The following is a 142,732-nucleotide window of genomic DNA, read 5'->3' as shown; positions in this document are numbered from 1 at the left end:
AACAAGCTGTAAGCGCGCTCCCTACCACCCCCACCCCTACATGATCTGGTGAGCTGTTGTTCACGCTAAATGTTTACAAGCAGAGCCGGGTTTAGTGACGACTATTAGGGGCAGATAATTCAGTTTGAAACTATTTTAAACGTATGGGGGGAGGGGGTGGGGGGTAACTAAGTGGAGTTTACTTTAACAGAGGGGGGGGGAGGTGGGGGGTTATCGTCCTTAACGAGCTACTTATAGTGTTTTAAAGAAATATTTTCAGCGGCAGCGTTGGTACTGTCGAATTCACAAATTATGAATTACTGAAAAGTAGAAAAAACAACAACTAAATAGCGGCGTATGTTATGCCGCGGATCGGCTCGTTTGCTATTAAAAGATTTATTTCCTTAATTCGGTACTAACATCTTTTAGCTATCTAACCCAAACATTTTTCAATTTTCTGTTTTAAAGCAAAATGTATTTATTTCCCTTTAGTTTCTGTCACAAAATTAAGAAGTATAATTACTTAAAGTAATATCTTGTTTGCTAATAAAAATGGATTTTTTGTGTATTCTTTTCATACATAATTCAAACGATATTTGACATTATGATGTTTATTTTTTTTAATCTATATTTTGTTATGACTAAATGCTGTAAATTTATATTATTATGTCTGTTGATGAGCGACTCAACAACAGTGTCGTTAAGAATAGTGTAGGATCGACTGTATTATGTTATGTTGTGTGTATTTTAGTCGTGTCAGGAAAGGACGATTAACAAGGTTGAAAATGTCACAATCTGGTACTTTGGATTTATATATAAGAGATGGCTGGAAGAAACTATGATCGCCTCATCGTTTTTTTTTTCTCCTAACTTATATATTAGGCTAAATGCCATTTTCCATGTTATTGCTGTTTTTTTTTTCTTTCTCTAATTTATTTTATTACCTTCAAATACTGTTTTGGCAAATAACACCTTTCAACGTATGAGCTATAATGCTCGAGGATGATTTATAAAATCGGGAATTTTACTTGTTTCTATTTATAGTACATGCCAAACCGGAAAGAGTTTTACGTGTACTTGCCATTAACGCTTTCTTGAAAAATGATTTCGGTTTTCCCGATAAAGATATAATTTCTCATTTCTAATGTACCCAAACTTTGCAGGTTGGAAGCATTGATTTTTCTTTGCTGTAGGCCTATCTCTAAACATTTTAAGCAACTCATTCGATTGGGGTGCAGGAATCTGTTTTTATACGAAGGTAAAAGTAAATAAACACACAATCACATAACATTACATGAGTTTGATATTAATTATAGTTGCTATATGACAAATAAATGTGTGAATATCTATTATTTAAAACTCTCTGAGCTTAAGATAGTCATTGATTTGTAATTGGTTTAGCTTCATGTCTGAATAGCATTAGAAATCGGGATATTGTTAAACTTCATTTATATAAATAAATTACTGTTCTAATAATATATTAATATTTTTGTTGTTTTTTCTTCGATTTTTTTTTAAAAACATAAATTTAGATGAAAAGATTTAGCCAATATTTCTTTAGGAACGAATCTCAAATAGTATTAATAATAATAACTTTTAAATTGTCCAGTTTTAAATATGATCTATTGAAAATTTCACACAATAATTTACAAGTCAAATTATTGGCATTACGTGCGGCAGAAATAAACACTGTAACAGCTGATGTTAAACGTAAGAAAGACACGGTTGTACTTATTTTACTACAGTTAGTTGTGTTTTCATGGACATCCATACATTTTTACATTAATAGATTATACAATACTATTTCTTTCTGTTCTAAATCCATGTCTCGTTATTTTCTAGGAGTATACAACGTAATGTTCTCAGTCCTCCAAGCCGTCGAGAGGTGTAGCGAAGGGGTGGGGGGGGGGGGGGGCTACATATGTCCCGGGCATCGACCATAGGGTCGCCAAAATAGGTCGGGAAAAAAAATTGAAAGTTTATTTTCCTGCTTCCTGCAGTTTTGAATTATAAATATAAAAAATATACAGGGGCGGGGGTGCCAAATTGAAAGTTCGTCCCCGGGCGCCGGGTGGGGTCGTTACGCCTCTGAAGCCGTCATGGTACCAACAATTGCTGCCATAATCTGTTATTACCCTTTAATTCCATTTCGCCAAGTATTTATTAATATAGAAATGTAAAGAAAAACAAAACATCAAAACCTTCCTGTGCACATTTTTAAAGTAGAATTATAACATTCGGGTTCCGGGGAAGCTATATATATATATAATTTATATATATATATATATATAGGGCCTATGTATATAATATATATATATATATATATATATATATATATGTGTGTGTGTGTGTGTGTGTGTGTGTGTGTGTGTGTGTCTTTGTGTGACTGCGTTATGTGTGTACAACAGATGTTCCTAGCTTTTTTAGGAAAAGTATTCTGGTTCATAGATTAGTAAGAAATCGGGTATTTCCGTTTCTTTCGAACGTTAAATATTACGTTAGTTGTTTTCTTAATAGTTCACAATAACTGTGCGTGGCTTGGTGGGTGGCTAGGTTTGTTGTTGATTCCTGTAAAAAAAATTTTTTTTTTTGCCAATGACAATTGTATTTTAAGTTAAATTCTTCCCGAAAGATCTAATAAATTCAAATGTTACCATATTTTGATTAAACGAGTTGAAGGAACAAGTTTTTTGTCAGTCACCACAAGAACCTGCACAGCTCGAGGAAGCACAAAAGAAAAATGTATTTTCTACTTTTTAGTCCACAAGAAAAACGTGGTTTTTTAAAAAGTTTTTTTAAGTATTTTATTTTCTTCTTCTTTGTTCCACATAATAATATTGGACGGGATTTCCCCAACACTCAAGTATTACGTGTCAACATGTTATACGACATATGGCCCCTTTTCTTTTTGAATTTCCATAGCCTTTGTCCAAGCCAGAACAAACAACAAGGCAAAAGTTGTTTGATTTTGGAGTTTCCTCTCCTATGTGGGTTGTTAACCCCAGCTATCGAGCCTCATCTGTCAGGGTTTCGAACTCAAGACTACTCTGTTTAGTAAACATGAGATCCACCAGCCATATCACGTCGATCCTTCATTAAGTTTTAAAATCTATTTTTTTAAATTAATATGGGGTGTCGACAAAGATTAAATATTATTTATTTAACTTTAAAATATTTTTTTTTATTTGTAGATATACAATGGGAGCGGTACCGTCTACCAATCGAAATTTTCTTCTAATGGGCAAGACTGGTGTTGGTAAAAGTTCCACAGGAAACACCTTACTTGAAGGTGCAGAGTTCAAAGAAAGTGATAATTTCTTTGCTTGTACAAAAAAAGTAAAGAGAGTCGGCATAAAATATAAGAATTTGCATTTTGATGTTGTTGATACTCCAGGACTTACGGATACATGCATTAATGTCGTAGACGACATTAAATTCACTCGCGACAATATGAAAGAGGCGATGGTGTGGTGCAAAGATGGTTTCCATGCTTTGTTACTTGTTGTGAGTTTCTTAGTTGGCTTTAGTGAAGAAGATAGAAAGACAGTAAATGTCTTAAAAGATATATTTGGAAGTCAATTTTTGAAAAATAATTGCATCGTCATAATGACACATGGCGATATTTTTCACACAAACGTAGGGGCTAATATTGATTTTATGAACTGGTGTAAAACACAGTCTGGTGATTTTGCTGATTTGTTTAGAGAATGTAATTACCGTGTTGTTTTATGCAACAACAAGGGTACAATTAAGCAGAAGCAAGAAACGATAGAAAAACTTCTGACCCTGCAACGTCAATTATATATCTATACTTCGTACGAATTTGGAAAATTTCAACAACAAAGAGATAAGATTGTATTGAACTATTTTCTAAAAGAACTTAAAGAGAAGTTACGGCGCAGGATCTTAACCATAGGGGAGGACTTGAATCTGATGAAAGACGCTGTCAACGTTTTGAAAGATGATGCCGGGCAAGTCATTTCTGCATTTGATGGCTTAGTTCACAACCATAACTCCCCTGTGTTGCTTCAAGAAATCAATCTAAATTTAACTGCCTTACCTAAGCCTGTAAGTTCTGCTAGCTTGGAAATAAACCCAACAGCTAATGTCTTACAACTAACTGAAAAGGTTACCGCGACATTTAAGAAATATTTGGAAAAAGAGCCCAAATGTTCGAAACAATCGGAGCCTTACAAGGAGATGAATCAAATCCTTAACAGCAGTTTAATGAAAAGTCTGAGATTATTCGGCAACCGCATGGAGAAGTTGGAATCCCCATCTGTTGTCATTGAAGACATGAGCAATCAGATTGAAAACTTGATCTTTGTAATAGTAAAAGAAGCACACGGCACCAGATTATTAGACGATGTCAAGAGCGAGGCGGAAGATCTCCAGAAAGAGATAGAGGAGTTTAAAGTCAATCGAACCCTACATTTCCCTGACTAGAGAGATGTTGAGATGGTCATACAGAGGTGCCCTATACTAGCGTCTGTGTAGACGAAAGATTCCAAGCGTGCTGCAACAGATCGTCAGAAGAATAATATTGGTTAAGGCATTAGTGAAGATCTAAACTGCATGCTTGCCATTTGTTTTTAGAAAAATAATTAATAAATCAAAGCGCAAAGAAAGAATGGAAAATTAAAATACATATGAAAGAGAGAACTTGCGAACTCCAATCTACACACCTTTCCCCTCAGAAAGGGTGTCTATTTCAATAGCCGAAAAAAAATTAAATGACTATAAATCTAAAATTACAATTTATACGCAATAAACATTTTTCATTGTTATATCTTCAACATTAATTTGTTTGGTTTTGTATTAAAACTTCGCTTGATAAGGCACCATTTAATATAAAGCTAGTGTTAAAAAAAACATTTTTTTTCTTGTGAATTTGAATATGGTTTTATCGACCGGAAAGGTTTTTTTGAATATGCATTTATACTATGCGACTTAGTCAAATTATTAGAGGCATTGTCTTAATCATATAATTTTTACATTCTTTTTAAAATGTTTTTATATGAAAACCCAATTTGCTATTCTTTTAAAATTGTGTTCTTACATTCTCATTGTATATACTTTTAATCTGTTCATACAATTAAAATAATGTATCGAAGATCCTTGGCTTTTGTTGACTTGCTTGGTTTTATTAACTTTTTAATTCATTACTTAAATGACTATACTTAAAAAATTGTTGGAGACTACTGTGCAGGTAAAAGAGTATAGAATTGCCGCTATAATGAATCACGTGCGCCCTCATCCTGTAAAGCAGAAGAACGTAAGCGGCTCTATATATTCACAGTCTCCTATTGGATTCTCAACAAAAGTGCTGAATGAGAACAAAATCAAAAACGTCATTCTATAACAACATTAGTGAGAGTCTCAGTAAGTCTGTTGTTGAGAACAGTGTTGGATCGGCTGCTAGCTACAATCAACACCTACATACACCAAACTTTGTTAGGACGGTAATCAAACAATGAACGCCATACACTGTGATAAACAACGTCGTTGGCATCAGAAATAAATGAAACTATTGACGGCGTATGTTTTGGTATATTTTATATTCTATCAGTGTTACAATTGTTGAATATCAAGATCCACTCTTACACGTTTCTTATGGTCTAGAATAAAATTACCATTAGGAATCTGGTCGAAGTAAAGTAGAGGGGTGACCACTTTCAAAGTTAATCTTACGCCCCACCCCCCTCCCCAACCCCACCGGAACAAAAAGAGAAAAATTATATATAAAATATATACTTTGAACAGAGGAAAAAAATTTGAAAGACACACTCAATATTGTCAAATATTTGTCAAAGATTCCAAGATACAGTGCAATAAAGGATCCGGAAATCGCAATCGTAAGACTGCAACGATAGCAAGAAAAGACACAATAAAACTTTCAAATTTTGTTCATTACCATGAGCACTAAACAGCTAATTAGATTTTCTTCAGTCGGGCTTGTCGATTTCATCAACGTAGTCTCTGAATATGAATGAGTTGAGAATCAGCACCGTTTCCAGATAATTTACACTCGACCGTCTGGGGTTGGAAACTGATTATTGCTGAGTCGACTCGGGGTCGTACTAAGCACTCGCTTACTGGGATATATATATATATATATATATATATATATATATATATATATATATATATATATATATATACATATATATATATATATATATATATATATATATATATATATATATTTAAAATTTATATATAGTCTACATATATAGCCCATATATATATAGCATATATATATAGCATATATATATATATATATATATTTATTTATTTTTATATATATATATATATATATATATATATATATATATATATATATATATATATATATATATATATATATATATATATATATATATATATATATATTTATACATATTTATTTATATATATATTTATATATATATATATATATCTAATAAATATATATATATATATATACATATATATATATATACATATATATATACATATATATATATATACATATATATATATATATATATATATATATATATATATATATATATATAATTTATTTATACACATATATATATATATATATATAAATTTATGTATGCATATATATATATATATATATATATATATATATATATATATATATATATATATATATATATATATATATATATATATATATATATATATATATAAATTTATTTATTTATTTTAATATATATATATATATATATATATATATATATATATATATATATATATATATATATATATATATATATATATATATATATATATATATATATATATATTTATTTATACACATTCAGTGAGAGGGAGATAGATCGAGGGGTATATATATTACTAGGCAAATACATAGTATAAAGTGGCTTCGCTAGGTCCGGTGTCACCCCCCCCCACCTATTTTTTTCTCCGTAAATTTTGTAGTTGTGTCGCCCCCCCCCCCCCCACCCCGTTAATACTAATGATGTTTATCGATAGCTGGATGTAGTATGGTTTGCATCTTTACGTCATGGTGTTACCATCGTCCCCTCCCTTGTCGGGATCGTAATTATGTACTTATACTTTTTAACTCTAATTAACAAAAACGTATTTATTCTATATATCTTGCTTTTTTTTGTCTTGGTGTCACCGCATCCCCCCCTCCCCCGGCTCGCGAAGCCTCTGAGAGTATGTATGCTAATTTTTAAAACAGCACTTTATTCTCTAATGTCTTTCTTTTTTAATTACCTATTTTAAATTTTATTTCTCTATTTATTTATTGTTTATTTTTTAAAATTGATTTTGTAAGCTTTTTCAATGTTTTAGCTTGTAACAGCTTTTAAAGTTTCATTGTCGGTTCCTATGTCAGATATATAGGCATAAAAGTAATATCGGGAATTTCACTTTTCTTTTTATAGTTCAGATGCTAAACTAACGCAGATTGCGTTTTGTGAAAACCTCTTTGTTCTTGAAAATTAAAAACAATTTTCCCGATTACGTAGTTTATCCTATTTTATATTCACTCGTTTTGTTAGGCTGGAAGCATTTTTTAAATTAGTTATTCGTCTAGAGATGCTCAACAAGTTGTTTAGCTAGAGCCTACCCCTTTGTGTGCATTTAAAATTAAAAGGTAAGGGTAAATTTAATTTTAAATAAAGCATCGACCTACATAATAGTTTAATAAGCGTATCGCTATAATAATTACGTGTTGATATTAAAATAGATATATGTATTTACACTTGTATTTTGCTTGTGATTATGTATGTATGTCTTGACTGACAGAGTTTCTTCCAGGCACCTCTTCGGGGAGGGGAGGGGGGGCGGAGAAAGTCTATCCCCCCCCTCCCCTCAGTGTCCGCTCCTCTTGGAAATGTTGTCCTCCCCTCCTCCCAATTAATATATCAACCTCTCATCCCCCCAACCTCCTCGCCCAGGAGAAAAAAAGTCTGGAAGAAACACTGCTCACTGATTTTGTGTGCGTTTTTTTTTCGTTTGTGTGTGTATGTGAGAGATAGAGAGAGAGAGAGAGGGAGAGAGAGAGAAAGAGAGAGAGAGAGAGAGAGAGAGAGAGAGAGAGAGAGAGAAGGTAAAACAGATGTTCGTTTAATTTTAGGAAAAGTATTCAACATCTGAATAAATCGGGAATTCCTGTTACATTACATCAGTGATATATATTCAGTGGCGGAACATCCTTGTCGAAAATCCCCAAATCTATGGAGGCGATGTAGGGCCGGGGGGGGGTGATATTACAAATCGTTGACAGTGAATTATTGACATGTATCTATCACTGGTAAACATGTGTGTGATTCAGAGTTTTTGTGTAGCATTTGTAGTGAAATTTAAAAGCTACTTTCCATCAAATTAATTTAGGCCACATTATTGTTAGATAAGCACACGCTAACTGAAAACTCAGATTATCTAAGCTTTTGTTTCTAGAAGAGTAGCCTACTTATCTCTGGTGCATGTTGTTACACATTCCTGATAGTGTATAGTTCTTCTCATTTACAAAGGAAAAATTCACTATCAGCAAGTTGCGGTAACTAGACCATTGTTGACTTGTAGAGTATTGTTCGTTGCAGATGATATTGTAAAAGACTGTTAAAACAAAACAATTATATTTCACGATAGATCAGAGGGGTAGCGACCCTTCCCGGCGCCCAGGGACAAACTTTTGATTTGCATCAACCCCCTCAAACTTTCGATTTGCACCCCCCTCAAGCTTTAGATTGCTTTTTCCAACCCATTTTGGCGCCCCTTAAGGTCGGCGCCCGGGGACATATGTCCCTCCCTGAACCCCCCCCCCCCCCCCCCCCCATCGCTACGCCTCTGCGATAGATTACTCATGTAAGAGATAGGCCCTACATTTGAATTATTTGTTGAGTTCTCTTTATATGCAGTGTTCTGCGTGTAACAAATATTACATTTTTAAAAATCAAAGTAAAGATATTTTATATTTTCAGTATTTCAAAATCGTTATTTTTTGTTCTTTTGATTTGTAGATTCACAATGGGAAACTCACAATCTAGCAGACGTAAATTTCTTCTAATGGGGAAGACGGGCGCGGGTAAAAGCTCTACAGCAAACACCTTGCTTCAAAAAGAAGTCTTCAAACAAAGCACAAATGCGCATGCGTGTACTAAAACAGTGGAGCTGCATAGTTTGCAATATAAAGAAATGTTTTTTGATGTTGTTGATACTCCAGGACTAATGGACACTGAGCTTGATGAAGTAGATAACACTAAATTCACTCGAGGCAACATGATTGAGGCTATGAAAATATGTGAAAGAGGTTTCCATGCGTTGTTACTGATTGTGAGTTTCTTAGATGGTTTTAAGGCCGAAGATAAAATGACGGTAAAAGTCCTTAAAGAAATATTTGGGCGTAATATTTTAAAAAACAATTGCATCGTCGTAATGACGCATGGCGATCTTTTTCACAGAAACGTAGGGGCTGATATTGATTTTATGAACTGGTGTAAAACGCAGTCTGGTGCTTTTGCTGATTTGTTTAGAGAATGTAATTACCGTGTCGTTTTATGCAACAACAAGGGTACAACTAAGCAGAAGCAAGAAACAATAGAAACAATTCTAATTCTGCAACGTCAACTCTATATGTATACATCAAGTGAATTTGGAAAGTTCTCTCTAGTTCGACAAAGAGATCGGGTTTTGTTAAACTTTTTTCTTGACAAGCTTAAGAAAAAACTGAGGCACAGGATATCGATATTACAAGGGGACTTAAATCTGATGAAAGATTCGGCTAAAGTCTTGAAAGATGATACTGAAAAAGTCATTTCTGCATTTGGAATTTTAACTCATAATAATAACCTGAATTTAACTAACCTACCAGTGAACGGAAATTCAGCCGATTCGGAAATAAACCCAACAGCAAATTTCTTACAACTTACTGAAAAAGTAACCTCGACATTTCAGAAATATTTGGAAAAAGAGCCCAAATGTTCGAAACAATCGGAGCAATACATGGAGATGAATCAAATCCTCAACAGTCCTTTACAGAGCGGCCTGAGGATTCTTGGGATCCACATGGAGAAGCTGAAATCCCCGGCAAACGTAATTGAAGACATGAACTTCCAAATCCATTACTGGATCTCAGTGATAGCTGAAGAAGCGCACGGGACCAGATTATTAGATGATGTCATGACCGAGGCGGAAGATCTTAAGAAAGAGGTAGAAAAATTTCAAGTAAATCGAGCCCTACATTTCTTCGCCTATTGAAATGTAGAGAAGCTTCAGATGGCGCTGTTTGTGTTCTATAACAGCTTGAATGTGTATAGAGAAGCAATTCAAGTTCGGCTACCACAGTACACCCATTATATCATCAATCACTGACTCTTTGACAATGGCATTTGTCAGAAGCTAAATTGTATAAAACTATTTTTTTTTAATAAAATTCTTTTTGAATTAAATAATGAAAGTTGGAAGTGAAAAATTAATTTAAACAATAACTATGCCTATCAAAGACAAAACCTAGAAAACTTGAAAATATTTTGTCCACGCATGGATGTACATCATTTTGCTTACACGAAAATCATTCTGAATATCTTTCAATCTATAGATGTACGTTTACTTGTCAATTTCAATGGGGTTTTTTTCTTTCAGTATTGTTTTAAAAATTCACTATGACTTTGATTGTAGATTTTAAAAAGTCGACAGGGATGAGTTTTTTTATTTTTAAAAATATATTTGACTGTATTTTGTTTTAAAGTCGAATTAACAAAAGCACGGTGTTTGTCATATCAATTTTTACTAGTCTATGTTATAAAATGTACACAGTAATCGAAACCAATTTGATTTTTTTAAATAATTGGTAACTTGCATTTTTATTTTTATTAGTTCATATTATTAAAATATTGTACCGAATATGTTTGTTTTGGTATTGATTTTTAAATTAATTTATACAGTCACTTAATACTTAAAATCTGGTTGGAAACCCATGTGCATATACAAATTTAGATCTAGGTCTTGGCTTTCATTCCGCAAAGCATAAAAAAAGAAATTCGTTACTTTCTAATAACTTTCAATAAAACAACTAAATTGAAATGAAAACGGTTTAAACGGTGTCTCTAATGAAACATTAATTGATCCCATACATAATTTTTTAAAATTAAGAACATCGTCATCCTAACAGAAATGAATCAGTGAAGTGCTGAGTTTCTTCCGGGCATCAATTCAGGAGGGTGGGGGGCGCTCACCGAAAATATCAAGTTGCCCCGCCCCACCGCACACTCACCCCCGGAGAAAAAAGTCTGGATGAAACACTGGTGAAGTGAGGTAATAATGCCTTAAAACTTAAAGTCGCATTATTTCATTAATTCTACTAATGGCTGATTTCCGGATAAACACCGAAGTTTTTTGTAGTTATAGTAGGCCTACAAGACAGTTGAAATAGTCCGAACTATTTGTCATACAGTCATACATATAGTACAATCACCACTTAAATAAATATAGTCCTACAATAATAATAAGGAAAAGAAACAATCGTAATAAGCCTACAACAAATTGTGTTCAGATCAACTAATGGTTGGTAGATCATCAAGATTCAAGTCCCGAGTTCAAACTCGGGCAGATGAAGCTTGATAGCTGGTGACATCAACCAGAGGCATAGCGACCCTTCCCGGCGCCTGGGGACAAACTTTTCGATTTGCAACCCCGCCCCCCCCCCCCCCCTCAAGATTTCGATTTGCAACCCCCTCCCCTCCTCAAACTTTCAATTTGCACCTCCTCAACCTTTCAATTTATTTTTCCAACCCATTTTGGCGCCCCCTAAGGTCGGCGCCCGGGGACATATGTCCCGTCCCCCCCCCCCCTCGCTACGCTACTGACATCAACCCATCTAGGAGAAAAGACTCCAACATCTAGTGTCTGCTGCCTTGCAGTTTGTTCTTGGACAAAGGCAACTGGAAGCAAACCCAGAAAGCAGAGCAGGTTGAAATCGGAGTCAACTGGCCATTTGTCGTAAAACACGTTGATACGTACGCTAATAATTAATTGTGTTGAAGGAAATTGCGTCCATCATTACAATTAAGAGAGACGAAGAAAAACGATCTACTACTACTACTTGGCCTAATGAATGTTTCGGCAGCCGAACGAGTCAAAGGCACGCACCTGAACTCTGGGGTTTAGAGTCAGGAACATATTTAAATAGAATCGTCTCAGTATCGAGCTACCAATTAAATTCTACATTTGTATCTGACTCGGTCCAGGGTCATCAACAGAGATGTTTTGCGTCTTTTTAAAAAGAAAATTCAACTTATTATAACATTTAGACAATTCATGTAACTTATTCAAATAATCCATAAATTACATCAAAGATAAACCTCTTATTGGAAGAAATATAATAAACAATTATTTATTATAAAATGCGAAATTGTCTTTTTAATTCAATATTTACTCGAGAATCAATGACGTCATATTACTGTGTGTAATATCCAGCTTGAAACTATTTTCTACTAAATGCTCAATGTGACGTCACGTTTCATTTTTCAAATTACTATGCACCTTTTTACTCTGCTTGTGTTTTCTCTAAAGCGTTCTTGACAAATAGATAGATAGACAGATAGATAGATACACAAATAGACAGACAGCGAAACTATTATTATAGACGAGATAAATGACCCGTTGAGGAAGGATACAACGGGCGCTAGGTTGATAGTCTCTTTTCTCTAAACCAAAACCAAAATCACCTCCTTAACTTCAAATTGAACCGGAAACGAAAAATGACACTGAAAACAGATGTTTATACAAAATCGGCATTTTAATCGGATTTAAGCTTTTTCTACACATTGATACTAAATATAGTCGTAGCCATACCCCTAAACCGTGAACCTAATCTCAATCATGACAAAATTCGCATTTAGAGTTTCTTTCAGGAAACTATACTTGGGGGAAAGGGGGCTCCACCCTCCCCACACAAACACCCCAAAGCTCGTCTACCGTCCCATTCAACGAAATATAATTATATACTCTTTCCTGTGTCCGCCCCCTCCCAGAAAATTTAGTCTACTCCCGCCCCCAAAAATTTCAAGTACTCCCCCCACTCCCGGGAGGAAAAAGTTTGAAAGAAACACTGGTCGCATTTGCAGATCATAGAAACTAAAGGTAGAGCCTGGGAGGGGCTTTTCCCCTACCCGAATAAATGCATGAAAGAAACCTTGCACACATAACACTTTTAAAATTAGAACATTCAAATTACCCCCCTCCTGTGGAGGAAAAAGTCTGATAGAAACACTGATCGCACTTCCGATGGTGGGGGGGGGGGAGGAGGTGCTGCTTAGCACCTACCAGAAGAGATGCATGAAAGAAACTTCACACAAACCATTTTAAGATTAGACACACTAATTAGGCCGTAACGTCAGTCTTTTTTTAATTGAGTATCGATGACGTCATTTCTTATGAGGGGGGGGGGGCTGCTTAGACGTTCTACCGGGGGTGGGGCTTCGCCCCTACCCGAAGAGATGCATGAAAGCGACTTTTTTCACGCAAAACACTTTTCAGATTAGACATATTAATTAGGCCTTAATGTCAGTGTTTTTTTTTATACATTATCGATGACGTCATTTCTTTTAAGGGGGGGGGGGCTTCGCCCGTACCCGAAGATATACATGAAAGAAACTCTACACCCAAACCACTTTTAAGATCAGACAACGTTGGCTTTTTAATTCAATGTTTACTCCAGAATCAATGACGTCATATTATTGTGTGCACTCTCCCGGCTTTCGACTATTTCCTACTATATGCTCCATGTGACGTCACGTTTCGTTTTTCGAATTACTATTCCTGTTTTTACTTTGCTTATGTTTTCTCTATAGCGTTCCAGACAGATGAAGTGGATACATTTTAATAATAGTAGGGTCGAATTAATTAATTAATTAATTAAAGTGTTTTGTAATTTTGCCAAGGGAGGTAATTTAAAAACAAATTCATCTCACGCTAACAAAAAAAATGTAAATGCAAAATCTCCAAGAGAGAATTATTTTTTAAATAATATAACTTGCAAAATGTGAATGCAAATCTGCAGAGGACATTATTGTAAGAGGACATTATTGTTGGAATATTATAATTAACATGGATTGATAAAAGGCTTTTATTTATTTTATTCACTAAACGTCCTTTTTTATATTTATAATTTTTAATCAACTAGTTATAGAATCAACACAGTTATAGAATCGTCAACAAGTTCATTAGGTGCGCAATGGTTTTAGTCATGAAACTCTATTGTAATTTTTTAAAATTTAAATACTGAAAAAAATGTTCCGCCACGGTAAATCTTTTTTAAATGTGCCAACTTGGGGACAGAACAAAACTAAACACAACACAAACGAATGCAAAAAAAACACAAACGAAAAAATAAACACAACACTCATAACATAACACAATTTAAATGCAATCATAAAAGCATATTGCTCACAGTCTAGCCCGTAGCGCCAAATCGCGCCCTTTCCGAGCGCCGGCGGACGCGTCTGACACAGTGAATGACTACAAAACAAAGGCGTAGCGACTCTTTCCGGCGCCCGGGGACAAACTTTCGATTTGACCCCCTTAAACTTACGAATTACACCCCCTCCCCTCAAAATTTCAATTTCCACCCCACCCCCTTAAACTTTTGATTTGCACCCCCTCAGACTTTCGATTTGCATCACTTTTGATTTGAAATTCCCCCCGCTCAAACATTTGATTTGCACCCCCCTCAAACTTTTGATTTACACCCCCCTCCGCGCCCTAAAACTTTCGATTTCCACCCCTCCACCCCCCGCAAAGTTTTTCCAACCCACTTTGGCGCCCCCCAAGGTCAGCACCCGGAGACATATGCCCCCCCCCCCTCGCCACGCCTCACTTATAAAACCCCCAGCTTGTCCGCAAACAGAAAAATAGAATAATAATAAATAATATACAATAAATAATAGGCAGTATATAAAATATCCGTGTTTTACCTACTATATATCCCTTTATCAATTCACGCATTTTTTCCAGTACTTTAAATTTTAAAAATTTACAAAAGAGTTTCATAATTAAAACCATTGCGCACCCAATGAACGTGATAGCGCGTCTATAATAGTGCGAAATAAGTTGATTAAAAATTATAAGTAGTAAACAGTACATTCAGTGAATAAAATAAATAAAAGATTGCCTTTTATCAATCCATGCTAATTATAATTTTCTAACAATAATTTCCTCTTCCACATCCGCACAATTTGCATTCACATTTAGCTAATTATATTATTGCAACACTAATTCACGTCCGTAGATTTGCATTCACATTTTTTTTATTATCATGAGTTTAATTTATTTTTAAACTACCTCCGTTGTCAAAATTAGAAAATAGAGTTAAATTAATTTGATTTTTCTACCTTACTGTTATTATGTTATTAAAATGTATCCAATTTTTCTAAGAATATAAACGAGAATGAAATTTGTCATGGATCCATTTAATATTTTTTAGCAATGTGCGTGTATTTAATAATTTCTTTACGTTATGCAAAAGTGTAAAAAAATTCATAAAAAAACGTTTTAATAACAAGCTTTTATGTACTAATGCACTAAAAAGTAGAAAATAAATTATAGACTACTATTTAAATAACTAGAAAGAAAAGCGTGGGTCACTTTAGTACTTTAGTACCTATTGGATACCTTTACTAATGTTAAGGAAGACACCCACGCTTTACTTTCTAGTTATTTAAATAGTAGTCTATAATTTATTTTCTACTTTTTAGTGCATTAGTACATAAAAGCTTGTTATTAAAACGTTTTTTTATGAATTTTTTTTCAGTACTTTACATGCTTTATTTACAATAGTGTTATATGACTAAAAACCATTGCGCGTCTATTGAACGTGATGGCGCAGCTATTGAACCTGATGGCGCAGCTATTAAATGTGATGACGCGTGTGGTGTGGCTGGATAGACATGCCTAGTAATTCGGTCCAAATTTTAATTAATTCATAAAAAATTAATTAGGCATCTAATTAAGTCAAATTTAGTTTCAGATTGCACTGTCTTCATGTCTTGACCCACGTGCCAACTGTGAATCGTATCGGTCAAGTAGAACTGTCCGAATTTTCATTCCTGCGTTTCTATCTAGACTGACGACTGACGACAGACTGACGAGGAAGTGAGTTAAATAAAAGCTTGTAAAAAACAGTGGCAATTATAAAATAGCCTTATGTCGTTATATAAACAAACCCTACTCTAACGATTATAATAAGACACTGCGGTACACTGAAAAGCATTGCAAGGTGCGATGTTTACTTTTATAGTTCCAAAATCTATAGCTATGACGGACTGACACACTACCTAGCCGCTTATTTCATGAATTATGCTTTTTATTGTGTATGTCAATACGCAGCATCACTTTGCTCAGCAGGACCTTATGAATGTACATCTTATAATCGAAGGCCTACAGCTTATGAATGTATATCAGAATAAAGTCTACCGCTTTACTTGCTCCGAACCAATCCCTTTATTCTCTCTACAACACTTTCTAAGTGTTCAATTTCAGTTACAGTAACACCTTCAACATCCGGAAAATAAACAGATGAATAATTAGACATTAGTGACCAAAGAAATATGCTGTCTCTATTTCAGACAGAATTCTTTTGTGAGAATCTTTACCCATCCTGTAAAAAAAAAAATTCATTACTAAAAGAAACTATATATTATTTCTAGATTTATTTACTTTATCTTCATGCATGCACAATTTAAATTATAATTTAAATAAAAATAATAAATCTCTGCTACTTTTTATATACTAGAGGATTGTTATTTTATGTGCAAGTATAAATACTATATGTAAGAATGTCAATCAAATATTATTTTGCCATTTTTTTAAAAACAATAATTACTACTACAATATTTACTATAGGCCTAGTTATTAGATTGTAACTTCATAAGATAAATAATCAAATATTACACCAACTTCACTTTCATTTAGATTCTCCTTGAAGTCTACCATTTATTTCATTCAGAACAGTTTTGCGAAAAAATTTACCGTTCGCTCTAGACCAAAAGAGATCCTGTAAAAATAAATAAAACAATGTCAGCACTAAAACAATATCTAATCATCCATGAACTTCATGGATTTATAAATTATGTTTTAATTACTACTAGCGTACCCGCCCCCCGCGCGTTGCCGCGGGGATAGAAGGAAGTTTACGAAATATATTAGAAGGATTTCACCAACGCGTTACCAATCATATGTTCTTAGACGCGTGACCTTCTTTTCTAAAATTGAGTAATTTAAATGTAAACAATGCCTGCGCTTGAATCATAAATATCGGGACACGGGTTTACCTACACTACCGCATGAAAACCTTGATAGTACATTAATCACTCACCGAAATAATATGGTAGAACAAACTTCTGTGACCGCCCATGTGTCAGAGACTTTGAGGCCCGCTCTCAGGAGCCCCCCCCCCCCCCGATTACACTACTGCATGGGCGCGGCGTACGACCCCTGGCTCCTTAAAATAGCATCCTGTTAACAATGATGCAGATTGCGTCATTCACTAAAGTGAAAAATTTATTTGACGCGTTTTAAACATCAGTGTGACTGATGCAATATATTAGCGTTACTAATGGTCTATTCTTAGATGCTCGATCTCAATTTCTGTTTCGATTATCTAAAAATAGATGCTAATTGCATCATTCGCAAAGTGACGCAACTGTTTGGACTTTTTAACGGACAAAAAGAAACATCCCAGTTAATAATCTAACCTTTGTTAATTTTTCTGATTATTAAAATAAAACGTATTACATGGCCCTCAGCGGCCCATGTGAGCCTTTGGGGGCCGAAACAGACATTTTTATTTACAGCCTAATCGCACCCTACCAGTGCGCCAGACGACACGCCTGATTCAATTTGGTAATCGTTTGTAACGCCCCATAGCGAAACTAAAAATGATTTTTACTGAACCCTTGCCTAGAGTTGTTTTATAATGAACTCCCAAAAGTTTCATGCCTATCGAATGAACGGTGTCACTGCAATTCACTTTTATTATTTTTATATACCGCATATAGAGGAAAATCGCACCCTCCCGTGGCGCCGCCCTTGCGAAATTAAGAATTATTTTTTTAGCAGAACACTTCCCTAGAGTGTTCTAATAAACTCCCTAAAGTCTCATGGCTATCTGGTGAACGCTGTCAAACCAAAATCGACTTTTATTTTTATAAATCGTATATAGAGAAAAAACAAATCGCGCCATACCGGGGCGCCACCCCTGCGAATTCGAAAATGTTTTTAGCGCTGGAACCTCCCCAGGAATATTCTCAACATCTTCCCAAAGTTTCATGGCGATCGTGTCAACGGTGTCACGGCAATTCACTTTTATTATTTTTATATACCGTATATAGAGAAAAATCGCACCCTCCCGTGGCGCCGCCCTTATGAAATTAAACATGATTTTTTTACAGAACCCTTCCTTAAAGTGTTCTTATGAACTCACCAAAGCTTGATAGCAATCAGATGAATTGTGTCAAATAAAAATCGACTTTTTTTTCATATACCGTATATAGAGAAAAACAAATCGCGCCTAAAAAAGTTAACAAAGTAAAACTGGTATCAGGAACCTTTGGAGGGGAATATTATTGGGGCATGACAACTGTACACAGCTAATTCACATTACTGCTATATGTAGCTTGAGCTCTCTTATATGAAGAGAGTTAACCAACCTCATTGACTGAATCATTTCACCTAAATCGTGGCCATTATTATTATTCTGGTTTGTTATAATTTTAATATCACGCGCTAGTAAATTTACAGCAATACTAAATTAGTTTGTATTCAATGGTATTAAATACTTCAGTAAGTGTAATTCTGAAAACTTAAAAATAAAATGTAAGTTTTTTAACATTTGCAATTTTTTAATACAATAATATATAAGAAAATATAGCTCAAGGTCATAATTAAATATCTATACATACCACTTAACACCCCAAAGTCAACAGTTAACAAAGTGAACAATTGTTTCACCATAAATAGCCATTTAACATAAATATTTGCATCCGTGTTTCTCGCTAGTGTCCAATAAATGTGACGTTTGTGTAACAATCTGCATAAATATAGGTCAAGGTCATAATTAAATATCTATAAATACTACTTAACACCCCAAAGTCAGCAGTTAACAAAGCCAACTATTGTTTCACCATAAATAACCATTTAACATAGACATTTGCATCTGTGTTTCTCGCTAGTGTCCAATAAATCTGACGTTTGTGAACCAATCTACATGGGGCCATTCGTTGCTAGCGTCCCACTCCTTATGGGACGCGTGTTGTACACTTGATATAACGAAGTAGTAAAAAAAATTGTTATTTTTAAATTTTTATCATATAGAAATATGGTACTGCTACAAGTTTCAAATGTATTTTGCATTTAAAATGTTAATATTTTAGAATATATGCATTTTCCTGTGCGCATGTTTTCTTTTTTCCGCCATTTTGACAAGTCCTGCAAATCCGGCACTATAACATTTTTCTAAATTATTTTTTTTTCACAAAACACAAATTCAATAGTGTAACCATTTTCAAATACAATTAAACATAATTTGTGTTTTAACTAGTTTTTAATAAATTTTAGCAATTTCCAAGCGTCCCATAAGTGGGACGCTAGCAGAATATGGGTTAAAGATTCGAGCTAATCTATTTGTCCAAATTAATTTGTTTTAAATTACTTTGGTGTTTGTTGATATTTTGGCTAACATCATGCATCCCTTTTTTAAATAAACATGAAACGCATGCCTTTAATACTAACCACTGATCGTTAACGAATAATTTAAATCATTATCTGGTAAGGAGCTCAGTGGTAGATCATAGCAAACTCCACATGAGAAAACCTAGAGCTAGATGATCTTTCCCTATGGCCATCAATATTATCCAATAGGAGAACATCCGATGGTGGAGCTATTGTCCAAAACATTCGCTAGACTGAGTTCGTCACTCTGTGTTCTGTCAGGGATGTACCGTTCTCAAGATTTTTCTGGGGTCTGCTATATAATATCTCGCAACTGTTTTTGTCAAAGGGAAATTGTTTTGGCTAATCGCCCTAGCTTGTGTATATATCCTATTTAAAAGAGTGGGAGGGGGTTACTTGATAAAGAAGTGCGAGATTAATAGACGGTCCCCAATCAGTGGGCAATTGAATATCCTTTCCTGTAAGAAGCGCTATCTGACCGACGGGGACAGTTATTAATTACCCGGAAGGGTCAGTAAAGTGGCGTCTTATATGGATCTTCCAAAACCAAGGATAGGCACTAAGGGGCTATCAGGATTTGACATCTTGATGGCCCTGTAGCAGCCATGATGGTGCAGGAAAATCCTTTCTCGTAAGTAGTTCTATCTGACCAATAGCAGGATGCGAGGCCTCCACTGGTCACAAGGCAAAGACTTATCAGGATATTCAACTTGATAAGCATCCACAGATACACAACCTTGACACTGCTGTAGCAGTAAAACACAGAAAATGACTCTTCTAACAAGACTAGACGACACGTTCCGCTCCAGTTTGTCTCTAGAACAATGTTGATAAATCAGTCAAAGGACCTATAGCAGCTATCAGTGGGTTACCGGACGTCGACATATTCACAAATAAACAACAAATAGTCACTAAATGCTTTTGAAGATGGGTAATCGACATCGATCAAAGAGACAGAACGTTGAAAATGAAATTGAATTAAAAAGAAAATTGCGAGCTCCCAAGTAGACATTGTGTCTGGCATTTTTTTACTTTCTCGTATATACGAAGTATAGAGAAAGTATTGTAATCGTTTTACATCTCACTGATACGGAAAAACATAATTTTGCAATCTTGTCCGTATGTCTGTGTGTCTGTCTGTGTGTTTGTCTGTCTGTCTGTGTGTGTGTAAACACGATAACTTGAGTACCGTTACAGCTAGGTTGATGAAATTTCATATATAAGTATTTTATCAAAATCGTAGATCCGTATCAACTTTTGAGCTATTTCCGATAACCGGAAGTGGTACTTTTCCTACTTTGAATTTTCAGATAGATAAATGAAATTTCACATGTAAGTAAAAGATCTAATTCTCTACCTTCTGTTAAATATTGAGTAATTTCCGTTGACCGGAAGTTGTAATTTACGCTACTTCCGATTTTTCAAAAAACTAATGTAAATTTTAAAAGTACTAATAATATTGCTCACTATTATGCGCTTTTTGATTTGGCGTTCACTTGGTGTGCAATTAATTTGTCTACGAGATTTTATTCTATTTTTAAAACTTTAAGTATTTAAAATGGATTAAAAATCATGTCTATAGCCCGAGTTCCCATCCCCTGTTATTTTATATAAATGTTGTCTGCACCCCCCCCCCCCCCCCCCCCCGAAAATAGTGTTACACATTCCTGATAGAGCATAGTTCGTCTCAGTTATTAAAGGAAGAATTCACTATCAGCAAGCTGCGGTAACTAGACTGTCATAGCGTAGATATAAAGAATTAGACGACTAGTAGAGGTTACAAAGGACGGTGCGAACTTGACTGTAGACGATTTGGTGCGGGAGTATTGTGCGCATGTTGAATACAATATTTGTGGCGCGGCAGTAACGTGAGTTGGGGGTTAGTAATTGTAGGAGACGGATGTATTCTTTGATATTGTGCAAATAAGTGTGTATTAATAAAGTTAGTGTTCTTTTCATAAACGAAGTGGTTGACTTTTGTTAATTAGTGTCTGCGGAACATAAGAGTGATTCCCGTCCTACTCACAAGTATAATAGTTGTCGTATGAATAGTAGCAGATCAGAATATAGAAAAGATTTAGAGAAGATATAATTATATAATATATATGAAACCCCCCATCAAATATTGGTGGAGCACAAGTGGTCCTTTATTCCGCAAGTGGTGTTTTAAAAAGGATTCGAAGTTGTGAAGTTTGAAGCGGATTCGTGTTAACCAGAGGTGCTACTAGATCATCGCAGGGAAGCAAGATAAGTACCTTCCTCTGATTTTTTTTTAAGTAACCGGGATTGTTTGGATCCTGTGCTGGTTATTCAGCAGTTTTTCTTCTTCGTGTTTGTTTTATGTCTTTATAGATCTAGTCTTGTTATTCTTAAATTGGCTGAGGCTTCCTAACGATAGGACACACTGAGTGTAGGCCTGCCTTTTAAGAAGTACATATTACTATTAGATGTAGAAGTCCTGTTTGTACTGCCGTTCTCTACCTTCTATTGTTACCGTAGGTCCTGTATTATTGTTGTGATTATCGCGTCAGTTATCTGTGCCGTTTATCGCTGTTTGTATAACACTTTAGTTATTTTGTGTGTACGATTATTTTGTGTGCGTTCATTCAAATTATTAAAATTCACACACCATGACTGACCTCGCTCAGTTGTATAAGCTAGGCAAGACGCTTGAAAAAAGTGGCGCTGAGCTAGAGGCATGGGTTGAAGAAAAATATAGAGCTATCACGGCTGATAAAGAGCGGTTGGCCCAAATAGACGCAGACAAGTGTATTAGAATTGAAATGGAACGTGGAAAACTGGAGCTAGAAAAAGAAAAATCAAGACTGGAATTGGCAAAAATAGAAATGGAGAAAGAAATTGAATTAAAACGGTTAGAAGTCAACAAAAAAAGTACGCAAGCAGAGCAGGTTGAAGCACCACCAACAACGACCAATCATTCCAGAAGCATGCTATATAAAATGCCTAAATTTGAGGACAAAAAAAGACGACATAGATGCTTTTATTCGACGGTTCGAAACGATCGCCAAGTCAGAAAACATAGCCGACAATATGATGAGCCAACACCTGCTCACCCTGGTTGGTGGAAGAGGACTCGACGCCTGCCACACCCTGACTGACGAGGAAATAAAAGACTACAAGACATTAAAAAAGACCCTACTAGAATTCTACCACCTGACAGAAGAAACTTACCGACAAAAATTCCACCAACTTCAACCGAACAAAAATGAAGATTTCAAAGTGTTTACTAATGACTTAAAACTTACACTGGAAAAATGGATTGAGGCAGCATCTATTAACAAAACTTATGAAGATCTATTCCAATTCGTCCTGGTCGACAAAATATTAAATTCAGTCCACAGTGATTTATATTCCTTTTTACAGGAAAGAAAACCTAGAGATATAAAGACTGTTACAGAAATGACGCAGAAATTCATAGCGGCCCACCCGACAAATCCAGTATGTAAAAAGTACGACGAGACAGAATTAACTTCAGTATTTATGACCCATGTTGCCGACAGAAGCAGGGGCAGAAGTAAATACAAGAACCATATGCAGTTCAAACCCGACAGACAACAACAGATGCATCAGTCGGACAAACGATGTTTTTATTGCAACGGCCTTGGTCATTATAAAAAAGACTGCAGGAAGGCCAGAAGACCAAACTCGTTTCAACATAACAATCAGTTCCGTGCACACAGTGCGAACGGTCGCTACTACAACATTAACAGCAACAGAACAGAGAATGTTCATTTTATGAGAACAATAGGACACCATAAACTGCCGAGCTTCCAATGTAGGGTTAATGGACAGGTGGTGAACGCAATCAGGTACACAGGCTGCAGCACACTGGCCGTCAAAAGCAGTGTGGTACATCCCAACCAGTATACGGGTAAACATATACCTGTCCAGGGATTTGATGGTAAAATTTCCCTTCACCCTACTGTACGGATAGACGTTCACACACCATATATATCAGGTAGATATGCCGCTGTTGTTTTTAATAAAGGACCATACGACCTGATCATCGGCAATGTGATTGACAATCAGACGCTACCTCAAGGTGACATAGATAAGTGGCTGCAAACAGAAATAGTTCAGTTGGTAGAAACGAGGGCCCAAACTGCTGCTAAAGTTATAGAAGAAAAAGTAAAGCATCAGAACAGGCCGTGAACAACGAGACTAAACAGTCGGTGGTGACAGAGACGACCTGGTCCCCTGAATCATTCCAACAAGAACAGCATAACGATGAATCGCTGAGCAAAATATTTAAACTTGCTCAGAAGAAATCGGTAACCATGTCAAAAAATAAAAAGGAACACTCCTTCTTTGTAAGAGACAACACATTGTTTAGAAAATTCACAGATAATGATAAAACAGTCAATCAGCTGGTTGCTTCACAGAAATACCGCCAGACGATATTACATGACGCTCATGATCTACCACTGACATCAATACACAGGCAGAACACAACATGTCCAGAGTTCACGAGGCATAACATATGTTTGGCCAACAGCTATAATCCAGATTAGCACGCCATCAGCAACAAGAACAGTAGAAGCAGTTGTTTTGTTTTTAGATATGGTCCACACGATCTGATCCTAGGCAACATCAGAGGTGTCAAACAATTTCAAGTTGAGAATGACATGAACCATAAAACACAAGTAAGAAGCGAGCAGACCAACACACAAAGTTCTATCGAACCGGTAAACAGAACGATGTACGATCTACAGAAAAGGAGTGATAATTTGGTGGTAGACATGAACACAGTTACTGAAGAGTTGTCTAAAAAAATCACAGAAATCGGCTCAGTTGTTCTCAGTTTGAGAAAACAGAATGATAAACTTAATGACAGATTGCTCAGATTGGAGAAAAAAGTCAACAATGAAAATGAAGAATATGTCCTAAACAACTCAATTGGTGAGACAGCTTACTACTATTCCTGGTCAGCACTTAATCAGATAATGTCAGGAGCACAAGAAACTACAGAGCCTAAAGAAATGACCTGCACACGAGTACAAGACAGACGACGGACCTGTTCAACCCTAACCTTAACCTAGCGCCCCATGTGCTTTACCCCATGACGGATAGAACTTGGACCACGCACACCCCCTTACGAACGGTTTTGAACAATGACTACACAAGGATTAATAAGTAAAGTAAATTCAAGTTATCGAACAGCTAAATGTACGGTATGAATCTAAGTCGTCGTAAATATCGACGTGAGGCAATTTTTCAATTCTGATGGTGCAGAAGGAAGTCGTTGTCATAATATGGTATAATGAGAGCTGCTCCATTATAGCCATAAAGTGAAGAATATATTAGTTGCTATTGGAGGATGAATAATTATGGCTATGTATAGTCTACAGTCCCAGGCAGAGAGCTGCTCCTGCACTACAGATATGTGACACGCAATACAACACACATGTCTTTTCTTTGTGTGTAGTAGATCTCTTTCTATTTTAATGCTAGTCGTGTGTAGTTAATGATTTAGTAATGTAGTTGATATTTTGTTGATAATTATAATAATGTAGTTACTATTATTATTATGTAGTGTGTCGTGGACAAATAACCAGCATATCAAAATTTGGTGGGTTTTTTCTTTAAAAGAGGAAGGTTATTTGTCCGACGGGCACAAAAACGCTTAGCTGGCATATGTTTAAGACGACATGTCCGCTCATATTTTCTCAGAATATGACGTCATCTTCGTGAATGCTACGCACTGATGCCCAGCTTAAATGCAGCAGTCAAACGACCAGTACATCATGAACGTGAACATATGAAACACATCGTCAAGGACACGTCCGCAGGATCACGTCAAGTAACACATCTAGAGGAACCAAATTAATGTGAGATGGGTCATCCTAACCAGATTACTGAAGCCTTACGCATGGTCGCGGTCAATTTCCGACCAAGTCGTAACGGCAAGAAGGGTCACCATAACCAGCTAACAAAAGCCTTACGCACGGTCGCGGTCAATTTTCGATCAAGTCGTAACGGCAACTTCAGCTTATAAATATTTGTTTTTCAGTCACAGTGTTGCCAAGTTTTGTGTTTATAAAGCTCAAGGGAACATTTAGACGTCAAATATAACAGGGAAAACTGTCTACACAGATGATAAACGTTTGTGGAACTGTCTCTACCGAAGATAAAGATTCATTGAGTGACGTATATTTTGTAAATTTGTCTACACAGATGATAAACTTTTGTGGAACAGTCTTTACCGAAGATAAAGATTCATTGACTGACGTATATTTTGTAAATTTGTCAATACAGATGATAAAGTTCTCTACTGGCAGTTCAAGATGCGGCATGACATTGTTGTCGTTTGTTTTTTGAAAATGTGAATGCTGGAATTGTTGTTATTGAAATGTTAATATAATTCAGTCATTGATGACGCTATGACTATGTATTTATACGATGATTGACTAAGAAGACAGAAAAAAAAACTAATAGTATTAGTTTTTTTTTTAATTGTAGGGGGGAGGAGATGTCATAGCGTAGATATAAAGAATTAGACGACTAGTAGAGGTTACAAAGGACGGTGCGAACTTGACTGTAGACGATTTGGTGCGGGAGTATTGTGCGCATGTTGAATACAATATTTGTGGCGCGGCAGTAACGTGAGTTGGGGGTTAGTAATTGTAGGAGACGGATGTATTCTTTGATATTGTGCAAATAAGTGTGTATTAATAAAGTTAGTGTTCTTTTCATCAACGAAGTGGTTGACTTTTGTTAATTAGTGTCTGCGGAACATAAGAGTGATTCCCGTCCTACTCACAAGTATAATAGTTGTCGTATGAATAGTAGCAGATCAGAATATAGAAAAGATTTAGAGAAGATATAATTATATAATATATATGAAACCCCCCATCACATAGACCATTGTTGACTTGTAGAGTATTGTCCGTTATAGATTATGTAAAAGACTACCAGAACGAAAACTATAATACTTCACGATAAATCATTCATGTTAGACATACATTTGCATTATTTATTGAGCTCTTTTTGTATGCAGTGTTCTTCGTGTAACAAATATTATATTTTTACAAATCAAAAGTAAAATATTTTATATTTTCAGTTTTTCAAAATCGTTATTTTTTTTCTTTTGATTTGTAGATTCACAATGGGAAACTCGCAAACTAGCAGACGCAAATTTCTTCTAATGGGGAAGACGGGCGCGGGTAAAAGCTCTACAGCAAACACCTTGCTTCAAAAAGAAGTCTTCAAACAAAGCACAAATGCGACTGCGTGTACTAAAACAGTGGAGCTACATGGCTTGCAATATAAAGAAATGTATTTTGATGTTGTTGATACTCCAGGATTAATGGACACAGAACTTGATGAAATAGATAACACTAAATTCACTCGAGGCAATATGATTGAGGCTATGAAAATATGTGAAGGAGGTTTCAATGCTTTGTTACTTATTGTGAGTTTCTTACATGGCTTTACTGCCGAAGATAAAATGACGGTAAAAGTCCTTAAAGAAATATTTGGGCGTAGTATTTTAAAAAACAATTGCATCGTCGTGATGACACACGCCGATCTTTTTCACACACACGTAGGGGCTAATATTGATTTAAAAAACGCAGTATTGTGCTTTTGCTGATTTGTTCAGAGAATGTAATTACCGTGTTGTTTTATGCAACAACAGGGGTACAACTAGGCAGAAGCAAGAAACAATAGAAACAATTCTAATTCTGCAACGTCAACTCTATATGTATACATCAAGTGAATTTGGAAAGTTCTCTCTAGTTCGACAAAGAGATCGGATTTTGTTAGACTTTTTTCTTGACGCGCTTAAGATAAAACTGAGGCACAGGATATCAATATTACAGGGGGACTTAAATCTGATGAAAGATTCGGCTAAAGTCTTGAAAGATGATACTGAAAAAGTCATTTCTGCATTTGGAATTTTAACTCATAATAATAACCTGAATTTAACTAACCTACCAGTGAACGGAAATTCAACCGATTCAGAAATAAACCCAACAGCAAATTTCTTACAACTTACTGAAAAAGTAACCTCGACATTTAAAAAATATTTGGAAAAAGAGCCAAAATGTTCGAAACAATCTGAGCAATACATGGAGATGAATCAAATCCTCAACAGTCCTTTACAGAACAGCCTGAGAATACTTGGGATCCACATGGAGAAGCTGAAATCCCCGGCAAACGTCATTGAAGACATGAACTTCCAAATCCATTACTGGATCTCAGTGATAGCTGAAGAAGCGCACGGCACCAGATTATTAGATGATGTCATGACCGAGGCGGAAGATCTTAAGAAAGAGATAGAACAATTTCAAGTAAATCGAGCCCTACATTTCTTCGCCTAATGAGTTGTAGAGATGCTTCAGATAGTTGTGCTCCTATACAGAGAAAGGATTCAAGGTGTGCATCCAAAGTACACTCATAACAACAATTAATTGACAATTGCTTTAGTGAAAATCCAAACGACATAGAACTACATACTATATTTTTATTCTTTATTTAAATAAAACATTCGAACAAAGTAAAACGTGACAAAAAATATTTAAAAATTACTAGGCTTAAGACAGAACCTAGAGAACTTGAAAACATTTTGATCCCGCAAGGTTGTGCATTTGCTTAGAATAATATCATTTTACATAACTTTAGATCTATAACTAGAGTTACGTTTGCTTATCACTGCAACTGATTTTTCTTTCGGTATTGTTTTATAGATGCACTAGAAGACGACATTGTGTCTAGAAGCTATAATGTTTCTGGTCTATGATCGTGGATTTAGAACATTAATTGGGACGGGTTTTTTTTAATATGCTTTTAATGACATTTTGTTTACGTCGAATTAATACGGGCATTGGGTTAGTTATATCATTTTTACAATAATTTATATAATTTATGGAGTAATGAAAACCAATCTGCATTTAAAAACTTCTTTTTTTTCCTATTATTTGTTTAATTTTTACCTGTTCATATTATTAAAATATTGTCTCGAAGATGTTTGTTTTGTAATTGATTTTATAATTATATATATATATATATATATATATATATATATATTCAATCACTTAATACTTGATCTGGTTGGAAACTACTGTGCAAAAAGAGATGTAAATCTGGGTCTTGGCCTAAATTCAAGCATAAACAAGAAAGCAAATCGTTATTTTTAAATATCTTTCAATAAATTACGATGACTAAGAGGCCTAAATTAAAACAAAAATTGCTTTAATGGGGTGTCTATTGAAACATCATTTTATGCCTTACATAGTTTTTAAAAAACATCGTCATCCTAACAGAAATTAATTAGTAAAGTGGGGTAAAAATGCCTTTAAATCGCATTTTTTCTAGATGGGTTACTAATGATCGATGAATTTCAGGATCAACTCCCAAATTTTATTGTGTTATTATAGTAGGCCTAGAACACATTTAACAAGCCCGAAATATTTGTCATATATGTAATACAATCACCCTTTGAATAAATATAGTCCTACAATAATACTTAGGAAAATAAACCGGGAATGATCTCCCCTAAACTTTCTCGAATATTCTAATATAACACTACAGGGGATGGCAACTCGGGATATAGACTTCTAGACATGATTTTTAATCCATTTTAAATACTCACATTTCTTAAAATCTATCTATCTATATACTACTAAAAGTCAAGTTTGTTTACATGTTTGAATATTTATTTGTTTGTTTGCCTGATTGACTATTGTGATATGTTCGACTCTATCTGGAAAGCTGTAAAATAGTATGCAGGTAGAGAATAATTTTTTAATGCAGACAGACTGTTGATCACAAATTTATTTAAAGACGTTAATTAATTTATTGATTTATTCATAGTTAAATTAACCGTATTTTTTAAAAAATGTTAATACTTTGAATAAACTTTGTGGGGATAGTGACGTCCCTTGATGTGTTAACTTTTTGGTACGATAAAAATGGCGGACTCCATCATAGACTTTGTGGCCCATTCAAAAGTTTAACGCGTTACAAAGCTAATTTTCTGCCGGCTATAACTTAAACAATACGTCCGTTTGCTGTATTTATTACGTTCCAACACTTATATCAATTTTCAACTGTCTTTTTCATTTAGTTTTACGATAAATTTCTCTAGATCTAAAGATCAGCTATCGAAGGAAATTTATGAATCTAGCCTAGATCTAGATCTAGATCTAGCCTAGATGTAGGTCACTAGATTCAATGTAAATTCTAGATCTAGACTTAATCTAGAATCTATTTCAGGCCTTAATTATTTTATATAAATCTTTGTTTGGCTTATTTAAGATAAAATTTAATTTGAAAGTTAGTACTACTAGACTTATTTTTAGATCTAGATCTAGAATCTATACGCGTAAATCAAGTTGCATAAGGAGACACATAGTATAGTATAAAAATTCACTTGTGACGTCACGAGTAAATAGCTAAAATGGTAGCGTAGTCAGCTCTCATGCAGGAGGCACGGGTTCTAGACCAATGTGTCAATGAAATTTTTTTTTTCAATTTTTTTTTTTTTTAGATGTGAATGATAACGTTGCCTATCTGAACTTGGCAAGATACAGGGCAGGTGAAGTAGAGTTCATCTGTTTCTTTGTCCTAAGCATATGAAAGGATAGTGTGGTCAGATACATGCTCGGCTGGAATTGTTTTTTAAACGATAAAAACATGTTGTCTGAGACTTGGCAGGACACTGGGTAGGTGAAGTAGAGTTGAGTAGGTCACCTGTGACGTCAGTTTATGAAGGGATAGTCCGAAATCGGTGTTTTCGGTGTTTTTAAAAGATAAAAAACATATATTTGAATGTGGGGTCTGTTTTTTGTGACGATAAGTGACACTGCAGTAGCGTACCGAGGAGGGGGGGGGGGGACGGTAGGGGAGGGGAGGCGGGGGGTGGGGAGGGGAGGCGGGGGGGGGGGGGGAAGGGGAGGCGGGGGGTGGGGAGGTGGAGGGGGGAAGGGGGGGGGGCGGGGGGGGACATATGTTGGGGCGCCAAAATGGTTTGGAAAAATAAATTGATAGGTTGAGGGGGTTCAAATCGAAAGTTTGAGTGGGGGGGGGGGGGTGCACATCAAAAGTTTGAGGGGGGGGGGGGGGTTCAAATCGAAAACTTTGTCCCCGGGCGCCGGGAAGGGTCGCTATGCCTCTGAGTGACAGACGTGATGTTTTTTGATGGATGACCCCCGAAACCCACAGTTATCCAACGGATGACGGGTATTCTAGTATACTACTAAAACTCAACTTTGTTTACATGTTTGAATATTTATTTGTTTGTTTTTTTGTTTGTTTTTTTGTTTGCCTGATCGACTATCTCGCATAGTTGCACTCATCGTGGAGAGCTGTAAAATAGTATGTAGGTAGAGAACAATTTTTGTTTTAAGACAGACTGTTAATCACACATTTATTTAAAGACGTTAATTAATTTATTGATTTATTCATAGTTAAATTAACCGTATTTTTTTAAAAATGTTAATACTTTGAATAATTTTTGTGGGGATAGTGACGTCCCTTGATGTGTTTACTTTTTTGGTACAGTAAAAATGGCGGACTCCATCATAAACTTTGTGACCCATTCAAAAGTTTAACGCGTTACAAAGCTAATTTTCTGCCGGCTATAACTTAAACAATACGTCCGTTTGCTGTATTTATTACGTTCCAACACTTATATCAATTTTCAACTGTCTTTTTCATTTAGTTTTACGATAAATTTCTCTAGATCTAAAGATCAGCTTTCGAAGGAAAGTTATGAATCTAGCCTAGATCTAGCCTAGATCTAGATTCTAGGTCACTACTAGACTCAGTGTAAATTCTAGATCTAGACTTAATGTAAATTCTACATCTAGAATCTATTTCAGGCCTTAATACATCTAGAATCTATTTCAGGCCTTAATTATTTTATATAAATCTTTGTTTGGCTAATTTAAGATTAAATTTAATTTGAAAGTTACTACTACTAGATCTATGCGCGGAGACTCAAAAGTATAGTATAAAAATTCATTTGTGACGTCCCGAGTAAATAGCTAAGTTGGTAGCGTAGCCCGCTCTCATGTGGGTGGCACAGGTTCTAGACCAATATGTCAATGATATTTTTTTTTCAATATTTTTTTTTTAGATGTGAATGATAAAGTTGCCTATCTGAACTTGGCAGGATACAGGGCAGGTGAAGTAGAGTTCATCTGTTTCTTTTTCCTAAGCATATGAAAGGATAGTGTGGTCAGAGACATGCTCGGCTGGAATCGTTTTTTAAACGATAAAAACATGTTGTCTGAGACTTGGCGGGACACTGGGCAGGTGAAGTAGAGTTGAGTAGGTCACATGTGACGTCAGTATATGAAGGGATGGTCCGAAATCGGTGTTTTCGGTGTTTTTAAAAGATAAGAAACATATTTTTGAATGTGGGGTCTGTTTTTTGTGACCATAAGTGACACTGCAGTAGCGTAGCGAGGAGGGGGGGGGGGGCGAGAGGGGAGGCGGGGGGGGGGGAGGCGGGGAGGGGGGGGGGAAGGGGAGGCGGGGGGAGGTGGAGGGGGGAAGGGGGGGCGGGGGGGACATATGTTGGGGCGCCAAAATGGTTTGGAAAAATAAATTGAAAGGTTGAGGGGGGTGCAAATCGAAAGTTTGAGTGGGGGGGGGTGCACATCAAAAGTTTGAGGGGGGGGGGGTTGAAAATCGAAATCTTGGGGGGGGGGTTAAAATCGAAAAGTTTGTCCCCGGGCGCCGGGAAGGGTCGCTATGCCTCTGAGTGACAGACGTGATGTTTTTTATGGATGACCCCCGAAACCCACAGTTATCCAACGGATGACGGGTATTCTAGTATACTACTAAAACTCAACTTTGTTTACATGTTTGAATATTTATTTGTTTGCCTGATCGAAAATTGTGATATGTTCGACTCTATCTGGAAAGCTGTAAAATGGTATGCAGGTAGAGAATAATTTTTTAATGCAGACAGACTGTTGATCACAAATTTATTTAAAGACGTTAATTAATTTATTGATTTATTCCTACGCAGAATAACCCATTTTTTTTTAAAATGTTAAAACCTTGACTAAACTTTGTGGGAATAGTGACGTCACAGGTTTTTGTTTACTCTTTAGTACAATAAAATGGCGGCGTCTATTGAAGAAAATTGTGTTCCCATTCAAAAGTTTAACGCGTTCTAAATCTAATTTTCTGTCGGTCATAACTTTAACAATACGTCCGTTTGCTGTATTTATTACGTTCCAACACTTATATCAATTTTCAACTGTCTTTTTCATTTAGTTTTACGATAAATTTCTCTAGATCTAAAGATCAGCTATCGAAGGAAATTTATGAATCTAGCCTAGATATCTAGATCTAGATCTAGCCTAGATGTAGGTCACTAGATTCAATGTAAATTCTACATCTAGAATCTATTTCAGGCCTTAATTATTTTATATAAATCTTTGTTTGGCTTATTTAAGATAAAATTTAATTTGAAAGTTAGTACTACTAGACTTATTTTTAGATCTAGATCTAGAATCTATACGCGTAAATCAAGTTGCATAAGGAGACACATAGTATAGTATAAAAATTCACTTGTGACGTCACGAGTAAATAGCTAAAATGGTAGCGTAGTCAGCTCTCATGCAGGAGGCACGGGTTCTAGACCAATATGTCAATGAAATTTTTTTTTTCAATTTTTTTTTTAGATGTGAATGATAACGTTGCCTATCTGAACTTGGCAAGATACAGGTGAAGTAGAGTTCATCTGTTTCTTTGTCCTAAGCATATGAAAGGATAGTGTGGTCAGATACATGCTCGGCTGGAATTGTTTTTTAAACGATAAAAACATGTTGTCTGAGACTTGGCAGGACACTGGGCAGGTGAAGTAGAGTTGAGTAGGTCACATGTGACGTCAGTTTATGAAGGGATAGTCCGAAATCGGTGTTTTCGGTGTTTTTAAAAGATAAAAAACATATATTTGAATGTGGGGTCTGTTTTTTGTGACGATAAGTGACACTGCAGTAGCGTACCGAGGAGGGGGGGGGGGACGGTAGGGGAGGGGAGGCGGGGGGTGGGGAGGGGAGGCGGGGGGTGGGGAGGGGAGGCGGGGGGGAAGGGGGGGTGGGGAGGTGGAGGGGGGAAGGGGGGGGACATATGTTGGGGCGCCAAAATGGTTTGGAAAAATAAATTGATAGGTTGAGGGGGGGTTCAAATCGAAAGTTTGAGTGGGGGGGGGGGTGCACATCAAAAGTTTGAGGGGGGGGGGGTTCAAATCGAAAACTTTGTCCCCGGGCGCCGGGAAGGGTCGCTATGCCTCTGAGTGATAGACGTGATGTTTTTTGATGGATGACCCCCGAAACCCACAGTTATCCAACGGATGACGGGTATTCTAGTAGAATATAATCTCGTAGAAAAAAGAAATGCACACCAAGTGAACGCTAAATAAAAAAAGCGCATAATAGTGCGCAATATTATTAGTACTTTATAAATTTACATGCGTTTTTTGAGAAATCGGAAATAGCGTAAATAAGTACTTCCGGTCAACGGAAATTACTCAAAATTTGATAGAAGGTAGAGAATTAGCTCTTTTACTTACATATCAAATTTCATTTATCTATCTGAAATAGTACTCAAGTTATAGGCTTTTGAAAAATTCAAAGTAGAAAAAGTACCACCTCCGGTTATCGGAATTCGCTCAAAAGTTGATACGGATCTACGATTTTGATAAAATACTTATATATGAAATTTCACCAGCCTAGCTGTAACGGTACTCAAGTTATCGTGTTTACACACGGACACACAGACACACAGACACACAGACACACACACACACAGACATACGGACAAGATTGCAAAATTATGTTTTTCCGTATCAGTGAGGTGTAAAACGTCGAGATTTGTAGAAATCTCGATTTTTTTGTTTGCACGATTACAATACTTTCTCTATACTACGTATATACGAGAAAGTAAAAAACAGTCATAATTAGCCTACAACTCATTGTGTTCAGATAACTAATGATTGGTAAATCATCAAGTCCCGATTTCAATCTCCTGGGCAGACGAAGCTTGATAGCTGGTGACATCAACCCTTCTAGGAGAGATCTAGTGTCTGCCTTGTAGTTTCTTTCAGGCATCTCTTCCCCCCGAAATGTTTTTACCGTCCCCCGAACGAAATGAAATTTATATAACTTATATAGAAAATATATACTTTTAACAGTGTCCGCCCCCCCCCCCGAAGAAAGTCTACCGCCCACCCCCCGAAAATTTCAAGTGCCCCCCCGGAGAAAAAAATCTGGAAGAAACACTGGTCAGGAACATATTTAAGTAGAATCGTCTCAGTGTTGAGCAACCAATTAAATTCTACATTTGTATCTGATTCGGTCCAGGGTCATCAACAGTGATGCTTTGAGTCTTTTTTGTTTTAAATTATTATTATAACATTCAGACAATTCATGTATCTAATTCAAATAATCCATAAATTATATCAAAGACAGACCTCTTATTGGAAGAAAAATAATTAACAATTATTTATTATAAAATGCGAAATAGTAAAAGAAGCTTTTTAATTCCCATGACTCATAGTAAACATGGTAGCCTCCATGGTTGTTGTAAGATCTGTGTTTAGACGTCTAGTTCATTCCAGATTATTTTATTAAAGGGTAATTTAAAGATTTGTCTTATAGAAAAATAAATTGAACAAATGTGAACTAAAATCTAAATAAATTTCCCGGTGTTCGCGTTTTACAGTAAATTATTGTCGTAGTGAGATTGGAAGGTTAATAAATATTAAATTATTATAAATAATAATACCAGTAATAGTTAATAAAAAAAAAATTGGTAATCTATCGTTTTGGGTAGGCCTACGTAAAATCGCCCGCGACTAGTAATGTGAAAAACAGGTGACCCCTTAAATTTTAATAATTATTTCACATTTTGAGGAGGATTTATGTTTTGAAAAATACAAAAATGTTTCCTTCTTTCATTTATGTACCTGTTTTTAAACAATTGAATTAAAACTTTTCAGTAATAAATGAAGACTAGCGATGTTTTCAACAGATGCAACCATGCTCATTTACTATAGCAGCCATCTTGTTTAAGTTTTTTTTTATAGCGGATATAGCGCGAGACAGGCGGAAGTCACTCTATTTTACAAATGGCTGCTGTTTATATAGCAAACACTGCTGTTTAAAGTTAATTTCTGGCATATATTGATATATTTAGCCATTGATTTAGGTTTATTATTCATTTATCTATAATATTTGACACAAATATATCACAATATACTTCTACTAAAGCCTTGACAATGAGGTAACTTTTTCGTACATTAATAGCCGCGGGCGATTTTACGTACCCAAAACGATAGATTACCAAAAAATTAAAAAAAAAATCTGTTGTAGTTGTAGTTGTAGATCTAGAATTCTAGTAGAATCTAGATTCTAGACTAGATCTAGATCTAGAATCTAGGGTAAAATCACGATATAGCGAGTCGGAAATTTTTGGGTAATGTTCGTTGAGTTTCGGTAACATTCGTTATTGTAATGTAAACCATAGTTTATTTGACCGTTGAAAGAAAAATAAAGTATTAAAGTCAAGTGCATTAAATTAATGTTTTAACTTAATTTATTTAATGTTTAACTGACAAAAAATTAGCAACAATTAGTAAATCTAATTAGTAAATATTATTAATAAAGTCGAGTGTAGTAATTAGGCCTAATGTTTTTTTTTAAGAAACAGAAAAAACCTGCAGAAGATTTGCGACAACCAACTCTAGTGTAGTTCTGTTAGTAAATAAGACAATTAGATTTACTAAAGTTAAAAGTAGTAAGAATAACTAGAATAATGTTTAGTATTGTTTAGTAGCAGCAATAATTAGCACATACACTTAAAATAATTAGAAATAGAAAATAATTAGCAAAACAGTATTTAAATTGCAACTAAAACCAATCCTTGCACATTTTTCAACATTATGTATTAAAAATAATATGGCGGCAAATAAATGATGGTTTACAGTATTTCCGGTGGGTTCCGGAACGGCTCGACAGACTATGCCATGGTTTTACTGTTTTTTACTGCTGTACAGTTCCGGAATAATAACTGACGCTATATCGTGATTTTACCGAATCTAGATAGATCTAGATCTAGTCCTGTTGTCAGTTGTAGTGTTGTTCTTTCGGCCGTTTCGGGTAAGGGGAAAATTTGAGACGCGAAAAGACAAGGCGGTAAAATGCGAGACATACCTGCGAAATTACTTTTCACCCACAATTTGGAAGGCATAGATCTAGACCAGGGGTTCCCAACCTTTTTTTTCTCTAGAGCACATTCTGAAATATCGGTAGGGTGGCGGGCACCATCTATTTTAAATCGACAAACCAGAAGCGTAGCGACCCTCATACCCTCGATTTGCACCCCCCCCCCCCTCATACCCTCGATTTGCACCCCCCCTTCAAACTTTTGATTTCCATCCCCTCCAACCTTTCAATAATGTTTATGAAAAAAATTCTGTCTCTGTCGAATAGTGAGAGGCGGGCGCATACGTATCGTTCGGCGGGCACGTGGTTGGGAACCCCTGATCTAGACTCTATATTGAGTATATTCTATGATTCTATGGGGTCTTGAATTTTTTCAAAATTTAGATGCTCGTAAATAATACAACATACAAGGGATGATATTTTAATTTTTAGAATCGACCCTTTGAATCCCGGACAGATCCCCCCCCCGCGTGGCCTCAACAAACCTCAAGGCGTTAACCCTGTCTAGTGCCAACCCTAGGCCGCCTAGACCTAACATACAGTAACTAAACCATATAGATCTAGATAGTGATTATAGAATGTAGAATCTATGCCATGCCTAACCCAAAGGTGGTAGGCCTCTATCAGGCGGCTTTAAACAAGGTGGTGTCAGGGTTCGTGCGGCCTCCCGAAATTCCAGGAGGTCCTGGAAAACTCCTGGAATCTTAAAAAACGTAAAAATCTCCTGGAATTTTTAAATTTTTCCTGAAATCTCATGAAATTTTATTAACCCGCGGCGCAAAACCCGACCGAAATTATTTGATTTTGTGCCGCCAATAATTGAATAGTAGTTTTTAAATGGGACGAAAATAAAAATAAACGCATCGGCCGTCGTCCGACTGAATTGCACTGTCGTGATCTACACATCGTGTGGCACAGCCGAGTGTGTGGTCACGTGACGCTAGGCGATTGACCCGAATGGATGATACTATAAACAATTTCTAAAGATAGATAGGCCTACATGTGTTCCCGTGTTTGACTTGTCGGCTTTTGGATTTTTAAAGTAGACAGGCATGTTTCATAACTTTGTCTTAAACTATTGAAACAGCAAAAACAAGTTGTAGTAGTATTTGCGGCTCAGGACTAATCGTCAAAATTAATCTTCTTTAGAAAACCCGGAAAGCTGCGACCCGATCAAACAATGCTGATTCGCGTAACGTTTCATTATTTTATTTTATACATTAATTTTTCGTAAAAATTGCTATAGAAAATAAACTAAATTTTTCCCGTGGCTTTTTTTTCCGGTTGACTAAAAATTGTTAATACGCTTGATTCTAGCTTGCCAAATCGACCAAAACGGGCTGGGGTGGGTGGGGGAAGACACTGACCATCCTACACGGTATGTAACACCCAACGTAACATCATTAGCTCAACCCGCCCCCACTACTCCGTGACGCGACAAGCCGACGATCGTCGCCTTTGATGTTGTGTAACACTCGTACGGTGGTTTCATACCCCACCTCCCTTTCCCCTTCACTTTGTGGAGTTGATGTTACTAATCCTTGGGCATAGATGAAGAAATCTTGCCAGACTTTTGTCTCTGAAATTACATAATATTCGTCTCACATGTTCATCGGGTTGACCGACTAGCCTAGCATCAATGGATTTGGCATCCAAAAATCAATAAAAATCAATAAAATATCACGGAATGATATTAATTGGTGAAGTCTGCTTGCATTTATACCTCTTTTATATTGAAAAACTCTTTAAAATTTGGTCCATACCCTCCCAGTATTTATCCTCTTTCAGGGTCTATCCAGGTTCTTTAAAAAAACTGCTGTTTTTTTAATGACAAAAAAAATCATAACTTTTTTGTTTATGGTCAGATTTTGAAAATTCAAACTGGTCTGTAGTCAGATTGATATCCTCTAACCTAATATATAACTAATATATGTTTTACTTTTACTGAAATTAAATTTTTGCATTGGCTTAGCTAATTAAATGTATTATTAAGTAAGCTTTTTTTTTAAAAATGTACAAATTGGGTTTCTTTTTTGTTTTTAAAATCTCCTTGAATTTTTTTAAACTCCTGGAAAAGTCCTGGAAAACTCCTGGAATTTTATTTGTACTTTTGAGCATGAACCCTGTGGTGTTCAAAAAACCACAATAGAAAGTTGTTGAATCAAAATCAGAACTTAAAAATTAAAATTATTTAAATACAAACTAAAAAGTGTTTGGGTGTGGTAAAATTTTCCCAACATTTTGCAGTTTCTCAAGACCCTTACTTTTCACTGCTGTTAGGTTGGTAATTGAATTCAGTCTTCAATGTTCAATTTATTATTCACTACCGACTGGGCTGCCTGTAGAACAACTACTTAACTTAGAGCAGCAGAGGATCGAGATAGTTTGAGGTCGTCCATAAATGACGTCTCACTTGTAAGGGGGACGGGGGGGGGGGTCTGTAATTTTGTGACGGTGTGTGATGAGGGTGAGGGTGGTTCAAATGGTGTCACGTCACAGTCATACCTTTGCATTATAAAAAAGCGATGTTAGAAAATGAGATTTAGACATTGTTTCACATTTTTAATTTTAGAAAACAGTTTTAATAAATTGCAATAGGAATTGATTAAAAAACGCTATGAGATGACAAAGTTCAGACAAGACTTTTGAAAAATATTGATTTTTAAGAAAAATTGAAGGGGGTTGTAGGCTGAGGTGTGATGTCATTTTAGGGGGTGGGGTGGCTTTTTGTGACGATATGTGACAGAGGGGAGGGTGGAGATACAAAATGTAAAAAAAAAAGCATTTTGGCATTTATGGATTACCCCATAGTTAAGTTAAGATGGCTGAAAATAATGAGAAAATCAACTGAGGTAGTTCAGGTTCTCAAACAGCCCAGGTTTTAATTGTTAAGTTATGAATGTTGTAATGTAGTGTTAAGGGATGATTGATTAATTTAACAATAAAATTATTATCTTGGCCTATAGTCTAGTATAGTGTTTAAGTATAGTCTTACTAGCAGGTCTCACTACATTTTAAATTAAATTATTTCTTAATTTACCTATTCCAATGTAAAATAGTTCTATATTAATATTATTAATTTATTTAAATAGGTACTAAAATAATTCAGCTTTAAAAACAATCAATATCTAAATCTGCCAAATAACTAGAAAAACAGTAACTGGCAAGCCAATCAATTAAATATATTTGATCATAAAAAAAATATGTTTAGTAGGCCCTACAGCCAGGCCTACTAAAAGCTACATATTTCCCATGAATTTTCTCTACTATGTTTTACATTAGTAATAAAAACTACTCATATACTTATGTTATATATTATTTTATCTTCAAATTGAGATATAGACCAGCTGATCTTAAGACTGAGCCAGAACTTTCACGAAAAACCTTTATCTATCTCAATGCCGACTTTCCTACTAACTAAACTGGTATATCATTAAATAATATAACCCTTCTTAGGAAATATTATATTAGATTACTGCTAATTTATGTTTTATTTCTTTACAGATTTATCAACAATTGCTTAAACTTTTGTCCAGAAGTGATTAACCAGCTACTAAAGTGATTGGTCGACAAAGTTTGAAAACTTTCTCCCAGTGTTTTCTTCTCAAGGCAGCACCATGTCTGCTGATAGGGAGGAATCTTCTAACCAGAACTCAAACCAGCCACTCTTTCAGCCAAATGAGGAAGCTGTTTCTCAAATCATGAGCCTGGGATTCTCTCGGAATGCAGCCATTAGAGTAATCATAATATAGCTCTTCTACTTTTCAATCAATTATCAGAAGAGGCGAAAACTGCTGGGCTCACATGGGCACAGATTAAGTTGTAGCCCTTTGCTCCCCAGGGGCCACAAAGGAATGATGATGATCAGAGAAATCATAAAATAACTCTTTTATTAATTTTCAATAAACTATCAAAGTATTTATATAATAACTCTTCTATAACTTTTCAATTTACTATCAGAGTAAAAGTAAGTAAAGTTCCCTTTCAGACCTGACGGTCTACGGGGAAAGTGAAGTAGAGTTCACTTGTTTCTTTAACCTTGGCATATGAAGCGATAGTGTGGTCAGCACTATACCCAGCCACCTTTACTTACAAAACCCAAACTTGAGTTAGATACTCATTAGAGTATCAGAGTAATCATATTTTAAATTTTAACTTTTTTTTTCTTGAACAGTTCATGAAAAAAAAAGTTCTGAACTGAAACAGATGTTGTTTACATTCTATTTTATTTTACTCTTTCTTTTTGACAATTATATGTTGCTGTGTTTAAAAAATTATAAAATACACTAGTAAACTAAATATATATCAAACAATTAAAACATGCTTTCAAGCTATGTGTACGTCATAAAAGTTAAGGAGTATAATGTTATACAAGAAACTGAGAATCTGTTTTTTATGATATAGTTACTGGAACAACTGGAGAATGTGCTATTATTGTTGAACAACACTGAACAGTCTTTGAAAAGCAAACAGGAAAAATTAATATTGTTTAATAAAAACTCTATTATCTTCCATTGTTAGCTAAAAACATTTAATATAATATTGCTGCATTGCAACTAGAAAACAGTTAAATAATAACTAAAACATACCGGTAGAATAACAATTTAACATTTATTATTTGCATTTCTTACAGGCCCTCTTCTACACAGGGAACCTTACAGCAGACCAGGCAGCAGATTGGATACTAGAGAATACTGACAAAAATCTTGACACACCACTAGAGGTTAGACCCTAAAACTAACTTTAAATGATACTTGTTTTGCTTTTATGTTCTACACATTTTTCCTGTTGCCATAGTTTCTATTCATTTAAATTTAGCTCCACATTTTCTATTTATTGATTTTGTTTTATTTTCTATTCTTATTTATTACAGATAAACAAATGTGCATTATATTGATAACCCATATTAATTCTTACTTTAATTTTTGACAGAAAGTATTCTTTGATAGTAAATCATTTTTGCTAAGAACATGGTTCAAACATTTTGTTATAAATGAAAAAATTGATGTTTGTACATAAAGTCAGGTTTCAGCGAAATATTTCTATATTGATTACTTTTTAAAAATCTTTTGGAGATCTATTTTCTTTAATACAAGAAAAAACAACTTCTAAAATTATTTCTAGTTATTGTATAGATTTTAAAAAGGTTTTAAAAAAATAATTTGTTTCCAAAAGTAAAGTTGTTGTTTTTAAACTCAACAGGCAGATCTCCAAGGCACAAGTGATAGCAGTGACGAGGACGACTTCCTAACCTCTGATACATTCAAGATGGTGTTTGTTGTGAACAGTGAACTTAACATGGGCGTGGGTAAGGTGGCGGCTCAAGTGGCGCATGCAGCCCTCAATTTGTTCCGGAACATGATGGAAGACGAGCTCAAAGCAGAGATGTTGATGGCCTGGGGTCATCTAGGGTAATGTTAATGTTTAGAGATCATTTTATTAGTTGTGTCAGAAGTTGCTGAATTTTTAAAATTAAAAGTTCACTCACAGTCCGTTTATGTATAACCCACACATTACAAGTATAAATTAATCTTAATTAAATGTCTTACACACTAATGTTAATTTTAATAAATAGTTTTTTTCATTGAAGATCTATAATTACTTAGTTTTAAAGAAGAAAAGTAAAGAGAAGATATTATTGGGGGGAAAATATGCTTCTGTCAGGAGAACAATATGAATTATTTGTCTTTAGCTCTTGATCATAGAAAAATGAAAGTATGTCCATTTATCTTTTAAAATCTTCTATTGGATTTGTATTAAAATAAATACTTTCATTATTGTTAAGTTTTTAATGCTGCCACCTAAACTTTAAGACGCGGCCACTGAATGGCGTTCTGCAGTATTGAAAAATTGCTGTTTCCCGATTTTTTTTTTCAAACAAAAATTGTACAAATTTCAACAAAATCAACAAAACGGGAAAATAAATAAAAAAGTATATAGAACTTAAAATGGTCGCTCTAGCAAAATCATGACCTAGATTTCCAATTTAATACTTGCATTTGATAAAACACTGAATTAAAATATTATCGTACCCTAGGAACGTGGTTACAGTATGCCCAGCCAGTGCACCAAACCCTGGAAACTGTCATTACTGTCTTAAAGAGTTAACTTTTCCTGTCATACAAAAAAAATATTTTAAATATTGCTAAATTTGGAAATTCAGAAAATAAAAATCTAGTGGTCATTTTAGATTTATTTCTTAAAACATTCTACTTGTTTATCTCGAGAAATTTCCAAAACTCAGAAATCACTTTGTTTAATATTATCATTACATGGTACACATAGACAATACATGTTATTGCATAGGTATACTGAAATAGCTTTTCCAAGAACTATTCTATTTTAGTGAACATTTACCTTCAATGAAGAGGTGGAGACCTACAGACGGGTGGGGATAATAAGATGTGTTGCAGCTACCCATTCCAGTCAATTTGTGCTTATTTAATCTATCTTTTTGAGGGCTCAATATTGCATTATTTTCTGTTTGAATATACTGTCAAATCAGAGAAAGAATTTAAGTCCAGTCTGTTAAAAAATATATTTTTAGCATCTCTATATAGTTCTTGCAAAAGTGGGCAGTCTAAATTTTATTTATGTGTATGAAGATAATGTGGTTGGCAGGTGTTCCATGTTACACCAGCAAATGACATATCATATAGATATACTTTTAAAATTTTAAACACAGGGTGTTTAGTTAATTGTTGAAACACATTTTTAAAAAATGGTGGGTTTTTATTGACAGAGTAGTGTATAACATTTTTTAAATATTGATGTAAGGGAATATTCTACGACTGGGGCTCTAGAATTGTAATATTATAAATATTGTTATATTTTATATCAAATAATTGGTTTTTATTGTTATATTGTTTTAATAGCCCCCAAACCCCCTCTCCGCTACCACAGTGAAACATAAATAGTGCTGCCAGGGGAGAGCACTCTATAACATTAGGACCCTTTTTTACTCTAAAACATTTTAAGTCTGATTATTTTTTTTCCAACTGCAGGGAAACAAAAATAGTTCTGCGAGGGGAGAGCACTGTATAACTTTAAGCACTACCATTTGCGTAAAAAAGATAAATCTTTAAAGAAATAATGTGTTTTTATTTTCAGACTCTGTTTAACTATAAAACATTTTAAGTCTGATTCTTTTTTTTTCTGAATGCAGGGAAACAAAAATAGTTCTGCGAGGGGAGAGCACTCTACAGCTGGAGACTCTGGCAGCACAGGCCGCTGTCCTGCAGCTGGACCACTTCCTGGTCCAGGACGCTGGCCACACCCAGGTGGCCTCTGGCTCCAGGACGGTGCTCGGTCTGTTTGGTAAAGTAGAGGATGTCAACAGGGTGACAGGGAATCTCAAGCTGTTGTAAAAATGTTGTGTTTGTTTAGGTGCCACTCTGTTGTGGGGTACCATTAGCCACTGTCAGTGGTTTATGACCAATAAGTTTAATTATGGTGATTAAAGCTAAATTTAGAGGTAGCATTCTACACTGTCAGTAATGTTAGAGGGTTAGGTTTATGGTTAATAAGTTCAATAAAGGTAATTTAAGCTAACTTGAGAGTTACTGCTAGCCACTGTCAGTGATGTTATGTAGAGGGTTAGGTTTATGATCAATAATTTTAATTATGGTAATTTCAGCTAAATTTAGAGGTAGCATTAGCCAATGTAAGTGATGTTCGAGGGTTAGGTTTATGGATAATAAGTTTAATAAAGGTGATTTTAAGTTAAAGCATTTGGAGTAAGGCTAATTCTATTTTTCTACTGGATGTTTGTTCAGTCGTATTATTTTATGTAGTTAGATCATTAGAAATAATTATTTTTTAAGCTAAATGATTTGGTTATTGAAATTTTTCAGTGAAGGCATTTATAGGCTTATGGTTATTGATATGATTGAGTCTACTGGTACCCCATAATGGAAGAGTTCTTTTTAATTTCATCTGGTTGAATTTAGCCCTTGTCTTTTTATGGAGTCAGAGGAGACGCCACAGTAAAATTTTATTCAATGTTCTATAGTCATATATTTTTAGCTTGGTTAGTGAATTATGCCTGAAGTAATTTTTTTATAAGTGAGCAGGGAGAGTTCTGTCCCCTTTGTAATATATTTTTAAAAATTTGAATCATTTCATACAATGTTTAGGAAAAAATTGTCTCTTAAAAATACCTATTTATAGTTTCTCCATAAACTGTATTGTTATACTTTTTGTCAAGACATCCATTTGCATTTAACAATTATAAATATTTATATCTTGTCAGTAAGGTGAGTGGTGATGCAGATGTGTCTAATATCTCTTTTCGTCAGTTAAATTACTAAAACAATGTTTTCTTGGCATTTTTACTGCAGGTCTTAGAGTTTGAATCCCAGTTAGAATTATGTTCATCCATGTTATTACATTATTATGCTATTACAATATTATTTGTCCATCCCCCCCCCCCCCCCCCCCCCCCCCTTCCCAGTTATATTACTTCAGCTTATGGTGTGAATCTGGTCGTATTACTTTGGTTTCTAGGGTAAACCATGTTTATACTGTTTCCAAAGCAGATTAGTGGTAGACATTGTATTTTTCAATATAGAGTATTCTTTTGTGCACATCACTTAACACCTAAAGCTAATTCTGAAGTTTTCAGTCAGTCTTGAAACATTTAATTTTTAATCTGATTTCACTTGTGAAAGTTGTTTAAACTATGCAGTACATGATGCTGAGGAATTTTATAAAATTTAAATCTGTCATCTTTACGCTTGTATTAGTTTAAGTGATTTTAAAAGACAATGTAAATAAATTTAAACTAGACCTATTAAAAATTCTACAGAAAATGTGTGTATATGAATAAATTAAGAAATAAGAAATAAAACTTGCGCAAATCCTGAAATAGATAACCAAGACTTCTTCCTTGATTTTTTGTCTCTAATCTAAAACAGCTTAATGTACCGAGTGACTAATTTTGTTATGATAGTTCACAGTAGGAATAGTTTAAACTACAGTATTAATGGTACCATGTTTTATGTTAACTAACATTAAACCAGTGATCTATGCCAAATATTAAATCAGATGCGGTGTTGTAAAACAAATTGTTGGAAAAAAAAGGACAAGCCCTAGATTAGGTCTATGTTTAGTGTTAGTGTGAGTTTTGTTAGCATTACTGGATAAAATCAGTCCTGTGTTTCATTGTTTTTTACCATTTTACTTTCATTCTGCACTACATGCTGGTCAGTTAATCCATGTCATTTTATTCTACCAGATCTGAGAAAGCTAACTATTTTAGTAAATATTTTATTTTCTTAAAAATAAGTGACAAAACATTTGACTGTAGTTTCTGCTGATTGATTTACTTTTAACGATTAAAATAAAAATCTATATTTATATTCCCAAAGATTTTAAAGCATAATTAATTATGGACATAGTTCATTATTCTATTGCATTTAAGACTTATGGATAAGTTCATACATTGTCTGAGGAACATTTATGAGATAGTGGAGGTGGATAAAAATATCAAATATGAAGCCTGTATGAGTTTTAAAATTTTTAAAATGATTTCTGTTCCTTCTTCGACTGTCTAATTATTCCTGGTACTAAGCTTTATGTCCTGTCATATCATAGGGTATCTGATTTTATCAAGTCCTGCCCTAAAGTATCTGTGTTTCCATTATGTAATCCCTAGTGTTTCATTATGTCCTGCCCTACAGTATCTAATTATCATTAAGTTCTGTTCTATAGTATCTAAATTTCCAGGCCATCTAGGGTATCATTAGGTCCTGTTCTCTAGTCTCTAGTATCATTAAGTCCTGTCTAGGGTATCATTAGGTCCTGCCCTACAGATCAATCCTGTTCTACATTATCACAGTTTTATTAAGTCTTGCCCTACAGTATCTGATTTTCATTATGTCCTACCCTAGGGTTTCATTAATTTCTGCCCTACAATATCTCAGTTTTATTAAGTCCTGCCCTACTTTATCTGATTTTCATATTAAGTCCTGCACTGGAGTTTCATTTTGTCCTGCCCTACAGATTAGTCTTGTTCTACTTTATCACAGTTTCATTAAGTCCTGCCCTAGAGTATCTCAGTTTTATTAAGTCCTGCCCTAGAATATCTCAGTTTCATTAAGTCCTGCCCTAGAATATCTCAGTTTTATTAAGTCCTGCCCTAGAGTATCTCAGTTTTATTAAGTCCTGTTCTCTAGTATCTAGTCTCTAGTATCATTAAGTCCTGTCTAGGGTGTCATTAGGTCGAGCCCTACAATATCTAATTTTTAATAAGTCCTGCCCTAGAATTCCATTAAGTCTTGCCCTACAATATCCAAGTTCCCATTCCATCCTGTTGTTTCTGACAGTTTCTATTCCACCCTGTACTCTGAACTAACTGTGCTGAATCTGTCCTTTGTTGCAGTACCATTGAATACTCTGTCTTACACTTTGCTGGTGTAAATGTTGTTTTAACCGTATTATGTGAATACACAATGCAAATAATTGTACAGGAGAGAAGCAATGCCAGTGAAATGTGAATCATGTGTTGCGGTGGTAGAAAAAAATTATATTTATTAAACTTCACATTATTTTTTGACATAATTCTGTTTTGTTGTCTTCACCATCAATGTTTAAAAAAAAACAAATACAAAATTATTTTAAACACACTTTATTTTGTTTGAGATTTTTTTTTTATATGAATATTTAGTCTTAATCATTTTATATTTTTACAAACTTGTGTATCGTTTTCAGTATAAGGTGAGTTTATTTAATCATCAATGTGTTTTTGAAAAGACTACAATATTTTTCTAATGTTTTCTATAAAATTTGATAATTATATTTCATATTAAGTGGTTGTAAAAGCACTGGTGAAATTAATAGCTCTGGAAAAAATATCACACAGCCAAGCACGCCTTTCAAACTTAAAGATCCATAGGGCAGATGAAGTAGAGTTTCTTGACCCCAGCAGATGAAGGGATGGTGTGGTCAGCTCTATGCCCAGCCGCCTTAACTTTCCCTAACATGCGTTAGGTACCCATTAGAGCTGGGTGGACTCAGGGACGTTGTACTAACTTGAATCAGAGCTGGGTTGCCTCTAAGACGCCCTGAGGTGAGACCAAGATTCAAACTCGAGACCTTAGAGCTCGTAGACAGTCTGCCATTTGACCTTGCTCTTCCATGTTTAGATAAATGGTTACCAGTAAGATTAACAACAAATTATAAAAAGTGAATAATTCTGTTTTTCCTGTTAGTTTGATAACCTATTGTACTGAATATATATGCAGGGCACGTATACATATACACACATATATATGCACAAACATATATACATATATATATATATATATATACGTATTTGGCCTCTATATATATATATATATATATATATATACATATATATATATATATATATATATATATATATATATAGTCCATATACATATACTCTATACACACATATATATGCACAAACATATATATATATTATATATATATATATATATATATATATATATATATATATATATATATATATATATATATATATATATATAGGCCATATGTAGGCTACCTAAAGACCTAAAACATACACTACACCCTTGTATGTATGAGGTCTGTACCCAGTGGCGGAACTAGAAAAAAAGGGCCGCCCCGCAAAAAAAATTTTTGGGCCCCATATATATATATATATATATATATATATATATATATATATATATATATATATATATATATATATATATATATATATATATACAATACGAACGTAGAATACTCAACACCTGCTTGTTCGAAATTTGAAAAAAAAATAATTCTTAGTTTTTATTTTTAATGAAAGCATGTTACAACAACACATCATTTGCGTAAGTGCTATTAGTCAGCTTTGAAATTCTCTGTTTTAATGTCTGAAAAGCTACTCACTATTTTAAAAGTCGGTCAAAAGAATATGAAGCATGAAAGCTTTGTATGTGTAATGGGTTCTCGCCTTATGTTTATTTGTATATTTTTGTATTAATATTAATAGATTGAGTACATTTCCTTTTTATTCTATTTCGTTCTTTATTATGTATTTTTTCTTTAAATAATAATTAAGAGAAGTACTTGCTTTTTAATTTGTTTAGTGCAAATCTATTAAAAGTTTTTTTAAGAGCACACATATTTGACTATTTAAAAAAGGGAAATAAGTCATGGAAGTGGTTTGAACGTTTGCCTATCTTTCACACTACAACTGATGTAGCCTATATATTTTTTTTCCTTTACGAAACAGCGTGTGTTAGCTACTGTAGAACATCACTACTGTAGTAGATCTGTTTGTTTTTTCACACGAAAATTATTTTTTTAACTATAAAAATATTTATTATGGTCGTCTGTGGGCCCCTAAACGGCCTGGGCCCCCCCGCAATGCGGGGTCTGGCGGCACTGTAGTTCCGCCCCTGTCTGTACCCTAATTTTTCAAATGAAAACAGCAACGCTCTACTGAAGAACTGTGATCGAACAGGCATTAAAATGTAGATTAAACTTGTCAAACAAAAGATTAATCACGATCGATCCGACCCGGTTAAGGAATATCGATAACCATTGTGTGCATATATGTTCTTACCTCACCTATCGTCCTTGTTAATGGTAAATCAAAGGGAGGCTACTGTCGCGGTGGTGTTATGTTTCCGTTTTATTGTTTGTTGTGTGGTTATGACGACATACGACATCATTCTGAATAGGAAAGAGGGAGGGACTTGCTTGAGACAATATTCTAATTTGAGGAGTGCTTAAGAAATGTGACGTAGCATGCCGTGTTGATTGACAATAAAGAATGATAAACAATATGCTAATTTCCTTTTTAAAAATATATAAACCTAGCTATTGTTTGGGGATTAATGTTGTAGTCTAGGAAAGGTCTAGTGAATATATTTTTGTGAAATGGCTTAGCGATTGAAATATGCTTAAGCTAAAATTAGTTAAGACGACCTCTTCTCACTGGAAGGTGAGGGGCACTGGAAAATAATTTAGAACTAATTTTTCAGAGGGTGGGGTGGGGAAGCAAATCCAGAAAGAAAAGCAGACTGAAATCGGAGTAAAAGGTCCATAAAGCGCATGACAAGTTGACACTTATTACTTAATTGGCATTTGGAGGGGGCGGGACTTTGGACTGAATGACCCTTCTTTACGAAGACCCCTGCCTCTATTCAAACAATATAAATTCCTGCAAAACAAACAGGTTTTAAAATGTCTTTTTAAAGATTTTTTTTTTTTGAATACGTTTAATTAAATTCTTTTTTTTTAAGCGCTAACAATCTAATGGGAAAAAAACGAATAGTATCAAATGAATACAGACCAATTTATGAATACACCCCCGTCTCTCCCCCTTACCCCCCCCCCCCCCTCCCCCAAATTACTTACAACCAGTCAAGCAATCAGGACCAGTCAATACAGGTAAAACAATATTTCTGTGGTCCACTTGATCATTGGATTATTGGCGCCACGCACCGGTGGTTGCCAGAGGTGGCAGCATTCTTCGCCAGCACACCTTAATCTGTGTCAACCACACACTTCATGTGTTGGACTCTAAGACAGACACTGTAATCAGTTCAAAGGACATCTTTGTTCTTTGTGTTGGACGTTAAGACAAACAGTAAAGTTAGTTGAGAGGATTATCATTGTTCTTTGTGGATAGCTTATAATCTAAACAAAAGAACAAAAGAAGTTTAGTAGTGCAATGGCTGAAACTATGAAGGTATGCAAATATATACATAACATATAGGCATATATATATATATATATATATATATATATACGTGTGTGTGTTTGTGTCGTGTATATGTGTGTATGTTTATGTGTATGTGGTGTAGTTGCGTGTATGTTGTGTAGTTGTGTGTATGTGGGTATGTGGTGTAGTTGTGTGTATGTGGTGTAGATGTGTGTATGTAGTATGTATGTTGTGTGTATGTGGTGTGGTTGTGTGTATGTAGTGGGTATGTGGTGTGTATGTGGTGTGGTTGTGTTTATGGAATATATGATGTATTTTTGTTTCGATTGGTATTTTTTGCGGTTGTGTATTTCGACGAACCGTCTATTTTATTTGTAGTATGATAAAATAATTTATGAGAACAATTTTAATTTACCTGATTGAATTTAAAATTACAAGATTTATTTTCAGTAATGAGTTGTAAAAGTACAAAACAATCATTGAGCCGATAAATTCAACACAGATTTATATATTTTGAATACTCCTTTCTATCAAATTAAATTTCAAGATACTTTTACCTTATTTAATCTACCATAAAATATAGCTAAAATGTATTTTTCAGAAACAATATTCATTTCATTGAACGAAATTATGTGGACTTGAATTCAACATGTGAAAATCTCTTTATTTTTACACATCTTATGTTACTTAAATATGTCAAGGAATTTCAATCTTTTAAAAATACCGACTCAATCTTACACACGGATAAATAGAAATTACTTTCTTTGTTGATAACAACTAAACTACAAAATCAGTACCGCAATGTCCTCAAAAACTACTGCCAAACATCAGCCCTTCAAGGGTAATTTATACGACAACTTGAAGAAAAAACCAAACCCTGGACCGGACACCTCCATGAAGCATCCAAAAAGCTTCGAGAGCACCTTGCAGAACGCGGTCAAAAATAAAAAAGAGCCGGGTTCGGATCCCAGTTACGGATCGGTCAACAAGTACCCAGCACAGTTTCGGCCGACCATTTACGAATCGCTGAAGATCTATCCATCGGTGCCCAGACCACAGAGGCAGGAGAAAGAAAAACCGGAGAAGGTCCAGAAACCAAAGGTAAGTAGTAATAGTTCCGTCCAAAACCAGAGTAAGTAGTAATAGTTCCGTCCAAAACCAGAGTAAGTAGTAATGGTTCCGTAAAAAAACAAGTAAGTAGTAATAGTTCCGTTAAAACCAGAGGTTAGTAGTAATAGTTGCGCAAAAAAACAAGAGGTAAGTAGTAATAGTTCCGTTAAAAAACCATAGGTAAGTAGTAATAGTTCCGTTAAATCCTGAGGTAAGTAGTAATAGTTCCGTAAAAAACCAGAGGTAAGTAGTAATAGTTCCGATAAAAACAGAGGTTAGTAGTAAAAGTTCCGTTAAAAAAACAGAAGTAAGTAGTGATAGTTCCGTCAAAAAATCCCGAGGTAAGTAGTAATAGTTCCGTCAAAAAATCGAGGTAAGTAGTAATAGTTCCGTCCAAAACCAGCGGTAAGTAATAATATTTCCGTCAAAAAACCAGAGGTAAGTAGTAATAGTTCCGAATCTACTTCAAAGGGTTCTATTTAACATGGAATGTTTATCTACACCAGTTTTTCATTGAAAAGCCCAACATCTTCTTCAAACCTCCACAATCATACACCACCCTCCACCACACTCTACCATCCTCCACTAGCATCTACCCTCTTCTTTCCTACTCTACTAAATATCCACCATCATCCACCATCATCCACCATCATTCACCATCACCCACTATCATCCACCATCATCCACCACCACGCACCATCATCCACTATCATCCACCACCACGCACCATCATCCACTATCATCCACCATCACACACCATTACACACCATCATCCATCATTATCCACAATCATCCACCAACCTCTACCATACTCTACCATTATCTACCAACCTCTATCCTGCCCTACTATATATCCACCATCTTCCCCCCCCCCATCCTCTACATCATCAACACATTCTACCACTGTTTTCTTCACCCACCAAGCCACCCGCCCCTGAGCCAGCAAGAAAACCTCACAACGCCCCTGTTGCTCCACCTCCAGCCGCCCCAGTTGCGCGGACTCCCGAGAAGACCATAGCTAGTCCAGCAATCAGCAAACACGTAAGCCCTATACCTGTTGTGATGTTGTTTGCTCAAGTAAACATCTATAGGAAATGTATTCTACCATGTTGGAGATCTAACTTAAATTGTTCATTTCTATATGCCGTTATCATTGATAGGGTTATTGTTATGCATGGGATCATTTCAACTGTGTTAGTCCTAAAAGAGCATATCATATGCAGTGTTTCTTTCGGATATTTTTTTCCGGTTATGGGGGGGGGAAAGGTAGGGCACAAAACTTTGTCAGTTTAGTTTAGGAGGGGGTGAGAAGTTGGACTAAAATCTCCGGGAAGGGCGAACTGTCGATTATTATATTTCAATCAAGGGTGGGTATGTGGTGTGAGGGGGGGGGGGTGTATTCCCTTCCCCCTCCTTCGTGGAAGAGATGCCTAAAAAGAAAACTCTGGTCAAAGTTACTCACAGCATCGCCTATGTGTTTTGATATTCCTGAATTTCCTCAGTGGTATTTAGTGTTAGTTACCTTACAAGTTAAAGACAGGTACAGGTAGGCCTACTATGAACATTACGACCATTTAAATTAATATTTAAATTATTTAAAAAATAGACGTCATTTTAATATATCTTACAGTGACATAACGTATCTACTACCATAATCAATTAATGTAAATATAGTTTGATGATTTGACTATTATTTATTCCAGAAATTAGTACAGTGTTTATAAAAAAATAATTGACGTAGTTTTACTAAATCTTACACGGACATCACATATCAGCTACCTTAGTTAATTAATGTAATTATAGTTTGATGATTTGACTTTTAATTATTTCAGAACTTTTCAACAGTGGGCAGTGTGTCACGAACTCTGGCCTTGTTTAACTAACAAATCGCTTGTGGTGGCCTCCCCTTCCTATCAATAAACAAGACAAACAGTGAATGACGTAGTTCCAAATAACCAATGTAAAAAGATGTTCAAAGTTGTGTTTTTACTTTCTCGTATATACGAAGTATAGAGAAACTCTTGTAATCGTGCAAAAAAAAAAAAAAAAAATCGAGATTTTTGCAAATCTCGACGTTTTGCATCTCACTGATACGGAAAAACATAATTTTGCAATCTTGTCCGTATGTCTGTGTGTCTGTGTGTGTGTGTGTGTGTGTGTGTGTGTGTGTGTCCGTGTGTAAACACGATAACTTGAGTACCGTTACAGCTAGGTTGATGAAATTTCATATATAAGTATTTAATCAAAATCGTAGATCCGTATCAACTTTTGAGCGATTTCCGATAACCGGAAATGGTACTTTTCCTACTTTGAATTTTTCAAAAGCCTATAACTTGAGTACTATTTCAGATAGATAAATGAAATTTCATACGTAAGTAAAAGATCTAATTCTCTACCTTCTATTAAATTTTGAGTCATTTCCGTTGACTGGAAGTAGTACTTTACGCTACTTCCGATTTCTCAAAAAACTAATGTAAATATTAAAAGTAATAATAATATTGCGCACTATTATGCGCTTTTTTATTTCGCGTTCACTTGGTGTGCAATTAATTTGTCTACGAGATTTTATTCTATTTTTAAAACTTTAAGTATTTAAAATGGATTAAAAATCATGTCTATAGCCCGAGTTCCCATCCCCTGTTATTTTATATAAGAATATTCGAGAAAGTTTAGGGGAGATCACTCCCGGTTTATTTATTCTGTAAACAAAAAGACAAAGAACTACAAAGAAATAGAGATACACGGTATATTATGTTTGATTTTATTACAATATATAAATAAAATCCTTAAAAAAGAGTTGTGTATTTGTTTTGAGCTAAGCTGCTGGCTAAAAACTTTCGAGTTCGAATCCGTGTTCAAGTCAGGAGACCGTCCCTGAGTCCACCCAGCTCTGATGGGTACCTTACTCACGTTAGAGAAAGTAAAGGCGGCTTGGCGTAATGCTGAACACACTATCCTTTCAATGGCGGAACTAGAAATAAAAGGGCCACCCCGCAAAAAAACCTTTATATATATATATATATATATATATATATATATATATATATATATATATATATATATATATATATATATATATATATATATATATATATATATATACAAACATAAGATACTCAATGCTGGCCTGTTCGGGTTTTGGAAAATTAAAATATTTTTTCAATTAATACAAATTACATCATTTCATGTATGTAAGTGCATTAGTGTATTTTGTGTAAATCAATTTTACTTTATCTCTGCTGTATGACCTCTGAACGTTCAGTCGGTCAAAAGAATATAAAACATGAAAGCTTTCTTTCAGTAATGGTGTCTCTTGTTATGTTTATATTTATGTATTTTTGTATTTTTATTATTAATTTTAAATACATTTCCTTTTTTGTACAATGTCATTCTTTGGTAAATATTTTATACAAAAATAAAAATTAAGTAAAACAATTGCTTTTTAATTTGTTTAGTACAAATCTACTAAAATGAAGCTAATGAACACCCCTATTTGACTATTTAAAAAGGGAAATAAGTCATGGAAGTGGTTTGAACGTTTGCTTATGTTTAATAAGTTTAATTGTAGGTGAAAGAGGACTCGGCTTTCAAAGTGGTTTAAAAACAAAGGGAAAAAGAGAAGAGCGTGGGGTGGTGTATATAGAATAAAGATAATCCAACAGCAGCTACCGTAATCTTTTTACAAAACAACCTATAGAGTTCTTCTACATGATTTCTTTGGCAGACACACAAAAAAAAAAAGACCTGTAGCAAAACATAAAAAGCCAATACACAGGCACGTTTAAGCGAGCTAATTGGGATGGACTGGGCATACAGTGAGAATGGAAGAGGAAACATCGCAAAACAGTATACTTGAAAACACAGGGAAAAGGAATGTAGACCGGTCAAGAAAATCCGGGAGAAGGACAGAAGAAGATGAGACAAGGACTGCCGGGCTTACGTGAGCGAAAATAAAGAGAGCCGCCCAAAACCCGAGTCAGATTGAGAGGTGTGGCTGCAGCCCGTTGCTCCCTATATACCACACAGGAATAAGTGGCGTCAAATCCAAGAAGGACACAACTATCGCTTACGTTTCTTTTTAAGAAATAACTTTGTTTTTGTTTCAACTTTAACGAATAACATGTCGTTTAAAATCAGGAGAATTAATAATGATAATTTAAATATTCATTTGTATTTTCATGAATTACTTCCCTTTATAATTCGGCGGTTTGTAGCATATTTATTACATTGTAAAACAAATACGTAGTTTATTTTGTAATCAACAAATGTGGCAGCTACAAATATAATATTTTCGGAACAGCTTCAGTTTGCTACGGTCTACTGGACTAAAGTTGAGTTAGCGTCGATCTACTTGACAATCAAACAATTCATTCTTGTGTTTGATAAATTTAATACATAATTACATTGGTTGGATTTTTTTTAAAGTGGCAAGAGAGTTGCGTTTACATTAAGTTATGTGCCCTTAATCATTAACACGCATCCTAAAAAAAAACAGCCTCTGACTCCCCACTGAAAATTAGGCAGCTTATTTCCAATATTTCCAATAATTCCAGTATTCCCAGTATTCCTAGTATTCCCAATATTCCACATTTTTACAGTATTCCCAATACTCCCAATATTTCCAATATGAAAGCGGACTTAAACCATTAAACAACAACAATAAAAATATGAAATATATGCAACGAAGCCTTTGTTATATCCCCTCCCCCTTTTCTCCCTACACAACAAATGGTAATGTACCCTTGCCTCCCTTTCTCCCTACATAACAAATGGGTTTGTACCCACCCCTTCTCCCTACACAACAAATGATAATGTACCCCCCTTTCTCACTACATAACAAATGGGGTTGTACCCCCCCCTTCTCCCTACACAACCAATGGTAATGTACCCCCCATTCTCCCTACATAACAAAGTAATCGTGTTTACAGACAGACACACATACACACAGACACACACACAGACACACAGACATACGGACAAGATTGCAAAATTATGTTTTTCCGTATCAGTGAGGTGTAAAACGTCGAGATTTGTAAAAAATCTCGATTTTTTTTGCACGATTACAATACTTTCTCTATACTTCGTATATACGAGAAAGTTAAAAGTGTACCCGACTACTCCTATTTGCTGTGTGGTTATAACCAATAGATCCGTATATTTTTCATTTTGTTATTAGAATAACTGCTTGGGTTTGTGTGTATGTTTGTTTGTGTGTGTGTGTGTGTGTTTATGGAGGGGGTGTGTAATCTAAAGACGTCACTCTACTTTAAACTATCTTTCCTCAGATACGTAAAATCACAAAACAGACAAAAAAATGACGTCGACAGCTAAAGCAAAACGACACCAAACAGTTCTAGATCTACATAAACAAAATATGACGCAAATGAACCGCATGAACCCTACACACTAAAAATAGATCACGTCACAAATCAAGGCTTCACCTTAAGGGTTGTCAACATTAAGAAAAAAAATATTCTCAAGTTGAACTGAACATCAAGACAACAGTGGTGACACTTACCCATTGTCCACTATATGGGAAACAAAGGCTATGTTTGTTAGGATAATAACCATATCCTTTGTTTTTTCTATTAACTACGTCAATTCTGTTTATCAAGTATAACGCCATACAATCCCAACTTTTTCTACGTCTGTGATGTAATTATAACTTAAGCATGATTTTAAATTAAGTCCAGGTAAGGCAGCATGTAGTGACATTAAACCAGCATGAATAACGCAATTAACTTAATCTCATGACGTTGTTTCTAAAGCTGCACCTAAACGGGCTCCTTATTACAGAAAGATGTTTTTCAAGGCTAAAAAAGGCAAAATGTACAGAAGAAAAAACCTTTTTGCCAGTTCAATTAATGATTAATTAAAGTTACATAGTTAAATATGAATCGAAACCATGATATAAACGCGCTAACTATAGAGAAAACAATGCTACACCCAACTGTGATTAAAGCTTATACACATACATGTACGCCTATGTGGCATATATTTAAATTATAGGCTTATGTAGGCCGACACACACACACACACACACATCTATATATATATATATATATATATATATATATATATATATATATATATATATATATATATATATATATATATATATAATCGGCCGGAACTTTATTAGCTTACTAAACGTAAACAGGGATTTGTGACGGTAAATTGTTTGATAAGACTAATCTTGTCATGTGGGTCATTGTCCGATTTACAAGACTAGATCCAATTTAAATTTGAATGAAGTTTATTTGTTGTGTACAACTTAGTCGAGTTTTAGTCGTTGGGATAGATTTATACAAGATTTAAATTTAGGTTTGGATTTATATTTAAGATCTAATTTCAGTTTTGATGTAAGATTTGTGTTGCCGTTTGGGTTTAGGTTTAGATTCAGGTATAGCGGTGGGTTTAGATTGAAGTTTAGCGTTGGGTTTAGATTCAGGTATAGCGGTGGGTTTAGATTGAAGTTTAGCGTTGGGTTTAGATTCAGGTATAGTGGTGGGTTTAGATTGAAGGTTAGCGATGGGTTTAGGTTTAAATTCAGGTATAGTGGTGGGTTTAGATTGAAGTTTAGCGTTGGGTTTAGATTCAGGTATAGCATTGGGTTTAGGTTTAAAGTTTGCGTTACTTTATAATAATTGGTTGCAGGGTTAATTTGGTTAATGGTTAAGTGTTCGGTTAGAACAGGGTAAATGAATGGTTACGATTATATTTATGGTTAGTATTAGCAAGAAATTTAATTTTAGTGTAGGACTAAGCTAAAAATAATTGTTTACGTTTATTATTAAATGTTGTTTTGATCATTTATTTACTGTTGTATATGGTTAGGATTTTGATCTATGATAAGCATAGAGCCCTAGGGGCCACAAAGGAATTATGATGATATTGAATTATGGTCTATCTGTAAGCCAGTAACGAGCAACTACTTCATTAAAACCTAAACAGAAATATAATCAACACAACAACTGTCTAGTAAACAAATAAATTGAAACTAGAATTCCATTATCGTTCAGTCGGCTCAGCCGTGATGCAATATGTAGGTCAAAAGGTCACAGGTCAAGTTGTAAATAAATCGTCCCTGATAGATTCATGTACTATTTAATCTTCCTACCCTAACAGAGTAGGTAAAAATAAATTAAACAAAGCATATTTAATATCGATCCAGGTCTAGATTAGCTTTAATCTTGAGAACTGTTCACGCCTACTATCACTAATGCGGGACGATATAGCTGGGTGATTGACGGCATGACTGTTAACCCGAAAGTCTCGAGTTCGAATCCCATCAATTCTGGTCTTAGAAAAATAAATTATACTAGTCCCTCATATGAGGTGACCACAGACACATAGACAAACACACACACAAACTATAGACACACACACACAGACACAAAGACACACACAGACACATAGACACACACACACACACACACACACACACATAGACACACATGTTCTCATTGACCTTCAGTCCCCACAGAGTAACGGTAACTGAATATTAGCTACGCACACACACACAATCACAGACACACACAGACACACACACAGACACACACGCAGAAACACGCACAGACACACACAGACACACACAAACACACACAGACAGACACACACACACAGACACACACAGACACACACACAGACAGAGACACACACACAGACACACACAGACATACACAGACACAAAGACACACACACACAGAGTGACACAGACACACACACAGACACACTCACAGACACACACACACAGACACACACACACAGACACACACGCAGACACGCAGACACGCATATATAATATATATATATATATATATATATATATATATATATATATATATATATATATATATATATATATATATATATATATATATATATATATATATATATATATATATATATATATAATCTTGATTTTTATGACGATCATATAACCATCAATTAATCACACATTGCCAATTCACATTCTATAAAGCGTCTAGATGCAACCGTACCCCCACCCCATCACATCAGCATACACAAAACGTCACACAGTTTCGAATCACTTTATAGGAAAAAATTATTTTTTTTTCTCATCAGAAATATTTCATTGCATTGCATCTAAGTTTGTTTAAAACAAAATATTAAATGTCTATTCATGATATCTGTTTTATTTTCTCGTAAAGAAAAAGGGCAATGTTACTCTTTTTTGTTCAGCATAAATCTACATACCCAAGGTTATTTGTAAAGGATCAAGCCCACAATATACCACACATACCACAATACAGCAACATAATAAGCCACCCCTAACCTTGTGCCCTATATGCGTGATATACGATGGCTCTATACAACCCATAACAAACATAACACAAACCAACATAATAAGCCACCCCTAACCTTGTGCCCTATATGCGTGATATACGATGGCTCTATACAACCCATAACAAACATAACACAAACCAACATAATAAGCCACCCCTAACCTTGTGCCCTATATGCGTGATATACGATGGCTCTATACAACCCATAACAAACATAACACAAACCAACATAATAAGCCACCCCTAACCTTGTGCCCTATATGCGTGATATACGATGGCTCTATACAACCCATAACAAACATAACACAAACCAACATAATAAGCCACCCCTAACCTTGTGCCCTATATGCGTGATATACGATGGCTCTATACAACCCATAACAAACATAACACAAACCAACATAATAAGCCACCCCTAACCTTGTGCCCTATATGTGTTATATACGATGGCTCTATACAACCCATAACAAACATAACACAAACCAACATAATAAGCCACCCCTAACCTTGCTCCCTATATGTGTGATATACGAAGGCTCTATACAACCCCATAACAAACATAACACAAACCAACATAATAAGCCACCCCTAACCGTGTTCCCTATATGTTATATACGAAGGCTCTATACAACCCATAACAAACATAACACAAACCAACATAATAAGCCACCCCTAACCTTGTGCCCTATATGCGTGATATACGATGGCTCTATACAACCCATAACAAACATAACACAAACCAACATAATAAGCCACCCCTAACCTTGTGCCCTATATGTGTTATATACGATGGCTCTATACAACCCATAACAAACATAACACAAACCAACATAATAAGCCACCCCTAACCTTGCTCCCTATATGTGTGATATACGAAGGCTCTATACAACCCCATAACAAACATAACACAAACCAACATAATAAGCCACCCCTAACCGTGTTCCCTATATGTTATATACGAAGGCTCTATACAACCCATAACAAACATAACACAAACCAACATAATAAGCCACCCCTAACCTTGTTCCCTATATGTGTTATATACGAAGGCTCTATACAACCCATAACAAACATAACACAAACCAACATAATTAACCACAACTAGACCTTCAAGCTCACTATGCCTACACGATACCAAGATCAATTATATTGATTTTTAAAATTGTTTTTTGAACACACCTTAATAAGCATGGTTTAAAACCCCACCACATTCAATTAATTGTCTTTTTGTGATAGCAGATATCCGATGTATTAATAGTTTGCGAGAATAAGCATGTTTGTATTATCTCGATGCAGATGCGGATTGGTAGACTTAATGGATGGTTCTCGAAGATTCGAAAAGATCGATGTAGATACAATTTGTGAACAGGTGGTAAAATAGTGCTGGCAAAGTTGAGTTCACCTGTATTCAAACCTTGGCATATGAAGGCAGAGGCGTAGCGAGGGCGGGGTGGGGGTGCGGACCGCATCGGGTGAAACCATTTAGGGGTGACACCAAGGCAAAAAAAAAAATTGCTAAATGTACAGAAGAAAAATGCTTTTTGCCAGTTCCATTAATGATTAATTAAAGTTAAATAATCTTTTACGTACAGATCGACACTTATTACAATATGATGGGGGTGACATCATGACGTAAATGTGCGAACCATAGGGAAAACAATTTTACATCCAACTGTATTATTAACAGACTATAGAAAACCATCGTTACAATTTAATCTGTAGTGATTAAACCGTCTGCGGCATATATTTTAATTATAGCCCTATGTAGGCCGACACACACACATATACACATATATGTATATATACATATATATAAATATGAATATATATATATATATATATATATATATATATATATATATATATGTATATATATATATATATATATATATATATATATATATATATATATATATATATATATATATATATATATATATGTATATATATATATATATATAAGTATATATATATATATATATATATATATATATATATATATATATATATATATATATATATATATATATATATATATATATATATATGTATATATATATATATATATATATATATATATATACATATATATATACATATAGTTAACTATAATATATATATATATATATATATATATATATATATATATATATATATATATATATATATACTGTGTTTCTTGTGTGTGTGTGTGGGGGGGTGACACTATGAAGTGCCGCACCGGGTGACAGCCGACATAGCGACGCCACTTTATGAAGGAATATTGTGGTCAGTTTTATAGTGTTTTTACATCTTTGCTTTCCTTCAACTTGAGGTGGGGGCCTATCCATGAGCTCATGCTTGATTTCATCAGTAAGAAATAAATAAATAAAAACCGTTATTTATAGCAATAACAACGTTAAGAAACAATGCGTATTTGTTTTTTCACTTATTCATAGAGTTGGATAAAACAGTTGTCTTTTAAGTGAACTGCTTTTTTGTATTCACCCCCCCCCCGGTCAAACACACACAGTTTACGTGAAATGTCATCTTGCCTTTTGTGGTGTATTTGACAAAATAATCAATAACTGAACAAACCAGATTTATACAAGATCAAGACACGTTTGTACTGGGTACATTTTTTAACTTAGCTCACACACAACTTTGTACCACTTTCATTGTACCTAGGCCCCACACACCTTCTAGGCCCCACACACCTTCTAGGCCCACACACCTTCCAGGCCCACCCTCACATTTGTACCTAGGCCCCACTCACCTTCTAGGCCCACCCCTCACATTTGTACCTAGGCCCCACTCACCTTCTAGGCCCCACTCACCTTCTAGGCCCACCCCCACATTTGTACCTAGGCCCCACACACCTTCTAGGCCCACACACCTTCTAGGCCCACCCTCACATTTGTACCTAGGCCCCACTCACCTTCTAGGCCCACGCCCCACATTTGAACCTAGGCCCCACTCACCTTCTAGGCCCCACTCACCTTCTAGGCCCACCCTCACATTTGTACCTAGGCCCCACACACCTTCTAGGCCCCACACACCTTCTAGGCCCACCCTCACATTTGTACCTAGGCCCCACACACCTTCTAGGCCCACCCTCACATTTGTACCTAGGCCCCACACACCTTCTAGGCCCCACTCACCTTCTAGGCCCACCCCCACATTTGTACCTAGGCCCCACACACCTTCTAGGCCCCACACACCTTCTAGGCCCACCCTCACATTTGTACCTAGGCCCCACACACCTTCTAGGCCCACCCTCACATTTGTACCTAGGCCCCACACACCTTCTAGGCCCCACACACCTTCTAGGCCCACCCCCACATTTGTACCTAGGCCCCACACACCTTCTAGGCCCCACTCACCTTCTAGGCCCACCCTCACATTTGTACCTAGGCCCCACACACCTTCTTGGCCCACCCACATTTGTACCTAGGCCCCACACACCTTCTAGGCCCACCCCCCACATTTGTACCTGGGCCCCACACACCTTCTAGGCCCACCCTCACATTTGTACCTAGGCCCCACTCACCTTCTAGGCCCACGCCCCACATTTGTACCTAGGCCCCACTCTCCTTCTAGGCCCCACTCACCTTCTAGGCCCACCCTCACATTTGTACCTAGGCCCCACACACCTTCTAGGCCCCACACACCTTCTAGGCCCACCCTCACATTTGTACCTAGGCCCCACACACCTTCTAGGCCCCACTCACCTTCTAGGCCCACCCCCACATTTGTACCTAGGCCCCACACACCTTCTAGGCCCCACACACCTTCTAGGCCCACCCTCACATTTGTACCTAGGCCCCACACACCTTCTAGGCCCCACTCACCTTCTAGGCCCACCCTCACATTTGTACCTAGGCCCCACACACCTTCTTGGCCCACCCACATTTGTACCTAGGCCCCACACACCTTCTAGGCCCACCCCCCACATTTGTACCTAGGCCCCACACACCTTCTAGGCCCACCCACATTTGTACCTAGGCCCCACACAACTTCTAGGCCCCACACACCTTCTAGGCCCCACACACCTTCTAGGCCCACCCACATTTGTACCTAGGCCCCACACACCTTCTAGGCCCACCCTCACATTTGTACCTAGGCCCCACACACCTTCTAGGCCCACCCACATTTGAACCTAGGCCCCACAAACCTTCTAGGCCCACCCACATTTGTACCTATGCCCCACTCACCTTCTAGGCCCACCCACATTTGTACCTAGGCCCCACACACCTTCTTGGCCCACCCACATTTGTACCTAGGCCCCACACACCTTCTAGGCCCACCCCCCACATTTGTACCTAGGCCCCACACACCTTCTAGGCCCACCCGCGTTTGTACCTAGGCCCCACACACTTTCTAGGCCCACCCCCCACATTTGTACCTAGGCCCCACTCACCTTCTAGGCCCACCCCCACATTTTTACCTAGGCCCCACACACCTTCTAGGCCCACCCCCCACATTTGTACCTAGGCCCCACACACCTTCTAGGCCCCACACACCTTCTAGGCCCACCCCCCACATGTGTACCTAGGCCTCACTCACCTTCTAGGCCCACCCACATTTGTACCTAGGCCCCACACACCTTCTAGGCCCACCCTCACATTTGTACCTAGGCCCCACACACCTTCTAGGCCCCACACACCTTCTAGGCCCCACACACCTTCTAGGCCCACCCACATTTGTACCTAGGCCCCACACACCTTCTTGGCCCCACTCACCTTCTAGGCCCACCCACATTTGTACCTAGGCCCCACTCACCTTCTAGGCCCACCCACATTTGTACCTAGGCCCCACACACCTTCTAGGCCCACCCACATTTGTACCTAGGCCCCACACACCTTCTAGGCCCCACACACCTTCTAGGCCCCACACACCTTCTAGGCCCACCCACATTTGTACCTAGGCCCCACACACCTTCTAGGCACCACTCACCTTCTAGGCCCACCCACATTTGTACCTAGGCCCCACACACCTTCTAGGCCCCACACACCTTTTAGGCCCCACACACCTTCTAGGCCCACCCCCCACATTTGTACCTAGGCCCCACTCACCTTCTAGGCCCCCCCCCCACATTTGTACCTAGGCCCCACACACCTTTTAGGCCCACCCTCACATTTGTACCTAGGCCCCACACACCTTCTAGGCCCCACACACCTTCTAGGCCCCACACACCTTCTAGGCCCACCCACATTTGTACCTAGGCCCCACACACCTTCTAGGCCCCACTCACCTTCTAGGCCCACCCACATTTGTACCTAGGCCCCACTCACCTTCTAGGCCCACCCTCATATTTGTACCTAGGCCCCACACACCTTCTAGGCCCCACACACCTTTTAGGCCCCACACACCTTCTAGGCCCACCCCCACATTTGTACCTAGGCCCCACACACCTTCTAGGCCCGACACACCTTCTAGGCCCACCCACGTTTGTACCTAGGCCCAACTCACCTTCTAGGCCCACCCCCGACATTTGTACCTAGGCCCCACACACCTTCTAGGCCCCACACACCTTCTAGGCCCACCCCCCACATTTGTACCTAGGCCCCACACACCTTCTAGGCCCCACACACCTTCTAGGCCCACCCACATTTGTACCTAGGCCCCACACACCTTCTAGGCACCACTCACCTTCTAGGCCCACCCACATTTGTACCTAGGCCCCACTCACCTTCTAGGCCCCACTCACCTTCTAGGCCCACCCACATTTGTACCTAGGCCCCACACACCTTCTAGGCCCACCCACATTTGTACCTAGGCCCCACTCACCTTCTAGGCCCACCCTCATATTTGTAGCTAGGCCCCACACACCTTCTAGGCCCCACACACCTTTTAGGCCCCACACACCTTCTAGGCCCACCCCCACATTTGTACCTAGGCCCCACACACCTTCTAGGCCCCACACACCTTCTAGGCCCCACACACCTTCTAGGCCCACCCACGTTTGTACCTAGGCCCAACTCACCTTCTAGGCCCACCCCCGACTTTTGTACCTAGGCCCCACACACCTTCTAGGCCCCACACACCTTCTAGGCCCACCCCCCACATTTGTACCTAGGCCCCACACACCTTCTAGGCCCCACTCACCTTCTAGGCCCACCCACATTTGTACCTAGGCCCCACTCACCTTCTAGGCCCCCCCACATTTGTACCTAGGCCCCACACACCTTCTAGGCCCCACACACCTTCTAGGCCCCACACACCTTCTAGGCCCCACTCACCTTCTAGGCCCCACACACCTTCTAGGCCCCACACACCTTCTAGGCCCACCCCCCACATGTGTACCTAGGCCCCACACACCTTCTAGGCCCCACATACCTTCTAGGCCCCACACACCTTCTAGGCCCCACTCACCTTCTAGGCCCACCCACATTTGTACCTAGGCCCCACTCACCTTCTAGGCCCCACTCACCTTCTAGGCCCACCCACATTTGTACCTAGGCCCCACACACCTTCTAGGCCCACCCACATTTGTACCTAGGCCCCACTCACCTTCTAGGCCCACCCTCATATTTGTACCTAGGCCCCACACACCTTCTAGGCCCCACACACCTTTTAGGCCCCACACACCTTCTAGGCCCACCCCCACATTTGTACCTAGGCCCCACACACCTTCTAGGCCCCACACACCTTCTAGGCCCCACACACCTTCTAGGCCCACCCACGTTTGTACCTAGGCCCAACTCACCTTCTAGGCCCACCCCCGACATTTGTACCTAGGCCCCACACACCTTCTAGGCCCCACACACCTTCTAGGCCCACCCCCCACATTTGTACCTAGGCCCCACACACCTTCTAGGCCCCACACACCTTCTAGGCCCCACTCACCTTCTAGGCCCACCCACATTTGTACCTAGGCCCCACTCACCTTCTAGGCCCCCCCACATTTGTACCTAGGCCCCACACACCTTCTAGGCCCCACACACCTTCTAGGCCCCACACACCTTCTAGGCCCCACTCACCTTCTAGGCCCCACACACCTTCTAGGCCCCACACACCTTCTAGGCCCACCCCCCACATGTGTACCTAGGCCCCACACACCTTCTAGGCCACACACACCTTCTAGGCCCCACACACCTTCTAGGCCCCACTCACCTTCTAGGCCCACCCACATTTGTACCTAGGCCCCACTCACCTTCTAGGCCCACCCACATTTGTACCTAGGCCCCACTCACCTTCTAGACCCACCCACATTTGTACCTAGGCCCCACACACCTTCTAGGCCCACCCCCACATTTGTACCTAGGCCCCACTCACCTTCTAGGCCCCCCCACATTTGTACCTAGGCCCCACACACCTTCTAGGCCCCACACACCTTCTAGGCCCACCCACATGTGTACCTAGGCCCCACACACCTTCTAGGGCCCACACACCTTCTAGGCCCCACACACCTTCTAGGCCCACCCCCCACATTTGTACCTAGGCCCCACACACCTTTTAGGCCCCACACACCTTCTAGGCCCACCCCCCACATTTGTACCTAGGCCCCACACACCTTCTAGGCCCACCCCCCACATTTGTACCTAGGCCCCACACACCTTCTAGGCCCACCCCCCACATTTGTACCTAGGCCCCACACACCTTTTAGGCCCCACACACCTTCTAGGCCCACCCCCCACATTTGTACCTAGGCCCCACTCACCTTCTAGGCCCCTAACATCTATGTCATAGGCCCGAAATCTCTTTGTACCTAGACCCCGCACATCTTTGTACCTAAGCCCCACACACCTTCTAGGCCCACCCCCACATTTGTACCTAGGCCCCACGCACCTTCTAGACCCAACGCACCTTCTAAGCTCCACACACCTTTGAACCTAGGCCCACACACCTTCTAGGCCCCACACACCTCCTAGACCCTACACTTCTTCTAGGCCCCACACACTTTCTAGGCACCACACAAATGTGTACCTAGGACTCACACATCATTGTAATTAGACCCCACACAACTGAATTGTACCAAGACCCACACACCTTTGAACTTAGACCCCACACACTTTGTACCTAGGCCCCCACACACTATTATAACTATGTCCCACACACTTTCTAGGCCCTCACACCAAGCACCGAAACCCAATTTCAAACCAGTAAGACGTACCACCCCCCCCCCCCTCCCAACGGGGTGGGGGTGGGGGAAGAAAAATAGACTTCCGGTCTTACTTGGGTTTAAACACAGAAAGCTGCACAAAACATATCAAATTGAGATCGTAGCCAGAGGCGTCACCAGGCGGGGGGGTGGGGGGTGGGGGTGGTGCGGACACCATTTGGGGTGAGGAGTGACACCATGGCGAAAAAAATACTAAAATATATAAAAGAATATGCATTTTGCAAGTTCAATCAATGATCGACCTGTATTAATGAATAACTGAATGTAGATAAACATCTACACTATTAACTGTATACGTTAAAGCTATCAACTAAGAGGTGGGGGGGGGTGAAAGAGTGACACCAACTGCTAAATGTACAGAGGAAAAAAGATTTTGTTGAATATTGAATATTTCATAGACCAGATGACTCCCGACCTAGCGACGCCACTGCGTGTAGCCTCAGCTCTTTGTTCCTTATGGGCTTAAGAAGAATCAGGCGAGTCATATTCCACACAAGGATCACCCATTTTAACATTTATTTAAACTAACATTTCCAGCTAATTTTTTTTTATAAGTCGGCTTACAGCCAACGATGTATTAATCTCCTCTTAGAACTTTTGAAGTGGTGGTTTTCTTAGGTGTTATTCCTAAATTTGAATGGTGTATAGATCGGGGCATATATTAACACAGGCTAGAATGTAACATGAAGAGATCTTATTGGGTTTAGTTTACATCGCTATGCTTGTGTAACTGGATGTGATCTTATTACAGTTTATTATGGCTTCCCCCCCCCCCCCCCTTTTTTTTTTCTTCTCCCCCACCCCCGTAGTTGTCTCTTACTAGTTTATATAGACGATGCAGATTTGTAATAAACTTACAAAAGTTAAACGATGTTGTCTAGTCACATTTATCTCAGGTTCTAGCCTAGCTCGTTCTTTGTAGAATTTGAATGACGTGTTAGGGGTCGGCGTGGTCGAGTCGGTAAAGCTCATGGTTGCTATAACCGAAAAGTCTCGAGTTCGAACCCTCGGGCAGATGAGGCTCGTTAGCTGGGGACAGCCACTCTTCTAGGAGAGACAACCTCAAAATAAAACAACTGCTGCCTTGTGATTTGTTCTTGGTTGGACAAAAGCTATGGAAGCAAATCCAAAAAGAAAAGCAGGCTGAAATCGGAGTCAATGGCCTCAATGGCGCATAACCAGTTGACACGTATACTTAATTGTGATGGAGGCGTGGTCGAGTCGGCAAAGCTCATGGTTGATAAATTCGAAAAAAAAAGTCTCGAGTTCAAACCCTCTGGCAGATAGGGCTCGATCCCTCCCAACACTAAAAATTAAGAACGAAGAAGAAGAAGAATGTTTCTCTAACGACCACTTATAATCGTCTATTCCCGTTCATGCCCCAGATGAAATAGAGTTACATCTATTTCAGAGACCTCGGATAGTGTGGTCAGCACTATGACTATCCAGCTTGGCTTTTCCTACTGACTTGAACTCGAACTCGAAACTTTCGAGGTAGCAGTCTAGCTCTCTAAGGCTAGGCCACGCATTCCCGTAGTGACAATGTATAATTATTTGAATTTTTTTGATTAGTAACTAAGGCATCATATCAAATGAGTGTAAAAGTAACTCTAATAAAATACTTAAAAAAAAACTTTTTAAAAAACCACGTTTTTCTTGTGGACTACAAAGTAGAAAATAACTATTTACATACATTTGATGACAAAAAACTGGGTACGTTCAGCATCAAATTTCCCGACCCATCTGCCCGACCCACGTTTTTTGTCATCAAATGTATGTAAATAGTTATTTTCTACTTTTTAGTCCACAAGAAAAACGTGGTTTTTTAAAAAGTTTTTTTTAAGTATTTTATTTTCTCCTTTTTAGTCGGTTGCTACACATGAAAAACGTGGTTTTTTAAAAAGTTTTTTATACAGTTTATTTTCTACTTTATCTAATGACTTGATTAAGTATGACTTGACTAAGTGTTTATAAATACACGGACTAAAAATCTTGAGCGACCAGGATTAGAACCTGGGTTGTTGCGGCCACAACGCGAAGTACTAACCACTATACGATCACGGCCAGCGCGCTCACATCGATTGGGCCCGAAGTAACTGTGTCAATAGGCCTCCAGTCTTGTCGGTATCTTTAGAAATCATGTCCTCAATTTTATGGTCCTTGGGGCGTAATTAAATTAAGCTAATTACGGTCTCTAATTGCTAGTTTTTATGATTGCATCTAAAATTGTTAGGCGAAAGTAGCCTACATGCCAAATTTCAGATCTATAGAGCAATCAGAAGTGGGCTAATTTTCGATGTCAATTTTAACAACAAACAAACACACGCGAAGCTGAGTTAATAAAAACGTGTTAAAAAGTGACAGTTGGGCAGAAAACAATTAGTTAGGTGAGCTGTTCCTTCACTAATATTTTATAAATCTTTTTCTTACAAGCCGTAAACTTTCTTGAATTTTCTTAAATAATAATTAGGGTAGGGGTGGTACTTCAAGTGGGATCGGGTTTTATAAAAGGTAGTTAATTCTAAGAAAAGAAAAACCCACTAGAGAAAGATTCTTTAGAATACCTTTCTTTATAAGAATATGATTTAAATTATAGAATTCTGAAAAGTTTTGAGGAAATGGAAATGAAATGTGAGTTCCGAGTTCGAGTTACAAATATTGCTCAAACGTTAAAAAAAAAAGGAACATAAATGATCTAATACTTACATATAAAATGTCGTTAAGATAACTAAAACGATATTCATGTTGTGAATCTCATATGGAAATGAAGTGCCAGTTCCGGTTACTGGAAATCATTTTAACTTTGACTAAAAAACCTAGGCATAAGATCTTATAGTTTCGTCCCCCTCATAGATAAAGTATTGAAGTTTTCGCAATACCCCCCCCCCCCCACACACACACAGGCTCAATTGCAAATTCGTGCTTTTTTTCGACTCTGAGACGTGTAAAACGTCAAGTTTTGTCAAAACTTTTTCAATTTTTCAATTTTTTAAAAGTTTTCAATTTTCCGCACGATTACTAAACTTTCGTCTAAAACTCATTCACGAGAAAGTAAACACAACTCCAATCCCGATAAAATGTGAATGAACTCCCCTAAACTTCAATGAAAATAAGCATATAACAATAAGGGTTGGGATGTCAACTCCTGTAAAATATAAAGCTTTGTGACCAACTGTTTTTAGAATAGGCTGGTTTATAAATATTATTAAAAATGTATGAAGGTTTTTAAGAAAGGTGATGTAAAGTATCACTACTGATTAACATAAATCACTCAAAAGTTGATGAAATTTATATAGGATCTAATACTTATATACCGAGTTTCATCGTCCGAATTAAAACTCAACTTAATTGGTCATAATTTACGCACTAACAAGGACACACAGACAGACACACATACAAACAAGATGGCAAAACTGGGATTTTTCTAAATCAAACGTCAATAATGGTGAAAATCTCAGGTTGGAGATTTTTGCCCAATACTTGCCCATATTTGACGTAAACTGGCGAGTTAAAAAAACACCACCAAACTCTACTGAAGCATTACAAAGTAATCTATGGTTATACAAATCCCTAACCAAACCTATATACTTAGATCGCAACCTCTGATCATAAACGTGTCCTTCAATGTTTTTTTCTTAATTAAAAACTTAAAAACAACTTAATTTAAGATCCTGGGGGGGGGGGGGGGGGGGGGAGAAGGAGTTTGCATCATAGTTTTTATATTTGTAATAAAACACAGCATGTTATTAACTGGTTATAACGCTAATTTACATCACTGATTGTATTGTATATTATACTCGATGGATCCAATTTTATATTGATAGTGTTGGGTCCAGCTCTATTCTAATGGTAAAAGTAAAGTTTCTCTAACGATCCTGACGATTCATGGAGTAGGTAACGTAGAGTTTACCTTTTTTTGTGACCTCGGCATATAGAGGGATAGTATGGACGGCATTATACACATTTTGAGAGTACGCGCCTTTATATAATTTTGACAAAAATGTTATTTAGTTCTATGGGCATACGCCAAGAATATATGTAAATATTTATCAACTACAATTGTAAAAACATTTTCTTCAAAAGCATGTTATCTTACGCGTATGCCGCATTTCACATTATTTTTTTACGTATGCGCTAACAATATAACACAATATGTTATTTTTCTCTTCCCGCTCGCTATTCGAGGCTATCAGTAGCCCAGACCACCACACACAAAAAGCCCGCGTCTGATTGGTCAAAAGTTTTTTCACGCGCCGAGCTGCGCCTGCCACATGCGCGTCGTGGTAAGAGCCTATCACGTGGTCCCGATTAGCAGACGAGAGCATTTCTGTCACTTGTTTTTTTTTACTTATAATTTATAGAAGAAGAAAAAAATTGTTGTAAATAAAAGACAACGTGCACACAGCAGGGAATACATGCTGTGACGGCTAGTCCAGGGAGCTTTTGTGCTGAGAGTGGCTCTGGGATTGTGCCACGGATTACCATCAGCCTGTATGTTATTCTTCGTTGATAGAATATAGACATATATATATATATATATATATATATATATATATATATATATATATATATATATATATATATATATATATATATATATATATGCATGTGTGTGTATCTATATATGTATATATATATATATATATATATCTATATAGATGTATGTATATATGTATATATATATATATATATATATATATATATATATATATATATATATATATATATATATATATATATATATATATATAATAAAGCAGTAATAGTAATATTAATGGTACATATCTATTAAAACCTGTCACGAGTCTAATAATAGAATCTGGACTGAAGCCTGTAGGACTTCCCTGAGTTCACCCAGCTCTAATGGGTACCTGACTCACGTTAAAAAAGTAAAAATTCCTCTTTAGACGTAGCGACCTATTGTTGAAGTTCATATATTCTTTGATCTCGGCATATGAAGGGAAGGTGTGGTCAGCACTTTGTCCAGCCGCCTTTACTTTCCCTAACATGAGCTAGGTACCCATCAGAGCTAGGTGGACTTAGGGACGTTCTACTGATTTGGACCCAGATTCGAACTCTAGACTTTCGGATAGTAGTATAGCGCTCTACCGCTTAAGTCACGCCGTCCCATACTGACTAACGTTGAGCGAAAATAAAAGCGGCTGGACATAGTGGTGACTACTTCACCCCTGCGAATGTCGAGGTTTAGAAACAAGAACTCCATCTGACATATACGTCTTTACTTCTAAAAGGGGAGTTTGAATTTTCTTTACTGCCGAGTGTCTCTAACTTTACTGTAAGCAAAAACTATACCTATGATGATGTTTATTTAAAAATAATTTTTAATGCAAAAGTTCTTCAAAGCGCAAAGACAAGAAGTCAGTTATAGTATTTAAAATAAATAAAAGTTGAGCTTTTATGGAAAACATTATAAAGTTAAGTAGTATTTTCGGACAAAAATGTATACAGTGTAGAAGAAGTAGAGTAACAGCGTTTCTTAGACCATGGTATGTTTAAGGATTGTGTGGTCCACACTGTGTCAGGCCGCATTCTATTTATCCAAAAAGTCAGGTACCCATCAGAGCTGAGTTAACGATCTCCAGAACCGAACTCGAGATTTTCGGGTTAAAATTCCTGTTCTCTATCCACTCAACCACGTCTTTACAAACCACCGGCTCCAGCTAATTGTTAATTATTACCGGTCGTTAAGCCGATTATAATTAATTGTAAGACTCATCAAATTCTATCTGCATTTCTATTACCCATCTCAACAGACGCCATTGCCTTAGCTTAAATGTTTATCCACCAGCAAAACACTTACGACATCCCAAATCTTAAAAAAAAAACCCTCCCTTTAAAACATTTTAAGCGGTCTGAATGCCGAGTTATAACCTAACTTTCTAACGGAAATATAAACAATCATTTATTTAAAGAATAATTAGTATTTTAGTTATTAGTAATAAAGTATTCTTTTTAAAATAGTAAATAATTATTATAGTTTGTTATAGCTTTATTTGCTTTAACATTTCTTTCATATTTGTAAATAAGTTTGTTGTAAAAAATGAGCTTCATTATACAATTAAAACCAAATTAATTAATAAACATTTTCTTGATACGCAGCTAAATAAGAATGATTTAATTATTATATAATTTAAATTTACCTACATTTCTTTAAAATCATGTAGGACTGTAAAAAGAAAAATTAAAAGTACTAAACACCAATTTTTTTTTGTAAACAAACATTTTTCCCTACCTATGTCCAAAAGTTGTAAGCAAATACTATCTTTCCCCCCGCAAGTGTCGTATCAAACAGTTGAAGGATTATACCTAACCTTTACAACTTAAAAACTTTAACTCGTCTCCTTGGCGTGTACGGCAACGAAACAAATCCCGTCGCATTGTTTAAACAGCGAACGAAGAACTCCCTCAACAAACGCTTATGTGTCTTACACATTTTACACCTTACATTTCTACACGATGTGACCTCAAATATTTCGAGTTTTTTGTGTCCACTTCTTTAACGTACGCGTTTAAAAACAAAAGGATTTTTACTATGAGTGAGGATACGTTGTTTATGTTTCATACAAAAAAGTCAGTTGTATTTTATCACGTATATGTCAGTGGTCAGTATAATCTATGATCAACTTGATGGTATGACCTAAAAGGTTGTGGTTTAGTTTACAATTACGTTTAGATTCTTCGTTGATTTACTTAACTTATTACAGTATAACTATAAGGGGGTCATCCATTTATGACGTCCACCACATTTTCGGATTTTTTAAATTCTACTCTTAATATTTAGGTCTGATAATAAACATTATCGAAACATTTTAAGTTAAATATTAAGTTATTAGGTACACAATACGTTATTAAACTCAGCATGCGGACATCAACATGGACCCGACCCGACCCGCCCCCCCCCCCCCCAGTTTACACGCGTCCACAAAAGTCGATTTTTTTCGGACCCCTCCTCCCCCTCCTGAATGTAAGTCATAAATGGATGACCCATAAGCATGTTGCTCAATTTTTTTTTTAATGTGCAGCTTCTAAATTTACCCCAGCTCAGTTATTTTTTCAAGTGTAGCTCATTAATTAATTAAATATATATTAATTAAAATTCGGGACGGCTAACCCGAAAGTCTCGAGTTCGAATCCGGGTTCAAGTCAGTACAACGTCCCTGAGACCACCCAGCTCTGATGGGTACCTAACTCACGTTAGGGATAGTAAAGGCGGCTGGACATAATGCTGACCATGTTGTCCCTTCATATGCCGAAGTGAACTCTACTAACTGATTATAGACTTAATCGATAACTGTTTGGTGGTCGGAGTGGTCGTGTCGGTAAAGCTCTTGGTTGCTAAACCGAAAAGTCTCGAATTCGAACCCTCGGGCAGATGAGGCTCGTTAGCTGGGGACAGCCACTCTTCTAGGAGAGACAACCTCAAAATCCAACAACTGCTGTCTTGTAGTTTGTTCTTGGTTGGACAAAGGCTATGGAAGCAAATTCAAAAAGAAAAGCAGGCTGAAATCGGAGTCAATGGCCTCAATGGCGCATAACCAGTTGACACGAATACTTAATTGTGATGGAGGTGGTCGAGTCGGCAAAAGTTCATGGTTGATACATTCGAAAAAAAGTCTCCAGTTCAAACCCACTGGCAGATAAGGCTCGATCCCTTCCAGCACTAAAAATTAAGAACGAAGAAGCAGTGGCGTAGCAAGGTCGGGTGTCACCCGGTGCGGCACTTTATGGTATCACCATCCAGAGGCGTAGCGACCCATCCCGGGGACAAACTTTCAATTTTCGATTTGCACCCTCCCCTCAAACTTTCCATTTGCACCACCTCCCTCAAACTTTCGATTTGCACATCTTAAATCACTTTTTATCATTCGAATTAATCACTTAATTAAGTGGAATTATCAATTTTCTCTTTATATTTTGCTATTTTTTGTCTTGTTGTCACCCCCCTAAATGGTTTCACCCGTTGCGGTCCGCACCCCCGCCCCCCCCCCCCCTCGCTACGCCTCTGCGAAGAAGATAAATCTTCACACCAGCAGTGCTGAAATTCAAATATATTAAACATAATCTGTACATTGTGTTCATCAAAACACAACATCGGACGAAATGACCGACACACAACTAACTGCAATGTAGTAGGTTAATCATTGTTGACAATAGCAGTGCCATCATTCCGATATGTTTAAAATTATATGAACATTTTGTTTATCAAAACAAAAGATTCAACTCTAAACAAATATCTCACACCAAACTTACATTGGCTTATAGCTGAGGCTGGTCGTTGTATACTGGGTAAACATGAAAAAAATTGTATCTCTCTTTAAACAGATTAATAAACTATTCTTACAGTGGCGTAATAAATTTAGTAGCGTCAACGGCTGATACGTTTCTTAACACGAGTTTCTTCCAGGCTTACCTTTGGGGGGATGGGTGGGGGTGGTAGTGGAGGCTGATACCCCATGAAGAACGTCTACTACCCCCGAACGAAATAAAATATAGAAATATATCCTTTTACAAGCCCCCCCCCCCCCCGGTGAAAAAAGTCTGAAAGAAACACTGTTTTGAACCCATACGATTATTGTGGCATTTGAACTAATGTTGAAGAGACCGCATGCTCGTACGGTAGAGCGTTTATCTTCTAATCTGAAAGTCTGGAGTTCGGATCCCGGGCGGACGTCCGTAGGTCCCGGTACTGAAAACAGTATCCCTACAAATGCCAGGGGGGGGGGTCACTGAAACAGGTGAACTCTACTTCGCTTGTCTGTAAGACATCAGTAGTTCCTAGTACTGAAAACAGTATCCCAAAAAATGCCGGGGGAGGGTCACTGAAACAAGTGAACTCTACTTCACCTGACACACGGACCTTATGATTCTAGCTTTATTGCATGAATTAAAAAAAGTATCGCTTGGTGCTGTTCGGGTCTATTTACCTCATCTCATAAAGATAGACATTTTTTTATTGTATTCAGACGTCATGTGAGGGTGTATAGGATCATCCTGGATTTGAGCATGTTGCCATCCCAAAATATAATTTACATATAGGCCTACTGTCATCGGATTAATAAATAATTTCTGAGCTTAAAAAAATATATGCGCTTTTAAAACTATTTTAAAGATTTATAACAATGCGTAGATTTTACAAACCATGCTGTTTTCTGCTTGAAAGAATTTATATAAATACTTTATAACATTTGCATTACACACATTTTTCTAAACGTATTATAAGTCTTTGATTTCGTTTTAACTGAATTACACATTACACATGAATTTTACTAAAATGATGTTATAAAAAAAACATATTTTAAGAGTGGTACCTAAATGTGTAGTGATTTATTAATTATATTTTCTACAGGGATCAGCACTTGTCATGTGTAGAGTTTTCGAAATGTTATGTGTCTTTTTATTTCTCATGCAATAACGTACCTACCGCACGTTGGTGTATCGGTTAATTATGTCATAAAATAATTATTGATTATCGGATCCTTAAAAATTAACCTCATTAAAGCGAGGTTACTTGGGCCTATTAAAATAAAAAATAAAATATTGATAAAATTTAGAAAAATTACGAACATATTTAGGTTGGAAAAATAAGCAAATTTTTTAGGCCGATGATCCAATCAAAAATTGAAATCCCCCCACTCCTCTTTCGACCCCCCCCCCCCCCGCCCATCTCCCTTTAGCCCTACCACCTGTTCAAGATTTACCTATGCTTAAGACACCGGACATTAGAGTATGCAAACACAGCGCTCTATATGGTGGGAGGGGCGAATAAGGTCACAGTGATAGAAACAAAAAAGTGTGTTGGTCGTTGTTTGTTGGAGTTCAGGGAATTTCGTATATGCCGGAAATACTTTTTTTGTGCTGTGGATTAATCGATTAGCCGTACCCTGTATTAGAGAATGCCTTAGATTTCGCTTATGGATATAGTTTTAGTAACTGTTATGGCTAGGCTTAGACAAAATAATTCTTGTAATTGCTTACTAAAAATTTAGTGTGTAAAAAGAAACATTTTCTTGAAGGCTGGCATTGTCTTATACAACACCGATTTAGGATATAACATCGACAAACGGGATATTTCAGAGTCTACCCAGCTCTAATGGGTACCTGACTCTTGTTGAGGAGACAAGAGCGGCTGGGCATAGTGCTGACAAACACTATTCCTCAATTGAAACCGATGAACTTTACTTGATCTGCAGCAAGTGTTTTGGGCGCGAACGGGAAAATGTTATAAGGGTGTTAGAAACAAGCAAAATGGCGGGTGATTGACGGTCCATTCGGCAAGTGAAGTAGAGTTCACCTGTTTCTGTGACCTCGTCATATGAAAGGATGGTCGGTCAGCTTTACGCCTTTACTTTCCCTAACATGAGTTAGGTACCCATCAGAACTTGGTGGACTCAGGGACGTTCTAGTAACTTAAACCGGGATTTCGAACTCGAGACTTTCGGTTAGCAGTTTAGCGTTCTAACCCTGGGCCACACCATCCCATTACATGTCTAAAACGCCCATTCAAATGTCTAAAAGGTGAACACATTTTAGTAGTAAGTCGTTTTCTAATTTGGTAGTGTAACCCCTATATCAGTAGATTATTTCCAATACACCTGTCTCCTTCGCATCAAATAGTTAATTAACATCATAAATTAAGTGCATCATCAAAATCAATACTTTACCGTATTATAGACTCCACAGTTAAGTTTATAGCAGATGGCCATCCATGTTTAAAACATGCGTATAATTAATTAGGTGGGTGTTAGAAACTGAGTAATTAAAACTGAGTATGATGTATACAACTAGTGAGTTATGTTTTAGAGATATGTCGTCCAAATGATGAATTCTGTCGGGGTTGCAACGCTGATCATCACAGTTGAAATATTTGCTAGCTACCTAAGTTGAAAACTGAAATAATTTAACTTATTTTACCCACCCTATTTTATCAATCCCATGGGCCGTTAGGTTCGAAAGGGAATTTTACTTGTACTCAGCTTCAACGTGTATGTCTGTCAGTGGTATATTTAGTGTAACATGTACAACAGAAGAAAAAAAAATCAGAAAAAAGTAGATCCCTTTCAAACTCGATGGTCTAGAGGGCAAGTGAAGTAGAGTTCACCTGCTTCAGAGACCTCGGCATATACAGAGATACTGTAGTCAGCACTATGCCCAGCTGGCTTTACTTTCCCTAACATCATTTAAGTACCCATCAGAACTGGGTGGACTCAGGGACTTTCTAATGAGTTAAACCAGGATTCGAAACTCGAGGCATTTGCGTTAGCAGTCTAACGCTCTAACGCTAGGCCACGACGTCCAATTTGTAGAACAGAACTTTGACAGAAATCTTGTCTGTTTCTATGACAACCACATATGTATGCACTACTCTGAAACCAACGTCCTTCAACGGTTTATGTTTTATAGCACGTATCCATTGAAGTTGTCTTATGAAGTGGATATGCTTGGATTTGCGGCTTAAGACACTAGTCGGCCACCTTGTTGATAAGATCATATTTAAGCTGGCGTACTTAAAGTTACATAACCTATCAGATAACAGACTGCACTGGCATGTTGTTTTTTTACTTTTAAACTGATCAAAACTATAGTTCCCTTTGGTTTTATTACTTTGCAGTTGGTTATACTTATGTATTGACTTTGTATTCTTCCATTTTCATCATCATCTTGTTTTTGCCTGTGCCCAAGACACACTGGGCAGATCGAGTAGAGTTTATCTCCACAATGACTTTTTCATATAGGGCTGGAAAATAGGTCAATAAACAGTTCTATGGCTCATGCAGGTTTTATTGAGCCGTAGAACTGGTTGGTGACCTACTTACCAGCCCTATAAAGCTGTCTGATTATTTCTTTGTGATGATGGTCACAGATCGAGATTTGAAATTTTATACAAAAAAAAAAAAAAAAAAAAAAGACGAAAAAATACAACACTAAAAGTGACACCTTTGAACATGACGGTCAATAATGCAGATAAAGTAGAGTTCACCTGTTTCGGCGACCTCCGAATTGTGTGATCAGTTTAATGCTCAGCCGCTTTAGTTTTTCCTAATGTGAGTCAGATACCCATCAGAGATCTTTTGGACTAAATGACGTACCATATACTCGAGTCCGGGATCTGAACTAGAGACTTTCGGTTTAGCTGTCGTGTGCTCTACCATCCAACCACATCGTTCCATTCTTCAAATATGAACGCATTTTTTTGTTTTCTATTCGATCTAAATATAATTATTCATTAAGTCTGGACTAATTAATTTGTTTTTAATTAACAGGCTAAACATCGAACTTCCTGTGTGTAATCAAGACCTGCAGGTTTTAGACTAATTACCTAATTAGCAATCAACCACCATGGAAGCACTCTACATCCACATCGCCAACAAGCTAGAGTCCATCAGATTCGGCAAGCCGAAACACTCTGGGAAGCTGATCGACATCGCGGAGCTCAAGACCCTCGAGCTCTGGAGAGCGGTGTTTGCCGAGTTCCTGGCGCAGATTCTGTTCGTCTTCCTGGGCTGTGCCTCGGCCATCGCTATCAACCCGACCAATTCATCTGATCCCGTCTACCTGGTTAAGGTAAGGGGGTCACATATTTTGGGGGGGGGGGGAGGGAGGGGGGGGGGAGGTCGATTGAACAAGAAATGTGTACGTTCATCTCAAATTAAATTTGTGTGTTTAAATTCCAATCAGGAAATTGATTTGAAGAAAAATTAAAAAATGTACATCTTTAACGTCCCCCGGTGGATAAAGCATTCCACTGAATAGATGAAGTTGAGTTCACTTGTTTAATGACATCGGCATATGAAGGATGGTGTGGTGAGCAGTGTGCCTAGCCGTTTTTATTTTCCCCAACATAGGTCAGGTACCCATCAGAGCTGTGTGGACTCAGGGACGTCCTACAGTGACTAGTCCGAACCAAACTTTATACCATTTTACTATATCGCCACATTAAAAGAAAGTAGATTTCAAAAAAAAAAAATCTTTGTAGGTCTATACATGATCCGATCAAGAAATCACCTTAGGACTGGATTTTAACCTGAAATTTACTTTAGTTAGCTATTTAGCTAATTTAAAAAACTATGTTTGTGGAATGTTTTAAAAAACCTACCAGTTCACTTCATGTTGACAACCCTCAGATACTGTTTTAGAAAGTTATTGCTTTGTCATAAAAATAAATTGTGATTACGTTTTGTGTCCAACGTATGACTATGTCGAGAAAGGGTAGGGGAGTGACAACCATTTTTACAGAATTGTGGCGGCATGTATGGACGACCAATTATGCAGAGCCCCCCCCAACCCACCCTCCTTCTGGGGCACTTCACAGCCCACCCACTCGTCGACAAACTAAGCTTTTTAAAATTTCACAAAACAGTTTAAGAATTATTATAATCTACGGAAATTAAAAGTGCACTCCTCCGCCTAAAGCTGAATGTCTGAAACCCTGCAAGGAACTATTTCCAGCTGAGTTGACTCAGGGGTGTGGATACAGAGTAATTAGAGGTCTCCTTAGATATGAAATAATGTTTCCAAGACCTACTGAACTAAGTTGACTCATGCTGATGTGTGTTTGTTTTGTGTGGGGGCGGGGGAGAGTTCGTATAGAAACGAAATCAGGGGCGGGGGTCGTATAGAATCGAGTTGACTCACGGGTTAGGTTACTTCCCGCTTTCAAGACCGATAGTTCACTTAAAGAAATGTATGAAATTCTTAGCATTACCAGTTCATACCTAACATAGAGACGTGTTAACATAACGTAGTGTTAGACTGACATATTTTACTTCGTTGTTTTGTTTTCCTCGCCGTTCTTATCGTTTATCTGTTATCTCCCCTCCCGATCTAAATTTAAACTCACGTGACTACGCTAACAACAGTAAACACAACACCAGCAACAGCTTATCACACCCACACTCGGGGGACTGGTGGTTTAAACACATCTTACATTAATTATCACAGCGATTTGCAATGGCAAGAAGGGTACACATTATTCCACGTTTTACACACACACACACACACATACACACACACACACACACACACACACATATATATATATATATATATATATGTGTGTGTGTGTGTGCGTGTGCGTGTGAGTGTATATTTATGTATGTATATGTAGGCCTATGTATTTATATATATATATATATATATATATATATATATATATATATATATATATATATATATATATATATATATATATATATATATATATATATATATATATATATATATATATATATATATATATATATTCATATTCATATTCATGTATATGTTTATATTTTTATATATATGCGTATGTATATAATTATTAATACTGTACATAAATACATATATTGCATAACGCTTATAAGAGAGCAAAATAACGCTCACGTGGCATTTGAATCTGTCAATAATAACACGACTAAGCTAATAGCTAAGGCTAAACGTTATATAGCTGACGTATTAGGGGTTTATAATGGTGGCTTGTCCACCCCACCCCAACACCCCAACCCAACTCCCCCACCCCAAACTCTTCACCCCTCAACTCTACCCACCACAAACTCCCCACTCCTACATCCCCTCACCCCCAACGTTTAGTCTAAGCGAACCAAACTCTCAGTATCATAATTAGACCAGTCCGTTATGTTAAATTGACAACAAATCCACTAAGTTTCACACAAGTAACTTGTAGCAGAACTTGCCCGTATCGTAGTCTAGTAAAGGCAGAAAATGTTTTATTTCCAGACGCCCCCAACCCCACCCCCCTCCCCCAACACTCTCCAACTCAGTTTGTTTAACCACAGAAATATGTCCAGGTTCTAATCAGGGCCGTGGCCTATATCAGACGTCTACGTGACGTCCAGCACTAGCCATCGTAGGGTCTCAGACGTATGGTTTTTTTAATACGTCTTGAAGTAAGCAGCTTAAGTGCGGAAAATTATTTTGTGAATAGCTTGACTCAAAGATAACTGCTTCGATTGATTATCTCGTTGGTGGCGTGTGTAAAAACTAAATTTAAAATTACACCTGTTTAAAATAAATATTGGATTTAACATGAGCATAGTATTCTTCATCTCCATCTTTCTTAAATGTAATTGGTCGGGATTACATCCAAATAATTACGTATTACGTGTCAACTTCTTATGCGCCGTATAAGCCGTGGACGCAGATTTCAGGCGACTTTTCTTTTAGGATTTGCTTCCATAGCCTTTGTCCAACCAAGAACAAACTATAAGTCTGATTAAGAAGTTTTCTCTACTAGATGGGTTGCTGTCGCCAGCTTTTGAGGCTCATAAGCCCGAGGGATTTGAACTCGGGTTTTTTCAGTTTAGCAGCCCTTAGCTTTTTTTGTTAAACAATATGCATGTTATCATGTGCACAATAATACAGCACATTTTAAAATATCTAAGGTCAAAGCAGAACAAGTTACCTCTCTACAAATAGAGAAATTGAACTAATTCTTCCTTAAAAAATGATAGAACAACGACTTAACACTATTCTCGCAGCTAGTGCTTTGAATAAAGAGTATATCCCCCCCCCCCACCGACTTTAAGATTTATTAAAATTTCTAAAAAATTCAAGGCCTTAGATCGTTTTAGGTTAGGTATTCTTTTAAGACCTGACGATCATAAGGGGAGCTCAACACGAAGTCTGTTCTTAAAATTATTGTAGTTCATTGAACATCTCTGTTTAGCGATCTACCAACTGGATGTTGCATCTGTTTAGATTGACGTAAGCGTCACATGATAGGTTTACCTTACATAATATAGAGTGACTTTTGTGGTCAAAGTCTAGGTTTCAAGGTTAGTTTGACCTCAGGGTATCACACAAGAGTGACCTTGGGGTCACCGTCTAGAGTGACGTTGGTTGAATGTAAGGTCTGACATTTGAGTCATGGTTGGCCGTAGATCACTTTCAAGGATGACCTTAGGGTGAGCGTCTCTAGAGTTCTTAGAGCCGCCGTCTATTTTGACCTTAGAGTCACCTCCTTTTATGACCTTACTGTCACCATCTAATTTAACCTTAGGTTCACCTTCTATTTTGACCTCGATGTCACCGTTCTTTTGGAATCCCAGGGTCACCGTCTATTGTGACCTTATGTTCACCTTCTATTGTGACCTTATGTTCACCTTCTATTATGACCTTAGGGTCATCGTCTATTGTGACCTCAAGTTCACCTTATATTGTGACCTTAGGATCACCCTCTACTCGAATCTTACACTAAAACACGACACTACTAGATATGCGGTAGTACCGCGACCTCCATTTTGATCTGTTAACATTCCCATGATGCAATGCAAGTCACTGGACTAGACATGTGCAGTTGGACCAATTAAATTAGATGACTTATCTTTGAACCTGGGACTAATTAAAGTAGGTCATGTTGACACATGAGTTGGTTAAGATGTAGCAGTTGTTGGTGTGTGCTAGCGAGGTGTGCCCTGTGTAGGTGTGTTTGATGTCAGGGTGTTGTGTATACGTATTATGCATATTTTTGTGTTTGTATGTGTATTGGAGGACGTGGCCTAGTAATAGAGAGCTAGACTTCTAACCACAAATTCTCGAGTTCTAATACTGGTTCATATTAGTAGACCACCCAGCTCTGATGGGTGCCTAACTTACGTTAGGGAGAGTAAAGGCGGCTGGGCATAGTGCTGACCACGCTATCCCTTCATATGCCGATGTCTTTGAAGCAGATGAACTCTACTTTATCTGCCCCATGTGTCTTGGGTACGAACCGGAAATGATGATGGTGTGTGTGTTCTAAGTATATTATATCTGTGGTGTGTTATATTTAATGTGAATGATGTATGGTGATGTAAGAGTTGCATCTAAATACACCATATAACATACTGTATATCCGAAATGTTTTGGTGGGGGGGGGGGGGAGCAAAAAAAAATTACTTCGACACATTTGCAAGTAGCAACAATGAATTCCGAAACAGTCCTCTAAGTCAAAGGTTCTTAACTAGGTCTCGATAGAACCCCAAGACTTCAGTGATATAAGACACACACCCGACTCATGATTCACGATGGGATTTCGTCAGTAAAGACGATAGACTAATTTATAAGGGTTTAGTGAATAAGCGTATGAAACTGATGAGGGTTCGTTACCTCCAAAAGGGTACCAGAACTAATAAAAATTAATTAATTAAGTAAAGGCCAGTATAAGTATCTTCATTAGTATAGGACCATCTATAATAAAAGGACACTTTGCCATACATCGAATCAGACACAACATGCACTTGAAGATAAGCTAGGACACGATTTTAATTTAGTAAAAAAGAGACAAAGCCTTAATGAAAGTTTTTTTTAAAGAACGACGTAATTTATTTTCATGTATTGTGATATGTCTATATATTTTATTGTGAGGATTCGATTTATAATTAAGGATTTAGACAATGTTTTTGGCAGTATCTGTTTGTTTCCGAAAAAAAGTTTTGTTTTCTTTTTTTTGTTTGTTTTAATTGTACATGACCTTAATCAGACACTATAGTCCAACTGTAGGCCGGATCAACGGCAATTCAACAGGAGTTTCGGGGCTCCGGACTCCAGGCCTGTATCGTGTCTGATTACATCTGGTTTTGAGTAGCGAATGATATAAGTCATAGAAAAGGTGGTTTGGAAGGTAACGAAACACAAATTAATCTATGTTTACCCAGGTTGCAAAAGCCGCTTAATTATCTACAGTATTTCTTCCAGGCATCTCTTCGGGTAGGGACTAAGCCCCACGAAGAAAGTCTACCACCCCCCCCTGAACGGATTGGAATTTATATAGAAAACTATACTTTTAACATGTTGTCCCCCCCCCCCACTAAAATATCAAGAGCCCCCAGAGAAAAAAGTCTGGAAGAAACACTCATTATCTACAATATAGATTATCATTCCCCGAAAAGAATCCTTGCATTATATTTTACTTGAATCTATACAATGCCATGCATATATTGCTCTTATATTAGATTTTTCTTCTTCTTAGTTCTAAATTTTAATGTAAGGTGGGGTTTCCCCCTGTACAATTAAGTATTAGCAACATGTTCAACACCATATTGATAGTTGATATCAATTTCAGCATGCGTTTCATTCTGTATTTGTTTCCATAGTATTTGTCTATCCAGTAGCAAACTACAAAGTAGTAGTTTTTGGACTCTTGAGTTTTTCTCCAAGATTGGTTGCTGTCCCCAGTTGTGTTCCCTCCAGACAGTTTTCTCAGGGGGGGGGGCTTGATATTTCTGAGGGGGTACGTACTAAATTTTCCGGAGGAGTGGCGGACACTGTTAAAACTATATGTTTTCTATACATTCCTTTTCGTCCTGGGGGAGAGAGGGGGGGGGGACTCTGCCTGGTAGAAACTCTGGTCCCCAGCTGTCGAGCCTCATCCACCCGGGGGTTTGAACTCGGGACTTTCTCGGGTTGGCAACCGTGAGCATTACCGGTCCGACCACGCCGATACCTTTAAGTAGATTACCCCCCCCTCCCTTACACACACACTGTTCACAAATTTGTCAAGACTATTTGTATCGCAATGAAGTTTGCATAGCACTTAAGTTACCCTTTTCTTTGAAAACATAATCTGCCCCTTATCTTTGAGATTAGAGGGGACGGTGGGTCGTCATGTTGTGACGGACCAAAATTCTTGCAGGGAGAACTCTGGAAATACAAACTTGGTGTTATCTATCTGTGTCAGAGATACAGATATAAAAATATCTTTTAGAGTCATCTTAACTTGTACATCTGTAAGGGTTGGATTTTCTCGCGCTTTAAAACACTAATCAACACGGTTTATCGTTTTTCTTTACAATATTTGTAGAGGAAATAATGTTTTTCTTGAATATTTGAGATTTGTTTCGACGAGAGAGGTTATGCGGTTGGTGTTTTTGATGTTTTTTCCCATAAGATGGACATTACTAAAATAAGAGTAAACATAAACTTATATTATATGCATTAAAAAATTATCTGCGTGGTCGGATGTAGAGCGTAAGGCTGTAGAGCGTCGTGGAGTCCACCTAGCTCTAATAAGTGTATATATATATACACATATATACATATACATATATATATATATATAGATATATATATTTAGACACACATATATGTATACACATATGGGTACTTTACTCACTTAATTATAAATAAATACACTTATTTATATATTGTGTAAGTTGACACACACACAGACACACACACACACACAAACACACACACAAACACACACATATATATATATATATATATATTATATATATATATATATATATATATATATATATATAATACATTTACTAGGGCTTAAGGCTTGTATTGTATATATCGCATATCACAAACGTATGCACAGTACTGTACAACATACTTAATTTTCATGCCACATCTGTGTTGTAAATTGCTTATTACCTTGGAAGACAAAACTAATGCTATTGTCCAGCCGAATTGCCAATTACCCTATGTTCTTTTCGTTATCCAACTTATGACTGGAACTAATTAAAGCTGAGCTGATAGTGCTGCCCTACGCACCTGTTCTGTAGACTAAGCCCCCCCCCCCCCATAAATCACAAACCACCAGCTTATCTTTGCATCGGGTTAAGCAATTCGTCCAAACGGATTGCTAATATCTAAGATCGAGACTTATCTCATTAAGGTTGTTGTGTTTATCTGCTGCCTCGCAGTGTTCAGAAATCCGAATTTCTCACAACTAACAAAAAAAAAAATAACCAACGTAACAGCATTCCAGTACGCAATCTAATGCTAATTACTTTGGCGTCATTCGATTAATTAAGTCTAATCACAGCAAATGCCAAGGACTGAGGCGCCATGTTGTGTTTCATGTTTTTATATATGCTAAACACTTAATTAACAATGTCACCAATTAACCGAAAGCTAACTACTCCACCACGTAAAGGCTGCGGACTAATATATCATTTAGCAGTCAATGTTATACAGCACTCACATATTTTAGCCTCGTTCTGAAATGTTCATGTGATGGAACTAACATTGATCAATTTCTATTGTTCTATTTACATTTTTCTCGCATCTAAATGAAGTTTTTAATTTTGTAATACTAAGCAGAACCCATATAATTTATATCTTTATGTAAAAAGAATGTGTGATCAGCATTTCCCCCCACGTCAACCGAGTAGGTACTCATTAGGGCTGGGTGGGCTCACTGACGTTCAACAAGTTAATCTGTTTTGTACTATTGAGTTAACTTTTCTCTAGTTTTATTTTTATAGTTTTCTGTAAACATATTAAAAGTATTCTTCGCAGGTACGGCGCAAGGCGGGGACGGGGGTATGGACCGCGTAACTCCATTTAGGGGGTGACACTTAGACGAAAATATGCAGCATATATATATATATATATATATATATATATATATATATATATATATATATATATATATATATATATATATATATATATATATATATATATATATATATATATATATATATATATAAATAAATAAATAAATATATATATATATATATATATATATATATATATATATATATATATATATATATATATATAGTTTAGAGGCTGGCAGAGCTTCTTCCAGGCATGTCTTTCATGTTCCCCGAACCTGATTGAGTGAAACCCAAGCATTACATTCCGCTGTGTTAGGTAAAAATACAAGGTGCTAGAAAAATGCAGCTTAACTCGGTCTTGTTAAGCACAATTTAAAGACGTAAATTTCCATTAAAAATAATGGGATTTAAAAAAGCGGTACAACAAGATTGAGAATAGAAGTATCAAGCAGGTGTTAATCCGTCAATAAATCATCGGATAAGTTAATTACACGGCACAATCATCAGAAGACGCGCCGGATTATTTAGACGAGTTGAACGTAATCGTTTTAATGTCACCGTGACCTGAATTACAACCTGGACAATCGTGTCACGCTGACCTAGTAAATTAGGCAGGTGGTACACAAATAAGACAAGCGCGAACAAAAGGCAGGCACAGATCCTATGTCAGGTTAGAATTAATTCAATAATAAGGTCAGGCTCCAGGTTAAATCGCTGACAATTTTAAAATAGCCGACACAAACATATTGTTATCCCCTGGTTATTTCCTAATAGGAAAAATAAACCTATTAAATTCACGATGATTGGATTGTGAAAATAATTGGCTGTGTTGTATATCAGAAAAACAAGATTATCCAACATTAATGAAAGATTTGAATTAAATTTTGAAAAAATAGTGTATACTGATATTTTTTTTACTCGCTATTACTTAACAATGGAATATTCGATATCTTTCTAATGTATGTGTAATACCATTATCTTAAGTCTTGACTATGTGACACTATCATATATATATATATATATATATATATATATATATATATATATATATATATATATATATATATATATATATATATATATATATACATGTGTGTGTGTGTGTCTGTGTCTTTGTGTGTGTGTCTGTGTGTGTGTATGTGTGTGTGTGTGTGTGTGTCTGTGTGTCTGTGTGTCTGTGTGTCTGTGTGTCTGTGTGTCTGTGTGTCTGTGTGTGTGAACCATAGACTTGACTTCAGCAACATCCAAAAGCCATAATAGATATTTTATGTTTTTATTTATGCTTGTTTTGTTTGACTAGTATTAACCCCCTAAGACCCATACACACCCTTTAACCCTTTAAGAGTAGTTGCAACATGACTACATGTAAACACAACATCCACATAGCGCTTGGTCCCAGGGATTGTGCTGACCTTTTACTCTGTGCTTATATTTACTTAACAGTTCTGCTGACCTTTTAGATATTTGCCTCCCCTTTAAAGGGACGTAACCGATTTGAAAAAAAAAAGTTAAAATCATTAAGTCAGGAATGACACGAAAATAAAAATAATTTCGACTGTCTGATTGCGCCTGTCATGAAAACATCGCACAATTGTAAGTCAAAGTTCAGGAGGGGCGTTCGTCATAAGTTTTATTTAGCGGGGTTTTTAGCGCTACTTGCGTGGGAGTGGACAATACGGGTTTATGTGTTGTGTTTATACCAGTACAATAGCATTACAAGGTCTAAATGTAAGATATATATATATATATATATATATATATATATGTTTATATATATATATATATATATATATATATATATATATATATATATATATAACCAACACAAATAAGGAGGATTTTTTAATCACTTAGTACGTTCATATATATATATATATATATATATATATATATATATATATATATATATATATATATATATATATATATATATATATATATATATATGTATGTATATATATATATATATATATGCACATGCATTTAAGAAGTAGTTGGGTCGTGTGACTGTAGGACGTCCCTGAGTTCACCCAGCTCTGATTGGTACCAGACTAACATTAGGGAAAGTAAAGACGAATAGCATAGTGAAGACGACATTATCCCTTCATATTCCGAGGTTAAGAAACATGAACTACTTCGTCTGCCCATTGGCTGTCTAAACAGGAAGATTCACTTAAGACGTAGCCGATGAATATATGTTAATGTTTTAAAAATGCAAATTTTAAGCAGTATTTTTGAAATATACATAACCTTCTGTAGAAATTTGTTTTAAGACATTCTCAAATGTTTTAAACACATTCATTTTTGAATATTTTTCTTTTTTTTAAAAAAAATATTTAGCTTAGATATTTAATTAGTTTTCGCTAAGCCGCAAAAGATACCAGTGACTCGTATAAAACAAATCTTAAAGTGATTGATAATACAAATTTACAAACAACAGAAAAATGAGTACAGTCACGGTAATGTTTCCTAGTCATGAAGACGTGCTTTTATCTAGATCAACTTGACACCGAAGAGATAAAAGACAACTTGAGAACATGATATTTTTTGTTCTGTAGAGTTGCTCCGTCGGTACTAACGATATGATACACGACCTTAAGGGCTATTCACAGCCTGTTTAACCCGTATCTAAAGAAACATCGCCCCCCTCCCCCATCAATGGCCGCATGAAGTAATGTCTTATTTAGGGCCTGAAGACATTCATTAAAACGAAGACAATTAAAAGACAGACAACGAACTCTCCTTAAGCAAAGTTAAGGTTGACATAGTAGGACTGTAACATCAAAAACGGAGTGATCTAACGGTAGAGAGCTGGACTGCTAGCCCGTTAGTCTCGTGTTCGAATCCGGGTTCAAGTCAGTAGACCGTCTGATGGGTACCTAACTCACGTTAGGGAAAGTAAAGGCGGCTGGGCATAGTGCTGACCACACTTCTCTTCATATGCCGAGGTCACAGAAACAAGTGAACTCTACTTCACTTGCCCCATAGACCGTCGTTTGAAAGGGATCTTTAAAAAAGACAAAAAACATCAAAACCAGCTATGCCTACAAATTGGATGTCACACCACATATATGAAACGAATCCTAGCCGATATTGCCACAGTAAATCTGAAACCCTTCAGCCTGAAGACAATGCCACATTGAGGATATAAACCCACCCCCGCCCCTCCCCCGTTCAGAAAACGTGACGACAAAATCTCAATAAGACAATAATCCAACCATCCCACAACACCATAAAAGACAATAACCCCACCCCACAACACCATAATAAGACAATAACCCACCCCCACCCCACAACACCATGCTAAGACAATAACCCCACCCATAGAACGCCACATCAAGGCTTCGACACCCCAACCTAAATCGGAAAACAACACCACATGCGATAATAACCCAACCCTCACACGTAAACTTTTAAGAGGCTAACCACCACCCCCCACCCTACACACCACACACCAAACATTAAGACAATTTCAAATCAAGATCATAACCATACCCTAACCCTCAAACTTTTCTAAGACAACGTCAAAATGATGCAATACACCCCACTTCCAATTCATCCCACTCACCAAACATTAAGACAATTTCACAACGCGGCCTGCCCCCCCCCCCCCCCCCCCCCGCACCCCCACCCATAAACTTCTAAGACAACTCCACTTCGAGGCTGTGACCCACAACCCCATACAAGTAGAGACCAGCTCGGTTATCAAAACAAGTGTCAGCTTATCACTAGGTCCCCAATCACGTTGTTTACGGTAATTGAATTGTCTCCAGATCCGTTTCTTCTAATTGGTTTCCATTTTTAATCAATTTCTGACCCTACATCATTACATTACTGTCGGCTAAATCTTAAAATTTATACTTTGTGTATGGTAATTGAATTGTCTCCAAATCCGTTTGTTCTATGTGTTTAGCAAATTAATCAATTTCTGTCCATACATTAGACCTAAAATAAAAACAAATTTACACGTTTTTACGGTAACTGAATTGTCTGAAAATATAATAAGTTTGTTTTAATTGTTCTATATTTTTTTATCAATCACTAATCAGATATTAACATTCTGTCGCCTAATTCAACTACTGCTTTTGTTTATTTATGAAAAATTATTTATTTCAAATGACTTCATGTAGTTTGATTTAGTATGGAATAATACTATATTATTATATTTTTTTACAAAAATACATACACATTTACATTACACACACATCTCTCTCTCTCTCTTTCTCTGTCTCTCTCTCACTCACTCTCTCTCTCTCTCTCTCTCTCTCTCTCTCTCTCTCTCTCTCTCTCTCTCTCACTCTCTCTCTCTCTCTCTCTCTCTCTCTCTCTCTCTCTCTCTCTCTCTATATATATATATATATATATATATATATATATATATATATATATATATATATATATATATATATGTATATAAAATACACGTGTAAGTCATATCCTATCAACAGCGAAGCCCATTGGCCTAGTTTTTTTCAACACTTTTCCGAACGCCATTCTGAGTAGGTCACTTGTGTATGTTTTGACATTGACCCCATTTGACCTATTTAAACTTTTAATGTTTATCAAACAAAAGGCCAGCGGCCAACAACTTAGTGGGGTAGATATTCAGGTTTTGTAAACATTCTATTGAACGATATAGGATCAAATTATAAGCGATCTTCTAAGTAAAAAAAAATAATCAAATTAACAGTTACACTTAAATGTAGTTCAAATAGGTATGGGAATCGGGTTTGAAGGTCATGTTTGAAATATTTTTAACACTTGTTTTAATTAAGTTTTAAGTAAGTTTTGATTATGCTTAATTGTATAATAGTATTTTTTTGTGGTTTTCACAATTAAATGCAGTAAAAATAAAATTGAAATTAAATGCGGGACGAGAGATGTTTTTACAAGCTTTTATTTAACTCACTTCCTCGTCAGTCTGTCGTCAGTCTAGACGGAAACGCGGGAGTGAAAATTCGGACAGTTCTACTTGACCGACACAATTCACAGTTGGCACGTGGGTCAAGACATGAAGGCAATGCAATCTGAAACTAAATTTGACTTAATTGGATGCCTAATTGATTTTTTATGAATTAATTAAAATTTGGACCGAATTAGTAGGCATGTCTAGCCAACCACACCACACGCGTCATCAATAGCTGCGCCATCACGACCACGTAATGGCTGCGTTCAAAAACCATTGCGCGCCTACTGAACGTGATATTCAGTAGGCGCGATGGTTTTTAGTCATGTAACTCTATTGTAGATAAAACATGTAAAGTACTGAAAAAAAAATTCATAAAAAACGTTTTAATAACAAGCTTTTATGTAATGATGCACTAAAAAGTAGAAAATAAATTATAGACTACTATTTAAATAACTATAAAGAAAAGCGTGGGTGTCTTCCTTAACATTAGTAAAGGTATCCAATAGATACTAAAGTGACCCACGCTTTTCTTTATAGTTATTTAAATAGTAGTCTATAATTTATTTTCTACTTTTTAGTGCATCATTACATAAAAGCTTGTTATTAAAACGTTTTTTATGATTTTTTTTTACAAGCTTTTATTTAACTCACTTCCTCGTCAGTCTGTCGTCAGTCTGTCTAGACGGAAACGCAGGAGTGAAAATTCGGACAGTTCTACTTGACCGATACGATTCACAGTTGGCACGTGGGTCAAGACATGAAGACAATGCAATCTGAAACTAAATTTGACTTAATTGGATGCGTAATTAATTTTTTATGAATTAATAAAAATTTGGACCGAATTAGTAGGCATGTCTAGCCAACCACACCACACGCGTCATCAGCTTCAATAGCTGCGCCATCACGTAATGGCTGCGTTCAAAAACCATTGCGCGCCTACTGAACGTGATGTTCAGTAGGCGCGCAATGGTTTTTAGTCATGTAACTCTATTGTAAATAAAACATGTAAAGTACTGAAAAAAAAATTCATAAAAAACGTTTTAATAACAAGCTTTTATGTAATGATGCACTAAAAAGTAGAAAATAAATTATAGACTACTATTTAAATAACTATAAAGAAAAGCGTGGGTCACTTTAGTATCTATTGGATACCTTTACTAATGTTAAGGAAGACACCCACGCTTTTCTTTATAGTTATTTAAATAGTAGTCTATAATTTATTTTCTACTTTTTAGTGCATCATTACATAAAAGCTTGTTATTAAAACGTTTTTTATGATTTTTTTTGGTTAGGCTTCTTTCCTCTTGGAGCTGTACAGTGGCCGTGTTAACGTCAGAGTTTCTTCCAGGTATCTCTTCTGGGGAGGGCGGGGGGGGGGGGGGGCGAAGAAGGTCTACCGCCCCCCCCCCACCCCGAAAATTTCAAGTCCCCCCTGGTGAAAAAAGTCTGGAAGAAACACTGGTTAACATTGATTGGTAGATATAAAGTCTATCTCTTTTTTGTGGGTTTTTTTTTTTTTATATCCTTCATATATTTATTAGATAACGATAAAACAACAAAAAGTAATAAAAGTGAAGACAGGCAAAACAAAAAAAAAGATGCAATACTTAATAACATTTTACATACTAATGTTGATAAAAGGGGAGTATGCACAGGGTACCATTTTTTTGTATATTGTTTTCCACGGACGGATTGATGCTATTCGTAAACTAGTGGTATCTACATCTAGATGTTTACATAAATTATTAAATGCGGTTCATTTACTAATTTATTTTTATAATAAAAGAAACTTTCTTCGTTTCAATTTTTAAAGAAGTTTTTAATTGTAGAACAATTTTTTTAAAAGTAGAAATTATCTTAACTTTTTTTTTTTTTTTTTTTTTTTTTTTTTTTTTTTTTTTTTTTTTTTTTTAAATACTTTTATTTGCAATTAAAACAAGTACATCAACATCAAATTTTTTAACATAATTTTGAACACCAAATGAAAACGAAAGGTTTTGCAAATGTACATAATGAATATTTACATGATGTCATGTATTTGATTATAAAATTTTTTTCAAAGGATGACAGTAAAAAGGGGTGAAGGTCAAATGAAAGTGTCAGAAGTCTGGGTGGGGAGAGGAAAGGAAATTTTTCAGAGAGGGTCAATGGGAGAGTGAAGCTTTTTCTATGTAGGGAAACAACTTAAGTTGACTAGTTGAAAGGGTTTTGTAGTGGTCGCATTGAGTTTTCAAAAGGTTGCAGTGTGAAAGATGAGGGGAAAGAGACAAGATTTAGAACTTTAAATAAGTTCTGGATATTGATGTTGCGGTGGGTGGTGGGGTCGTTGGAACAGTTAAAGGGATTGTGGGGTTATCATGTCTGAGGGTAAAGTGGATAGAGGGGGAGAGAGGAGGGGGTAGATTTTTTTTTATTTTTTTATTTTTTATTAATTCCATTGTTTAAAACATTTAAATCAGCAATAATAATATATTTGATAGATTTTACATAGCATCAAAGACATGAACAATGAACATCAATTGCATATATAATAATCAAAGGGAAAAAAATAAAATGGCATAAGAGCTAGATTAAAATAAGGTGTGCAAACTAGGTTTCTCTTCACTGCTTAGTTTAGTGTGCTGCGGAGTCAAAAGTTCACACTGTAGCCACCCATGGACAGAAATAGAAACGACCTTGGGAGAAGTGTCTCTGTAATCACGTACTGATCTATCATTCCAAAACTTTCCATGACATAAAATTGACCCTTGGCAATGAGGGCACGCTACATTGAAATGTCCGCCAGTCCGGTTGAGTGGGGGGGGGGGGGAGTGTGTGTGTGTGTGTGTGTTGGGGGGGGGTTGAGGTGGGTATCTCTTTCTACCATTCAGGTTGTGCATTTTAAAACCCGGGAAACAGAAGACTGTTCTAATGTTAATTTACTTGGGGGCTGATCGAGTGATGTTTGGCTTGAGACTGTCTAAATTAAAATTAATACTTTATTTATTTATTTCCTGTATATTTCTTTTTTGTCTCAGTTAAGTGAGAGTTCCCAGTCTATGTCTTAGCTTTGCTTGAAATATTTCTTTTAACTCGATGTCCGTGTATTTTGTGTAAAAATATCTGACTTTGTTCCTAATTTGCCATATAGTCGATCTATAAATAGCCGTTGCTACTAGTCTGTTTTCGTCTTCTGTTCTTTGTCTAGTCGTGTTAATTAAATTAAGTGTGATTGCTTTATTTGTTGTGGCTGTTTGATTGGTGGTGTTTAATATTTTCGCAAGTGTTTGCTTTGTTTTCTGTACTAATATACAATCTAAATAAATGTGTTTCTCAGTTTCTTGTATATTTTGTTTACACGTTTGACATGTTATTTTAACATTTTGATTTGACTTTGTATTTCGTGAAACTGGAGTTGTGTTAAAAATCAGTCTGTATGCTACTTCCCTTTCTTTTGGTGTAATGCGTTTATTATGTAGGTTTCTAAATGTATCTTTAATGTCTATTATATTGTGTTCCCTGGCCCAACTAATTCTCGTGTATAAGGGTGTCGCTTGTTGTTTGATTAGGATGTCGTATATTTTTTTTGTGTCTTCCCCAATAATGCTTTTGTTTCCTTGGAATGTTGCTAGCGTTTCTTTATAAAAGCTGCCTATGTCATTTCCCAAACAAAATACGTTGACATCTACAATTAGAAGGTCATTAATTATTTAACTTAAAAAAAATGACAATTTTACAAGTCAATCATACGATTTAATTAATCGTTTTCTATTTTAACTGGAGCAAACCAAAAATAATGCTTTTACAAATATTCATCGATTTAAAAAAATATTTGCAAAAAATATTATAAGTAATATTTAGTGTAATACAAGTAGTAATCCCTTGCATGTTTTTAAACTTAGTATTACTATATCGACGTTTAGAATTTTTTTTCCGTAAGTTGCTTCCCGTGATTGGTTGAAATATTTTGAAGGGGAAGTAACTAAGGCATAATATATTTAAATTTAAACAAATGAAACTATTTACCAACGCTGCAATCTCTCTAAATGTAGAAGTAGGCATGTATATATATATATATATATATATATATATATATATATATATATATATGTGTGTGTGTGTGTGTGTGTATGTGTTTGTGTATGTGTGTCTGTCTGTCTGTACATATTAACTTATGTAATACTCTTTTTTTCCTCCCTGGCATTAGTCAAATTTCTTCGGGCATTTTAAGTTAGCAACGTCTCTCCCATAAAAACTTCTGATGTTTGTAAGACGAAAATAGGTTATACATGAAACATAACGTTGTTTAAGGTGGTGTACACGCCATATTAATTAGCATTGCAGGTTGCTAAGAGATGGACGGAAATAGCCTTACATTTTTACCAACACACATGCAGGCAAACACAGTTCCAATCAACACACGTCCAAACACACATATTTAAAAAAGTAAACACATCAGTTAAAACGTCAGTTTGTCTACTGCAATGTTTAATTTCACTCAGCACCACACCCCCACCCCCCTCCCGCTCTCCTTGTTGCTGGATAACTGAACATGTAACTAGCTGGCAGCCCAGATTTTTTTTAATTCGCTGGTGTCCCTGTAAAGTCGTCACAACAAACCCAGTGACAATTTACACAAAAAGTTATGGGGGAGGGGGGGGGGGAGATAAGCTATGGGCGGACGTGTGGTAGAAGTAAAAAAAAAACTCAGCCAAAAGGTTTTTAACATTCATAAACTCAAGTAAAAAACAAGTCTTTAAAATACATAAACTCCAGTAAAATAGAGCGGAGTGATCTCCCCTAAAATTTCTTATATAATTATATACGCACTTTCATTGCGATTACGGAATAGAAATGGTGTTTTTTTTTAAATTAATATTTTAATACTTAATGTTTAAAAATAGAATTGAATCAAGTAGAAAAATAATTACTCACCCAAAAAATAAAACTTATAATATTTAGAGGAATATTAGCATTTAGTAAAGTAAACATTAATTTAATGTCATATGTCATTGCCATTGAGTTTAGATCTATGTGAAACGTTTGAAACGAATCGGTCAGTAGAACTGATAGTTCAGAGAAATCAGGAAACAACGTAAACTACTACTTCCAGTCACAGAAAATCACTCAAATTTTGACTGAATCAAGATATGTATATCTGTATATATGTTTACAATTGTATTTACTTAAATAAAACGGTACTTATGTTATCGGTGTTTTAGAAACCGGAAATAGAGTAAAGTACAGCTTTCATTATCGAAGGTCATTAAAAAAGTTGAAAATAATTTACAATCGTTTAACTTACATATGATATTTCGTCTACCAAACCGTAATAGTACTCAAGTTATAGTGTTTACACGGAAATAGAGTAACGTCTCACATTTGTTTACCGGAAATCGTACAAAAGTTGAAAGAAACCTGTGCATCTCATGTAGTAATTGTATGTAAAATTTTGCCAACGTAATTAAAACGGGGTGCTAGTTACTGGCTTTTGAGAAACAGAAAGTAGAGTAAAAACTACCACTTTTGGTTATCGGAAATCATCTAAAAGTCGGTACGAAACTAAATTTGTGTATGTGACAGATGAAGTAAATTCAACCTGTTTGTCCAAGACACCATAATAAACATTAGAGCCATAAATTTACTAAAAAGAAACGGATCTATACATTTACAAAAGAGATTTTATTTTGTTTACATGGGGAGAAAAATCACATTTTAATCGATTTTTTAATGTGCATGATACTGGTATATAGGTTGTACCATTGTTATAAATTGACATTTTATATAATAATTACTCAGTTAAAATTATAATTTAGACATTCATTTTAAATCTGTGACTATACACTGGACCGCTAGACTCAGTGGAGTAGGCAAGGGGGGGGGGGTTAGAAGTTGATAATAACCCCTCCCATGGACCCCGACCCCTATATATATAAAGTCAAATATAGTCATATATATATATATATATATATATATATATATATATATATATATATATATATATATATATATATATATATATATATATATATATATATATATAATTATATACGTATGGAAACATTTTTGAACCCCTCCCTTGACCAATTCCTGGCTACGCCACTGGCTAGATTGCTAACTTTAAAGTCTTGAGTTCGAATCAGGGTTCAAGTCAGTAGAAGTTCACTGAGTCCACCCAGCTCTGATGAGTACCTAACTCACGTTAGGGAAAATAAAGGTGGCTGTGCATAGAGCAGACCACACCGTACCAACATATGTCGAGGTCACAGAAACAGACGAACTCTACTTCACTTGCCCCATGAACCGTCGAGTTCGAAAAGGGAACTTTACTTTTAAACTTTTTGAAGATTTTAGACAGCCCATGTATTTCGTTCTTTGCTTTATTTAGTTAAGTAACGTAACACGTTGAAATATTACAAACATATAATAGAGTTCGTATTCGCGATTTGACCGAATTATGGCACAACGAAAGCTATTTATATGTCTGTCATAAAGGTTAACTTTGACTAAAACTGGTTGTTATATTTTTGACAAGTCGACGAATGCTAAACGCGTCTGACACTGACACCAGTGCGTTTGTAGACTTGTCTACAGCTGACAACAATGTGAAAAGTTGACTCAGATTAGCCTGAAATCGGTCGCAAGTTAGAAAAGTTTACTGAGGTCGAACAGTCTGCGACACAGACAACCTCGCCAATCTCCACCCCGCCCCACACACAAGCTTGCGGAGAAATATCAGTCACTGACATAATTCAATCGTCACGTGTCACTTGTCACTACCCCCAACTGACAGCCATTTTAGTGCCATTATCGCTCTGTTGTCAGCCGTCCATTATCTGGCATATATAGACACAACACAAAACAATCTTGACGCGCAAAGGTCGAATTTTTGTTGCCTTGGACTAAAATCGGGTTTTTTGGAATTGCAATGAAGGTCTTATTTGCGAAGTGCTAAAACGAAAAGTGAAGAATTTAAAGACAAACGGATATCTTCACTGCGTCGTGTGATAAGAATGACATTTGACATTTATGACATCTAACTCTCATGGTGACAATGCTGTTCATGACATAAGCCCAAGAAACTTAAATGTGCCTCTCCAAAAAACTATTGTCTCAACTGACCGGCGTATCAGAGAGAAAGACCGGCGTATTGGAGAGAAAGACCGGCGTATTAGAGAGAAAGACCGGCGTATTAGAGAGAAAGACCGGCGTATTAGAGAGAAAGACCGGCATATTAGAAGATCGGCATATTAGAATAAAAGACCGGCATATAATAATGATTGACCGGCATATTAGAATGAAAGACCGGCATATAAGATTGAAAGACCGGCATGTAAGAATGACCGGTATAAGAATGACCGGTATATTAGAGAGAAAGACTGGCATATTAGAATGAAAGACCGGCATATAAGATTGAAAGACCGGCATGTAAGAATGACCGGTATAAGAATGACCGAAATATTAGAGAGAAAGACTGGCATATTAGAATGAAAGACCGGCATATAAGATTGAAAGATCGGCATATAAGATTGAAAGATCGGCATATTAGAATGAAGGACTGGCATAATAGAATGAAGGAAAGGTAAAACAAAAAACAAAAATGGGGCTTGCCAATTAATGGTTTTCTCGTTACGTCAAAGTGACATTAAATTTGTATCCTAGTTGTAAAGATATAAAGCAGGCCCTACCATAAATCTATTAAGGGTATTCTAGGTCTGCTATGACGTAGTACTCTATACTTGAGCACATCATATGATGTGCACCACCTTACATCACATTTAATTATATATATATGTATATGTATATATATATATATATATATTTATATATATATATATATATATATATATATATATATATATATATATATATATATATATTTATAGGCCTATATGTTTATACACATTGTATATATGTTATATATTTTATGTGGGTGTATGATTTGTGAGTATGTTGGTTTAGATATAACATATCGATTATTAACATATCTATTAAACTATTTTACAATATAACTATAAATAAATGTAAAATGTTATACAATGTATTGCATTTACAAAACACCGTATTTTAACAAAATTAAATAATACGTGATATATTTATATACTTGTGTATGTTTATATTATAATAATTTTATTTTATACTATACAATAAGTACGAAGTTAAACTTATAAGGATCAATAATGACTGTATTAATTCGAAACTGTTTTAAATCATAATTTTAATAGTCTTTCTGTGCACCTATTTTAGTATTGGTTTGCTTTGAGAAAAAAATCAAATTTAAAATACAGGTCATAACATCTGTAAATGGTTTTATTGTTTACAATTGCATACGTCACTTCCATCGACACGTGACCTAACGAGCGCCCCCTAGAACATGAAGTGGTGTCGTGAACTGATAGACCATTGGTCCAGTTTAATTTTATTAGTATTGCGGGTTAACTGGGTAGTAGGTTCGCTAAACTATCTAGGCCTAGAACAATATTTTTTTTTGTGATAACTTAAAAAGAAACTTTTAGACAGTTGAGTTCCAGCGTCACTTAGTTCTACAGGCGTGGCACGGGAATGTTTGCAATGGTTGCAGACTACATTCAGAATTCTTACGTACGCATTGCAAGCCTATTTTAAAAAAAAAAGAAAAGAAAAATCTAAACACCGCTTATCTCCCTGCGTCCTTTGTAAGGAATAGTCTCCCTTTTTCAAAACCTAAGTCGTATCACAAAAAGAGCGACGTGTGACTTCGTGCCAATATATAGGTCCCTCGCGGTGATAGCTGTCTTCTTTAATCCTAGCAATAATCCTTGCAAGGGGTTATGTATAACCTTTTCTAAAGACACGTGTTGATATTTTCACTAGACATATTCGCTGCGTGAACAATATTATGGTCTACATACCATCAAGTATATACACATAATAAATACATATATTATTTTGCATATTTTATAGTAAGTAAAGTTCCCCTTCCAAATCTGACGGTCTATGAGGCAAGTGAAGTAGAGTTAACCTGTTTTTGTTACCTCGGCATATGAAGAAATAGTGTGGTCAGCACTATGCCCAGCCGTCTTGGCTTTCCTTAACCTGAGTCAAACCCGGATTCGAACTCGAGACTTTCGGGTTTACCTCCTAGAGACTTGAAGTATAATTGTTTTATTTTTAGCTTAGTAATTGCAGTTTTATAATAGTACTTAATAAAAATAGGCGAACAAATACGTAAATGTATACAAGCTAAAATGATGAGAACTGTAATACTTTCATGTCTAAAGAAACAAAAAAAAAGAAGAAAAGTGACCGAAAGGTATGTGTGTTTGGGCTGGTGTGTAAGGGAGTGACGATGGGGTGATCAATTAAAAACATACATTGATGTACCTAGAAGAATAAAAAATAAACAAATAAACCGGGAGTGATCTCCCCTAACCTTTCTCGATATTCTTATATGAAACAACAGGGGATGGCAACTCGGGATATAGACATGATTTTTAATCCATTTTAAATACTTAAACTTTTTAAAATAGAATAAAAACTCGTAGAAAAAAGAATTGCACACCAAGTGAACGCCAAATAACACGTGCATAATAGTGAGGAATATTATTAGTATTTTATAAATTCACATGCTTTTTTTTTTTTTGAGAAATCGGAAAAAGCAAAAATTACTGCTTCCGGTCAACAGAAATTACTCAAAATTTGATAGATTGCAGAAAATTAGTACTTTTACTTACATGTGAAATTTCATTTATTTGTCTAAAATAGTACTCAAGTTATAGGCTTTTGAAAAATTCAAAGTAGAAAAAGTTCCACTTCAGGTAATCGGAAATCGCTCAAAAGTTGAAACAGATCTACGATTTTGATATAACACTTAGATATGAAATTTCATCAACCTAGCTTTAACGGTACTCAAGTTATCGTGTTTACACACACACATACTCACACACATACACACACAGACTGAGACATACGGACAAGATTGCAAAACTATTGTTTTTTCGACAAGACTTTCTTTATACTTCGTATATAGGAGAAAGTAAAAAACTAAGTCTTTCGCGAGAGCTCTAGGGGCAGATGACTGGATTTGAGAGTGAGCGCCCGTGTATCTCTGAGGTTTGAATTCTTGTGAGCATCGTTTGCTCTACCCACTCGACCACACTATCTTATTTGGAAAATTTGCATGAATACAATTCTGACTGACCCTTCGGAGACCTTCTATACACGAAGTCACACTGCTAGGGAGGAGGGAGTGTTAGGTCTTGGTTGTAACTGTGAGCCGTAATTATAGGGGGGTGGGAGGTGGGTGGAGGTGTTTTGTGACGGTACATGACTGTGGGGAGTAGGGTAGGGGGGGGGTGGAGGTAAATAGTTTTAGTAGACGTCATTTTCGAGACGGGAGTGGGTGGGAAGGGGGTGTATTAACATGTAGGGAGGGGAGAATACAAGACATTTCAAAAGACCGTCATGTCATATAAGGATGACCCCTTGTGGAGAAAAGAGACCATATCATCCCTATTGAAGGTTAGGTCAGGAGATTTAATTAGATAAAGATAAAATAAAGCTAAAACACAATTTTTTAGTCTCAGAACATTAGATGGGCTTAGTTGAGGGTTAGGTCAGGAGATTTAATTATATAAGATAATCAACTTAAAGCTAAAAAATATTTTTTTTGGCCTCAGAACATTATTTATGAAGATGGTCTTAGTTGAAGGTTAGGTCAACAGATTTAATTATATAAGATGATCAACTTAAAGCTAAAACCTTTATTTGGCGTATATCATTATTTATGAAGATGGTCTTAGTTGAAGGTTAGGTCAGGAGATTTAATAAGATAAGATAATTGACTTAAAACTAAAACCTTTATTTGGCCTCAGATCATTATTTATGAAGATGGTCGAATGTAAGGTAGAACGATTAAATTAAATAAGATAATCAAAACTATTGTTTGGCTTAAATTATTTTTTCTGTAACTTGGTTATATATTTACGATTTAAAAAACACACAATATATCAAGGTGTATGCTGTGGATACGAGCAAAGCGGCGGTCGGGGTGTTGGTGATAGAGGTGGGTCGAAGGGGTAGGGAGGGGGGGGGGGGGTAATCTCACACAGTGTGACCTCTGCATGATGGAAAATTTTGTTAACAAAATCTGGATTTGTACTTTAAGGTTATCAGTCACGTGCTATGTCCACACACACACGCACACACACACACCCCGTGGAAATTTACCGAATATAAAATGTATACATTTATTTAAAAAAAATACAACTACATATTAATATGCAGACACAATTACTTTATTACAACCATATATATTTTTTTTTAAAAATAGAATACAGCAGTTTTATGAAATGAGTTATGCAAGTGTTGACTACGATATTCTACGAACTCACTTAACATTCCATGCAAGCAGCAAGACATGGTTTTGTTAAAATTATAAAACAAACATCTCGAGAAAAAAAAAAAAAAATTAAGCATCATAAAAAAACGCATAAAACCAATTTTATTAAGTATCATTAAACGGAGATTTAACCCAACGGGTAAACAGGTAAATTATTACTTGTAGCACGTTTATGATTTAAAGGTTTAAATATTTAAATAATTTATGAGGGGGAGAGAAAATGACATAAATTCTCGACCGTAAAATGTTTTACAACCCTTATGAAGCAGCCATTTATTTGATATATTGCTCCTTGAAATATTAGATAACTTATATTGTACTTGACCAACCAAATCGTCAATTCCTAAGCAATAAATAGTCATTATAATGGGTGGACTTAGACTACAAAAGCAAGCTTGCTATTTTTTAAAGTGGATATTAAAAATTATAATAAACATATTTATATTCATACGCCAATTATTTAACCAATTGAAAGTAACTTAGATAGTACTTGGGCTTGTCAGTATGGTACAACAAAATTCAGGAATTTTAATAGATGATTTATAGTCACTTATAATATATATATATATATATATATATATATATATATATATATATATATATATATATATATATATATGTATATACGTACATGCATACATACATTACACACACAATGTACAGGACCAATACATTGTACATATATATATATACATATATATATATATATATATATATATATATATATATATATATATATATATATATATATATATATATATATATATACATGTATATATATATATATATATATATATATATATATATATATATATATATATATATATGTATATACGTACATGCATACATACATTACACACACAATGTACAGGACCAATACATTGTACATATATATATACATATATATATATATATATATATATATATATATATATATATATATATATATACGGGTATATATATATATATATATATATATATATATATATATATATATATATATATATATAAATAAATATATATAGGCCCTATATATGCATACATAATACATTGTACATATATATATATACATATATATATATATATATTTATATATATATATATATATATATATACATGTATATATATATATATATATATATATATATATATATATATATATATATATATATATATATATATACATACATAATATATATATGTATATATAAATATATATAAATATATATATATATATATATATATATATATATATATATATATATATATATATATATATATATATATATATATATATGTATATATACATATATATTGAAAATCATTGGAGCTGTCCAAAAACTACTCGTTAATTTTACGAATAATGACTGCCTGACTCTACTACACCTGCATCTACCGTAGAGTAGCGATAATGAAATCGTCACCTTTCGGTCATAGACGTAACCCAGTCAGGTACCACTGCAGATTGGAGCTGTAGAACTGCTTCCTTTTACAGACAACAGGAATAAATTATGCTAATGCCTTGTCATAAACTGGGAGGTAGGAAATTATTAGGCAAACGACACATAAAATTACAAGGGGACATTCCATCTCGTGTATTTTTTTTTATAGATTCCTCTCAGTAGATCACCTTGACTTTGTCAAGGTCAAGGTCAGAAAAAGTCGAGCAAAACGCTCCTTTATGACGTAACTTGATTGGCTCAAGTGTTAATGGCAGTGTATTCTTTATTTACTAAATTCATTGACAGATACAACATATACAAAAATGTATATATATATATATAAATTTATATAGATATACATATATATATATATATATATATATATATATATATATATATATATATATATATATATATATATATATATATATATATATGGGTGGACTGAGTGTTAAATAGCATTGGAAGGAGGTAAAATATAAAAAAAATTTTTATTTCCTTCCGAACCTGAGGGTCCACGGAGTAAGTGAAGTAGAGTTCACGTGTTTCAGTGACCTCGGCGTATAAAGACATATAAAGCCCCCGCCCCCTCCCCCCTGTTACATTACTGACACAGTTCAGTTTGTCAAGTTATGGCGTTAAGCTGGCACTTTACAGGATTAACCCACTTCCCATGTAGATAAACACTCATTGTCTCCCCTTCCCATATCCCATGGGGAGTTAGCCATTTTTCCTAATCAATGAAATGGGTCGTGTGCACTCAGAGCCTTCAGATAGACAGGTGGGGTACTTCAATCGGGATCAATCTTTTTTTTTTCAATTGAAAGAAAAAAATAATCGGTTATAAATAAGAAGAGTTTAACATAACAACAATTTAATTAATTATAATACAAACCAATTTGATTATCATTTTTGCTGATTATACCTCTGATAACCTTAATACTTTGTTTATAAGTCGCTAAAATTTAAAAGTAAACCCACATTCCTTGTTTAAAAAATATGCTGTATCTATTGTAAAAAGTAAGTATGTTTTTTTTACATAAGCTTTAGTACATTAGGTAAAAAGCAAAGGTTGTTTTTAAAAAAAAAATCATCTTATACTCTTTTAAAACCGGTACAAAATGCGACTAAAACAATTTTTACTTAAACAAAGAAATAAAATGTCCATTTACAAGACATTTGTGACAAGTTTATGGTGGATACTTTACTAATTGCGATAATTAAAAATGTGTAAATTATACTCTTTTATACGACTCAGGAATGAATATATAAAAATACCAGAGGTTGTAATGAAGTTAAGATTACAGCTTCTATTCCTACACAAACACAACCCTAACCCTAACCTAATATTGTTAACTTAATTCTATCCTAGTCTTCACCATCACTTTATTTCTAAACGCGAAAAAAATTGATAAATAAATAACTTGACACGATATTATCATCCAAAATTTTGCTGTTTTAAAACTCGGAACTGTTGAAACTAGATGACGTATTCGCAACAGGTCTTGACAATTGTACAGGTAATTCTTGACAATTACGACAAGGGGGCGGGGGATCGTATTAGGTGTGGGATTAAGTCTAACATCTTTACCTGGACAGAAGATACGTCACGAAGAATTGTGTAGGTGTACGAGTGTCTAATGGTTGAGTGTTTTCTACTAATGTCTGCCACGGTTTGGGTGACAGGTGGTGGAGGGTGAAGGATGGTACCATCTTATACTTGATGGTAGATGGTTGATGGGAGATTGTGGTTACACTGTGAATGATGGGTACCATCTTACAACTGATGGTAGGTGGTTGATGTTAGATGGTGGTGACAGCTGATGGTACTTGGTTGATGGGAGATGTGGTGGCAGTGTGAAAGATGGGTACCATCTTACACCTGATGGTATGTGTTTGATAGGAGATATCATGACGGTGGTTACAGTATGAAAGATGGGTACCAGCTGTACGATGCTGGTGGAAAATACCATCCAACATATGATGGTCGTTAGGGTTTGAAAGATGGTGCTATATTAAACATGATGGTAAAAAGCTGATGAAAAATACCATCCGGTACGTGATGGGGGTTAGGGTGTGAAAGATGGGTACGATGTTGGTGGAAAATTCCATCCAAAATATAATGGTAATTAGTGTTTGAAAGATGGTGCTATGTTACAACTGATGGTAAAAGATGTATTAAAAATACCATCTTATACATGATAGTATTTAGGGCTTAAAGGATGGTGCTGTATACACCTGTTGGTACGAGTTTAATAAAACAAAATACCATCCTTACGTCCATGATCGAATATAGATTTTGAAAAATGATACCGTACTAAACATAATGAAGGTAGTCTGTTCTGTATGGAGAGAAGCATATGCAGAAAGAAAAAACAGATAGAAATAGTAGTCAAGGGGCCAAATGGCGCATACACTGTTGACACGTAATACTTAACTGTGTTGGAGAAATCCCGTCCACCATTACAATTAAGAACGAAAAACTAGCAGAATCGTTCGTGACAAACCGAGTCAGTTTGTAAGTTTTACTTTTCGAACATAGCGTTTCCAAAGATATGTATTGTAAACTTTTCATCAATAACCATCAAAGTCAGTGGCGTAGCCAGGATTGTCTCAAGGGGGGTTCCAATTTTTACCCGGGGACAAACTTTCGATTTGCACCCCCCTCAAACTTTCGATTTGCACCCCCCCCCCTCAAACTTTCGATTTGCACCCCCCTCATACTTTTTATATATATACCGAGGGGTCTATGGGGGGGGGGGGTTATGACCCCCCCTAAACCCCCCCCCCCCGCCTACGCCACTGATCAAAGTAGACCAAGTCTTTCAGCTAAAAGAACGTTTGTCACTAGTTTGATGCAGATCGGTTTAAATTAAATTTATAAAAGCTTGCATGTAAAACTAGAATAATTCAAATCTTTTAAGAAAAAGAGACCTGAATTTCTTCAAATTAGTCACAAAGAAATCCTTTGACCTAGCTTGCATTACTTATCATCGTAAACCTGTGGTTTCTAATGAGCAATCAATCATCTTTGATTGTTATTATCATCTTTGATTTTTATTCTCCTCTATAACGCGTCTATGCAAGAAATATCGTTCGCCTTTCTTTTGAAAAAAAAAATTGTTAACGGTATACGCGTTTGACATTTTGATCACGTTCGTGATTACAATCACGTTTGACGTTAAGATCACGTTTGACAGGAGATCACCTTGACAGGTGTGAAGGGGAGGCAGGTGGGAGCTGAAAACGTACTCATCTGATCCCGTATGGACATCGTCTAATCGATATCGATCTTGGTGCAGTGGGTGACGGTTATTGTTATGTGTGCATGGCCAGAGTATAGGTGGTGGAGTTGGAGGGGGAGTGGGAGGGGGGGGGGGTCTGCTATAAATGATTTCTGACATCCTGATGGGGATAGGAAGGGAGGCAAATTATTGTGATGATATACTACATGTTACGTTCCGGGTTGGTTTCAGATAAAGGACAACTCTTTTCGACTACTTTAATTACTTTTATTCCGTCTCAAATACATTCAAGCGTAGCCCTCGTCCTAATCGCTGACTCCCCCCTAAAATCGTTCACTCCCGCTTTTATACCCGCATTCGACCTTTGGATCACAATACATAAACACACCGGGGTAACTACACAGTAGGGTGAACTCCACTCACACACGCACTCTCCCCTAGTTCTAGACTATTCTAACCTATTCTAATCTGACCTACAACTGACCCGTAACACTACAAGAGGTGGGGTAGGGGTGAGAGCAACACATGTAAAAAGGGCATTTCTTTTTATTATTAATACACACAAAATCAACGCATAATGTGTGAATTAGTGTAATTTCGGTGGCTAAGCATTGACTGTTTTACTTTGTTTAAAAAAAATTCTAGTAGTTCCATAAAATAGATAATGGTGCGGAGTGGTCAGATGATAGGAGGCTCGATTACTAACCTGAAAGTATAGAGTTCGGACCTCGAGTCTGATGGGTACGTGACTCACGTTAGGGAAAGTTAAAAGCTTTGTTCGCGAAATAGATGAACTCTACTTCATCTGCCTTATTTACCTTCAGCACCGAAAAAGGAAATCTTATAATAATAGATCGTACTTTTTATTAGCTGGCTTTATTTCCCCTAATACTGGCCACAATCAAAGCCTTGAACTTTATTTACACTTCCACCCAACACCTACCAACAGCACTACCTGCAGATAAAAACAACATTAAGTTTAATATCGTCTATATCTCTCTACCCAGTTAAAAAAATATATAAACAATATTTTTTTACATTAAAAATTCGTTATGAAATGTATCGACTAGGTTATCTGTGGGTCATGTCGGTAACATTTGGTAATTTTATGACTCTCGTTTATGTGTGAGGTCCGAGAACGTGCGCGAGCTTTCACGATAGCTGGATTACATGAGCACGTCTTCATAGGCCGACGCGTAGAGGCCTATCTGAAAGAGAGCAGCTATTGTAATGTCAAGATTATAGTAAAGTTCCCTTTCAACTCTGACGGTCTACCGGGCAAGTGAAGTAGAGTTCACTTGTTTCTGTGACCTCGGCATAAGAAGAGATAATGTGGTCAGTACTATGCCCAGCCGACTTTACTTACCCAAACATGATTAGGTACCCATTAGAGAAGTGTGGACTCATGGACTGTCTACTGACTTGAACCCGGATTCGAACTCGAGACTAACGGTTTAGCTAGCCAGCTATCTAACGCTAAGTCACTGTGTCCCATGACACGATTATAGATAGATGTGAAATAAGCTGCATGGGTTAAAATTTACATGAAAACGTAATAAAATGCATAATTTTTAAATATTATAGCTGTTGCGTTCAGCTTCAAAATAAATATGAGTAAAATTGAAGAAAAGTAGGCTACAAAAGTCGACTACACGAGAACTATTTATGAAATAAAAAACTCATTACTTACAGCATAAAAAATATTACAAATTTAAAAAAAGAAACGTAGGACAATTAGTAAAAGTCATAACCTTTTGGTTTATTTTACTAGATAAGAAATAAATGCTATTTTTGAAAAATGTTAAAGAAATATTAAATAGTTTATAGTCACAATACATTGTTATTTTAAATAAATTAAATTTTTAATATTAAGAGCTTCTAAATACCATACTTATTGATAAAACTGTAAAAGATTATCATTATTATGATATCACTGATTTTATTTCAATATTATCACAGATAAATAGTTTGATCGTAGGCTTCTCATTCAGAGTTTCTTCTAGGCATCTCTTCGGGGGGGCGAAGCCCCCCGAAAAATTTTTACCGCCCCCCCGAACGAAATGGAATTTATATAATTTATATAGAAAATATATACTTTTAACAGTGTCCGCCCCCCCGAAGAAAGTTTACCGCCCCCCCCCCCCCCCGAAGATTTCAAGTGCCCCCCCCCCCCGGAGAAAAAAGTCTGGAAGAAACACTGTTCTCATTAGAGACATTGAGAAATAATACATTATTTATTGAAATTGGTGAAAAAAAGGCAGACTTTGTGTGTGAAAATGTTTGTTCAAAAACAAGCAACACTAAAAATTAAGCACAAAGAAGAAGAAATAACAAAGATGTATGATTGCTATAAAACATTGTACAATGTAGCCTACTTCGTCTGGTATTTTTTTTTTTATCTATTTTACACATTTTAAGCAATTGGAAAAGTTATGTTATTACAACGAGACACATCAATGCAAACATTCTTCCCTTTCAAACATCTATATCTATACAGTCCTCAAACAATTGTTTTTTTTTTTTATTTTTTTTTATTCAATTTTTTTAAACATTTAAATCAACTTATTTTTTTAAATTTTTTTTTCGCCTCAGACACGTAATTTATAGCGTCAGTTGTGTGTTCGCTTTAGTATTACAGTTTTCATCATCGGCTTGTGAGGACTGATACATTATGAAGGGCTAAGCTATTATAAGACTGCATTACATGAATTTAAACCGTTGTTAAAATCTCTGGTGGTATTGTTACAATAGCCGAGGGGATTGTAAATTTTGGCTGCGTGTCTTGACGTGGGATATTAGGAGTGGGGATAATATGGGCTAAAATTACGTGATGTTACATATAAACAACCTTCCCTCCCGCCACCAAGAATAACAATGTCTCGTGAAATGTGTCCAAGTGTACGCATGTCCTTAATTTACAGACGTACATATTTTCAACCTGTCCCTGTGCTTCAAGGGAAGTAACGTTTTCCCCCCTCAGGTTTATGAGGAATTAATTCCACATGCGCAACACGTCTGTCGTATTATGACGTCATGGCTTGCGTCTGTCGCTGTTCCCCGTACCGCGTCACAGACATGTCTTTCAATGTGTTGACATGAGTTTTTTTTTTCTTTTTTTTTTTAAATTTATTTATTAGGCTATTAGTTCTGAGCGTGTACCGTGTGACAACAAAGGAGTAGAGAGTTGTGTGATTTTGTTTTCGTTTTTAAATTTTTCATTGTTTTGTCGTCTCAAATGACTCAGGAAATGTAGAAAGTATAGGATTGATATCTTAATGAGTGACGTTGGTTTTAGTCTGAACTTGATGTAGCTTACATCCAGCTTACATCAACGCTTAGGGGTCATCCATAAATAACGTCACACTCGTAGGGGGGAGGGGGGGTCCGTAATTTTGTGACGATGTGTGATGAGGGGGAGGGGGGGGGGGGTTCAGATGTTGCGACGTCATACTTTTGCATTATAAAAAAGCAATGTTAGAAAACGAATTTTAGATGTTATTTCGCGTTTTAGATAACTGTTTTAATAAATTGTAATAGTTTAGACAAGATTTTTGAAAAATATCGATGTTTTAAAAAAATTCAACTGCAATTTTGAGGGGGGTTGTAGGTTGAGGTGTGACGTCATTTTAGGGGGGGTCTGGCTTTTTGTGACGACGTGTGACGGAGGGGAGGGGGGAGGTAAAAATCGTCAAAAAAAGCGTGACGTCTTTTATGGATGACCCCTTAGCTTTTCCTTTTCGATTGAAAATAATTCAGGCTGTAATTTTAATTTTAACTTTAAAACAAAACGTTATCATTTATTAAATTTTAATTTGCCCGGGGGGGGGGGGGGGGGGGGGGAGAGGGTGCAGGGCGGTGGACTAAATGGAAGAAAATGGTTGAGGTGTTATGATCCACAAAAGTAAAGAGGACTAAGCTAGTTAAAGTTAGTTTCAGAGATCTCTAATTTTAAGTGCCTCGATTTTGAAATTAAAACATAAAAATAAATTATGATAATTTAATGTTATAAATTTACGTAATTCGTATTACATTAATTTTTTTAGTCTAGTAAAAACAAAATATAATAGAAAAAGCAAAATTAAATTAAATTATTAGTTTAAGTAATGCTGTTATAATTTGGCAAACAAACAACAAAATAAATCGTATGAATCAAAACCTAAAATAAAAATTTAATCTGTATGCATTCAAAATATCAAATTATGTCAGCCTTTGGTCTCGTTCTGAACTTTCGGATTATCTGATAAAAATTGTTTCCGGTTTTGACTGACGTGTTTATCACCAGCATAGAATTCTGTAGGCCCCACCACCGCCCTATCTCCTACTGTGGGGCTCTGCAGTCTTTTAAAAACACATTTCAACGATCGTCAATATCAGAACCGATTTATGAAAATTCTCAATACAATCTTCTTATTTCTTTCCCAATTTTTAAAACCGCGTCCTAAAATATATTGCAATTTCTGACTTTATTAATCATTATTAATCCTTGTGGAGCATAGGATTTCAATTATTCCATTACATTTTGTACTGTCCGTGATAATCTGCAATTACTGAATTAAAAATAAAATTATTTTACGTTGTCTATCAAGTCGATAGACTGATAAAGTCTCGAGTTCGAATCCTCGTTCAAGTCAAAAGAACTTCCATGAGTCTACCCTGCTCTGATAAGTTCCTAAAGTAAAAGTAGCTTGTCATGATGCTGACCACACTAGGCCTATACCTTTATACGCCACGGTCACAGAAACAGGTGAACTCTACTTCACTTGTCTCATGAACCGCCAGGTCTAAACCGGAAACTTTACAAATCAAGTGGTAAAATTGTAAACAAGAATTTAAAAACATGCTCTATTTCATATGTAACAGTCCGTAATTATAGACGGTGTGACTTCTATCTAAGCGTAAAAAAAAATTATATTATTAGTACTAAACAATCTTTCTGGTTTACGATCTTAGTCCGGTACTCAAAATGGCTCAATTAACTCAGGCCTCTATCCTGGGAACCAAACTCTGGACATTGATATTAGTATTCCTGTGCTCTACAACAAAACCACTTCACTTAATTAATAATTACCATAAACATAATAATTAACTTCTGTCAAAAATGTTATAAATCTAACTTAAGCTACGTAAAACTCATCTTAGATTCACTGCTTAAATCAGAGCATTTAAGAATTATTATATGTTAATACCGGCAATTACACGGGGTGTTAATTAACCTTGCCAGGCGCATTGATATTTTGATTAGCATATTGCGTAATAGACAGCGGTCCCTGTATGGAAGGCGCCAGTATTGTCACACAATTGCTTGCACAAATTTCCTGATTTGCCTTTTCAGCAAATATTTCTGAGGCGTGCATTTAGGGAATATTGGTTGGCTTTTACCACTTTTAAATGTCAACATTTGTATTATGTAGAGAAGGGTTGGATCGGTGGTGGCAGCTGAAGTAGGCTATATATTCAAAGCCAAACTTTAGTTGTGTTAGTGTTATATTTCGTGTTGCAGATTATAACGGATTAGAAATAGATTAAGGAGCTAAGGTTTGTTTTAGGTTTGTATGGGTGTGGGTTTAGGGATGAGAAAAACAAACAAAACTTTCGTCAGACAGGTGTCTTTTTTCATATGTCATGAAAATAAAAACTTGACGAAAATAAAACGCAGTTAATGTCATCGTGTCTAAAAAGCCCTCCCAGATTTGACGCAAAACTTTGCCAGACAGACGAAGACCTTCACAGGCTGAATAAAACTTTGTAAGATCATAAAAACTTTGACAGACACACACACACACAGCTCACATACATAGACACACAGCTAAAATTCTTATGCATACATACATAACTATACATATTTATATATAGGTCCCTATATATATAGGCATCTATCTATCTATCTATCTATCTATATATACACATGTATATATATCATCTATCTATTTGTATGTATGTATATATATATATATATATACACATACATATATAGACATGTATATACATATGTATATATATATATATATATATATATATATATATATATATATATATATATATATATATATATATATATGTATGTATATGTATATATATATATATATATATATATATATATATATATATATATATATATATATATATATATATATATATATATATATATATAGGCCTATATATATATATATATATATATATATATATATATATATATATATATATATATATATATATACAGTAGGTTATTGGGTACGTTTAACAAAGGGTTTCAAAATATGAACACATCCTATTTCGTTATGACGCAAAAGCTGTAAAGTCGAATAACTCTGTACCTAATGGTCTTTTCCTCGGCGGTAAGAAAATAAATAAATACGTCACACTGATTGCTAATTTATGGACTTGATTGCTTTATGTGGTTCTATAAGCCATGCCATTAAAAGTGCTAAGAGTTTTCGGAAGATTATAAATGACACCGGGTTTCATAATTTGGAAAGCGCGGTAATAACATGGTTAAAGGGAGTGTATTACAGTGGTGAAGGGAGGTAATTACAGTGCGAGTGATCCTGAATGTTTTAGTAGTGACGTTTTAAATGTTAGCCTTGAAGAAGCCATATGGCGTTTAATAGCTGCGTGTGAACGTTTAAAGAACGTTAATGTGTGTGGAAATTGTGTGGGTAGCGTGGTTTGATACCCCACAGGCTGGAGTGTAACCTGTTATTTATTTGGGGTGGGGGTGTTTCTGTGTATACATAGCTTTAAAATGGAGGGGGGGGTGTTTGAATGACAATATAGGTGTATAGATGAGGGATGGATGTTTCTTTTATTTTATTATTCTACACTTTTATTTTTGCACCTATTGTTTTTAATAACATGGAGATTGTTTAATAAAAATCAAATAAAATTGATTTTTCCGAAATTTTGTGTCCTTTGGTAGTATACAGAGTTCAGATGGGGCACTTTCTCTGATTTTTTTTTTTGGTGGCTTTATCAATAATCTGTTCAATACTTCTTTTTTTCTTCCTATTTTTGGGGGTGAGAACTTAGCGAAAAATAGCAAAATATCTAAATGTAAAAATGCATTTTGCCAGTTGAATTTATGATTAATTAGAGTTAATCCACCTGCATAAATAACTAGCTATAGGTAAACGTCTTTAATATTATCTGTGGACACTTTATAACTATCCTCGAAGGGCGTGAAGGGGGGGGGGGGTCGACACCAATTACAAAATGTACAGAGGAAAACAGGTTTTATTGAATATTTTGATTAACTAATAGTCAACGACCGGGGTCGGGGTGACACCAAAATCTAATAATTTTCATTGAAAACGATGCTTTTTCCATGTAATGAGCATACAGATTTACGCCATTAGGCACAAATTACAACCATATATATTAGTCTATGTTATATTTGGGAGTGGGTGTGAAATCATGAGGTGTCGCACTGGTCGACACCTGACTTAGCGACGCCACTGCTGTACTGTATAATAACGTTGCAAAAAAAAAAAAAGAAATGTATCGTCATAAAAACAATTTAAATACTTTTTTATTAGTACATATTTTGTTTTTCGTAGGTATTTTTACTGTTTGTATTTACTTTGCACGAATGAAATAATCCTTAACGAAAGAAGAGAATTATGAATCTCTTCCATTATGACAATTAAGAAAAGAAAAGAAGAAGCAGAAAGTTAAGGCTAAAGTAAACTTAGAATTAGGTTAAATGTAGGATTGCATTTGTAGACAAAGCTAGTAGTAGTAGTAGTAGTAGTAGATTCCATGCAGATACAAAAAGATAGAATGTAGTAGCGTAGCATATTCATTTTATTAATGCATTTATAAATGTTCACAATCTTGAACTGTATCTTGATCAGAAGCATCCATTTGTGAGAGTTATCACAACGCAAAGAAAAGAACTATGGTTAACTCTTCACGTTGTTACTTTCTCGTATATACGAAGTATAGAGAAAGTATTGTAATCTTGCAAAAAAAAAATCGAGATTTTTACAAATCTCGACGTTTTACACCTCACTGATACGGAAAAACATAATTTTGCAATCTTGTCCGTATGTCTGTGTGTGTGTGTGTGTCTGTGTGTCTGTGTGTCTGTCCGTGTGTAAACACGATTACTTAAGTACCGTTACAGCTAGGTTGATGAAATTTCATATATAAGTATTTTATCAAAATCGTAGATCCGTATCAACTTTTGAGCGATTTCCGACAACCGGAAGTGGTACTTTTTCAACTTTGAATTTTTCAAAAGCCTATAACTTGAGTACTATTTCAGATAGATAAATGATATTTCACATGTAAGTAAAAGATCTAATTCTCTACCTTCTATAAAATTTTGAGTAATTTACGTTGACTGGAAGTAGTACTTTACGCTACTTCCGATTTCTCAAAAAACTAATTTAAATTTTAAAAGTACTAATAATATTGCGCACTATTATGCGTTTTTTATTTAGCGTTCACTTGGTGTGCAATTAATTTGTCTACGAGATTTTATTCTATTTTTAAAACTTTAAGTATTTAAAATGGATTAAAAATAATTTCTATAGCCCGAGTTCCCATCCCCTGTTATTTTATATAAGAATATTCGAGAAAGTTTAGGGGAGATCACTCCCGGTTTATTTAGAGCAGTGGTCCTTAACCTTTTTTCCGAACCCCACCAGTTTCATATGCGCATTCACTTAACCTTTTTAACAATTCTATTGACAAAATCATTGACAAAATCACTGACAAAATCACTGACAAAATCACTGACAAAATCCGATCGTGAACCATATGAGACTGGTGTGTTCTGACCTCAGCATAACCTTGAGACTGACTCACCGAACCCCTGGGGTTCGATCGAACACAGGTTAAGATCCACTGGTTTCAAAGAGAAGTTTACTACAAACCGTGTTTATATTCAATAGGGCTGGTAAGTAGGTCACCAACCCGTTCTATGGCTCATGTAGGTTTTATTGAGCGTAGAACTGGTTGGTGACCTACTTACCAGCCCTATTTATAACCGTTTTGGTTCATTAAATTATTTTATTTTTATATTTATATTTTTATAAACTTTTTGTTTCCAGATAGCTCTGGCCTTTGGTTTGGCCATCATGGCCTTAGTCCAGATGATTGGCCATGTTAGCGGCGGCCATATTAACCCGGCAGTCACGGTTGCCATGGCGGTTGTCATGAACATTTCCGTCGTCAGGGCCGTCCTATACGTCGTGGCTCAAGTCATTGGCGCCATTCTTGGAGGTTTTCTGCTCAAGGGGTGAGTACCATTTCCGTTAGAGGGTACCACTGAGTTCTTCGCTTACAAACGCGTTATTACGTACCTCATTCTTAACAATAACCAAATACTTCATCGTTGTCGTCTCTCAAAGTCGATTGGTATAATCTCTGTCTGTTGGAATATAATATAAGCTTACTACTATTTAAAAAAAAAAAAAAAACATAATAAGGGCACAATTTAGTCATTTAGTATTCAAAGTAACTACTCGGAAAAAGATTTTTCGGCAATAGATACGAAGCTTAATAATAGTTCTGAGTATGCGCAGTGACCTTAATAGCCCTGCGCTGGGGTTTGTGTTAGGGCTAGGTTTAGGTTTAGGTTTAGGGTTAGTGTTAGTGTTAGAGTTGGGGTGGGATTTAGGGTTAGGGTTAGAGTTAAGGATACGGTTATGGTTAGGGTTAGGGCTAGGGCTAGGGTTAGGTTTAGAGTTAAGGATAGGGTTAGGGTTAGGGTTCGGTTTAGGGTTAGAGTTAAGGATACGGTTAGGGTTCTGTGGTTTGTTTGTAAACACACGCATGCGCAGCATCATCCGAAACATCGCCGCGAATGAAGGCGGTAGTTTTCTCTCCATTGCGCATGCGTACCTTTTTCCAACTAGAATCGGCCTTTAATATTTAGCATTAGCCAAGTGTAACTCGTAATGTAGAATTACTGTCACAGAATTCAGTATAGCTGTTTTAGATTCATCTAAATATGTGATGTATGTCACTATTTAATTAAGAGATTAATTATGCTGTGATTTAGCTCCCATTCAAAATGGCGGACAACAGAGTAGATGAAATTGAGCCAGAGGCTTAGCGACCCTTCCCGGCGCCTGGGGGACATACTTTCAATTTGGCGCCCCCTCGGGAGCAAATTTTCGATTTGCACCCCGCTCAAACATTCGATTTGCACACCCCCCCCCCCCCTCAAACTTTCGATTTGCACCCCCCCCCCCCTCTCTCAAACTACAATTTGATTTTCCAACCCATTTTGGCGCCCCTTAAGGTCGGCGCCCGGGGACATACGTACCCCCCGCCCACTCCCCCTTGCTACGCCTCTGAATAGAGCTCACCTGTTTCTGTGACCTGGGCATGTGGTCAGCAAGTATGTTCAGCTGCCTTTACGTTCCCTAACTAAGTCAGGTACCCATCAGTGTTGAGTGGACTCAGAGACTTGCTAGGACTAGTCAATGACCCAAACTCGAGACATTCACACAATGTTTGGTTCGTTTTGTTCCATTCCTGTTCCATATGAGTTGCATATGTGTTACAGTCTTCTTCCGTTGGTGTTGTATATTCGTTCCAATTTTTTTCAATTTTTGTTTCATCTCTCTTCCACATTTGATCTATATTTGTTCCACATCCCCCCTCCCATCTAATAATCCCCATTGGTTCCCCATTTGACTCCCATATGTTCCCCCCACCTTTCTATTAATGTTCCCCTCCCATCTCTTCCTAGCCTGACCCCCCAACTTCTTCCCCATTTTTTCCCCCATATGTCCCCCATATATTCACACTGCCATTCTATTAATGTTCCCTTCCATCTCTTCATAGCCTGATACCCAGCTACTTCCCCATTGGTTCCCCATATGTTCCACATTAGTTTCACATATGTTCTACATTAATTTCACCCTTCTATTAATGTTCCCTCCCATCTCTCCAAAGCCTGATCCCCCAGCTACTTCCCCATATGTTCCCCATTTGTTCCAATTATGTTCCCCCCACCCTTCTATTGATGTTTCCTCCCATCTCTACCTAGACTGACCCCCCATCTACTTCCACATATGTTCCCCATTAGTTCCCCATATGTTACCCCCACCCTTCTACTAATGTTCCCTTCCATCTCCTCCTAGCCTGACCCCCAGCTTCTTCCACATGTTCCCCACTTGTTCCCCATATGTTCCCCATATGTTACCCCCACCCTTCTATTAATGTTCCCTCCCATCTCTTCAAAGCCTGACCCCCATCTACTTCCCCATATGTTCCCCATTAGTTCCCTATTTGTTACACCCACCCTTCTATTAATGTTCCCTCGCATCTCTTCCTAGCCTGACGCCCAGCTACTTCCCCATTTGTTCCCCATATGTTCCACCCTTCTATTAATGTTCCCTTCCATCTCTTCCTAGCCTGACCCCCCACATCTTCCACAAGAATCTCGCCGTCACCAGTCTGGGAAATGGCGTCACCCCAGCCCAGGGCTTCGGTGTAGAGCTCATCCTGACCTTTGTTCTCGTAGCTGTTATCTTCGGCACCACTGACCCCAACCGCCCATCTTTTGGTAGCCCCGCCCTTCTCATTGGCTTGACCGTCACTCTTGGTCACTTGGCAGGGGTGAGTAGATTTTTTTTTCATAAAGGTCGCTCATGAGCGTTAAAATACAAAATGTAAAACACGATTATTTTATTAAAGAAAAAACATACCAAAAACTAATAAGGACATTTACATTTGTAATCACAATTTGTTGTTTATGAATTAATTAATTAAGTTTAATTGATTAATTAAATTAATTAATTAAATTAATTTAAAAGCCAGGAATAACTATTGTGGGGTGTAGTGGTGAACAAGATTTATTTTAGACATTGCAATTCTATGTGACGGAGCTTGGAAATTTTGGTGTATGTATGTGTGTGTGTGGGGGGGGGGGGGGGTATTGGACGTATATACTATTTCCGAGGGGGCGGGGCGGTAGTCGTGCTCCGGAAAAAGGGGAAGGGGCAGATGACATTCCTGAAAGAAACTCTGGTTGCAAGATGTTGTATTACACTTATAAACAGGCTGATTTTAGTATGTTTATGGGAAACTGCATATTTTACATAAATATAGAGTTCATAATGATAGTACAGTTATATACGGTTTGTTCAGCTTTTGTAAAATATTATGATTAGATAAATTAATTTTTTAAATTTTTAATTAAGTTTTAATTCTACCATTTCAAGAAGAGAGCAAACTTTTATCTTTATTTTTATGTTAGAGAACTTTTCGCCGTAAAGAAATTAAATAAAAGCCTAAGTTTCTTTTAACCTGAAATAATTTATTTTTTAAACAAACATCCAACACTAAGATCACACACAAACTCAACTCTTGTTCTAGATCAACTATACAGGCTCTAGCATGAACCCATCTAGATCGCTTGGTTCAGCCATCGCTTCCAACTCATGGGAACATCATTGGGTGAGTTCCACTTAGCAGACAGACAGACAGACAGACAGACAGACAGACAGACAGACAGACAGACAGACAGACAGACAGACAGACAGACAGACAGACAGACAGACAGACAGACAGACAGACAGACAGACAGACAGACAGACAGACAGACAGACAGACAGACAGACAGACAGACAGACAGAGACAGACAGACAGACAGAGACAGACAGACAGACAGACAGACAGACAGACAGACAGACAGACAGACAGACAGACAGACAGACAGACAGACAGACAGACAGACAGACAGACAGACAGACAGACAGACAGACAGACAGACAGACAGACAGACAGACAGACAGACAGACAGACAGACAGACAGACAGACTTACAGACAGACAGACAGACAGACAGACAGACAGACAGACAGACAGACAGACAGACAGACAGACAGACAGACAGACAGACAGACAGACAGACAGACAGACAGACAGACAGACAGACAGACAGACAGACAGACAGACAGACAGACAGACAGACAGACAGACAGACAGACAGACAGACAGACAGACAGACAGACAGACAGACAGACAGACAGACAGACAGACAGACAGACAGACAGACAGACAGACAGACAGACAGACAGACAGACAGACAGACAGACAGACAGACAGACAGACAGACAGACAGACAGACAGACAGACAGACAGACATATGTATATATGTATTATTATCCATCTTGACGTAAAACACTCTGTCCCGTCTCCCACAGATCTACTGGGTAGGGCCTATAGCTGGAGGTATAGTTGCCGCCCTTGTGTACAAGCTGGTGTTGAACCCGTACAAGGGAATCATCAACTTGGACGAGGCTCTAACCAAAATGAGTGAGTAATCCCAGAAAATCACGCCCATTTGTTTCTTACAACTCTCCCCCCTTCCCCCCGTCTAAAATGTTTAACCCAACCCACTTCGGTTAAGGTTAGAGATTATACAACTGTGACAGTCCGCTTATCAATGCTTACTTTAGGTTTATTTTAAAGTTATAGTAAGATCTAAAGTAAGCTTTTCTTTAAATACTAAAAGACTAATACATTTTTTTTTCATTGAGTAGACATAATAAAATCGTAACCACATATTTAAGCAACCCCTACTAAGGTTAACACATTTATTATACAGACAATACCATAATATATCATTATTATTTTACGTTGATGTATATACATATTGCCATTAGAGGAATCTATTTAAGTTTTAAACCAAAAAAAAAACTAATTAAAAATTGTTATTATTTTAATTGTTATGTTTTACAAGGTTTTATAAAATGTGTTGCAAATTTAATTTAGAAATGTTTATTTAAATATTTTTATACTTGCACAAACGTTATGATTATGTTTAGTATTTTAATGTCATAGATTTTCTGCTAGCTTTTAATCCTTTACGCACATAAATAAACCAAACACGCACAGACTCATCGGTTTTACGTGTACAATGCATGTTAGCCGGGCTTTGGTTTAATTTCACCATGTAAAAACTATTTAGTCGGAGATTACTTTTAAGCTTTCAGTCAAGGCCAAGCACTCGTTTACTATGTGAATTTAATTATCTTTTAATATGTTTAGAGATGATGGTGAGCTTTGCCTCAAAGAAAAGAAAATATATAGCTTTAATCTTGACATATTTAATTGATGATAAGGATTTAAATAATCGTTTTAAATTTATTTTACGTATAACAATTTATATTTAACTATTTTCATTTTAATATAAACTTTATTTTCTTTATCTGTTATATGTTATAAAAATGTAACAATCTATTGCAGAAGTGTTTGAAAACGGGGATATTTGCTTTATTTTCTTTTGACTAGATAAAGTTTATGTAACAAACAGTAAATTTAGTAAAAGTTGGGGAAATAAAATAAAGTAAAGCAACGATTGCATCCAGCAAAGATTACGTTCTAGGTTCAGAGGCATAGCTAGAGAAGGGCGCCAAACGGAAAAAAAACAAGTAATGCTCAGTCTGAGAAGCATCACTGAGTCGAACTTAAGATAGTAGAATACTGATTTGATTTCCTAAATCATATTGCGACATCACAATACAACACTGTTGATTGATAGTGACAAGTAAAATGGGAGGGTGGGGGAGGGGGCTTTATCGTCCATGAGATTAATTATATATAAATGGAGGAGGTGTGCGCAAATTTGATAGTTTACCTCGGGTGCTGGAATTTAATAGGGGGAGATACTGTGCTGCGACTAGATTAGTGACAATCGAAATAGGGCTGGTAAGTAGGTCACCAACCAGTTCTACGGCTCAATAAAACCTGCATGAACCATAGAACTGGTTGGTGACCTATTTACCAGCCCTATTGTTTTTTTTTCTTCGTGTGTAATTATTAGTTGCTTTTTAATTGTTAAATTATTAGTTGTTGTTTAAAAACGTCATCCAATTTCTGTCGATTCACAATAATTAATAATTTTCAAAGAAATTGTTATACAAAGTCTTAATTTCAGATAAAAGGGTCTTTTCTTTTGCATTATTTGCATTCTTTAAATTAATGTACGTAGAGTATCTTACCGAAGCCTAAATCTACGTAAAAAATCGATTTAATATTATTAATGAATCAAACACATGCCCTTTATGTTTTTATGCGTTTATAAAACAACGTAAACACACTTTGCGTCCTTTTAAATAACAAACGATAGTGACGTCCCTTTGTTCTTAAACTCTTTCCTCAGAAAATGACTTGCCCAATCACCCTGAGGATATTAACTTGAAGAACGTTGAATAGGTCATTTTTTTTTTAAATTTGGTCTTCTTTTTCAATACGTGCCTGTTTTATTATATTATACGGCATAAATTATATCTTGCATGCTTATAATCACATTTATATCTGCTGGAAATCAGGACATGGATTCTGCTCTTGAGTAGTATATATATATATATATATATCATCATCAAATATTGGTAATGAAAAAAACAGGATAAAATCCATATCCTGGTTTTTAAATAATGCTTGCTTTACTGATCCTTTCGTGTATCCTACTTTTCTAGTTGATGCATGTTTTTTGTATGTATTCACGATCTCTTTGTGTTTGTTAAAAACAAGTGACATTAATAGATGAGCCCTAATTAATCTACCAATGTGATACATAATAAAACTCTACCTCTTCTGTACTATTATTTGTTAGGTCCGGAAAAATGAGGTTTACATTTTTTTTTTACTTTTATGTGCACATTCATTTGATCTTAATCAAAGTATTTGAACGCAGTAAAACTCAACACATGGTATTGGGAAATCAAACATTTTCTTTTGTTGAATGACTACATCTCTTTAAACACAATTGTATTACGTATCAACAGATTCGGTATGTTAAATAACGCAGTTTGCGTGGAATATTTCGATTTGTAAACGCATCTGTAGATTGAGCATGGTGTGTTTTTTGCTAGGCCACACTAATCCTAATGGTCTACCCCCTGACCTTCATGGTTCCCCCCCCAACCCCCAACTTATTTATTCGCCTCTTTGATACGGGTTTTCCCGCGTGAGTCGTCGTAGTCCCCCCCCACCCCTAAATCTTGCACTTTTAACAGAGAGGGGCCTTGAAAAGAATATTCTAGTATGTAGCTCACTCCTGTGTTTATAAGTATATGGGTCATTTTTTTTTTATCTTAAAAGTTAAGTATAAACATCTTTCCCCTTCTCAGTGTAATGCTTGTGCGTAAACGAGGGTATTTAAACACGACGAATGTTTCAACCGTAGGTATTCGTCAGAGAAACAAAGCCACCCAGTCCTTTAAACGAATTTTGTGGAAACAACATAAGTAAATAAGTGAATTGCATTAATCACATAACGATATTAGCACTGTTGACATTTTCAATTAAGAGACAGGTGTTGGTTTTCGTAAAGGTTCAGCTTATTTTTCTTTTTGTTAAGTTGAGGTTACAGTTTGGTTTATATATATATATATATATATATATATATATATATATATATATATATATATATATATATATATATATATATGTTAAGGTTATATAGAGCTTGAAATTGAATTAGCTAGTGTTAGGTTTAAGGATATTTTTTTAAACTTGAATACAAATATTTAGAATAAAAAGGATTATATATTAGTTTTAATTACAATTGATGTAAAAAAAATACTAGGTGAGAGTTATATGTACAGGGTGAGCGAATAAACACAGCTGAAAATTCCACCAGTTCAGTCTACATATTTTTTCTCCAAAAATCTACTTTCATTTCTCTACAAAGCAATCATAATATTATTGTATCCTTTACCGTGCAGTTAGCAGTACGGTAGAACACATTAGAAATAGCATTAAAGTCACCACCGCCTCCCCCCCCCCCTCCCCATGATCCACACAGAGAACAAAAGAAACGTTAAACTCTACATCTGTTTTGATCCCTACAGTTTAGCAACATGTACTGAGCTGACCCCTAACGGAAGTGGCCCCCGGTTGCCATAGAAACCGGAAGCGGTTTTATGTAACGATTGATATTTTAAACTGCTCGGCTGTAATACAATGCACACCGATGTGTAATATGTTAATCTGTCGATAAATAGGAACAAACACAGGCTTTTAATACACATTTTACTTTCGATTTTACGTTTTACTTTAGCCATACATAAATAAGTATTTTCGCGTGATCTGGTCGGTAAAGCTCGTGGTTGCTATACAAGTTTGAACCCCCGGTCAGAAGAGGCTCGATAGCTGGAGACAGCAACTCTTCTAGGAGAGACAACTCCAGAATCAAACAACTTCTGCCTTTTAGTTTGTTCTTGGTTATACAAACACTATCATAAAAGAAGTACACCACCCCCCCCCCCTGTTCTTATTGTTTCGTCTCCAACTAAAGACCTCATCCTTATTATTCCGTCTAAAAACTCATACACCCTCTCCCCCAACCTAGTATGCTGTCATTAGTCTAAACTGCCACCTCTTCCTTTTTATTCCATCACTGTAGTCAGACCCCCTCCACTGAACAGGTCATGGTTTTGCGCTATTTCTAACGATTTCAATCACAATAATCTATAGCAAACGAAATTTCAGTAAAAAAAAAACAACAACGCAGAAACCATACATTTTGATGTTTTTTTTTTTTTTTTTTCGTTTTTTTTTTTAAATTATTTTTTTTTGGTTCTTTATTAATAATGTTAGAAAAAGATCTTATTTTATTCTTTGCCTTTGCACTTAAAGAATGACCTTGACTTAAGTGTTTTTGTTGGATTTAGATTTTCTCAATTATCAGTTTTTATATTAAAAAAAAAAATTTCGGTGATAGGAGAATTAAAAACTCTGTTTTCTTTTCTTCAGCATCTTAGACCTTGACCCACGAACCACCTTGACCCTGTATGACCTGGAAAACGCGCATGCGTGTGTTCGCGCTTTAAATTTTTAGTTTCTTCGCACGCAATAAATAAATAAATAAAAATGCTGAGTAATTCTTACTTATTTCACGAATGCTGTTATCGTCACTGGTATTACGTTCATCATTGAAAGACACGCAGACGTGAAAGTTGAGACCCGTGCCCTGGTTCCAGAATTGTGTTTACTCACAACACCCCTAACAGGCAGGGGGAAGAATTTGCTGCGTCATTTACGATAACACCCGTGGTAGGGACCGCCCTGTGAGCGTATCTCAGTTATCGTCTGTGTGGGCAGACGAACATCAGTAACAGGTTGTGGGGAAGCTATCGTCTACTGCTCCCACATAGATAACTAACTTTTTTTTATATATAAGACTATTCAGCCGCTAATTTTGTGGGGTCAAAATGTGTAACAAATGTATATTAAAAAAATTCAACTTTTTACTCTCTAAACTGAAGGTAAATAGTGTAGATAAAGTAGAGTTTACCTGTTTATGTGACCCCCTAGAATAGTGGATCCAATCGTCAAGCAGTGTTTGCATGATTTGCATTGAGTCAAGTACCCATCAGAGTTGGATGCAGTAATTACTTGAGCACGCAATCATTCTTCTGCCCCTACCCCCCTGGAATGAAATAGAATTTATATAGAAAATATATACTTTTACCAGTGTACACCCTACTCCTACCGAGATTTATAAGTACCCCCACCCCTCACCCCTAGAAAAAATTCTGAAAAAAAACAACAACGCTAGCTGGATGAACGCTTTGATAGTTAAGGACGGAAATATGGGAGTCGAACCTGAATTGATCTATAAACTTACTTTCAATTCAAACAAAAATACTTTGCCTTAACAAAAGCATATTTTATCGTTTTTCCTGTGTCTTTATCTTCAAATACCACTCATGTTATGTTATTTTTTTAGCAAACGTAAGCTGCACGTTTCTATTTCTAATACTTATTCCAGGACGTATTCATAGTTCAGATGAGTAAAAGAGTATATTCTTGCTCTTGTATTGTACACAGAATAAGTTCTTTCTTCGATTTTTAGTATTTACGTAAAGTAGTACGCATCAGATTTGTAGTCTTATTCCTAGTATGTAAAATATATACATTACAAAAGCTACTTTTAAAAAAAAATGTTAATAATATTTTATTTAAATTGTATTGGCAAGTTTTTTTGCAGACTTAACCTTCAAAATTATTTCAAAATATGGAATTACAATTTATTTCTTATTTAAAGTTAAATATACCACTGGTTATTGATACTTTTTAGTATTTTATATACTAGATTGTACATACCTACATACATACATACATACATACATACATACATACATACGTACATACATACATACATACATACATACATACATACATACATACATACATACATACATACATTATATATATATATATATATATATATATATATATATATATATATATATATATATATATATATTTATATATATATATATATATGTATATATATATATTACACTGTAGGCATACTTTTGATTTGAGGAAGGATAAAGTGGTAATATATATATAATAATTGTACATTACTAGCCATTGTATTATTGAATCTTTCCATTCAGCAAACGACCAACAATGACACGAGTTTTGTTTCTTTGATTGCAGGTAGCGATGACACAGTCGTTGTGGTGCCGAGGGACTATGTAAAGGACGAAAAAGGGAAGACATTACCTCAGATGACCCATATGTAATGCTGCTATTTTTAAAATTATTTCCTACCGCTAGACTAGGCTACAAACCTTTTTTTTTACATTTGGTTCAAGACTGTTATTTACGGGGCATGAAAGAGACTTAGGCTAGATTTAGAAAAGTATCTTTGCTATGCCCCACTATTCCGTCTAGTGTTGCCTTAGCAAACTTACAAGGCAGTTTTTTTTGTTTGTTTTAACCTCAGAAAACTTTTGTTAACCTTTTTTTTTAGTTTTCAATATGTACAGTAGTTGTCTATACACGTGTTCTATGTGATGTTTATTAAATTATTTTTTACAACCTTACGTTGAGTGATAAGATTGAAAGCACCTCTTTGGGTATTTACATGAAGTGATATACCGTGTTTGTAGTGTACGGCCTTTGAATATACTTCACCTGGATACCTGTCAGGCTATTGTTTTATTTATTTACCATTGTGCCATTCGTTAGTTTGTCAAACCAAACCTAATGTTATTGTGATATATTTATTTCATCCCATTTTTGTTTTCGTTTTTTTTTTCTTCTTAACTTGATAAATTAAAATTTGGATATTTTTTTTGGTTATCCACTCCCCACCCTTTGCCATTTAAAAAAAAAATTATCTTAGAAATGATTAGCCTCATTACTTTAAAGGGACCAAATTATAAATTGGACCAAACCATGTAAAGGGACCAAACTCGGCAAAATAATTTTATGGTGAAAAATAACTACACACATTCAATTATAATGCAATGTTTTTTAAAACTATTTTTTCAATGCTTTATATCAAATGAAGACACAAGCTAATATTCTAGAGTAGAAGCTCTAAACTTATGTCTCATTTTGTTATTTAAAATATAAGTAGTTAGATAACACTGTTATTTTGTAAGCTATCATATTAGCGTAGTTTCTAAAAACAGCGCTAACAAAGAAGATCAACATAATTTTTAACTTAAAAAATAATTTCTACACACTGTAATAGGCTATCCTTTTCTAAAGTTTGACATAAGCAGGCGGCATTCAGAAACGTCATTTGTGTTTACGATGTCAAGTTTGTATACAAAAGAACAACAACCCAGGAAGCGTCACTGCAAAGTATATTCACAAGTTCATTCCCCATTTCTGTTAAAGTTAAAGGGATGTCAATTTTTTTTTCCTAATAATTTATTAGACATTTTTTTTTTACACAATTTATTTTTTTTAGACTAGGGGAGGTAATAGAGAGAATTTAGAGTTACGCATCTTGGTTATAGCGTTTTGTAACCGTATCACTAGTGGGCAAAACATTGTTGTTAGTTAATATTTTTCCAAGTTTATTTCATAGGATTCACAAGATTTATTTAAGTTTAATATACAAAAGGGATAGTTTTTTTTTATTATAAAAAGGGTAATTACTATCTTAGAAAAATGCCTATTTACTATCTTGGTTAAATGGCAAATTATTACCTTTGAGAAAAAGCAAGAATGGAGTTACTATCTTATTGAAATGACAAGATACTAAATTGGAGAAAGGGCTAGTTACTGTCTTTGAGGAAGGGCTGATTACTGTCTTAGAAAAGAAATAGCTACCATCTAGCAGATAGAGCTAGTCGTGTGAGTCAGATATAGTAAATATTATAATTACCCTGAAAGGCAGGTAATTTTGGTGTTAAAACCTGAATTAAAAAAAAAAAAACATAAATTAAACATCAATAAGAGCCCTATACAAGCTAAATTAGTAACAAAAAAATAGCTATGTCATTTTTTTTCCAAACAATGCACAACAGAATCCATAATTGCGCAGAAAAAAAATCTACTCTTGATTTAAGTGCTCTACGTATAACAATAAGTCTTTGATTTAAATGAATCTTACAAACAATGCAGTCATTGATTACTATAAACTACGACATATGTTTATTCCCCAACAAGCTACATGCTACTAGTCTATTCAGGTAGTGATAACATACAGGCGTCAACACAGCAATACGATAAATATTCCCACGATAGATCAATAGTTCATTTTCTTCTACCGGTAACCTAAGTACCTAAAGGAACAATTGTATTTTACTTGGCATTATGTGGCTGTGAAAGTTAAACACAACAATGTGGGATTGTTAGATCATTGTTTTGTTTTCATATTATTTTTTTTAAGCGTCATTACCACAGTTATGTCCCTTGAGTAAGGTTGTAAGACAAATAGGTAAAAAAAAGTGTGTTTACAAAGATATTTTCTTTCGCGAGAAAAAGAATGTGTTCAACGTATCTGACTTTGTTTTTCTTGTATATTGATATTTGTACAGCTGTTTAACAAATAAGATTTCTTGTTCCCTTCTTGAAAATAAAACACATTGAGAAATATATAACACGTTTTCTTTCAACAAAGCTAACACAGAAGGTATAGAGAAATGATTGTTATCTTTTAAAAAATTGCATACATGTATGTCTTCTGTTAAAAAAATGTTGTACTTTCTGAAAATTATTTTTTTTTAAATTTCAGTTGTTTAAAAAAATTATTTTCAATTTATGTTAAAGCTTATCAGATGATGCATTTCTAATTTAATTAATTAGCTGGATGTAGTGCTTGTTTTCATTTCACTGGTATACATTTTAATTTCATTCTGTTAAATTTTGTTAAATGTATAAACTACTTGTTGCTGATTTTTATATTATTTAATATATTTTGTTTGTTTAATGTAAACTATGATACAGTATTACCAACATCCTTGCCCAAATATAATAAACAAATCGTGCCTTAAATAGCAGCGTACATGCAATATTTACAAGGGCAGTAATAATTGTTATCTGAAGTATAGTCTCCCTTTGCTTAGCTGGGTCGTCGCTTTCTATAAATAGCCCCGGAAAACACACAACTGTGTTGACCTACGTCCTGGCCCACAACGTTCTCAAGCTAATTAATACTGTGTTTGTGACTGTTAAATCCATACATCTTTGCAGTATCGACTATGTTCAGACAAGAATCAATCACTTTAAAATTATTAGGTAATTTAAATTAGGCTAATTAAATATAATTATACTTATTAAAATTGTAAATAATAAAATTAAAACATTTTTTTAGATCGAAACTTTAAATTTCTAGAAAAGTTGTCATAGTTTTGATTGTTTACCAGATCTAATCTAATCATTGTTTTAAAATTAATGTAAGACACTTGGCCAGGACAATAAAACAAAATCAATATATGTGTTGTGTTTGGAGTTAGATGATGTCACCTTTGGGCCAACTTTTAAATTCCACTCTCCTTAATTATACAGCACATTACCAGAAAAATTTAGATCTCTAAAATTAAAAATAATTTAAATAAAGTCATGTTTCAGAATTCGCCACCTCCCTGTTTCCATGCTTTTCTTTACAAATTTTAATTTTCAGGTCAGGTTTAGGCATTTAAGGGCTATTATTTCTACAATTTATTATTTAAAAATAAAGTATTATTTTAAAAACCAAATTAATATTTTTTTTAACCAACGTCCGGTTTTCATTTTGCTTGTTTTTTTCCTTCTTTTTTTTTAAGTGGGTAACATCAGACTCTATAAACTTCAACCGCCTTTCGTTCATAAAAGAACAAAATTCCTCACCATCCACCGTCCCCGCCCCATCTCCCCCCCCCCCCCAACTGCTTGTTGTATGACGTCATGTAATACACGGCGAGTCACTTTTTATGTACAATGGCTAGGTTAAATCTTCATCATGTTCTAACCATCACCACAACTCTCTGCCCCATTCTCCTTCTTTGTATTTTAAGATTCACATTTTTTTTTAATCTAGCTACGTTTTTTTTTCCAAATACTATTTTCCATATTTTGTTCATTTTTTTTCTGAACAACAAATTAAAAAAAAAAACATGATACATAACCTCAGGAAGTAGCTACAAGCTCGTCCAAAATGACAATCAGATTTGTTTCACATGATGGAATTAGTATTAACAGTTAACCTATATTTAATCTATGTTTAGGTATAGTCACTTGTATTTATTTGTATTTTCCCTATGCATTTGAGAAAATGCATTAGAGTATTATGTTTAAAAATATATATTAGGATAAAAACAAGCATTTATTAAAATGTAAACACTGATTTAAAATGATTTAGCCGTGTTTTAATTAAAGGGTTTCCTATTTTTATTCTTCATATAAACAAAGTATTTTTAAAAAAATAATCTTTTAAAAGTAAATTTTAATTTATTCCTTTTATTTTATTCTATATTTAAAATTTTAATCATAATCCACATATTACTAAAAAAATAACATATTTCGGTCTTATTTTCTAATTAGATTTATATTTTCTTAAAATTTACCTAATATAAAATTTAATGATATAAATTATTCTTATGTGATGAACAGAAACAATCTAATCAATACCAAGTCAAGCCATTATTTTGCACACTTAGTATATGGAATTGTAAGAAATGCCAAAATACTATTGTTATATTTTATGTTCTACATATATATATATGTATGTATATATATATATATATATATATATATATATATATATATATATATATATATATATATATATATATAAAATGGTCAGTATAAATCCACTTGTATGTCATTATATACTCATATACCTATATATAAACATGAATTATTGTACATTCAACATACTTATACCTTTTTATTGTACAAAAAAAGTCCCCAGTCAAAAATTAAGAATATTAAAATACTTACAAATATATATATATATATATATATATATATATATATATATATATATATATATATATATATATATATATATATGTATATATATATATATATATATATATGTATAAGTGTTTTAACTTTTGACATGTCCCCAACACAAACAAGGTAAAGAAAACCCTGTTGTAAAATTTACTTTTGTATTTCATTCGATCTGCCCTTTGAATTACCTGTATACGTAGCAGTTTGCCTATTACCTCTCCATATTTCTCACCAATTTTAACTACAGCCGGCGATGCCACTGTACTTGGTAGTCAGGAACTTGTATAATTTTCTCTAAATAAATTCAATGACTATTTTACTCATAAAGCTAGTTTTTTTTTCTTTACTTTATTATTATTTTTGTTGCTTGTCTTGTTTTGTCGTTTATTGACTGCCAAAATATAAACAGCAGGAATTTCTCAAAAATGTTACTTCAGTAAGGAATGGACACCAGCAATATTGTGCAGGGGGTGGGAGGTGGACAATGGTTGAACTATATATTTCCTATGTAAATGCTATTTCTTCTGTTTTGACTGGGGGTTGTGGGCTTTGTTTGTGTACCGGGGGAGGTAAGTTTGGGGGAGGGGGAGTAATAACCCCGTAGAAATACTTAAAATAAACTCTGCAACAAAGAGAGATTGACAATCTTAAAGTAAAAAGTTTTAATTATTTTCTTTTCTTCTAAAAATCTTGTAAACACATTTATAAATATTTCTAAAATATCGATTACAATCAATATGATTTGAATCTATCGTAAACAAAACTAGGTCATCGGTTATTCACTAAAATCAACTAGACGCAATGTTCTTTTTTTTTCTTTTTCTTTATTTGCTTTGCAAAATACTTTTACTGCTAATTATCTTTATTATAAATTATTAGTGTTCGTTCATTTGTTAGCAAAATACGCTTAGAATTTTTAAAGTCTCTTTCGCTCATTTATTATTGCTTAGAATTTTAAAATCTTTTGCTTTTCCATTTTATGGTGGGAAGAGGCGGTACCTGACCTTATATATAAATCAGATTGAATGCTTGTCTACTACTCAGCCTTGTTCAGTCCCGGTTTTAATGTTTGATTTTCGTTCGACAATTTAATAATTTGATTTGTTATGTATTAATGATATTACAAAGTATTAGGGAATCTAAAGGACTAATAGAATCATAGTCATTATTTGCTTTTTTAAGTTCAGTATTTTGTTTAGGGCTAAGCTTATGGATCAAAGATGGCGAGAAGATTTAGCGTTTCTTCATGTTTAGGTTCAAGCTATGGCTAAGCTGGTTTTATGGTTCAATCTTAAAATTAGAATTATAAAGATTGCGCATGTTTAATCTTCAGTTGTTCTTAGGTTTGAGTTAAGCACTATCACCCTATCGAACCTGTAAATTCTATTTTAAAACTCTTCATCTTTTAACTTTTAACTATATTGCAGATATAATATTCTCTATTGTGGGACTTCGAAAAAAATACAACATAAACGTTTTAGTGACAACAAAATCATTTTTTTTTAAAAATCAGATTTGCTAGGAAAACAAACATAATAATGAGGCTTGCACATATAAATCATCTGCAATTATGATTGTAGAGTATTTTTTAAATATGTAAATTAATAGCGTGATTGTGAGTAAAATAGAAATTATTTAAAGTATGCTGCAAGTAAGTTACGAAAGGTTCATATCCCAGGGTATAATTTCAACTGTGTACAATCGATTCTCTCGTATTTACATTAGTAAAAAACATAATTTGTAAAATATAAATTCAACATATACATACGAAACCCCGAGCTTATACATCAGACGTAAACAGATAAATTAATTTCCTTGAATTAGAACAACACAATTTACAATCTTAGTGACACTAATCCACGGATAAAGGATTGCTAATTTAATCCACTTTATATGTAGATTGAACACAGGAGTGTTCGCTTACTGCAGACTTCCTATAGAAAATTGGATTGATGTCAAATCTTTGCGAGGTCGAAACGAAGATATTCGTTTCTAGTGCAGCCCAACTAACATTAATCCTGACCCTGACACTAATCCTAAATATAATTCTGGTCAGACTAGAAAATTATATTTCCCCCATGATTAATACTTACAACGATACTTATCAGAAACCTAATGCTGACTCTTATAACGAACATAATTATATAAAGAATACTTTCATAACAAATGTCCAATTTCTGTACAAAGATTGCTAATTTTCATAGAAAAAAAAATTATCTAACAAGCATTTTAAAAATATCAATAATCGTACGAAACAATATTTAATAATCAACCGAATGAATGTGTGATCATGCGAAATAGCTAATAATTAAACAAATATAATCTTATTACCATTAACAAAACATAATAATTATATAAACCATGTATTAACTATAAAAAAATATTTAAAAAAAAATTAAACATCGGTGTGTAATAAAAAGGGAAATAACAACGTTAAGAAAATAAATTCTATTAACGATAGTTGTGTCCCTTGATTTAATAAATCTGTTTTTCTCTCCTATTTACAGATCGGAGTGATCGAACAGATAGTTAAATTTGATCCAGCTTCTACCAAACCTTTGAAACACCCCTGCACCAGCCTATTTAAATTCACGGAGATCTCACTTTATTTATTACATTTGTAGATAGAAAAAAAATGTACAATGTACGTCTTCACTCGTCTAACCGATCTATATTTTATAGATCTACACCAATATACTCACACAAGTATTCCCACACTTTTGTTCACACACCCATATTCCCACAAAAATATATCCACACCATTATACCCACACCAAACTACCCACACCTATATACTTACATAAAAAGATACGCTAATCTACTACACCAGTCTATCTATAACCATAGAACCACACCAATGTAGCTACACCAATCTAACCACACCAATTTAACCACACCAATTTAACCACATCAATTTAACCACACCAATTTAACCACACCAATTTAAAATACCAATTTAACCACACCAATTTAACCACACTAATTTAACCTCACCAATTTAACCACACCAAACTACCTATACCATATTAACCACACCATTATACCCACACCAAATTACCCACACAAAATTAACCACACCAATTTACCCACACCAATTTAGTCACACCAGTTTACCACACCAAACTAACCACACAATTTTACCACACCAATTTACCACACCAAACTAACCACACCAATTTAGTCACACCAGTTAACCCACACCAATTTAACCACACAATTTTACCACACCAATTTACCACACCAAACTAACCACACCAATTTAACCACACCAATTTAACCACACCAATTTAACCACACAATTTTACCACACCACTTTACCACACCAAACTAACCACACCAATTTAACCACACCAATTTAACCACACCAAACTACCCACACCATATTAACCACACGAAACTACCCAAACCAATTTAACCACACCAATTTAGTCACACCAATTAACCACACCAATTTAACCACACCAAACAACCCACACCAATTTAACCACACCAATTTACCCACACCAATTTAGTCACACCAGTTTAACCACACAATTTTACCACACCAATTTACCACACCAATTTAACCACACCAATTTAACCACACCAATTTAACCACACAATTTTACCACACCAATTTACCCACAACAAACTACCCACACCAATTTAACCACACCAATTTTAACCACACCAATTTAACCACACCAAACTAACCACACCAATTTAACCACACCAATTTAACCACATATATTTTACCACACCAATTTAACCACACAAAACTATCCACACAAATTTAACCACACCAATTTAACCACACAATTTTACCACAACAATTTACCACACCAAACTACCCACACCAATTTACCCAAACAAATGTAACCACACCAATTTAACCACACAATTTAACCACACCAATTTATTCACATCAATTTGCCACACCAATTTAACCACACCAATCTACCCACACCAATTTACCACACCAATTTATCCCCACCAATTTAACCACACCAATTTACCCACACCAAACTACCCACACCAATTTACCCACCCCAAAATACCCACACCAATTTAACCACCCCAAAATACCCACACCAATTTAACCACACCAAACTACCCACTCGAATTTAAACACACCATTACGGCCACACAAATGTAGTCTACCCATTCAAACATCATCCATCTATTATACACATTTTTTACATCAACTGCTAATTTTACTTCTTTTTTACCAAAATGATTTTGGAAAACTTTTTAACTATTTAAATTGTTGTATTTGTCAAATTTAAAAACAAAGGACTCATTTTTTTTTTAAAAGCATTAACATAATTACTTTTTTAAGATTTCAATATTTCTAATTATTACACAAATTTTTACGAAATCTTTACGTGTTTGTGTTACTATTTTTAAAAATTATCCATACATTCTGTAATCAATAAAACGCATATTTAATTTTTAATCGCATCAGTTTCGATTGACTGTAGACATTCATCATTCAACAACGGTTGAAACCAAAAATAGTCTTAAGTGTAAAAAAGTTTAAAGTCGGTACAGTTACATATTTCCACTATTAAGTCGTCGTCGACTCCCCCCCCCCCTCCCCCCCGACCACACACACTCACCCAAGTCTTGCTGGTGGACTGTCAAAACGCTCTCGTCTCGCGAAGTTTGCCCTCTCCCCTCTCACAAGTGTCACACACCTCCCCTCGCTAAGTACTCGGCGCACTGCTCCAACTTAGACTTCGTTCAACACGTGTGTCGGGGTCAGCCCTAAGTAGGTTATCATGGCGGCGACTAGTGTCTACTTGTGCTTGAGTAGCTCGCCCAACCCTGTCGTTACAGAGTACACAATAATGCGACCCACCCAACGGGATGTTCTTTGTTCACTTCAATCATTAACAATAATCAAGAGCCTAAGTATCTATGTTGAAAGTCTTTACTTGGGGGGACACTAGTAAAAGTGTATGTTTACTATATAAAATCCATCACGTTCGAGGGGGAGGGGTAGACTTTCTTTGAACTGATGCCTGGAAGAAACTCTGTACATATCCAGAACTAGATGATTCTAACTCTTCTTTTGTAAAAAAATTAGTAATGTTGTTTAAAAAAGGCGATAATTTGTAATTTAATATTAACAATAATCAAGAGTCTAAGTATCAAAGTTGAAAGTCTTTTCTGGTTTTACACACGTGTAAATATATTCAGTGTTTCTTCCAGACTTTTTTTCTCCGGGGGAGGCACTTTAAATTTTGGGGGGGGGGGGGAAGGGGCGGTCAACATTTCTCGGGGGGGGGGGGGCGGACACTAGTAAAAGTGTATGCTTACTATATACAATCCATCTCGTTCGGGGGGAGGGGGCCGTAGAATTTTTTCGAAGTGATGCCTGGAAGAAACTCTTTACATATCCAGAACTAGATGATTCTAACTCTATTTTTGTAAAAAAAATCAGTAATGTTGTTTAAAAAAGGCTTTAATTTTTAATTTTTGTTTTTTTTTAAACATTTCATTTAAGTATTTGGTGAAATATTATAGTTGTTTAATAATAATAATAAGAGGTGTCACAAAAAATATTTTTATCATTGTAATTTGCTGGACATCATACAGAATAGTGTAGAAGTATTTAAAAAAGCGAAAAACAGAGTTGATTCATACTAGTTCTGATAACGCGATACATCGAATTATATAATTAAAAAAAACAAACAAGCAATACAAAAAGATAAGTAAGCAACTTTATGTAATAATATGTTACATTTTGACAAATGATTTGTGTCAAGTCATCTTAACCTCGTGATTTGTTATTTCCCACAACGCCACTTAAAATCTACACACTCAAACATCTTAGTACTTAAATTCTTCCTTTTAATTGCCGATTAATAACATAGATTTTCAAACCTCGGAAGAAGTTGACAATTCAAGTCATCGTTAACAATCGTGTTTTGTCAGTCAATACAATGTTTACACTTTCTCAATGACTCACGAGTTTCGTTGACTGAATCACTTTTTTTCCGAATCGTGTAATGACTTCAAGCAAAAACAAAAACAAATTAAAACTTAACAAGCGTTTAGTACATGATTGATGACACGGCAATACACTCTCACACGGAATATTAATCCAATGCTCTTGTACAGTAACAGTGTCAGATATATATTGTTAACAAATTATTATTTTTAAATTATTATAAACTTTTGGTGCAGTCATACATGTTGCGTTACCTTTGATGCAGGCCAGTTTCAGATGTATGCATATATTCTGTGTGTAACAGACAACATACATATTCATATAAAAAAATAATACATCATATCTGATGTACACCTGAAAAACCAGTGTTTTCAGGAGGTGTAGCGAGCCCCCCCCCCCACCCCCTCACTTTACCACATACATCTGATCAATCTACCAATATAAGTTTAATTGTAACTAACCCTATTTTGATGATATATTAATATTTTTAAATAACACTGATGTTGCTTTATAGTGATCTTCTGTGTTTTTAAAAGGAGTTAACATTACTAATTACAGTAAATGGCTTAATGTGTTCGCTATTTTATAAACACGTTAAACTATCAATTGAACTTTCATTATGGTCTAAAGCAGAGGCGTAGCGAGGGGGGGGTGCGGACCGCACCGGGTGACACCATTTAGGGGGGTGACACCAAGGCAAAAAATAGCAAAATATATAGAGAACTTGATGGGGGGGGGGGTGCAAATAGAAAGTTTGAGGGGGGGGGTGCAAATCGAAAATTTGAAAGTTTGTCCCCGGGAAGGTTTACTACGTCTCTGGGAGGTGACACCATTAAGTGCCGCACCGGGTGACACCCTACCTCCCTACGCCACTGGTCTAAAGACAAAAGAATATCAACACAACAAGTTAACATGAAGCAGATTTATTTATAGCAACTATTTCCTGGGTTGGCTTAGATTATTCTATTTAAAGAACCAAAGCTTTACATGTATGCCAAGTTACAAGTGGAAATTAAAATATGTACAGGCTTTGGTTCTGACATATAATTTAAGTGATTTTATTTTAAATGAAATGTGCATATAAACCATATATACAATTTATGAATCATAGAACTGAAGTTACAAAATAGAACAAAATATTATAAAACAATAAAAGATTATTGAATTTAAAAATAGTTAAAGTTAAAATAAAACGAAAATGTAAGCGTTAGTTTTAATACAATAGTTTCATCGGTATGGAGTTAAAAATATATAATTCTGCATTACTGTTATGATATATATATATATATATATATATATATATATATATATATATATATATATTTGCTTCCCGTTTTGGTACCAAATTGTTTAGCAACATCACGATAGTTTCATTAATTTTAAGCACTCTTTTCTAAAATTAAAATCACACAAGCTGTAGATTATGGGGTTCGCCGCACAGTTTAAAAAGTACGATCTGAGAAACAGGTTGTAAAATGTATGTTCAAGGTTGTTCATTGCGTTGTAATGCTCCGACGCCGCTGTTTTAAAAAACGCTAGGGCCAAAAAGGGCAAGAAGCCGAAAATGTAAACAACACTTATGAGAAGAAGCATACACGTTGTACGACTCATCCCTCGTCGTCTGCTTCTGTGGTGTTTATCGGAAATTATCTGCTTTTCTTCGCTAGGCTGTATTGTTGTTTCGGGTTTTAAATTTCCGTCAACTTTTTTATCGTCTTCGTTCGTGTTCTCATCGACGTGGTTGCCGTTTTGGGTTGTATCTGTGTAGCTTTCATCAATTTTATCGTTTTGGTCTACCCCCGAGCCGCTTTTTCTATCGACTTCCTTATCTTTTTTGCTTTTCCTCGCCCGTGTCAGAGTGTCTGTCAGCGCTTCTCTGAGCTTCCGGTGTTTCTTCAGGAAACTGTTATCTCGAGAGATTTTACGAGAGGACGTGAAAGAACATTTTTTGGCCAACGTGCCGGAAGGACCGTCTTCCGTATCAGGTTGGATCTCTTGATCCGGGTTGTCGCCGTTGAGGCAGTAGGTAATGTCAACCCACTGCATCATTTTGGCAAAGTCGCTCGGCGCTTCGTCGATTTCTTCGTCGTTTTTATTAGAATTTGATTTTTCCGGGTTATTTTTATCCCCATCTGCTCCTTCATTATCCTCGGGTTTTGTTTTGTGGGTAACTCTCCTTGACAAACTCCCAGAATTTTTTGTACATTTACCCTCGCCAGTTTCCTGTCCCTTTTCTGCATCATAATTTTCACCTTCACAGCTATCAATCGTCTCTAATTTTCTTTTCTTCATCAAATTTGCATACTCCTTCGCGGTTTTCGGCATTTCGATTTCCGATCTCAGTTTTGGATGATCTTCCGAATTTCCGTTATTTATTTTTGGGGTATCAACGTCACTAGTATCATGTCCGGTTTTGTCTGTGTTCGAGCCCGCGTCGTTGTTTTCATCGACCTGGTTCTCCGTAGCTTTCTGCACCGCTTTGAGCTTAACGGTGAGTTCCCTGACCATGGATAAGTTGACGTTGGGGACCCGAGGTCCTCTTGTCATTTTCACGGCGTACACATCATCGCTAACAGCTGAACTCTCCTTCACGTCCGCTTTGACGAACTCGATAACATTATCCTCGTTGTTGTCTTCAGCAGAAACCCCCAGTATTTTACCGTCTGTTTCGTTTTTTCTCTCCTTCTCGTCGCTTTGTTTTCTGATGTACGACTTTGACCTTGTTTGCTTGACCGAGTTTGACACGCTGGACGATTTCGTCATCATGTCGCCGCTCGTGCTGGATTCGCTGGCGGCGGATTGGCTTTGGGCGCCGGCCTTGACCCCGTAGACCTCGCTGTGCCGCCAAGCTTTGAGTCCGATGAGAATGTACAGCACGACAAGCGGCACGCAGCAGACGACGAACAGGAGCACGAAAAATCCCGCGTTGAGCAGAGGCCAGATTGTGCCGAGGTACGCGTCGTCCACGGTACACTCAAACCCAGTAACAGTAACGTTGTTGGGTCGTACTATCTTCTTGGTCTGCCGCCCGTTGATGATGGCGTACGGTACGGAGAAGATGAAGGAGGCTGCAGCTAAGGCGATGCTCAAGATTTTAGCGTGCCACATTGTGACTTGCTTCCCAAAAGGTGTACAGATCTTTCTGTACCTGAAACAGTGTTATACAAATGTTATACAAGTGTTATACAAGTGTTATACAAGTGTTATACAAGTGTTATACAAGTTAACTATATTTAAGTTCAATATTTTAATATATCGAATTAACAAAGAATACATAAATTAACGTAGTTATAGTAATTAAATTCAAAGAAAAT

General features: G+C 35.8%; 6 protein-coding genes across 9 annotated transcripts; 5 read left to right on the top strand and 1 right to left on the bottom strand.

Annotated features, from left to right (window-relative positions):
* Positions 1 to 1,100: 1,100 nt before the first annotated feature.
* LOC131955243 (uncharacterized) lies at positions 1,101 to 5,035 on the top strand. Of its 2 annotated transcripts, none has more exons than XM_059319267.1 (2): positions 1,101 to 1,237; positions 3,171 to 5,035. In XM_059319267.1, exon 2 carries the CDS (start codon positions 3,178 to 3,180, stop codon positions 4,423 to 4,425), a length of 1,248 nt encoding a protein of 415 aa, XP_059175250.1. In that variant the 5' UTR covers positions 1,101 to 1,237; positions 3,171 to 3,177; the 3' UTR covers positions 4,426 to 5,035. The 2 variants fall into 2 exon arrangements, with proteins under 2 accessions (XP_059175250.1, XP_059175251.1); XM_059319268.1 differs by lacking the exon at positions 1,101 to 1,237 and adding an exon at positions 2,513 to 2,549.
* Positions 5,036 to 7,521: 2,486 nt separating this feature from the next.
* On the top strand, positions 7,522 to 10,330 carry LOC131955232 (GTPase IMAP family member 7-like). Its single transcript, XM_059319256.1, has 2 exons — positions 7,522 to 7,615; positions 8,985 to 10,330. Exon 2 carries the CDS (start codon positions 8,992 to 8,994, stop codon positions 10,219 to 10,221), a length of 1,230 nt encoding a protein of 409 aa, XP_059175239.1. The 5' UTR covers positions 7,522 to 7,615; positions 8,985 to 8,991; the 3' UTR covers positions 10,222 to 10,330.
* Positions 10,331 to 26,815: 16,485 nt separating this feature from the next.
* Positions 26,816 to 28,031, top strand: LOC131955218 (GTPase IMAP family member 4-like). The gene is made up of 2 exons (XM_059319240.1): positions 26,816 to 27,121; positions 27,531 to 28,031. Exons 1-2 carry the CDS (start codon positions 26,816 to 26,818, stop codon positions 28,029 to 28,031), a joined length of 807 nt encoding a protein of 268 aa, XP_059175223.1.
* A 7,193-nt stretch (positions 28,032 to 35,224) lies between these two features.
* LOC131955244 (putative peptidyl-tRNA hydrolase 2) lies at positions 35,225 to 45,269 on the top strand. Its single transcript, XM_059319270.1, has 5 exons — positions 35,225 to 35,303; positions 40,398 to 40,630; positions 41,527 to 41,616; positions 42,096 to 42,304; positions 44,059 to 45,269. Exons 2-5 carry the CDS (start codon positions 40,511 to 40,513, stop codon positions 44,258 to 44,260), a joined length of 621 nt encoding a protein of 206 aa, XP_059175253.1. The 5' UTR covers positions 35,225 to 35,303; positions 40,398 to 40,510; the 3' UTR covers positions 44,261 to 45,269.
* Positions 45,270 to 72,421: 27,152 nt separating this feature from the next.
* LOC131955185 (aquaporin-5) lies at positions 72,422 to 136,524 on the top strand. Of its 3 annotated transcripts, none has more exons than XM_059319198.1 (8): positions 72,422 to 72,570; positions 80,361 to 80,661; positions 118,382 to 118,569; positions 120,698 to 120,902; positions 121,662 to 121,742; positions 122,491 to 122,602; positions 128,744 to 128,825; positions 135,991 to 136,524. In XM_059319198.1, exons 2-8 carry the CDS (start codon positions 80,437 to 80,439, stop codon positions 135,998 to 136,000), a joined length of 903 nt encoding a protein of 300 aa, XP_059175181.1. In that variant the 5' UTR covers positions 72,422 to 72,570; positions 80,361 to 80,436; the 3' UTR covers positions 136,001 to 136,524. The 3 variants fall into 3 exon arrangements, with proteins under 3 accessions (XP_059175181.1, XP_059175182.1, XP_059175183.1); XM_059319199.1 differs by lacking the exon at positions 135,991 to 136,524 and adding an exon at positions 124,452 to 124,504 and having other exon boundaries at positions 128,744 to 130,004; XM_059319200.1 differs by lacking the exons at positions 128,744 to 128,825; positions 135,991 to 136,524 and adding exons at positions 124,452 to 124,504; positions 127,049 to 127,281.
* Positions 136,525 to 140,628: 4,104 nt separating this feature from the next.
* LOC131955233 (uncharacterized) lies at positions 140,629 to 142,561 on the bottom strand. Its single transcript, XM_059319257.1, has one exon. The coding sequence runs from the start codon at positions 142,524 to 142,526 to the stop codon at positions 140,778 to 140,780; it is 1,749 nt and encodes a 582-aa protein (XP_059175240.1). The 5' UTR covers positions 142,527 to 142,561; the 3' UTR covers positions 140,629 to 140,777.
* Positions 142,562 to 142,732: the final 171 nt, after the last annotated feature.

The sequence above is a fragment of the Physella acuta genome, unplaced genomic scaffold, assembly GCF_028476545.2.
Source record: "Physella acuta isolate Inbredline_101_S28 unplaced genomic scaffold, ASM2847654v3 ptg001058l, whole genome shotgun sequence".
Lineage (NCBI taxonomy): Eukaryota > Metazoa > Mollusca > Gastropoda > Physidae > Physella > Physella acuta.
This window is presented reverse-complemented; position numbering and strand designations above follow the sequence as displayed.

Excerpts from the sequence above, each read along its gene's own strand:
- LOC131955243 (XM_059319267.1), top strand. The coding sequence starts at position 3,178 with ATGGGAGCGGTACCGTCTACCAATCGAAATTTTCTTCTAATGGGCAAG.
- LOC131955232 (XM_059319256.1), top strand. The coding sequence starts at position 8,992 with ATGGGAAACTCACAATCTAGCAGACGTAAATTTCTTCTAATGGGGAAG.
- LOC131955218 (XM_059319240.1), top strand. The coding sequence starts at position 26,816 with ATGGGAAACTCGCAAACTAGCAGACGCAAATTTCTTCTAATGGGGAAG. Across the intron at positions 27,122-27,530 it reads TCAATGCTTTGTTACTTATT|GGGGACTTAAATCTGATGAA; the intron begins GTGAGTTTCTTA and ends TCAATATTACAG.
- LOC131955244 (XM_059319270.1), top strand. The coding sequence starts at position 40,511 with ATGTCTGCTGATAGGGAGGAATCTTCTAACCAGAACTCAAACCAGCCA. Across the intron at positions 40,631-41,526 it reads CTCGGAATGCAGCCATTAGA|GCCCTCTTCTACACAGGGAA; the intron begins GTAATCATAATA and ends CATTTCTTACAG. Across the intron at positions 41,617-42,095 it reads ATCTTGACACACCACTAGAG|GCAGATCTCCAAGGCACAAG; the intron begins GTTAGACCCTAA and ends TAAACTCAACAG.
- LOC131955185 (XM_059319198.1), top strand. The coding sequence starts at position 80,437 with ATGGAAGCACTCTACATCCACATCGCCAACAAGCTAGAGTCCATCAGA. Across the intron at positions 118,570-120,697 it reads GGAGGTTTTCTGCTCAAGGG|CCTGACCCCCCACATCTTCC; the intron begins GTGAGTACCATT and ends ATCTCTTCCTAG. Across the intron at positions 120,903-121,661 it reads CTCTTGGTCACTTGGCAGGG|ATCAACTATACAGGCTCTAG; the intron begins GTGAGTAGATTT and ends CTCTTGTTCTAG.
- LOC131955233 (XM_059319257.1), bottom strand. The coding sequence starts at position 142,526 with ATGTGGCACGCTAAAATCTTGAGCATCGCCTTAGCTGCAGCCTCCTTC.